The following is a 128,861-nucleotide window of genomic DNA, read 5'->3' as shown; positions in this document are numbered from 1 at the left end:
CCAAGGCACAGTCTAGGCTGAATCACTGCCCCCCCATCACTAACTGCGCGAGCTGTATGTAATGGCAGCCTCCTTGCTCCCCAATCCAGACACACGCACCCATTCATTCATTCATTCAATAAAGTGTTCGGAGCACCTGCTCTGGGCTGGACCCCGGGCTGGATGCTGGCAACAGGGGAGGACACAGCATTCCGGGTACCTGCCATGAGGCGCACATGGCCTCAGAGGGAAGGACACTCACGAGCCATAATTGTACAAGGTAATGCGGAGACCAGGGCTAGGACACAGGAGGGAGGAACCATGTAGTGAAACGGGAGAGACAATCACCCCAGCATGGGTGGCAGTCAGGGAAGGCTGCTTGGAGGAGGTGATCGCTTTCCAAGACCCAAAGACTGAACAGGAGCTAGTCGATGAAGAGGAGAAGGGAAATGGGAACCAGACAGAAGGAACAGTGCGACCAGAGGCCTGGACTCCCTTGGGAACATGCCCCCCTTCAGGAATGGATAGGAGGTGGGCGGGGTTGGATCTTAGGGTACACGCTGGGGAATTGGGGTAAGGCTGAGGGGCTGCTGGAGCGACACCGGGCTGGGTCTTGGGGAAGATCTGAACTTCTCCCTTGGGCAATGAAGGCAGTGAGCAGGGGAGTGATGGGTGAAAGGTGAATTTTGGAATGCTCACCCAGGCTGTGTACACACCTGCACTCACATTCCCGTGCAAGCCTGCCCGTGCGTGTGTCCGTGTTCACAAGGACCTGCACAGCCAGACACACACAGGGCACCCAGGCAGGCCCAGAGACACACATGTTGGCTCAACAAAACAGAGACTCCCACCAGACGGACTGGGGTTGTCTCCTGGGGAAACTAGAGATGGAAAGTCCCAGACAAGGACCCTCGGATGACCAGGGGGTTCATGAAGCTCCCCCTCCTGTCCATTGGCTCTGTAATCCTTTACAGCGCAGGGTCATTCATATTATTTCTTTTCTTCCTGGAACATCAGAGTTGGCTAAGACCTGGGTAAGCTGGAGAAGATCTGCTCCGGCCCCTCTGGATCCATTTCCTGTCGCTGCTGTAACAAAGGACCACCAACGCAGCGGCTTAAACAGCACACATTTATTCTCTTACAGTCTGGAGGTCAGAAGTTCCAAAGTCAAGGTGTAGAAGGGCTGTGTTCCTTTTGTGGGCTCTAGCAGAGAATCTGTTTCCTTGCTTTTTCTAGCTTCTAGAGGAGCCCACAGTCCTCGGCTTGTGACTCCTTCCTCCTTCAAAGCCAGAAGCAAAGCATCTTCCAATGTCTCTGATTCTGACCTTCCTGTCTCTCTTGGGACCTTAGAGAAGTGGGCAGGAAGCTGGGTCTGGAGCCTGTGGAGGTGGCTGGAGCATGGGTGACTTCAAAACTCCAGGAGGTCGGCTCCCTGAGTCCCCTTGGATCAGGCCAGGCTCCGCCCTGGAGGCCACTGCCCAAGTTCTGAGGCAAGGGCAAGGGGGGATCCCATATGGAAGGGCTCCCCGTCCATTTAGGGGGCACATGGAGACAAGAGCAAAATCGACCGGGTCACTCGTTCATCCCACAGCAAATCCGAGCAAGCGAGCACTGCAGACATAGAGAAACACCAGCTCTGGAGCCAGACAGTCTTGGGTTCAAATCCCAGGTCTGCTACTTATCAGCTGGGGGGCCAGGGACCGCTGATTTGACCAATACTGCCCCCCAGTGTCCCCACCTTGAATTAAGGTGAGGATTAAGTGAATGACTTCAAAGAACAATACTAAATATCTGTCTGCTGTGATGATGATGGTGACAATTACTACCTTTATTCTTGTAAGCCAGGAGGTGGGGAGGGGGTCTCAGGCCTTTAGGGCTCTTTTCTTGTCTTCTAGAAGAGGTAGTCAGAAGAAAGGGTGTTCTAGGCGAGTTCTCCTTCCCGTGCACTTTGGGGCCAGCATCTGCCAGCACCTCCTAAAAGCCTAGCTTCCAGTTTTTTCCATTTTCACCTCCTGCCAGGCCAGTCCGTTCCAGGAGGGGTGGGAAGTCCAGGCTGGGATTTTCTTCTGCCCCAACTTAATCCTTCCAGCTCCTGTGGGTCCCGCCCCCTGAGTCCCCTCACAGGAAGAGTGGGGGCATCTTGGGCTGGTTTCTGCGGGTTCCTGGGTCCTACAAGGTCCTGCTCCACCTGACCTGCACCCCCCACCACCCCGGCCTGTGTCGCACCAAACTGCCCCACCCCGCCGCCAACAGTTCCCTCTCCCACTCACACAATCCTTCCCCCTCACCGTGCCCTCTGCCCCTCCCACCACTCACCTTCCCCACCTAGCCTCGGGTTGCTAGGAAGCCTTGCCTCTTCCTCCAGGAAGCCTCCCTGATGCCTGTGGCAGTATTAGAGCCTTTTCTCCGAGCTGCTCATCATAGCGCCCCATCGTAGCCCGTATTTATGGGTCCATTTTGTGTGTTTCTCCCGCTCCATGATGAATGCAGCCTCCCACAGGCTGGCACATAATAGGTGCGCAGTAAACGTTTGTTAAAGGCAGGCATTAAGGAGGAGGTTAGTTCAGACCTTCAGGAAGCAGGAGAAAACAGCCCAGAAACTTGATGGGGGAGGGGGTGGGCGGGTCAGCTCTCAGCCTGCCGCCCCCAAAAAGAGCCCTCTGTCGCCCTCCTCTTTCCCCTCTGCCTGCTGAACCCCTGAACCCCACAGACAGCAGATTGGAGGTATTGGGGCGGCGGGAGTGGTGGTAGGGGAGCTGCAGACCGAGTACCCGAAGGGGGGTGGGGTGCTGGTGGGGGAGAGACACGGTTGGGAAGGCTGAGCTCTGAGGTCTCCAGAAAAAAAACGAGCTGGCGAGCAGGAGGGGAAGGGAGGCTGAAGCTCACATCTGGCTTTGCCCACCCAGGCGGCAGCTCCTGCGGGCAGCACATTCATCCCTGCATCGCTCCCTCCCCCTCCACCCCTGCTGAGCCCCGCTTCCCGGTTCCTCCTCCTGGGGAGGCACTAGACAGCCCTTTTCACGGCTGCCCTTGGGTCCGTGAGCTTGTGACGCCAGTTACACGGGCTCTGCGTGTGAAAACCTCAGTTCCTGAGACAGTGGAACCAAAGCGAGGTCCCCGACCCATTTGCTCCTGCGTCTGACTTACGGAAGCCCCTCCCCCACCCCACCCCCAAAGGATGGTGCCTGGGCCGGCTCCCTCTCCCAGGCGCCCGGGTCCCAGAGTCCTAGGATGGAATCTAGCCTGGGGTGAGGGAAGAGGGAGCTCTTCGAGGCCTCGGAAATCAGCAGACTGGGCAGAGGGTTCGGGAGGGAGCTGCCCAGCGTCAGGGGACTCTGGGGGCGGGGAATCAAGAGGCTGGGGGTTCCTGGCGGCTGTCAGTGGTTGATCCCAAGGGCCCTGTGCGGTGAGGGCAAGGCCCCGCCTGGAGATAGGGAGAAGGGCCACCCAGCTTGGTATTCCAAGGATACGGGGAACCAGGAACCTGTGGTGTACTCTAGGAGCCGGAATTCTCTCTGCGGCCACCCTCACGCTGGCTCGCCCCAAGGGCTTATTATTCACTGGTGTTATCCCTTTTCCCCCAGCACCTGCCCACCCAGATCCAGGCAGGCTGCGAGGGTGCCCTCCTGGAGCTCCCAGCTAGGGGTCTGCAGGTGGAGGGTTATGGAGTCTGTGCAGCTGTGGGGGTCGCTGAGGCGGCGGACCTGGGAAGGAGACGGCGGGGGGCGGGGGGCGGGGGGCGGGGGAGTGGCTGGAAGCGGTTTCTGGGAAAGCCCACACCAAGAGTTGAAGCCCAGAGAGAGGAGCTGACCCCGAGGCCGGGTGGTCAGACAGGAAGGGTGTTTCCGGCAGCAGGAACATTAGGGCCCGAGATGAGGCAATACCTGGGCACCACGGTTATTCTGTAGGAACCCAGCGGCCGAGCGGAAGCGTGGCAACGGGTGGTGGAGGCGGGGCACCCACGGGCAGGGCCTAGAACGCCGAGGACAGCCCGCCCTCTCGCTTCTCGGACCCGGCTTCCCGCACCCCCACCGGCGCCCCTCCCTCCCCTCCCCCCCCCGCCTCCTCCCCGCTCTCCGCCGCCTTCGGGCGGGCCCGGGTAAGGCAGCGGACGGCCGCGGCTGCCCTTTCAAGTCGGCCTCCCCGAGGCTCCCGGGCCGGCCGGGCGCGGGGGCCGCTGCGCCGACATCAAAGCCCAGCGCCCCCAGCCAGATCCGGTTACGGCAGGGGCGGGCGAGCCGGGGAGGGAGGCAGGTTTCGGCGGATTCCCCTTTCATCCCGTGGCTCCGCGGGCGCGGACCTCCGGGAGGCCCCGCACGTCCCTGTTGGGCAAGTCCGCGCAGGGCCGCGAGCTGCGCCGCCGGGTCGGGCGGGGCTGTGTGGCTTCGGGCAGGTCCCTGCCCTTCTCCGCGCCTCCGGCACCTTCCCTGCCCCGGAGGCCTTGGTGCGGGGCCTTCCTGGGAGGGGCGTTCGGGGAGACTCGGGAAGTTTGGCTGCCCGAGATCGGGAGCCGGGGCCGGCCGGGGCGCACCTGCGCCTTGCTCCCACTCGGACCCCCAAAGAGGGGCGATCTCAGAGACCCCCCTGCAGCGTCCCCGCTCCCCGCTCCCCGCTGAGCCGGCCGTGCCCTCTGGCCTCCGCTTTCCAGATGCCGGAGGGAGCAGACCTCGCTCGTCCTTCCTCACGGTCGAGGCTGCACGCATCCCTTCTTGCGAAACGGCTCTACTTCACTTTTTTTTTTTTTAAGATTTTATTTTATTTATTTGAGAGAGCGAGACCAAGCACACGCCCAAGGGGGGAGGGGCAGAGGGGGAGGGAGAAGCAGACTCCCCGCTGAGCGGGGAGACCGACGCGGGCTCCATCCCAGCATCCGAGAGCGTGACCTGAGCCTGTAGCAGCCGCTTAACCGCCTGAGCCACCCAGGCGCCCCATGGCTCTACTTTCTGATGCCACAACAGTAAGAATGACAATGGCCACACGCTCTCCCACCATAAGCTGCCCAGTGCGGTTGATTAAGAACAGCCTTTCTCAGGTGAGCAGCCTGAGGCTCAGAGAGGGAACTCGACTTGCCCCGGGTCCCACAGCCAGGAAACCCAAATCAGACGCAGGCGCGGTGGGCAGAATGTTCTTGGTTTCCGTGGATTCCGCCCTCCGCGGTTCCTGCCCGCTGTCGCAGTATTGATCACAACACAGGCACGGAGCAGGGTGAGGCCAGGCTGGGGACAGCGAGAGCAGACACTGATTTGGCACTGGCAGCAGGAGACGGCGTCTCTATCACCCCCATTCTGCAGATAGGGAAGCAGATACCGGGAGGTCATGCAGCCGTCTAAGGAGCAAGGCTGGGGATGGACCTAGTTTCTTGGTTCCAGGGACTTGAGTCTTAGCCACTGCGGGTGGGGCGTGGTTAGAAAGGCAGAGAGAGCGCTTGACTCCAGAGCACTTACTGTGTCAGCCCCGGGCCAGGAACCCGCTGAGTCAGCACCTGAGCCTCAGCTGGGGGGTGCTGCTCTGTGCCTGCTGTTCCAACAGAGAGGGACGGAGGCACACAGAAGTGAAGGATGGGCCACACCGAATGGGAAAGGACAGAGTCAGACTTGGCTCGCAGTCTGTCTGGCTCCCGAGCCCCAGTGCTCGCCCTGACGGCTTTGGTGACAGAGAGGGGGACAATCACGGCCACCTTCCTCCCATCCCCAGGGGGCCAACCCACAGAGTCACAGAGCCCTTGAAGGGCTTCTCTGGGCAGGGCCTGATCTGCCAAGAGGGGGCCCTTTTAATGGGCCTCCCCAGGATGCCAGGTGCACTCAGGCTGGTGGGATGGGTCGGGTGCCCGGGTATCAGGCAGATGCCACCCCAACCCAGAGATTTAAAATTCCTCCCTGGAAAATCAGATAATCAAGGAAGTCAAATACCGTGAAATGAGTGTGATCCTTGCCAGAAACCCAGAGGGAGCCTCAGAAAATCATCACATGGCAAGTGTGGGCCTGTGACCCACCCCCACCCCACTTCGTTTCACGGGCAGAGAAACTGAGGCACAGACCCCACCAGGAAGAGTCTCAGAAAGAGGATCCCCTCCTCTTGCCCAGCATCTATTGAAGGCCTCCCTTGTGGCTGGCTGTGTGTTGGAGCCTCTTGAGTGCCTACGCTCCCTGAGTTCAGTGCCTGCTGAGAATGGTTCCTTGTGTGCCAGTAGTGTTACCATTATTCAATTCTGATCCTGGAGGGCTCTCCTGAGGAGGAAACATCTAAGCCGAGACCTGAGCTTAAGTAGGAGTCAGTGAAGCTGGTGAGAAGAACATTTCAGGCAGAGGGGGGAACATGTGCAAAGGCCCTGAGGCATGAAGGTGTTTGGCTCAGAAGAGTAAAGAAGCCAGAAGCCTGTTGCAAGAGTGGCGGGGGGGGGGGGGTGTACATGGAGGCAGAAGTCAGGAAGGAGGCAGAGGGGGCAGTATCTGGGGCTTGGAGGAGCCTGGCTAGGCCAACTCAGTGCTGGATGGCGGGAGAGGAGGCAAGCAGTGGGAGTCAAAGCTGGTGACCAGGAGTCGAGCCCACAATGACCACCCCAGGACTTCCAACCTCAGGAGAACCCTGGTTGGGAGCAGGAGAGAGGTGGGAGCTCTCTCCGGTCCTCCTGTTTTTCAACCCTGCTCTGTGGAGCTCCTGAAAGAAAAAAGGAGATCAAAAGGGAAAATTTGCAAGTTAGATTTACCCTCAATTCTATGAAAGCACCCAAAGCTGTTGAAAAATAGTATTAGGGTCTTAACTCCACAAATGTTGGAAATCCCAGCCTGGAAGGCCCAAGGAGGTCACGCCATTCCCTGTCCTTCCTCCATCAGGGCAGCGAGAGGCCGCAGCTTGGGCAACCCTGCCTAGCCTGTGGGCAAAGGGGCGGCCTCCCAGGGAGACCCCGGGGCTCCCCAGACTGGGTCTGGGCTTCTCCCAAGTGTGAGTGTGCTGTAGAGAGGGTTGGGCTATTTCAATGGCTTCCGGAGGTGGGCAGATCTTACCCTTGGCCTTGGATGGGGGAGGAGGAAAAGGGATCGGGAAGGGAAGGAGCCATGCAGGTAGCAATCACTCCGAGCAAGCATCTCCCATGTGCCCCCCACTGTCTGTTCCTCCCCTGATGGGAACATCAACTCTGATGACAGGGGATGCCCCTGGGCTGGTCCCAGGCCAGGGAAATCTCCAGGTGGGTCTCAACTCAGCTGACCCTGACAAAGTTCTGGACCCATCACCTTGCTCTGACAGACCGAAATCCGGGCATTTAACCTGGATGCTGTGCACCCCAGTCTCTCTCTGGGTCTAACCCACAGGTTTACTCAGATGCCAGGCAGTGTGTGTGTGTGTGTGTGTGTGTGTGTGTGTGTGTGTATGGTGTTAGGCTAGCAGTGCAGACTGGACAGAGTGCAGGCTGGGCCTAGATCTTGGCTTAGCCACTTGTGAGCCGTGTGACCTTGGGTGAGGGACCCAACTTCTCTGTGCCTCAGTTATGAGGAGGTAATGAGATAATAATGAGAAAGCCCATAGCGTAGCCCCTGGAAAAAGGCAGACAGTAAGATTCCTTTAGGAAGGGGCTCTAAACTGAAGGGAGAGGGTCTCAGAAGGTCCTAGAAACTGTGGGAATCGACTGGAAAGCTTTGTGTGTAGGTACGTTTTTCGGAACAGAGAAGGTCCTTAGTTTTCATCACCGTCTCATGACCCCTCAAAAGCTAAGCACCCTTGAGCCAGCACTGACAGCCTCCCCTGTGCCCGGAGGGCCCCTCTTCGTACAACTTTGGAGGGGCTGCCTGTTGCCTGGCCGCAGGTGGGTGGTAGGTTGTCTGCAGATCCCCACGGGCGCCCACGCCTGGGGGGGCCATGCGTGCGCAGGGACAATGAGCCCCTGACTCAGGGAGAATTGTTTCTCGGGCTGAGACATCGTGGCACAGTTGTACCCAAACCAGCTCCTTTCTCCAGGACCGGGAGGCTAAAAAACAGGCTTCAAAGGCAAGCTCTGAATAAACAAAACACAATAAAAATAACTCTTGGAACCCAAATGCTGAATCACAGCCCCAGGCGCATTAAACCAGCTGATGCCAGCCCTCCCTGATGACAGGCAAGAGCCTTAGGGCTGGGACCTGAGGGGGGAGGGGGGGGCGGGCATCCTCACTCAGTGCCTTGCCCCCAGCAGGTCACTCCACCCAGCCCCGCCCTCCTGGCCTTCCTGGGACTCCTGGTGGCTTTCTCAGGCAAGAAGGTCCTTTGCCCAATTCTTTCCTGCCCAAGTAAGGGGCTTCCCCATCTGGCATCGGGGGCAGTCAGGGGGATTGTCAGGGGGCAGTGCTGTCCTACGGAAGGTGAGCCTGCTCCTAGAAGGCAGTGTAGCTTTGAGGATTCCTATCTGGGTTGGGCTGTGTGACCCCAGGATGGTGGCTGTACCTCTCTGAGCCTTGTAGAAATGGGAATCACGCAGTACCCCCTACCCCTTGTGGCAGTCCTGGCAATGAGGACAGGAGAGGGGCTGTGGGGGAGGTCTGGGTGTATGGCCAAGGCCAGGCACTGTGCGTGGGTGACCCGAACACCCACGCTTCCTGGGTGAAACTCAGTCCCAAACTTGTTCATCTATAAAATTAAATGACCTTGAAAGAGCTTTCGATGACATCTCAGATTGTGGAGAACCCTAAGTGCAAAATAGTGTGTACAAGATAGGACGTAGGTAAGATTGACGTTGCAAAATCAAAATAGAGGCATGTTGGGGCGCCGGCAGCGTGGCGCAGTCGTTTAGGCGACCGACTCTTGGTTTCCGCTCAGGTTGTGATCCCAGGGTTGTGAGATGGAGCTCGGCGCCGGTCTCTGTCCTCTGCCCTCTGCCCCTCTCCCCCGCTGCTTGTGCTCTCTCTCAAATAAATAAATAAATCTTTAAAAATACAGGCATGTCTGTGCTTCCTTGTATGTGCACAGAATATCTCAAGAAGGTGCCCGGGAAATGGGGTTACCGAGTGGGAGGGACCGGGGCCGGGTGGGGGTGGCTGGGAAGGGTTCGGGGCTTGTGCCTGTCCATGCTGCACCCTACGCCTGCGCTAGCAAGCCAGTCGGAGACATAGGGGTATTTTTTTTTTTAAGATTTTATTTATTTATTTGAGAGAGAGAGAGCATGAGCAGAGGCAGAGGGAGAGGGAGAGGCAGAGGCAGGCCCCCCGCTGGGCAGAGAGCCACTCAGGACTCCATCCCAGGACCTGGGGACCATGACCTGAACAGAAAGACAGATGCTTAACCGACTGAGCCACTCAGGCACCCCCAGGGGTATTTTTTTTTTTAAAGTCCTTTTGGAGCTTTGCTGGTCCCAATCTCCTGCCTGACATTGACCCAGCCCCCAGGGGGCTGCCCTAGGGGATCCAGAGACCCACGACAGGGATTTGGGGTCAGGACAAAGCCCACTCCTTGGCATCATCTCCCAGGATCTGCTTCTCTGCCCAGCCTCACTCTGCCCGGCCAGCTGGAACTTTCCACAAGCCTTCCAACCTGTGTTGGGGGTGGGGGTGGGGGAGTCGTGCCTTCAAGCCAGTGCACCTGCTGGTGGCTCTAACCTCCTCTTGCTGGGCAGTCTAGGTGGCCCCCATGCACCATTTGCACAGTTTAATATCTGTGTCCAGGACCAGCCACACAATTAGCCAGGGCCCAGCTCAAAATGAAAATGCGAGGCCCCTTGTTTAAAATCAATTGACAATTTCCAGATGACACCAGAAGACCATTAAACAGGGTACAGGACGCTTCTCCTGTGGGGGTCACACATCTGGGAAGCCAGCCCCCTCTGTATCTCCCTCACCAAGACAGGGGCTCCCTGAGGTAGGAATACTGTCTCTCTTGTTCGTAGAGCCTGGTATGCTGTAGATGCTCAATTAACGTGTTCTGGGAAGGAAGGAAGGAAGGAAGGAAAAACAGGGGAGCTGAGGAGTGGCAGAGTTTATCAGCCACAGCCACCTGTGCACTGGGGCTACAGCCCTGCTCTCTGGGCTGGAGAAAATCTGAGCCAGCTTCCAGGAGGAGGAAAAAGCTCAGCCTCGGAGGAGGCGGCTGCCCTGTGTGCTCTTGGGACACCTGCCTGTGCTTTCCCCCATCACCGCACTTAATCACTGGTTTCTTCCCTGAAGCTCAGCTGTGTGACCCTGAGAGAGTGGCTTACCCTCTCTGTGCCCTGGTTTCTTTATCTGTAATATTGGGCTGGGGCAATGCCACGCTCGTCATAGAGTAGTGCCTTCCTTCCTGGGTAAGTAGGCTTTAAAACTGGCAGTCCTGGGTGCCTGGGTGGCTCAGTGGGTTAAATCCTCTGCCTTTAGCTCAGGTCATGATCCCAGGGTCCCGGGTCCGAGCCCCACATCGGGCTCCCTGCTCAGCGGGGAGCCTGTTTCCTCCTCTTTCTCTCTGCCTGCCTCTGTCTACTTGTGATCTCTGTCAAATAAATAAATAAAATCTTTAAAAAAAATTAAAAAATAAAACTGGCAGTCTTTAGATCCCATCAGCTTGTGGTACGAGCTCAGTAATGTCCGTCATGATTCCTCTGGGATTCCTGGCCACATGCTCAGCTCATGTGGATTCCTGCTCACCCTAGTTAATATTACAGAATGGCTGTGGCTGTTAGAAGTCACCCACGAGCCTGAGACGACCCTAGAAGGCATCGTTCCCTGGAGAACACAGTCTGGGTGCTCAAGGTGGCTGGAAAGTGCCTGGGCTGACAGGTTCCTGTAGGAAGATACTTTTGGGGGATTTGCCAGGGCGCTGCAGCCAGGAGAGCTGGAAGTCTGCCCAGAGCCCAGTGGGGGGCTCCCTGGGAGCTTGGGGGTGTCACCGCAGTCCCCAGAGCTGCCAGGTGCAGACAATAAGCCAGGGAAATCCTGGTGGGTGAGTCATTAGTGGTCCCCAAGGCCCCATGATGGGAGATGGTAGGCAGGCAGCTCCTGGCTACTACTTCTGGGGTCTCAGTGTCACCATGCACCATTCACCATTCTGGAACCATTCTGGGTTCCAGAGCCCAGCCTGGCAGGTCCAATCCCTGCTTCCAGGGACTGGACTCTGCCCAGCACCCAGCACCGGTCCCAGTGGGTCCCTGAGGCACAATGATCACCACCAGGGTCTCCCCTGTTTCTTGAGGCTGTTTATTGGGGATGTCGAGGCTTACACAGGGCTGCTTGGAGGCGGCAGCATACACAGTCTCTGTGGAGGGCTTTGATGGCCTTCCACAGGAGCCCCTGGAAGGTGCAGACCATCTGTCACTTAGGACATATTTAGAAGAGAATGACAAAGGGACCCAAAGAGGCAGAAATGTTGGGGAGGGGAGGACACAGGCGGTGGATTTGGATAATGGCGGACAAAGGCAGAGGGACGGGGAGGAGGAGTGGGCAGCCCCTCTTGGCCGGGGGACACCAGCCTGTTCCTCTCTCTAGTCAACAGCCCTCCTGAGCCCCTTGCTCCAAATCCCCCAGGCAGCTGGGCTGCAAAAAAACGGTGCCAGTCACCAACCCCCTACCCTCGCTTCCTGTTCCTCTGTCCAGGTCTCACCACGCCCCCACCTCCTGGCCTTGAGAGCCCAGATGTACCCCCGCCCATGCCGTAGGCAGTGGCTCAGGTCCCCTGTTCTGTGCTCCCAAAGCCCCAGGCCTCACACCATAGCACTTGACACTCTGTCCTGGGATTGCCCCGTTGAGTCCCTGTCCCCCACCAGACAGTGGCCCCCTGGGAGCGGAGGTGGTCATTCTGGTGCCTGCTTGTGTGCCTCAGGCCCAGCATGTGCACAGCACAGGGTAGCTGCTGCCGCACAAGGAAAGTGGGCGAGTCGGTGAGGCAGCTTCTGCCCCCAGAGCTCCAACCCCCACCCCTGCGCCAAAGAAATCTCTCTCTCCCTGACTTTGCCCTGGTTCGCCCCATGCCCCTTGTGCTGGAGTATGGACCCAGGAAGGAAGGGTCCTCGAGATCGCCCCATTTTGCCCCCCGGGGGATGGGGGAGGAGGGAGCCCAGCCAGCACAGCTGTATGTTGGGGTCAGTCTCCAGACCCCCACTCTTAATCTGTGTGACCTTGAGAAAGAGCTTAACCTCTACGGGCCTTGGTTTCCCTTGACAACAAATGGTTACACTAAGAGTAGCTTATGAGAAGAGCTGGAAAGGCTGAATGCTGGGGTGGGACACAGGGGGACCTAGTCTCAGCTCCAGCTCCCATGTCTGTGCCAGCCTGGGCAAATCTCCCTAACCTCTCTGGGCTTTGGAGTCCAGATCAGCAAGCAGGGCTCCGGAGAAGCTCTCCGGTTGAAGGAGTGGTGATTTTCTTGCCTCTCCATCACTTCCTTTTGCCCTGGGTAGGGAGTCATTCCTCCCTCCCTGTCCGGCACCAGCTAGACCCAGCCCCCACTACCCACAGGGACCTGACCCAGGTCTCCACAGGGCCCAGGGCAGGGTCAGTGCTTCAGGGAAGGAGTGGGACCCAGGGATACGAATGCTCAGGGTGGAGACAGGAGCAGAAGAGCTGGGGTGAGCAGGGGTAGGGGGAGTACACCTGCCATGCCGCACCCCCTCATAGGGGGACGTTGGGGGTGAGGTGGGGTAGCAGAGGTTATGGGGGAACAGAAGCCACCAAGAAGTCACCACAACCACTTTCCTGGCCTTCCCGACAGGCTGACATGCTGTTGCCTGGAGCCCAGGAGGGGCTGGCCACCTGCCAGCCCTGAGTGGAAATGTACCAGTAAAAAACGGCCCCATTGGGACCCCTGGGAGAGGACCCCGGGTGCTGTCAGGGAGGAGTGACAGCCTGAAAACCTGGGGACCGCTGGAAAGGGGTCCGTCCCCATGCAGCGCTCCCTCCCACCTTCCTTGGTGCTCACCCATGTTCAAGGACCCGCGGTAGGCCCAGGGGCATGGCTGACCGACAGCAGCCGGGAAGACGACGGACAGGGAACGCGGGCGCTGGGGGCGCTGGGAGGGTACATGACTGTGCTTCCAGCTGTGCGCGCTGTGGGTCCCTGTGTGCGTGTGCGGCGTCTCTGGGCGGTGTGTTTCTCTGGGGTCTGTACAGTGTGTCTGATGGTGTGTGTGTCTCCGATGTTCCTCTGCCGTGTGGTGTGTGTGTGTGCACCAGCGCGCCGCGGTGGCCTGTGTGCCCTGCGTCCAGTGGGCCTGCAGGCCGGTGTCCCTGGGTGTCCGCGCTGTGAGCGGCCGGATGGGAGGCTCAGGGTCCACGCGCAAGGTCCTCTCAACACAGAATCCATGTTGTCGAGGAGGGAGAGAGGGAGAGGGGAGACAAGGCAGGGGAGCAGGCGGGGGCAGAAGAGCCTGGCGCGCACGGAACGGGCCAGGGGGGGACGAGGCGAGGCCGCAGGGAGGCCGGGAGGGGCGGCCCGGGGTACAGGTCGCAGCGGGACGCCCCTCGCCCACCCCACATGTCGCGGAGTATGGTCGCCCCCCCACCCCCACCCCCACCCCCCACCACGCGGGCGGCACGCGGGCCTCGATTTCCAGGCTCGTGGATCGCCGCTTAGTAGTTTTTGGCTTAACGGCAACAAAAAGCAGCGAGGAGAAGTTGGGGGGGGGGAGCGTGGCTGTCCCCCCAGGCCCGCCGCGAACCCGGGGCAGGTGGAAGGCGGCGGCGCGGGTCTGCGTCGGGAGGAGGGCGCCGGCGGGAGACGCGAGCGCGGCGCGAGGGGAAAAGTTTTCGACCCCGGAGCTGGAGGCTGAGAAGTTTCCGCCGCGCCGGGCGGCGCCAAAGCCAGGCCAACACTGCCCCCGCGTGGGCGCGTGGCGGCGCTGCAGCGGGCGGCGGGGCGAGGGCTCGCTGCGGCCCTAGGGGAGAAACTGAGTCTGGGAGACGGCGAGGCGGGCGGCGCAAGGTCACCGGGGTGGGTGCGCGGCCGAATACGGCCTCCTCTGAGGCCCGCAGACTCTCCAGGAAATGGAAATACTAGGGCGGGGTGGGGGGTAGTGAAACCGCAGAAAAAGGGGTGGTGGCCGTCCCTGGGATCAAAACCCCAGCCAGTACCCCCGGGAAGGGGCGTTGGAGGGCTGCCCCTATCCCATCCCCCACAGACTTTCTCCAGACTGCCTAGATCTGTGGCCTTTCTTCTGGAGGCAGAGCACAAACAATTCTGCAGAAACAAATCGTCCCCCATTCACTATCCTCCTGGCCCTAAGATTCCCACTGCCTTGCCCCTGCCCAGTACCCCCCCGCCCCCCCATCTCATTCTTTCATTCCGCCTGGTGCCTGGGTGTGGATTCCGTGGCCGTTTCCTCACTGGCCAAGAGGTGGCGATAAAGACCCGGATCCTCGGTGTGCCGAGGGGTTGGGGCCAAAGCGTTGCTTGGACAGAGGGGAGGGGGGCTTCAACTTTGTCCGGGACACTGGAACCCAGGTGTGGGGCTGGCAATGTTGGGTCAGTGCAGCGATCAGATCAACGCCACCTGGTCTTTTGTCGCCTCCCCATGTGATTTTGAACACTGCCCACCCTTCCTTCTGCCACCACTAGGAGAGAAACATCTGGTCCCCACCCACCCTGGATGCTTACCCTCCAGGGACCCGGGGAATGCAGAAGACAAACGTCCGTCCACCCCGTTGGAGTCTGCACACCCTCATCCCACGGCAGAAGTCAGCAAGTAGGCTTTGGTTCCAGGCTCCTGTCCAGGCAGCCTCATCCCAGCCATGACTTTGCCCTCTCCCTCTCCTTGGCCCAGGACCCCTGGAGACCAGTAACCTGGCAGCCAGAGAGGCTTGTGGGGTGAGACATGGTAGCAGGTCCCAGCCATCTGGAATGCATGTTTATTTGGGGGGTGAGAAAGGCTTCTCCTCACCCCCGGCCCGTGTCCATGCACGGGCCTGGGCTCCAGTAGCCATTCACCGGGGAGCCCCCTGCGGCGTTGTGGAAGGCAGGAGGAGCTGGTAGCCCTTAGGGCAGCTTGGCTTCAGGACTGGGTGCAGCTCCAAGCTGGGCGGGAAGAATTCCTAGAGAGACCAGGAGGACCTGCTGATGCCAGATGCTGTGGGGCAGGCTAGGGGAGGGGTTGCGGGGTCTGGGCCGGAAACAAGTCTCCCTGGGCCCTGGGGTGGGGGTGCGGATTCTATACCCCAGTCCAAGGGAGCAGGCACTGGAGTCAGCCCCACTGTACACACGAGGGGATGCAAACCCCCAAAAGACCCCAGCGCTTGCAAGGATGGGGCTGGGAATCCGGACCCAGCTCAGTGTGAGAGCCCAGCCCTTAGCCACGTGCAGGGAGGCCTCATCTGGTAGCCCGCCGCCCCATTGCGCAGGGGTTCTCCGGGCGGCTGGCTGCTAGCAGGTGCTCACCAGCGTCTGGCCACAGGAGCAGGGCGATGGCCCCCCAGCCCCAGGATGTCATCCATGTCCTGCCAGGTTGGGAGGTCACCTCGCAGCCTCCGTGTGGTGGCCCTGGGGATGCTGGGCAGGCTGCGTTTCATGGAGGCATCCTCAGGGAGGTGACCCGGTGGCTCCTGGGTGGACCTGCGGGGGACAGGAGCCTGTGAGCGGCATGGCCCCTGAATCCCCTGTCCACCCAAGGCTGGCAGGGCCCTCAAGCCTACGACCCTTCGCCTGCCCACTGCTGGATGGGGTCATCTGCAGGATGAGGAGGGGTGCCTGGCAGTGCCTCTGAATCCTGTCCCCTTCCCCAAAGCCTCACAGGCCGGGGCGGTCCCCGCTGAACGAGACGTTGGCCATGGCCTCCTCCTTGGAGCTGAGCACGGGGTTTTGGGCAAACTCTCCGGTCATCTCCGGACGCTCCCGAGCACCCTTTCCGATGCTGACCGGGGAGCTAGCCCATTCTCGGTGGTACCCTGCCGGACTGGAGGAGAAAGGGCTCCAGTGAGATCTCTACCTTGTGGGGGGGTGGGGGGGTGGGCGCCAGCACCCCCACTCTCCCCTCCTCCCTCTCCGGCAGGCAAGGCCGGGCAGAACCCTGTCTCCATGGCAACCCAAGGCTCCCCAGTGCCTGATGGCTGCCTCCAGAGAAGGCTCAGGTTTTAAAACTATCTTGCGTGACTGTTTCTGCCTTTATTAGCCAAACTGTGCCCCCCAGCCCCCGCCACATACCCACTCCTGCTGTAGCCCCAGTGGGCCTCCTTTCCCATAGTGGGAAGGCCAGTCAGGCCACTGTGGAAATCCAGAGACAATGGTGAGATCCTGCATGGGTTGGGGGCTAGGAGTCTCTCCTGCCCGATCGGCTGCCTTCCTGGCTGGCCAGGGACCCCAAACTCCCCCATGGCTGCCTCAGGATGGAAAGGGCTGGGGAGCGGTCAACCGAGAGCCCCGCTCTGGGGCCCTGGGACGTGAGCACAGCTCCTGTGGCCACTGGCCCACATGGAGGCTTCTCTCCTGAGCTAGCCAGCTGCCATTCCCGCAGAACGGTCTCCCCCTGGGGGCCCCCAGGTCTCTCTCCTCGGCAGTGGTGTCACCTGCTCTCAGAAGCCTTGGCTTGCCTGTCAAACCACAAGCCGCGGGACAAAACTGCAGCTTCTATCTCCAACTTCCTATGACCCTCAGGGGCCCGGGGAGGGTCCCTTCTGAATCAGCAAAGATCCTGGATCTTAGGGCTTTACCCACAACTAGGCTCTGGAGCAGCCACGCTTCCTGAAACTGCACACAGTAGTTGGTCAATAAACAGATGGAAGCTCTTGGAAGCCCTGGGGCTGCCAGTTCCCGAGAAGTGAAGAGGCCAGGCTGATGGAGAAAGGGGCGGGGCGGGGGGGATTGGTAAAGGTTATACCAGAGCAAGGACACGCATTCTTCCCACCTGCTTCTTGACACCCACTTCAAAAAACACTGGAAACTCTGCCAAGCAGACACCACCACATCCAATCCCCAAGGAGCCGAGGGCAAAGTTGCATCTCAGAACCGGGGCCTGGTGGTTCCTAGCTTCTTTGCTGGACCAGCCAGTGCCAGCCTCCCCCAGAGAGAAGGTCTGATCTTCTGGACCTTTCTGGGCATCTCCTCAGCAGGGCAGGCCTTCGTGTATATGGGAAGACGCTTTAGGTGACTTGCCACCTTCTTCAGCCTCCATAGGCCACGGAGGGGGCCAGACGTGGGCGACGGGAGGCTGTGCGTGCCTGTTCTAAGGCGGGCGGATCTGGCGCTTGGGAACCAGTGGCAGCGAGAAGGCCTTCGGGGGTGGCCAGGCCTGGGCAGCCATTGTGGCCTCCACGGTGACTGCTCCCTGGTGCCACCCACGCTGGGACACTGCTGCAGGACCTCGGACCCCTCTACTTGGTCTTTGAGACCCTCCTGATACTCTGGAGAAGGCAGCTTGAGTGCCGTCTGGGCAAGGTCAGTGAATTCCTGGCCTCTGGAGGCTGGCCCTGACTCCTGGGACCCAGGGCCGAAGCATCTGCTCTCCGGACTCCAGGCTGGAACTTTCTGGAGGCCCGAGGCTCCCCGCGCTGTCCGCTTACCTGCACAGCTGCGCTCCCAGTAGCGGAGCGCTGTGTCCCGCAGGGTCTCGTCAGCGAATCGCACTCGGAAGGGGCAAAACCGCTTACGTTGCCCTGAGCTCTGCCCTGAGGAGCTGTGGGAGAGCACGGCCTTGAGCCTGGGGGCCTGCGCACCGTGGGGCCTGCTGAGAGCGGCAGAGGGGCAGGGGAGGGTCAGGACCTGAGCCCCTAGGCCCACACCCCAGCCCTGCAACACATACCCATGGGACCAGAGCTCGCTGTGTATCCTGACACCCACAGTAGCTTGCCTTTTTTGGGGAGTACTGCCTGCCGGCCGGGCCATGGAACACACATGAACCGTGCCTCAGCCTAGGACACCCCCACAACCCTGGGAAACATGATCATTAGTCCCATTTTACAGAGGAGCAAATCGCGACACAGAGACGTTTTGCAACTTGCCCAAGGTCACACAGCCGGTAAAGGGTAGAGCCAAGACTTTTCCTTTTTTTTCTTTTTCCTTTTTTCTCTTTTCTTATTTATTTATTTATTTGTTTACTTATTTATTTATTTTAGCTAAGATTTGAGTCTCAGCTCCAGAGCTGACCATCCTATATACCAAACAATTCAGCAGAAAGAATATGAACTTGAGAGTCACGGAGGCCTGGGTTTCCATCCTAACTCTTCGAAGCCTCAGTTTCTTTATCTGTAAACTGGGCATCACCCTTGTGCCCGCCACACAGGGTGGCGAGATGAACCGGATGCCATAACACTGCACCCAGGCTGTGGGCTGCCCAGGGTAAGCATCTGTAACTTCAAACTGTTCTTATAACCATCAGTCTCAGCTACGCCTCCCCGCAGGCACGTGAACTTGGGGAGACCACACGAGTCCTTCAGGTTGCAGTTTTCCTCTTTCAGCCATATATGATAGAGTGTAGGCGTGATAATAGCTCCCTGATAAAAGTTTGGTAGGTATGAAATAACTGACGGGAGGCATCTCGTGCAAGGCCTGGCATGGGGCCCGCCCTCTGTAAAGGGCATACTGTTGTCGTTACATTTATTAAGTTCAGCCTCAAGGGCAAGGCTGCAAGAGGGCCTTCTTGACCCAGGCCCTGGCTCTGTTATTCAGAAATGCCACGTTCCACCTTAAGGACACACATATTGATGTATCCCTGCATCCATTTCTCTGACTACATCTTTACGTCTGTGTGGGCACGTAAGGGACGCTTTCCTCAGATCGCAAAAGAGCCAGGCAGCTGGGAGGTGTCCCAGATGGCTACAGGCTATGGGAGCTAGGGATCCAACACTTGTCTGCTTATCAGCGTCTGGTCTGTGCTGGCCTCGGGGCCAGACACAGGTGCACCCCAGCTCTGCCCAGGGGACTGAAATCTCAGTTCTGCTATCAGAGGCTACCGGAGCCTATTCCAATGTAGCCTGGTGCCCCTCCCTCAGGGCCTACCAGGGGATCTTGCCCACCATGGGGTGCTCGAGTATTAGTTCTTAAATGTGAAACACCATGACTCTGTCCACCCCCGCTGTTTGTCATATTTGAGCTAATGAGTTCCATACTTTTATTTATTCTTGTGAGACGTAGTCTGTCGATTTGATTGATTTAAAGTTCCTGGCTTGGCAAATGTGTTTCACTTCTGGCACCCTCTCTGAGCCATCGGTGGTGTCTGCCTGGAGCACTGTGTCAGGGAGGGTTCAAGGCCCGGGGGGGGACAATGCCAGGATCAAATAGTATTATCAGCCATGGGTCCAGAAGGACAAGGGATGGCAAGTATGTCTTGTGTTTACTCTCTTTGGTTTTTAAACTCATGGGCAACGCTCTTCACCGTTCACCTCAGTTTAACCCTGTTAACGCCGGAGGAGTTTTTTCTGCATTCTTTTCCCCCTTCACTAGAGCTATGGCACTGAGGCCCCGGAAGCTCTAATGCCCAGGCTCTTCTACCTCCATCCCTTATCTTATTCCCTCCAATTTCTTTTTTTTTTTAATTTCTTTTCAGCGTAACAGAATTCATTGTATTTTTGCACCACACCCAGTGCTCCATGCGCTGCGTGCCCTCCCTAATACCCACCATCTGGCTCCCCCAACCTCCCACCCCCCGCCCCTTCAAAACCCTCAGGTTGTTTTTCAGAGTCCTTAGTCTGTCATGGTTCATCTCCCCCTTATTTCCTCCAATTTCTGATTTGTAACAAAACCTATTAAAAGCTAGAGGAAGAAACAGACAAATGAATGGTGGGATGGGTAAAAGGAGGGAAGACTGGGTGGGTGGTTGGATGGATGGGTGGATGAGTGCCTCTGTATATGGACTCGGAGATGGCTTCATGACAAAATTATAGACAGGACCCTGGATTTACAAGTGCATGGAAGGATTTGTAGATGACCGATCATTGGCTTCATGGATAGATGGGTAGAATCATCGGAGTTTGTGATGAGAAGGATGACTGGCTCGATGGATGGATGGATGGATGGATGGATGGATGGATGGACGAATGGATGGATGGATGGATGGATGGATGGACGAATGGATGGATGGATGGATGGATGGATGGATGGACGAATGGATGGATGGATGGATGGATGGATGGACGAATGGATGGATGGATGGATGGATGGATGGATGGACGAATGGATGGATGGATGGATGGATGGATGGATGGACGAATGGATGGATGGATGGATGGATGGATGGATGGACGAATGGATGGATGGATGGATGGATGGATGGATGGACGAATGGATGGATGGATGGATGGATGGATGGATGGACGAATGGATGGATGGATGGATGGATGGATGGACGAATGGATGGATGGATGGATGGATGGATGGATGGAGAGACCCATGGATGGGCTGTAGAAGACCTGGTTCCCGGAGAAGATGTATGCGAGCATGGATAGGTGAATGGGAGCAGGAATAGCTGAAGGGATTCACGGCCGGACTCTGAATATGTTGGCAGAAGACCTGACGAATGAGAGGATGGGTTCATAGATGTTGATGGATAATCCTTGGCTAAATTGGGAGGAGACCTACTCTGGGACAGATCTGTGTATCGATAGGTAAGTGGATAGATGGATGATGGATGGATGGACGGATGGACAGATGGATGGGTGGGTTCATGAATGTATTATGAATAGTTTGTCAGAAGACCTGATTCATGGATGGACACATAGACGGATGTACAGGTGGACAGATGGGTAAATTCATGGTTGAACGACAAGAGGAAAGAAAAGAAGAGATGCTCTTTCTCCCCATTCCCCTACCGCCAGTCTCCTGTAACTCACTGGTTGGCCTTCTTGAGGGTGAATTGTGAGGGATCTCTCCTCAGGGTCCCCAGGGCAGGTATTTGATGGAGCAAAATCTTCTTAAGACTATTCTGGACGTACGATGACTGGCCCCTTGAAGACAAACAAGCCACACCTGGCATGAGTGGTCAGGGTCCGCCATCCTCAGAGCACTGTTGGCAACCCTGTCCCCACCAGCGAGTACCTGACACTTACCGCAGGTCTGGAAGGAACTGACAGTGGGGACACTGGGGGGCATGGTGGCTGTGGTCTGACACACTCCTTTTTGGTCGTGATGCCCAGGATGCTGGGAGCCAGGAGGAGGTGGAAATAGCTATAGGCCTTGGCTTGGGGACAGTCCTTACTAGGCTGTTCCTAGTTATAGGGCCTTGGGCCTCAGTTTCCTCAACTGTACAACAGGGGCAATGGCCGACCCATCCTCGAGGGACTGTGCCAGACCTTCTCCTCCCCACTAACAGTAGCTCCACCCATCCCGGAAACGACTCCGCCCCACGCCTGCCCCGCCCCTGCCCCGCCCCCTGGGGAGTCCTGGAGAGGCCTCACTCGACCGCCGGGGTTCCGCGCACTCTGCCCCCAGGTGGTGGAGGAACTCCCGGAACCTGCTGGGGAGAAGCTCTCCTAGGAGGGCGCGCAGGGAGTCCGGGGCCTCCCTGGCCGCGCCCCTGCGGGGATCCTCGCGGTCTCCAGGCCCCCGGCGCCGGGGCGCGAGTTCCCGGGGCGCACCGGCCAGGGGCAGGGGCGGCAGCAGGAGCGACCGCAGCCTTGTCCGGTTCGGCGCCCCCCGCTGGGCCAGGGTGGGCGGGGCGGGTAGACGCGGCGAGGGGTGCCGCACGTCTGGGTGCGAGGACCCGCTCGGCCACCACGCGCCGCCGCCCTCCGAGGCCCTCAAGCCGCCGGGGGACCCCGCGCCGAGGACGGAGCGGAGCTGGGGCAGGGGCAGCCTGGGAAGCAGCGGGTCTCTCCTTCGGCGAGCGCCGTCGCCGGGGAGCCCCTGGGGCTCCACCTGCTGGGCCCCGGGGTTGGGGGGACGCCGGGGCATGTGTGGCCCCGCGCTCAGCTCAGGGCATCCTCACGCCAGTTGGTGGTGACGGGGGTGCCGTGCGACCTGAAGACGAGGGAATAGGCCAGCCCCCAGGCCATAGTGCCCGGAGGGAGGTCCTTGTAGTTTGGGGGGTAACACCACTGTCTCGTCTGGCAGCCAGTGGCTTCAGGCCAGAGCTCGCCCAGCCTCTGTTTCCTCACCTGCAAAATGGTCACGTAAGAGTACACACCTTTCTGAGTTGCTGTGACGTTTAGGTGAGCCAGCACATGTAAATGGCCTAGAATAGTACGCGGCACGCTGTACGTGTTCAGCAGAGGCTAGCTGCTATTACTATTATTATTTTTTTAAAAATTATTATTATTTAGGATTTAGTCCGAGTCCCACTACTTATTAGCTTTGCAACCTTGGACAAGCCAACTGACTAACTTCTGTCAGTGCCCTCACCTGTAGAATGGGGATAACAGAGCACCTGTCCCTTTGTGACTTAGCCATTGGAGTGTTCAAGTCCTATTAGGCTCTTAGCACTCCCCTGGGAATTAGGAAACCTGGAACCAGTTTGGAAGGAGAGAACTGCCCAGCAGTTGCCCAGTCCGGCTAGGGCCCCTTGGGTGGAGAGCTAGAGCTTGTTGAAAATACAGGTGCCCCAGATTCTGACTCCGTAGGTCTAGGGTGGGGCCAAGACACATATATTTTTTTAATATATATATTTTTTAATCTCTACCCCCAATGTGGGGCTCAAACTCACAGCCCTGAGATCAAGAGTGGCAAGCTCTAACCAGAACTACTCAGCCAGGAGCCCCAAGACACATATTTTTAACAAACTTGCCCTTTGGGAGACAGAGCCCCACACCTGCCCCCAGCTTCTGCACGAGAGGGGGCTGTCTTGGAGCCTGCTTTCTCCCTATCACACCCCAATCCCAGACTGTCATCAGCTCTGAGCTGGCTCCTGGTCTCACACTCACCGCAGGGGCCTTCCGGTGGGTCTAGAGAAGGTCCCTTGAGTTTAGAGCCCCCTAACCGGCGGGCTGGTCCTTGGGAGAGCCCATCTTCCCAGGCTGGTCCTGCTGGTGGACCCTCCCTGCTGCCTCCTGGGCCTCTTCAGGGTCATTGTGATCCGCCCCTCACCCAAGGCCATGTGAGGAGCAGTGGGCTCTCAGGCCTAGAGACAGAAGGTGGGGCTTTGTACTAGGGAAGTCAAGGCTGCACTCACAATGGGGTGGTGGGACAGCTGACAAGGGCAGCAGGGGGTCCACTGCCCTCTCTGGATCTGGGAGGCCCGGGTGGGTCAAGTTCGGACTGGGCAACTCTGGAAGTAGAACTTCCTCGGGAAGGCTGGGCAGTAAGAATGCAGCGGGCCTTGAAACTAAGCAAACCAACTTCAAACCCAGGCTCCGCTTCTGTTTGCTATGCAATGCTGGATGAGTTTGTCCATTCTTGGGGCTTCATTCTGTGACTCTTGGCTGGGACGAGGCAGGGGGAGAAGTTTGTACTGGGACACTTGAGTGGGGGAGAAGGGTTGTTTGGACCAGCAGTTTTGCTGGCATGGTATCCTGTTACAATCTGAGGAGTCTGCCTGGAGGAGGCATCATAGCTGATATATCCATTCTCCGCAAGTGCTCCTCAATGAGGGATGGAAGGGCAAACCTCCTTAGGAAGTTAGAATATTGAGTGGGAAAGGTGAACATGTTTTATATTTATTCTTTTTTTTTTTAAGATTTTTTACTTTTTTATTTGACAGAGATCACAAGCAGGCAGAGAGGCAGGCGGGGTGTGGGGGGAAGCAGGCTCCCCACTGAGGAGAGAGCCCGATGCGGGGCTCGATCCCAGGACCCTAGAATCATGACCTGAGCCGAAAGCAGAGGCTTTAATACTCTGAGCCACCCAGGCGCCCCCATGTTTTATATTTATTCTAAGAAGACGTGAGGTGGTTTTGTTTTGTTTTGTTTTGTTTTGTTTTTAATGGATGAGAAACACTGGACTAACTAGATGATTTCTAAGGAGGCTTCCAGCTCTTGCCAGCTGCAAACATTTCTTGACCAACTACTGTGTGCAAGGCTTGGGAATTCAGAGATGTGAGAGGCTCTGAGGTCGGGGATGTCCAGACCTGGAAAGGCCTCAGAGTCCAGGTGGAGGGAAGGGACTTTTCTTCCAGTGACAGGAAAAAAAAGGTAGGGGTGGATTTGGGGGCACCCCTAAAAGAGCTGGGCTCAGAGCTGCCTCCAAAGGAAGATTACAGACACACCCAGCAATTGAGATTGTCCAGGACTTATCCCCTTCCCTTAGAGACATGGACAATGAAGCTTGGGAGAAGGGCCCAGGCCAGGGGAAGCAAGTCTGACCTGGAGTACTCTGGAGAGGATGCCATATACTATATATGTAAACCGATTTGGGGGACTCAACAGCAATCAGCCCTCCCCCACCCCCTATAGCTTTTGCTTCCTTAGAACAAACACACTTTTTTTTTTTTTTAAGGATTTATTTATTTATTTATTTATTTGACAGAGAGAGAGAGACAGAGCGAGCACAAGCAGGGGGAGCTGCAGGCAGAGGGAAAGGGAGAACCAGGTTCTCCACAGAGCAGGGAGCCCAATGTGCGTCTTGATCCCAGACCCTAGGACCACAACCAGAGCCGAAGTTAGAGGCTTAACTGACTCAGTCACGCAGGCCACCCGAGCAAACACACTTTTAAGAACCTCCTGTGTGTGTAAAGCCCAGAGGAAGGCACTGTAAACCTAAGACCAGGGCGTCAGTTTAGGAAAAATGAGCTCATGCTAAGTACATCTATTTACTGAGAGTCCCCAGCAGGCACAGGGCTGAAGCCTCGACCTGCAATATCCGACACATTTAACACTGGCAGAAGAGGAGACTGAGGCTTGGAGAGGTTCACCCACCCGCAAACTCAGAGTCCATGAAGGTTGTTTCCGGAATCCCTCCAAACTTTTGTACATGGGAAGAGCCTATGAGAGGGCAGGATTTTTGGAATGGAAAACTCAAGGACTTGTTCTGTTTATTTGGGGGTAACAGTGCGTTGGCACTATCAAAGGTACTTCTTTCTTCCTTCCTTCCTTCCTTCCTTCTTTCCTTTCTTTCTTTCTTGGATCCGTATATTATTTTAAGATGCAAATTGTTATGGGTAATATTTGTAGAATAAGGCTTTCCCCCCGCCCATGTTTACCGAGTAGAAAAGCCACAGAACGCTCGTTTTTATAAGTCCAGCCTTCAGCCTGTAACCCGACCCGCGCATGCTGGAGACAGGACAGGCTTGGAGCTGAGGCTCTTTTAAATCCGAGAGGTCCTTCCCGGGCCCCAAAAGTCAACCGAGGTCAGCCGCCCATGGGGCGGGGCGAACCGGTCGCGGGGCGGGGCTAGCCTCGGCCCCGCCTCCGGGCGCCCGGAAGTGACGTGTGTGGACAAAGGCAGCGCGCGCCGGGAGGTATCGCGTTTGTCCGTGTTCGGAAGGAGCTGGTGGTGGTCTTGTGGGTTCGTCGTCGCCGCTGCCGCCGACTTCCCTTCCTCTTTCCCGTCCTCTTCTCCCGGGTCCCGGGAGCCCCCGCCCGGGGTGAGTAGCGCGAGGCGGAGCAGGGAGCTGTGGCCGGCGGGGGAAGGGAGGCCCCGGCCCCCAACTGTCTCGGCGCCCTGAGGCCCCAGCTCGTCACGTGACCCGGCGCGAGCTCCCGGGGCCCCACGTGTGTGTGCTCCGGGGTGGTCCGACCTGGGCCTCCGGTGGCGGCGGGTGGCGGAGGACGGCCGAGGCACCCGGACCCTGGACGAGGCGCTCCCCCGCGCTGTCCCGGGGCGGTACGCTAGACCCTTCCCTCTCTGAGCCTCAGTTTCCCCGGTGAGAAACGGGGATTAAGGAGAGCACGCGCTCGGAGGGCAGGCGTCAGGATGCAGTAAAATGGTCAGGTCAGAGCCGGGCACAGAGTAGTGCTGGTGGTGTGGGAGTTGCTATCATATTTCACCTTGGACCCAGCCCCAGTTACGGCTCGACACTGGTGCCGCCTAGAAGACAGCTCGCTGCCTAGAGCCCTTGGAGCCAAGGTCAGCCAGTTTGCGGAGGGACTGCCACGTCGAACGAAAGGCCCCGGCTCTGTTGCCCATCACCGGTAGGGTCTCTCTGGGATAGAAACAGCTGGTGTCAGAGCCCTGACGGTGCGGTGCGGTGGGGCAGTCTTGCAGATGGTCTGGTCATTGCCAAGAGAGAGGGGATGAGCCCCTGGAGGACTAGGGCCTTGACTGTGTTAAGAAGTCCGGATTCCCTCCTTACACTGTTCCTGGTTTCCTGTGTGTGTTTGTGTTAAGGCACATCACTCCTTCAGTAGAATGGTTTTCTGTCCCTCAGCTGGGTTCTGGGGAAGGGCTGGGGGTACATACGGAATGCTTTGGTGGGGACTAGAAGCCATAGAGTCACAAAGATAGCGTCTCCGGAATCTCTGCAGCGTTTCTGTGCCTGCACAGATGGGAAGCTCACTCCCCTCTCCCACAGGTTTGCGGAGCTGTTTGTCTGCTGGATTGACCCCCAGCATCACTGTAATAATCCCTTGGGTGTGTCTGACACACTGAAGTTTATAAGGCATTTCACTGCATTTTTCCCGTTTGACCCGTACAGTTGGCAGATAATTGATGGAAATCTCATTTGACAGAGATTTCTAAACTTGAGATAATACAGTGCTGGCCACTGTACAGATCACCTGGTGCTTTCACACCCACGAGTAATCATCACATTGTCCTTGTAAAGTCAACGTTGCTGTTCCCATTTCACAGATAAACTTACTTAACCGAGGCTCTGTCTTAGATGAGCTTACGTAGCCAGAGAGAAGCAAAGCCAGGATTCAAACGTCTTCATTTGACTCCACCAGAGCCTTTGTTTTAAAACACTCCCATCTCCCCCCCCCCCCCCCCCCCCCCCCGCCTTTTTAAGTCTTCTCTACTTCCTCCTTCCTTTTCTTTCTCATAGAGCACCTTGCCATTCCCATATATCCAGCTGCTGTCCCCGATCCCGGGCAAACAGGCCCTGTCCGGCAGGCTGCAAGGAGGCGGTAACTTCAGGCAGGCTCTTGCCTCCTGTTGCTTCCAGACTTTTGTTTAGAGGCTGGTAAATGAAGAGGGTGTGATGCCTCCCCAAAGCCTGGACGGTGACAGTTGACACACCGTTCTTTCCCCTGGATCCTGGGAGAAGTAGTAGCTGGGGAGGCTGCCCACCTGTCCCCCGAAACACCTTGGAGGGGAAGAAGAGGTGGTGGGATGGCAGTGACTGAAGCATGACACGTTCCACCTGCTGAGGAGCAGAGTCCACGAGCAAAGGGCTTCTCGTGCGGTCTAAGCTAGCGGAGAGCACACACAAAGCCAGATTGTGCCCAGGCCCTCTCCCTCCCCTGCAGCCTGTAGCTCCTCACCACATCCTGAGCAGAGTATAGGAGGACTTAGTGCTATTTGACTGACAACCCCACTGTTCCCTCTGACTCCTAGGGACCTCCTGCCTGTTCCAGTCTGGACACGGGGAGACAAAGTATAGACAGAGCCCCAAGGAATCATGTTTACTAATGAATCAGCTGTTGGAACAAATGTCAAAATTAGACTTGCCATTTCCCGGCCCGGATGTTCCTCCCCTGGCTTGTTCCTAGAATCTGCCTGTAAGTGGAATTCTTGTAAATTAGATTATTCAGAGGACCTTGACATTTAAAGAAATCATCTTGTAAGGCTTTTGGTAAAGCAGAAAAATTACATTGTCGGTAATGGCCTTCAGTGTTACGTTTTGAATCGTTGGAATTTTTTTTTTTTTAAGATTTTATTTATTGGGGCGCCTGGGTGGCTCGGTGGGTTAAAGCCTCTGCCTTCGGCTCAGGTTGTGATCTCGGAGTCCTGGGATCGAGCCCCGCATTGGGCTCTCTGCTCAGCGGGGAGCCTGCTTCCCCCTCTCTCTCTGCTGGCCTCTCTACCTACTTGTGATCTCTGTCAAATAAATAAAATCTTTTTTTTAAAGATTTTATTTATTGGGGCGCGTGGGTGGCTCAGTTGGTTAGGCGACTGCCTTCGGCTCAGGTCATGATCCTGGAATCCCAAGACTGAGTCCCGCATTGGTGGCCCCGTGGTTGGATTTTTGTAGGCTTTTCTCAAAACTGGAAAATGTAACCACCCAAAGCTCATTCTTTGGTTCATTTGGCAACCAATGACCAACCCCCCACCTCGTGTCTGGTGCTGGGCTAGTTGGGAATGAGGTCATGTCCCTGTCCCCAGGAAGTTTACCTCCTTGGGAACGAAGGCTGATGGGTAGCATACGGCTAGGGGAGGGCCCCACATTTACTCTGTTCATTTCATGGAGAGTGCACTTTTTGTTGACTCCTACATGAACTGCGAGAGAGATACAGAGGTACATCTCAGGGTCTTGCCGCTGTTCTCCAAGGGCCAGTGGGGAGCTAGATAAGAGGACAGAGCCAGCAGTTTGCCGAGACTGGTGGGCAGCGATGACGACAGGGTCAGTGTTGCCGAGCTCGAGGCCGAGTGCCGAGTGGAAGAGCTGGCTTTGATGCCGTCCTTCCGGGGTGATGGTGGAGAGGCTGTGGCGTGGTGGCTGTGGGGCCTGTCGGTGGGGGTGGGCAGCCCCCAGACTGAGCTCTGTGGTGACGTTCAGGCCGGTGGCCCTCTTTCCTGTCAGCTCGCAGGGAGCTACAGTGATGTCCACGCTACTGCAGGTGGGATTCCTGGGCACGGGCAGGTTTCTGCATCCTTGGGGCTCTGTCTATACTTTGTCTCCCCGTGTCCAGACTGGAACAGGCAGGAGGTCCCTAGGAGTCAGAGGGAACAGTGGGGTTGTCAGTCAAATAGCACTAAGTCCTCCTATACTCTGCTCAGGATGTGGTGAGGAGCTACAGGCTGCAGGGGAGGGAGAGGGCCTGGGCACAATCTGGCTTTGTGTGTGCTCTCCGCTAGCTTAGACCGCACGAGAAGCCCTTTGCTCGTGGACTCTGCTCCTCAGCAGGTGGAACGTGTCATGCTTCAGTCACTGCCATCCCACCACCTCTTCTTCCCCTCCAAGGTGTTTCGGGGGACAGGTGGGCAGCCTCCCCAGCTACTACTTCTCCCAGGATCCAGGGGAAAGAACGGTGTGTCAACTGTCACCGTCCAGGCTTTGGGGAGGCATCACACCCTCTTCATTTACCAGCCTCTAAACAAAAAAGTCTGGAAGCAACAGGAGGCAAGAGCCTGCCTGAAGTTACCGCCTCCTTGCAGCCTGCCGGACAGGGCCTGTTTGCCCGGGATCGGGGACAGCAGCTGGATATATGGGAATGGCAAGGTGCTCTATGAGAAAGAAAAGGAAGGAGGAAGTAGAGAAGACTTAAAAAGGCGGGGGGGGGGGGGGGGGGGGGGGGGGGGCGGAGATGGGAGTGTTTTAAAACAAAGGCTCTGGTGGAGTCAAATGAAGACGTGCTTTACTGTGTGACTCAGAGTGGGAGTGAACGTTCACTCTCGTTGAGCAGTGTGCCCCTTTCTCTTTTTGGGGTGGGAGGTGCTAGGACACATGTCCTCAGGTGCTAGGACACTGGGGTGGGACATGGTGGTGAGCCAGGGTGAGGGGATGCTGTATTTAGAACCAGCCCCCACGCACCCCGTGTTACCTGCCTGTTACCCCAAAGGGCCCTTCGATTGACATAGTAGTTGGAAGTCGCCTTCACTGTGGTCCCAGACCCTTGTTCCTGGACACGGAAGCTGGAGCATCACCCCGAGAGCTGATTCAAGAATCTGAAGGGGATTGGGGGCTCTCTCCACACGCTAGAAGGGCTCTAGAGGGCGGAAGCAACGACAGTCACAGATCTAAGAACTGGACCTGCTAGGACATGGAGAGGCTGTCGCTTCTCTTCTGGTTCCTCGGAGGGCCAGTGTGGCCTTGCCCGTGAGCAGTGTCCGAATCCAGGAAGGAGCCAGGGAATGGGGAGGAGGGTCCTGCTGCCCGCCGGCTCGCTGGGGTCCCTGGAAAGGACTGACCGTGGCGGATGCAGGATTGCATCAGTGAGAGCATCCTGAGTTGTTGGGCTAAGGTGGGCCTGCTGCTTCTGGAAGGTTCCTTGTCTTCTGGGAGAAGTTCAGAGTACAGTTGTGCATGGGGGCTACTGACAAACATGGCTAATGAGAATTCATTTCTTCTCTCCTTACAGTCAGTCTCTAACTGATGTATCAAGGGCTGTGTGCTTGTCCTCAAGGCACGTTCCTGTTTCCTATCTGATGACTTCTCTTGAAGCCTTTAAGGCATTCCTCCATCTTGGGGGTCTCTCACGTGTTTTTGAGTGTGATCCCAGGGTCCCACATGAAGCTCTATGTGTCACCCTGTGTTCCGGGAGTCAGTGGCTTAACTGGCACCCAGTGGAGTGGTATAAAGGTGGAAGTGAAACCCCAGGAGCACAGTCGGGCACAGTGTTCCTGGGGGGTGAGGGGACTTTCACCCTCAACTGAGGGACTCCTGCGGGCTTGGTGCTGGGGACACAGTGGCGAAAAGGCAAGGTCGCGCCTCTAGAGCTTCCATCCCATGGAGGCTGGACAGTAAATAAATGGTGTAATTTCAGACAGAAATTCACATTCTGAAGGCAGGAAAGCGTGGGGATTAGATCTGGGTGTTGGAGGAAGCCACCTTAGCTGGGCTGGTCAGGGAGGGCCTCTGAGGATATGAGCCCTAAGCTGAGAGCCTGTGATGGGAGTGGGTGCCTGTCACTGTCTCCCCACAGCACCGCTGCTGCTTGTCCCAAATGCCACATGGCTCCTGCCGGTCCCGCTCTGTTCCCACTCTGCCCGGTGGTCCCACCACCACTTACGTCCTGGCTTCTTCGGAAGCTCTCAGCTGATTGGTTTTCCATTACCGACAAGCCAAACCCCCGGCCCCCAGCCTGTCACTGGGGCCTCCCGTGATCCAGGCCCAGGCTGCCTGTCTAAGCTCATCTCCCGTAAATACCCTCTTCCTCTGTCTGCATTCCAGCCAGCCCAGGCCATCATCAGTCGTGCCTTCTGGGTGGCACACCTGCCCTGCTCCTCTGATCCTGTTCGCGCCGGCACCCCCACCCCCCACCACCACAGCACCCTTTATCTTTCAGGGTCTGGCTCAGGTAGCCTTCTCTCGGCGGCTGCCCTGTCTGCCTTTCCGAAAAGAGTGGTTCTTGGAGTTTCCACAGTACTTTGGGCTCAGTGGGCGTCCTCACTCTTTCTGCCTTGTGTTTTAGTTGGGTCCACTCATTCCTAGCTCCCGCTGGCCTGGAAGCTCCCTGGGGGTTGGATGGTATCTCAGCAAAGCCTCGGGGCAACTAGGACAGCTCCTGCCCTGCGATGGTGCTGTGGGGCCGGTGCCTCCGGGCAGAGATGGGCAGAGATGCGGCCGGGCTGGCTGGGTGTGCAGCTGCCAGGCCCTCCCCCTCCCCCAGGCCCTGGCTTCTGCGTTGTCGCTGCCCCTCCGCCTGTCACGGTAACACCCTCTTGTGTCTGCTTTCACTGTCGCTCCAGAGCCCTCACAGCTGCCGACAGTCTTGCAGAAACACGCATCTCTTGTCACTTCCTGCTAACCCTAGAGTAGTTCAAGCTCACTGCTCTTTAGTGGGGAGTCTAATCCCAAATGTGTCCCCTTCCCCCATCCCGTGTGTCCAGTTGCCGGTGCTCTCTGTGTGCCTCTCACACCTGTTGGCGGGAGCGGGCGCCCCCCGCTGGCTTAGTGAACTCTTCCTCGTCCTTGGCTTCAGCTGATGGGCGACGTCCTCGGGAATGCCTGCCTTCCCTCTGCGGGGTCTGGGCTGGGCTGTGCCGGCATCTTGTACTTGCCTGCGGCCCCGAACGGTTGCCAGTGTGTGTGTGCCAGTCTCTCTGCCTGCCTCCTGGCACGGTGCATGGTACCCAGTCCCGGCACATTGTTAACCAAGGACCAGACCCCACAGCGAGCTCCATTCTGTGCTCACGAGTGAGTGGGAGGCGAGTGGGCTCCCCAGGCCCCTCCCAGCATCAGCCGGAGCATCCACGGTAGGAGCCTGGGGTTTCCGGCTCCATTTCCTCAAGTGTCAATTGGGGGTTCTCTATACTTTAGAGTTAAAAGCTTTCAGGTCAGGTGTTGTGTCCAGTAAGGAAAAGACTAGAAGCCCAGGACTCTGGGTCCCCTCCTGATACAAAGGTCACTTTGCAGAATGACTTGAATACGAAAGACAGGAGGCCCCGTCATCCAAGGGATAGAAGCTATTTTGGGGACCCTGGACATTTCTCTGCATCAGGCAGGGTTGTATGACCTTGTGAAGCGTGCGGTGAGTCCGGGACCCTCGACCTGGCTGATTTGCTCATTTTTGTTGTTAAGCTGCTGCTGTTTGGCGCCTGAGCTGCCTCGGCTGGGGACAGCATGACAAGTGAAGTGATAGAAGACGAGAAACAGTTCTATTCGAAGGCCAAGACGTACTGGAAGGAAGTCCCGCCCACCGTGGACGGCATGCTCGGGGGGTACGGCCACATCTCCAGCATCGACATCAGCAGCTCCCGGAAGTTCCTGCAGAGGTTTTTGAGGGTAGGCAGGTCTGGCATGCCGTCCAGGAGCAGAGGATGTGGCCCTGGTGGCCCGGCCTGGTCTGCACAGGGCGCCACCTTTTACACGAGCCATCACGGGGCCTTCGGTGCTTGGTTGGTGTCAGTCCCCCAGGCCTCGAGGGTGGGGCGGGGTGGCGTGCAGTTGGGGGCCTCAGTCTCAGGCTTGCCACGTTGGGGAGCTGGCGGCTGTGCCGGGTCTCCGGGGACCAGAACGGAGGCTTCCTCTAACTGTTCAGATTTGTCAGGGGTGACTCCTTCACTGTCTTGCCATGTCTGCGGGCTGTTGGGCTGTGGGCACCGGCTCTTCTGCTGAGGGCAGGCACCTAGTTCCTCCCCTGCCTCTGCCCCACTCTGCTAGGCTGTGTGTAGCATCAGAGGCTGGTGCTTGTCCCTCACACTACGGGGTGTCTCCCCACTGTCTGCCTTCCCAGATCGGTGAAAATCACTACTGCCTCTATTTTTTCACTGCTTGAATTCTGTTCATCCTGTGGTTTTACTGGGGTGTCGTGAGAGATCAATGCACCTGTTCGTCAGTCCCCTTTAAGTGGCTGTCGGCTTGCGTTTTAGGAATGTGTGGCCCAGGACGGGAATGTCTGTGGTCCTACCCATGGGCGACCCCCCGTGCCAGCCCCCGGCCTATGCCCACTCCTGACTCGAGTAACTGGGAGCGTGGGAGGAACAGCCCCCTTCTCAGGCTCTCTGAGCCTTCCCTACTGAGCCTCTGCCTTCTCTGCTTCTCAGGAAGGCCCGAACAAGACGGGGACCTCCTGCGCCCTGGACTGCGGAGCCGGCATAGGTAGGATCACCAAGAGGCTGCTGCTGCCGCTCTTCAGAGTGGTGGACATGGTGGACGTGACGGAAGACTTTCTGGTTAAAGCCAGGACGTACCTGGGAGAGGAGGGCAAGAGGGTGAGGAACTACTTCTGCTGCGGCCTCCAGGACTTCAGCCCCGAGCCCAGCTCCTACGATGTCATCTGGATCCAGTGGGTGATCGGTGAGCTTCCCGCGGCCTTCTGCGCCTTCCATAGACCTCCCGCACGCCCCCTGCCCCCGCCCTCCGCTGCAGAGGCGGGTTCCGGGGCTGTGGAGGCCACCGGCCAGCGCTCCTGCGGCACACGGGACGCGGGGGTTTCTCCAAATCCTCCTCAGGCTCGCCTTCCGGGCTTGGTCAGTACCGTTATGACCCACTCAGGTGCAGTTTTTTGTTGAAAAAATGTCAACAACCAATAACTGCATTCAGAGAAGGTGGAAATGAGTTTTAAAAGTGTTTTTTAATAAGAGGAGGAAGTGAAGCCTTGGCTGTCCCCACTGTTCACCGCGAGGGAGCCACGCCTTGCCGCCCCATCCTGCACCCACTCAGCCCCGCAGCACACGCAGGGTGCTCGTCCCTGGCCGCTGCCCTGGCGGGCGGGCCACCGTACCCGCAGTTGGCCACCCACTCCCCAGCAGACACCGCAGCCCTGCTGGGTCTGGCCCTGTCCTTTGTGGTCCCTCAGAGCCGGTCTGGAGTTCTAATTAGGGAAGGAACGGGTTGGTAAGAACCCCTAATCCAGGCCTCAGGGCAGGGGGGATGGCTAGAGCGTAGGTGTCGGGCAGGGCCCAGAAGTCTCCCAGTCAGGGTGCGGTTGCAGCTCGTGCTTTGTGACAGCCCTTGGGTGAGTGACTTCTGAGCTGGCTTCCTCGTACACAGCACGGGACTCGGTAAGCATCTCTGGGCTGCCCAGCGCTGGGGAGGCCCCATGTGTTTAGACAGAGCTTGGGAAGTCTGAGCAGAGGTCGAGAGACACGGCCAGCGGAGGGTGTGTGCTTGGCACCACTCCCTCCCTAGTGACCCCAGCCTCTGCTGTCCCCAGGCCACCTGACTGACCAGCACCTGGCCGAGTTCCTGCGGCGCTGCAAGCAGGGCCTGCGCCCCAACGGCATCATTGTCATCAAAGACAACATGGCGCAGGAGGGTGTGATCCTGGATGACGTGGACAGCAGCGTGTGCCGGGACCTTGAGGTGGTCCACAGGATCGTCCGCAGCGCGGGCCTCAGCCTCCTAGCCCAGGAGCGCCAGGAGAACCTCCCTGATGAGATCTACCACGTCTATAGCTTGGCCCTGAGATGAGCAGGGCCCAGCAGGAGAAAAGGACCAGCGTGGGGCGGGGGGCTGGCAGCCGGGCAAGACCCAGAGGCTCCCCAGCGATGGTCTGGGAGTGTGGACCGAGACTGCCAAATACACCTGTCTGCCGTCCGTCACTAGACTCTTTTTCAAAAGGCCTAATGGGGCCCAGTGGGGAGGGGCGCCCCTGACCGGAACACTGAGGCTGCAGCCCAACTCTGCTGCTGTGAGAGGCAGGGACCAGACAGCGCAGACCACGGGACTCCAGGGTCCCTGGTGCTCCCCGTGTGGGAATACAGTGACCCCCTCAGAAGCGGAGATTTTCTGGCTCTCCCGTTCCACCACCCAGCCTTCCGGCCACAGGCCTGGGTGCCTTAAGAGGAAGAGAACTCTCGGTTGTTGGTACTTTTTCCCCTCGCAGGGAGGCGAGGAGCCGGGCCATGGAGCCTGCAGCTGCTGGGGGCGACCCCGTGCTGAGGTCTATCTGGTGATGAGCCCTGGTGCCCCTGACGTGATCATCCCCGTGGTCTCCAGCGAGGGAGTCTGCGGCTTCATTCTTGGCTGTGCCTTGCAGCTCCTCCTCGGTGAACATTTTCATCAAAAAATAAAAGGGTGACTCCTGTGCTGGGAAGGCCCTAGCCGGTCTGGACTGGTGCTCTTCTTTACTGGGGCTGCAGTGCGGTGCTATTTGGAAACTCCCCACTAGGTGCTGCCGGCCTCTCGTACCTCTCCCCTCTTCTCCGTGGGAGCCTCGGTCCTAGGCTGGGGAAGGGCGGGGAGGGGGCCAAAATGTCATACAAGGACCTTGAAGGCCAAGAGCAGGATTTTACTGTGTAACGTATCCTTTAGTTGCCTCAGCTCGCCTCCCCGGCATCCACACAATTCACAAGGACCCACATGACTGGGAACTGGCTTCGTGAGGGTGTGGCGTGGACTGCACAGTCAGCCTGCAGCATTAGTAGCTTTGATCATCAGTTGAACCCCTCATGAGACATTTTGGAAAGGACTGTCCCTGGTCACACAGGATTGCTTTTCAGCAGAAGGCACGTCCCCTGAGATCCCAGGTTTGGCACAGAGCTTCCAGTCCCGTGCCTTGGGCTGGGCCATGGGTAACCTGGCCCCAGAGTGGCCAAAGGCGGCAGGGTCAGCTCAGCCTTCTCCCTAGCCCAGCGAGAGCACTGCTCCAAGTGACCTAATAATCTAACGTGGGGAGAGACGGGAGTGATGGGCCTCACCAGGGTTGTGCCCCCACAGGCCCAGCACACATCCTCCCGGCTTCAGCAGGGCCCCATGCAAGACAGACCAGCTTCCTGCAGCTCTCACAGGACCGAGAGAGCTGCCCTGCCCGATGCTCCCCACAGAAGAACAGGGTGTACCCTTGTCCCAAGTCTAAACCCGGTCCCTTTTCCCAGCGTGGTTGAGACTTGGGGGTTCTGCCTAACAGGGGAGCGGTCGCCCTGGAGAAACAGGGCCCTTTCCCACCGCAATGACTGCGGCTGAGGGGCTCCACCTGGCTTTCCTGGTACACGGTAAGGATCAAGTTTCATCTCCCAACCTCCACCTTCCGATGGAAGGCCAGACGGTTCTCCCCTAAGGCTGCCGCAGGTGCCAAAATCCGCCAGTGGCTGAGCTGCCCAGACCCTGCTCCCCTCGGTCTGGGGGTGGTCAGATTTCCTCGTCAGTGGTACCGCTGTGCTCGCTAAGGAGGTACCACTTGAGCCTGTCGGGCAGAGGCAGGGCTTTGATCTTCACATCCACGGGCCAGGGCTGAAGATAGAGCCGGATGTAGACGCGACACAGGTGCTTGAGGGACGGAGGGTAGCTCTCCAGCTGCCTCAAGGAGAAGTGAAGGGCCCGGATCTTTTCTGCCAGGCTACCCACAGGATGGATATCGAAGTTTTCAGGCAGCTGAAGTTTCTGGGAATTAGTCACCATGAGATCCAGGACGGTCTCGGCTTTGCGCAGGAGGTCCACGTGGCTCTCGTCTTCGGCACAGCCTGGGTGGGAGCAGAGCCTCTCAAAGATGATGTGGAAGCCGGACCAGCAGGACGCCCCGTGCAGCGAACAGTTATAGGCAGCTCCGGACTCCAGCAAGAAGCGCAGGAGCGGGAAGTGCAGTTTGAAGCCCTTGAGGCAGATGTGTGTGAGGGACTCGTGGGCCGGGCACTCGCTGGGGTCGGCCCCGTGCGCCAGCAGCAGCTGCGTGACTTGGAAGCAGAAGCGGCTGATCATCTGGGCCTCCTCTTTGTCCCCTCCTACGGTCTCCCCAAGCAGGAAGATGATGCAGGTGAACACCGTGTCCCCATCTTTGGTGGTGGCCTTGACATCTGCCCCTGCGAGAGCCAGTCAGGAAAAGAGAAGATGGCAGGAGGTCTTAAACCCCTGCAAAGGGAGGCCACCTGTGTAATGGGGGGAGGGGGAGGGGGGAGAGGCCTGGGAGCAGCCCTCAGGCGAGTCTCACCTCCTTCCAGCAGGAGCCGGATGTTCTCAGTGTTGTAGATCTGCACACCGTCGCTGCTGGCCAAGGCGTGGAGCAGAGCGGTCTTTCCTACAGAAGGAAGAGGAGGAGGGGGAGTGGGGACCAGGAAGCTGAGGTCAGGACAACCCCAGAGATGCAGAGGAAACCACTCAGGATGAGAAAGTGAACTTCATTTTTTTTGTCGTTTTCAAGGATTTTATTTTTAGGTCATCTCTACACCCAACGTGGGGCTTGAACTTGTAACTCCGAGATCAAGAGTTGTGTGTCCCACCGACTGAGCCAGCCAGGCGCCCCCAGAAAGTGAACTTTAGAAACGATCGACCTTTCAGCTGAGGCTGAAGGTGACCAGTGGTTGGTCATTCTTTCTAACCACACAAAACCAGGAGCAGAACGGGCAGAAGAGGTGGGATTCTTCAGGACACTCAGACGCTACCTGAGATCCGGGCTGAGTCTTTGCCAAGAAGAAGTGGCTCGCCCTCCCAGAAATCTGGCCGCACACCCTACTTCCCCCTACAGACAGACCTCAGGGGGCTGGCATGAGGCCAACAGCTGCATCACTTCCGGGAAGCTCCTGCATGTCAGCAAAAGGCACCTATGGGCCTGGCTGCGCTGTGTCATCAGGCCTAGTCACCATCCTGGGGGGCTCTGGCTCTCCCTCCCGAGGCAGCCTGCTTTCCCGGGGGAAGGCACCCACCATGCTTGTCAGCCGCATTGACATCTGCTCCGAGGTCCAGGAGGCGCTGCAGGCAGGGCAGGCGCTCGGGCTCCTCACTGGCCAGGTCCAAGGGGCTGCTCTCGTGGATCTGAGCCAAGAAAGCACAGCACAGTAGGCCTGGGGACTTGGGGGCCCGGAAGGCCGCTTACGGCCACCCCACCACATCCCTGCTTTTGAGTGGGCCAGACCCGGCTCTTACCCGGTCCCTCCGGTTAATGTCGGCCCCGTGGCGCACCAGCAGCTCCACCATGTCCGGCTGGTTTCGCAGGACGGCAATATGCAGGGCCGTGTAGTACGTGACAGGGTCTGAAGACACAGACACGGCTCGTATCAGTCCTGCCGGCCTCCACCTGGCCTCCGGCTCAGCCCCAGCCCTCCCCGCACAGGGGACCCAGGCTTCTGCCACCATGAAGGGTCAGGATGGAGCCATTCCCACCAGGAGCCAGAGCACAGGCGCTGGAGTCAGACATGGGGCAGGGTCCTGCGGGGCAGGCAGCCCCTCTGTCTGGACTTGAGTCTCTTCTGTAAAACGGAACCATAAGACTGGGTGCCTCTGCTCAGGCTGCTGGGAGAGGGACCCCAACTGACGGCTCCTGAAGCCGGGCAGTAACAGCCACGTTCTCAAAGCCCGTCTCCAAATGACAGACTTCAGAACAGCCCCGGCCCTCACCTCCTCTGCCCTCCAAGAGCTTAGTGGCCTCTGAGCCAGTCCTCACATGGGAGCTGAGGCGGGCCTGGCCACATCCCGTGTCAGCTCAAGGACCCGCACTGGTCACAAGTGAGCCCCGCCCATGCCCTGGCTGACCCTGCCCTCCCCGGTGAGAAAGCCAGAGAGGAAAGGAGAAGGGCTCCATCGCCGTCCCGCGCACCTCCAGCCTAGGGGCCGGCCGCGCCCTGCCACGGTTTACACCCGCGCCGCTGCTGTGTTGTCCCCTCTCCCTGTGGCATGGGCAGAAACGCGAGATGGCTCAGAATAAGTGGCAGAAAATTGCTCTCCCTGAGCTCTGGGCACAGTGCCAGCAGCTGCATTTTCACATTCACAGAAGCAGGGATTTAGCTGGGAAAGTTTGCTGATCAATCACATGGTGGAGGCAGCGACCAATTTTCTCTCAGACCAGTGGGGTCAGAGCCCCTCGAAAGCCCACAGGGGGATAGGGTTCCTCAGTCACCACCCACGGAGGAAATAAGGGTAGCGGCTCCCAAGAGAACAAGAAAGGCAGAGCCACACTTTAAGCCACGTGCCCCCCCCCATAGCCCCTCTGGGCTCCAACTGACCTTCGAAGTTGAGGCTGGCCCCGCTGCGCAGGAGAACGGCGGCTGCCCGGGTCAGCCCCAGCTCCGCCATCCTCAGCAGGGCACTGCTCACGCCTTCCTGGTAAAATGGAGAGTGGGCCTTTCTCTCCAGCAGCTCAGTGAGAACAAGGATTCGGCTCTCCTCGCTGGCAACATAACTGGGCCTGGGGCAGCAGAGGAGTGGATCGGTTAGCGGGGGGTAGGAGGGGCAGCTGTGGGACCAGCTAGCCTGGGCACCCTGTGGGTGGGTGCTCTCCTGCTGTCATCACCCCCCCCTCCAAGGTAGAGCCCTGGTTCTGTGGGGCAGAAAGTCTCTGGAAAAGGCCTGTGGTTGCAAGAGAGCAAGCTGCATCTTTTAAATCAAGCTGACTCCTTGGGCTTGCTAAGAAAGAACTGGGGCTGTCTCTAGCCTCCTCCCAAGTTGCCCAGACAATCTGGCCCCTAGCTCGGGTACAAAGCCTCACACAGCTGTGCTGCTGGGCCTGAAGGGAACCGTTGCAGCCCAGAGCAGGAAGCGGCACTGACACTGCCCTGACAATGGGCATCCCTGAGCTGCCGAGGGCAGCCAGACCAGACCAGGCAACCCCCAGGCCCTCCTGCCCCCACTCACACTCAGAGACATTTAACCTCCCGGCCTCCGGGTCCCCAGAAGGCTGAGTGTACACATGGCCCTTCACGCCCCAGCCCTCACCCCACCTGCCCGCCAGCAGTGACCTCCAAAACTTCTGTGGCTTTCCACTAAAGCTCAGGCCCACGGACAGCTCCGTGAACCTGGTCACAGCTCCCTCACAGGCTGCCACCTCCTCCTCTGGAGGAGGCTTCCCTTCCTCACCAATGCTTCCCACTGCCCTTAGCCTCACCTGTCTGCAACCCTTCAATTACCGGGATCAAGGTGCCATCCTTACTGCTTGGGCAGGATTCCATCTCTTTCCCCAGCCCGGGAGGATGCCCAGGGCACCATGGATACAAAGCAAAAATCCTGGAACTACAAAAGGGCATGTAGCACCCGCTTTCCTGCCCTGCTCTCACCCCCAGAACAGCCTCCAAGTTAAGGAAACACCTTACGCTGTTTTCAGAACGTCTCAAAGTGAACAGAGCAGTGATGAAGCAAGCCTGTTTCCACCGAAGTCTCTAGAGACACGCATAGGACCCACTGCCTCTGAAATTCCCACGGACCCCAGACACACAGCCCTGCCTCCGCTTTCCTCTGCTCTTGCCTCCATGACACCGACCGTACATACACCTGACTCACGCTCGTCTCTCCCTGAAGCATAAGCATCGCCGACGCTGGGGGTTTTGTTTAGCTCACTGCTGTAACCCTGAACACCCTTCCCACAGGCGCGGGGATACACCTGTTTTTGTCGTCAAATGCAAACTCGGCTACAGAGCTCATCTTCGCACTGTTCTGGGGTAAAAACCGAGGCCCTCGCAGACTCCACCCTGCTTCCTTGCAACCCGCAGCAGGCACGCTGGGCACTGGGTGGGGCACCGAGGCCGGCGGCCCTGCCCGCACTCCACCCTCCCGGCCTCCCTGCGCGGGCCTGGAGCACTCTCCGCCCTGCAAAGGGCAAGATTTGGGCGGGGTGCAGGGGCTCCCGCTCAAAGCAACCCAACTCCAGCCTCCGCCTGCCCCTTCACCTGTCCACTGGGGACACAGCCACCCCCACTCCCCACCACGCTTGTGGTGACAATTCAAGGGAAGCAGCGCCAGCTCGGCCCGCCCGCAGCAAGGAAGCTAGTTACCCGTCCAGGGGCTCCTGCCGCTCGGGGTCCTGGATCCCCAGGGAACCCAGAATCGCATCCACCAGCGGCTGGTACTCGAAGATGATCCTCCGGAAGCCGTGCAGGAACGGCATCGCGGCGGCCTGGGGCGCTGCAAGGCGGCTGCACCTTTGGGCGACGCCGAGCAGCAGACTGAGGACTTTTCGGAGGCCACGGGCTTGACCCGGCTTCTGCTGGTCCAGCCCCCGCGCCCCGCCGCCCACCCCGCTGCTCCTCGCCGGAAGTGACCCTCACACTTCCGGCCCGCGCCGGCCGGGGAAACCACCGATGGTGACAGCGCCCCCTATGAGGTCGGAGGACCGCGGCGCGCCCCCAGAGTGAGCTGTGGGTAACCCGGAGGCCGGCCCGGGGGGAGTGGAGGGCGCAGACCACCTTGGCAAACCCGATTCCGGCCCCAGGCGGGCCCGTCTCTGCCAGCCCGGGCCCGGCCCGGCCCTGCTCCGTCCTGCGATCCCGTCCGCGGCCGCTGGGCGCCGTCCGAGCTCCGCCGGCCTCTGTCCGAGTTCCCCGGGCGGTGGAGGGGACTCGAACCCCCGGAGCTGCCGAGCTCTCTGGACTCGGATCCGACCCGGACTCCTTCCGGCTTCGCCTGGCTCTCGCCTCCCCACACGCCGAATGGACGCCCACCAGCCCCGCCGGGCGGCGGGGGCAGTTCCTTACTCTCTGTCCCCTGGAGCTCCTGGCCCTGCGGGCTGCCAGCGCCTTCCACTTCTCTGCCTTGATGGACTCAATGAGCTGTAATTTACTCGTCCGTAAAACGGGGGTAATCGCACCCACCCAAGATCTTGGCTCAAGAGCTCTGTTAGTGTCAGGGACGTGGAGTCTACAAGGAAGGAACCCAAGCCTGGCGCCCCTCTGGGGCTTAGGCATCTTTCCTTAGCCATCCTCTGGAACCTCAACCACCTGGAGTCCCCACATCGGAGCCCTGATGTCTTCATGATTCTGGAAAGTCCTTTCTGAAGAGGCGTGGGGGTCCCAGCGTTCGCATCGCGCCTTGGCCTCCCCCCCTCCCCCGCGCCCCACTCCATGCGCCCTTGGGAAGTCTCTCCCATCTGGCACCTGCCAGAGATGAGAGCTGTTGAGTGAAGGAGAAGAGGTCTAGAGAGGCATTTGAAGACAATCCGATGTGTCTGTTCGGCTCCCCCACCAAGAGCAGAACAGATCCACCAAGAAAGCCAATCCAAAGCACTCCCCCCAGGTCTGGCTCTGGGGGCCCAGCAGGGACTAGCGGGCAGCAGGGGCTGCATAATTCATTGCTGGCTGTTATTGTTGTTAAGTTTACAAGGTTGTCTGCAGATCAAATGACAAGCTATAAAAATCCCCACCAGGCACTCAGAATACCTTTTTGCCTCTGCCTCTACTGCCTAGAAGGGCCAGAAGGAGGGGTGGGTGGGCAGCTTGGGCTCAGCAGAAGGGACTGCAGACCCCCAGTCCATGGCTCCCAGTACATGCCTGCCTGGGTTCTCACTCCAGGAAAGAAATGTCTTCTTCCTTCTCTTTCCCCTCTCCTCTTTATTTTATTCCTCCTCTCCCCCCTCTCCTTCTTTATTTTTTTTCTTTTTAAGATTTTATTTATTTGAGAGAGAGACAGCATGAGTAGGGTGAGGGGCAGAGGGAGAGGGAGAAGCAGATTCCAGGCTGAGCAGGGAGCCCGATGCAGGGCTCCATCCCAAGACCCTGAGATCATGACCTGAGCCCAAGGCAGATACTTAACTAACTAAGCCACCTGAATCCCCTAAGGGGTGCCTTCTTGAGTGACATTGGAAAATTCTGCCCACCCTGATATGGAGCTTCCATCTTATCTTGTAAAATCAGAAGACTGGGTACCCGGGGCCCAAACTCCCATCTGGCAATAACAAGTATCAGAATGGGGCACTTGCTTCAGTATGCCTCAGTCTCCCCAGGGTTACCCTGGAGGGGGTGCTTGGGCATGTCTACCCCTATTTTAAGGGTCCACACCCTGCTTCTCGATCCCAAGGTCCTGAGTGGTATAGCAGCCGACAGGCAACCCAAGGGGCTTCTCAGCCCTTCCTATTTGATTCAGGGTCATTAGCTCCATGGCACAGGTCAGGGGACTGGGGCGCCTCTGGGCACGTAGTGAGTAACTGGAGGAGGCCTGTTTAGAATGGGGTCCAGGACAGACCTGGGGGTACCACCTGGGCTGAGGCTTGTTTCTGCATGGCTCCACTCGTTTCCTAAGGCTGTCATAACAAAGCATCACAGACCAGGCGGCTGGAAACAACAGAAATGGATTCCCTCCCAGTTCTGGGAGCGGGAAGTCTGAAATCGAAGTGTCGACAGACAGTGACTAAGCTTGGTCCAAAGACCCTAGGGAAAGTTCCTTTCTTGCCTCTGCCAGCTTCCGGGGGCCCCAGGCTTTCCTTGGCTTGTGACAGTCCCACTCCCATTTCTGGGCCCCTCAGTGTTCACCTGCCCTTCCTCCCTGTGTCTGTGTCTCTGTCCAAATCTCCTTGTCCTTTCTTTTTTTTTTTTTTTAAGATTTTATTTATTTATTTGACAGAGAGAGAGAGAGAGAGAGATGACATAGGCAGAGAGGAAGGCAGAGAGAGGAGGGAAAGCAGGCTCCCTGCTAAGCAGAGAACCCGATGCGGGGCTCGATCCCAGGACCCTGAGATCATGACCCAAGCCGAAGGCAGAGGCCTTAACCCACTGAGCCACCCAGGCGCCCCTCCTTGTCCTTCCTAACTGACACTAGTCATGAGATTTAGGACCCATCCTAAACTGGTAGGAATTCATTTTAACTTGATTATATTTGCAAAACGAAATAAAACAACAACAAAAAGCCCTATTTCCAAATGAGATCACAGTCAAAAGTACCAGAGGCTAGGACTTGAACATGTCTCTTTGGAGGACACAGTTAAGACAGCTCGGATGGGTGACCCCGGCAGGTCCCTTCTGGTCTCCAGGTCTCAGTTCCTCCCCTGTAACCTGAAGGCCCTTCAGCTCTGAGAGTCTCGAAGCCAATGAAGAGGTCCTTGATGTAGCTGGTAGGCTCTGCCAACAAGAAAACTCTAATTGTCTTGTAGCCAGTAAAGGAACAGTGGTGAGTTAGCTTTTCTTTACTGAGCCTTTCTGATGTGCCCAGCACTGGGCTAATCTCAATAAACTCCATTAGTAAATGATGGTATTATACTATTTTTCAAACGAGGAAACAGGCTCAGAGAGGTTTGGAGGCTTGCCCAATGTTGCACAGCTAGGTTGAGACTCTGACTGAGGCCTGGAGGTGGGGTGCTCTACCCTACATCTGGCCTTCAGGGGTGGAGTGTCCCACAGCTCCTCTGGGTGTGGGCCTGAGAGGGTCTGCACAAGCAGGAGTAAGGGGATGACCCCTGCTCCCTGCTCTGTCACAGCCCCTGGGCAGCACACTGTGGAGCCAGGCCCTGTCGCCTGCCTGTCGCCCAGGCTCCTGTCTTTAGAAAACTCCTTGACCCCTGACCTCCCTCCTGTCAGCAAGGGCAACCTTGCTTCCTCCATCTGTCTCCCATTAAGCCTCTGTCACTCGGAGCCCCTGATTTAAGTTCTGAACCTTCTCTCTTCTTTCCTTGCCACTGCCTCTCCCTGCCCTGCCAGCCTAGCCACTTTCTGCCACCGAATTCCAGGATTCCCAGGCAGGTTGGGGGTTCTGGAGCCAAACACCCAATGCTCAGACTCTGGCTGGCTCTGCCCCTGCCCCAGGGAGTTTGGAAGTCCCTCTGCCTATCCAGTGTACAGAGAGGAATAACCTTAATATATAAAGAACTATAAAAATCAACAAGAAGAAAGCAAAAACACTGCCAGAAAAATGGGCAAAGGCCATGCACAGGTGGGTCCCAAGGGATGAAAAACTGTTAACAAACACAAGGGGAGAAGTTTAGACTCTAATTGTCCAGCCGACAGTGGTAATAGCCAGCACCCTTCACACAAGACTCTGCCCTATAGCAGTTCAACAAAGCGAGTCAGAGAATAGTAGGTACTATATGGTTCCCACTGAGGGAAAAGTGGTGTTTGTATGTGTACCCATGGATGAATGGGTCCCTAAGCAGGGCTCGCTGCTGAGGGCCACATACTATGTTAGTGGTGGCTGATCCTGGGTGCTGGGATCCGGGGCACTTTGCTCTCCTTTGTGTTTCTGTGTGTTTTCTACCTTTTCAACAATGAGCGTCTTGCCCGAGACTCAAGACGCTCAATTAGCCACAGGCAGGGAATCGGGCCATGCACACACTTCGTGTGCCTAGAGTTGGAGGGCAGGCCATGAGCACCAGGGCTAGGCCCCGCTCTGTCCACAGAATCTAGCTCCTTCTAGCACACAGGTCACCTTCCCAGCATACAGGTCACCTGCCCTGGAGGGCCCCCCAGTCCCCTTCCTCTGGGCCCTCCCAGCCTGGATTAGCGCATCATTTGTTGACTTCCCCGGTCCTCTGGGACACCACAGGGCCCAGCCTGACCGTGACTGATACACAGAGAACAACAGCAGCCTTTGGTCAAGTACTTCCTGTGTCCCATGAGTTAGATTAGAAGCTCAACGTGCATGATCTCGTTGATGAGTCATGACAGCCAGGAGCAGGATTCCCGCGTCATCGTCCGAGGCTCAGAGATAGGACTGGCCCACTGGGGGCCGGTGAGCTCCCGGGGTGGGGGCGGGGAACCCAGTCCGAATTCACACCCAGAGCCTGGCTCTTGACCTTGGAGCCCCTGCTCAGGACGCCTGCCACCCCCCCCAACCCCCGGCTCTCACACGCTCACACACTTGCTCTCACACTCACACGCGCTCACGCCCCAATCCCGGCAACAGACTCTCCCACGTCCGTCCTGAACGCTCACACGTGTGCGTTGGTCACACTCACAAGACATCCTCACACCCTGTCACACTCCCGCCAACATATTCTCACACACGCTGCCTCTCTCACGCCAGTGCATACTTCCTCAGACACGCCATCGTGCACGCTCACGCCCTCTGTGACTCTCTCACGCACACGCTCCCAGGGCTGGTCCTGCCCCATTCCCAGGACCTTCCCCCTCCCCAGACCCCTCTCCGCAGCCAGGTTGGTCCCTTATAAGTCCTGGAGGGGGATGTGGGGGGAGGGCCCCCCTTTTATTGCTCCTCTTTTGATTTGGCTGAGTTTCCATAAAGTGAGATATTTGGACAACATGGCAATCCGCCACAAGGAATATTCTTTTCTCTACTTGGTGGACAGCCTCCAGCTTCAGCCCCTGGCACGTCCCAGGGGCACTGAGGCACGGAGATGGGGGGTTGGGGGTATTTGTGAAGAGAACGGGACCGGGACCGCAGGCACGGACGGAGCACCCCCTCCTTCCGCAGCTTCTCTGGTCTGCACTTGTGCGCTGGCCCCCCTCTCCCTTCCTCTCCTTCCCCCTCCCCTACACCCTGACCCCAGCCTGACCCCCGACCCTCATGACCTGAGCCTGCTCAGCCCTGTTTGGAAAGACAAGGCCCCGATTCTCTGCTCCCAGAGACCCAACCCTCTGTGGGCTCAGGGGGAAACTGAGGCACCGGGAGGCCGGGAGGAGGAGTGGGTGGTAGGAACTCGGCTGGGCTGGGGAGGACTCTCCTGGCCCCTCCTTCCTTCCATCTGCTCCCCTCAGAGGCCTTGAGGAGCATTTTGGGGACCCTGGCTGCCAGGAACCCTGCCCCTGCTGGCCAGAGCCCCTGCTCCAAGGGCAGGCAGCTCCCTGACATGGTCCCCGCTCCACACAGACACTGCCAGGCAGTCCTGGTGCCAGACTCTTCCAGACGAGGTGAGTTCTCAGGGCCTCAGAAGCCCAGGCGGACAGGCTGAGAAGGTGCTTGGAGCCTGTCTTAGCTGCTCCAGCCGCCATAACAAACTACCGTAGCCTGAGGGGCGGAAACAACAGCCATTTATTCCTCAGAGTTCTGGAAGCAGGGGAGTCCAAGGTCAAGATGCCAGCAAGGCAGGTTTCCTCCCAAGGCCTCACCATTGTCTCGCTAGGGGCTCCCCTCTTCCCGGGGGGCCGTTGATGGCGCTTCCTCTTCCTAGAAGGGCGCGGATCCCATCCTGGGGGCTCTCCCTCGTGACCTCATCGAACCTCATCGAACCTCATGACCTTCCAATGACCCCACCTCCTGACATCATCACCTTGGAGGTTAGGGCTTCAACATATGAACTTGGGGGACACAAACGTTCAGTCCCTCAGGCCCCTCACCCCAAGACAGGAGGCCTTATGGAGCCCAGGCTCTGGCCTGGCCCTTTCTCAGCCTCACTGGCCCATCTACACAAGACAGTGGTGGTCTTGGGGCTTGACTCCATGAGTTCTTGCTCCCGAAATCGGGGGCCTACTGAAAGTGACCTTTAGCTTTGATGGGGGAACCACCTCAAGAAATAGTGCCCAGGCCTTTCCCTGGCTTATCCTCACCTTGTAAATGCTGGTCAGCCTGCCTCTGCTTCTCCTGTCCCTGGCAAGCGGGTCTGTGTGGTCTTGGCCCAGGCCTTGCCCTTTCTGAGCCAAATGGGGTGTGGGGAAGGTCCCCAGGAGGTCTGAGCCTGCCCCATCTCTGGCTGGTCCATGAGCCCAGAGTCTTGATCCCAGAGACTGTCCCGTCTGAGGCCAGCTGGTGCCCAGTTGGCCTCGGTTCCTGGCAGGCCAGCCCAGAGACAGAGAGCTCCAAGGAAGGGACCAGTGGGCCCCCTCCAGCCATCGTAGCCAGGCGTGGTCAGGCTCTGCCAAGGGAGGGCTCAGAGCCCTGGGGGAAGGAGGGAGGGCAGAGGCGGGCACAGCATCCTTCGTGCCCCCCCCCCCCAGAAAGCCCTCCACTCCACCCCCACTGGCCGTGCTTGGCAGAGCGGACGCAGGAAGAATCTGGTCGGCCATCCGTCAGGGAGACAGAGTGGGCCCGCTCGAGGAGGGGAGCCGGGAAATTTGATCATTAAGAAACCCTCCTGGCTGTCTGGGGGAATTTAATTAAATTGCTGGAGAAAGCTAGGAGAGAAGACCACATCTGGAACCAATATGTGGGCTTTGATTTTTTCCTCCTCTCTCTCTCTCCCGCTCTCTCTCCTTCCCTCTTCCCATCACCACGTAAGAGGAACACAGTTGAGCCCTGGAGTACTGGTTCCTCTGGGACAGGATTCCTGGCAGGGGCGGAGGGAAAACCACAGGCGGGGACGCAGACCGAGGGGCGAGAACAGAAATGAAGTCTGAGACCAAGGCGGGGAGGGAGAGCGAGCCTGAAGGGGGGTGGGGCCGGCCTATGCCTTCAGATTTGGCTGTGGAGGTGCGAGCAGGGATCAGAGGTAAAGGCCCACTTTGTGGACCAAGAGAGTAGTTCCGGAGGATTCCAGAAATCAGCACACCGGGCCAAGAGTCCCTCAGGCAGCCAGCATTTATGAAGGCCCTGGCCTGCTTGAAACACCCATGGTGGGTGAATTGTCCCCACACCCTGAAGCCTGGGTCCCCCAGTTACAGAGGAGAGGGAGGGACGGGCCTAAGGTCACAGGGCACGTGAATGGCAGTAGCGGGAGGAGGGACTCGAACTCAGGCCTGTCTGGATGCCGTCTAGAAGGGCTGGGCGGGCCCCTCTGATGGCTCTTACTTCATTCAGTGGCTATTTATGTCACGCTCACCGGTGCCAGACATGGGGCTGGGCTCTGGGGAGGCAGCCGCGTGGAAGGCCGGCCGGAAGCTCACTGGGTCCGGGAGGAGCAGAGGCGTTGCGGTGTCTCAGTTGTCCCTATGGAGCAGGACGCTCCAGGCCCCAGGCCCCTGCCCTGAGCTGGGCCAGAGTGGGTACTCATAGGTGTGGGGATGCGTGGGTAGCTTTCCACCCTTGACCCCATGACTGAGCCATCGGCAAGGGCCTCGTCCCCTCTTTCCGCCACTTTGGCTCATTAAACCTGCCCCTGGTCTCAAGCCTACCCCGTCCTGTCGCATCCCAGAGCCCTCAGGCCCAAACAAAGCTCCCAGAGGCTCCTGTCAGCCAGGGCTGTAGCGGGAGAACATGGTCCCCTGCTCTCGGCCGGCAAACTCCGGGGTAATTCCCTGCCTACCCCCAAACCCAGCTTCTTCCCTGTAGCCCACATAGGGTGTGTGTTGGGGGGGACACATCCCTTGATCACACCCCACCTCAAGATGCTGAAGTCCTACTCACATCCAACATCCACTTTCCTCTCCCTCTGCAGGCTGTGAACCCTGAGCGTGGGAACCGGCCTGTCCCCAGAGTAGCCCCAGGCCCAGCCCTGAGAGCCGGCCCAGGAAGGAGCGAGGCACACATTTGTGGAATGGGTGTCTCATGACCTCGGAGCATGCAAGGGGAGTTGATCATGTAATTCAAGCTCAAGAGCTTGGCAGGGAGGGGAAACTGAGTCACAGTGAGACCAAAAAGGATGCTGTTGCAGGGCCCAGGTCCCTTGGAACCCGTCAGGTGGGAGGCTCTGTGGGTCCTCCCCACAGGCGGGGGCCCCTGCTCGGGCATCCTAGATCTCAGCCCCCTTTCTTGTGCTGGATCCTGCTTGTGCCTCAGGAGTCCACTCAGGGCTCCTTCCTCTGGGAAGCCCTCCCTGCCTCCTCCTGGCCGTGATCCTATGAGCCCCAGATCTTGCTGCTTCTCTGTCTTCTCTCTCTGGGCTGTCTGGGTCACTGCTCTATCCCTGTGCCCAAGCCCGGCCCCAGCACCAGAAGGCACTCAGTGAAAACATGTCAGGGCGGGGGGTGGGGGGGTGGGGGGTGGTACTGAGCCCCGCCTTCAGGTGCAGCTGGCTTGTAAGCTGGGGTGGGGGGGACCGGCCGATCCTGCCCGCAGCCTCTGCTCTAGGTCTGGGGAAGCAGTAACAGTGCTGGTGACCGTGGGCTGCGGCTACAAGTGACACATACTGGGAGCTGGAGACCAAGCACATGCGAGGGACGCCCTGCAGAACCTTCCTATAGTCTCGGGGTCACTCCAGGGGGAGGGAGAGTGGGTTGCTCTTGTCAGCCCCATTTGGAAGATGAAGAAGGGAAGGTTTGGGGGAACTGTGCAGGGTTGAAGGCGGAGCTGGGACTGGAATTCCGTATTTCCACCTGATGCGGGCAGGAAGGCCTCCGGGAGCCAAGCGAGCGGCCCTGACCCTGGGGAGAGGCAGGTGGGTGTTGGGGAAGGGAACGGACCCAAGGAGGCCGCAGGGCTGTACCGAGATCTGGGTCACTCGATGGGGATGGGGTGGCAGGTCAGGGGCACAAAATGCAACTTGGTCAAGACGCCAAGGGAGCAGGAGCCCGTGGCCCGCAGGCCAATCCGGGGCTCCGCTAATCTGAAACAAACACAGAGGGAGACGGCGGCGGGGTCCCTCTTGCCGGCCCTGACAGGGTGATGATATACAGAGTTTTAAATAAATGTATCTCATTAGGGACATATTGTCTGGCAGGAGAAAAATGATGCCCTTCCCCACCCCTGCCTCCCCCCACCCCCCCAAAAAGGGGGCAGGGAAGCCAATGCTACAGCTAAAAAGGAAATTGCGTTAATACAGATTGTTTTATTTAAAAAACCTTGACCTCCACTTCAAAAAAAGTCATTAGACATTCTCCTTCTCAAAGGCCGCCGGAGCTGTTATGGGGAGGTCTGTTCATTCTTCAATGACTTACTGTTCCCGCGCTAGGGGGAATGTGTGAGGGACCGGGGGAGTCATTTAAGGCTCCCTGCAGAAAGGTGTGTAAATCTTTGCATGTCTAAAGAAACTTTACCAGACCACTAAGCCAGAGGAAAAGAAAACGGGCAGAGTCGGCCCCCTCCAACCCACCCTTTTTTCCGTTTCTTGCCTTTGGAACTCTGATCTCTTTGATGGTAAAAATGGTCATATTTCACCCCCAAAATATCAGCAATCAGCGGACGAAGGAAGTAGAAGCCCATGGGGAGTTTCACCGCCGATTAGGCCCTTGGTTTAATTATTTAACGCCTGCCTGGATCGCGCAGGCTGCACACTCTCCTGGCGCGGGTTCAAGAACACGTTATAAATAATAATAACCATTATATCCCCAATTAAGCTGGTGAGCGGAAAGCCTCGTCCCCGCCCCCTCTCTGCCTTCTGTCCCTGCCTTGTCCTCACCCGCTGCCCCCACCCTCGTGGCACATGTCCTCCCCCCCTCCCCGCCATGCTGTGCGCTCTGAGGAACCCCACACGCCTCACCCCACCCACCGCAAAGTAATCACAGCAGGCTGGTGCGGGGCCCCGGAGGGAGCCAGGACAGGGCCCGAGGGCTCCGGAAGCCTTTGTGAAGGAGGCTCAGGGCTCCCTGGGCCTCAGCGTGAGCCCCCGGCCCCCCGGCATCCTTCCCCTGACTCCCAGAGAAGGCGAGACGGGCGTGCTAAGGACAGTGTTCCAGAAGACAGCTGCAGCGGGAGACGGGTCCCCAGTTTGGAACTGGTCGTTTCTCTTGGGAGCCTCAGTTTCTCTACCTGTAACAAGAGGGAGTTCTCCATCAGAGGTCCTGACTGGTTGTCCCCGGGGTCCCAGCAGCCCAGAGCCCACGGCTTGGAAGAGGTGTTTGTTGTGACAGAGTGGACGGCCCGTCCGAGTCTATCTAGGCCCGGGGTGCTTGGGCTCCGCGACTGGACAGCACGTCCCCAGGGCGCCAGCCCTCGGGGCCTTTTCTTCACACCCGTGGATGATGTTTGTCAACTCTTTCCCACAAGCCGGGCCCCCTCTGCCGGTGATGCAGGCCCTGTCGATGCCTCCCGCCGACAGACCAGGAAACCCAAGTCCAGAGAGGGGAAGGGACCTGAAGGGACCCATTGGCCCTACTGGAAAGTGTCCAACACCAGGCCACTGCATCCCCCAAATCTAAAACCGAAATGGAAAAGCAGGAGGCCACATGGAAGCTGGTCTGGGGGTAACGGGGCACGTCCGCCTCAGCCAACCACAGTCGAGCCCCTTGTTTCCCCTCTTCTCACGACTGCGTTTGGCTGACCTTGAAAAAAAGAGGGGGGGTCTGGGTGGGTCAGTTATTAAGGGCCTGCCTTTGGCTCCGGTCGTGGTCCCAGGGTCCTGGGATCGAGCCCCACATTGGGCTCCCTGCTCAGTGGGAAGCCTGCTTCTCCCTCTCTTACTCGCTCTGCTTCTGTTCCTGTTCTATCTCTCTCTCTCTCTGTGTCAAATAAATAAATAAAATCTTTTTTTAAAAAAATGCCATGTGCAAGGAGGAGAAAGGAGAAGGTAAAACACTGACTTGCCGTAGGGGCAGATAAAGTTGCTGTGACTCGGTCTTCGCAAAGACCAGGCAAAAAGGGAAATGCAGTGATTGGCCAGGTCTCGTTATTTTGTTTGTGTGTGTGTGTGTGTGTGTGTGTGGTTTTTTAAAGATTTTATTTATTTATTTGACAGAGAGAGACAGCCAGAGAGGAAACACAAGCAGGGGGAGTGGGAGAGGGAGAAGCAGGCTTCTGGCCGAGCGGGGAGCCCGACGCAGGGCTCGATTCCAGGACCCTGGGATCATGACCTGAGCCAAAGGCAGATGCTTAACGACGGAGCCACCCAGGTGCCCCCATATTTGTGGTTATTGTTGTTGTTTTCTTTTTTAAGAAGAGACCATAATTCTTCAAGAGAAACTCTAAACTTCCTAGTCCTAAATTCTCATAGAACAACTTGGCACGGTGGTTAAGAGCCTCACAAACCTAGTGGGACACAGAGTGTATGCTTTCTGAGCCTCAGTTTCCCCTCTTGGCATGGTATCTGTGAGGATGTTGCAAGACAGTGTGGTCGGTACATCGCCTGGCTCACAGAAACACTCGTGAAATGTGAACCCCTCTCTTAGGGAGAGCGTCCCTATCTCTGGATTTACAGGTGAGGCAGAAACATTTTTCAAAGGGGCATAATATTTCAACCCTTGCCAAGAGCTGAGAACCAGTCACTTCAGCAGGATATCCCGGCCGGGGGATCCCCCAGGGAGGAAACTGAGGCTTGGGAAAAGGTCTGGGCAGCAAGCTGAAGGAGAGAGCCAGATGTCCTGCCCCGTTGGGCTTGGCTGTACTTCCCACAGGGCGGACAGGGGTCCGGGATGCGCGGGGAGCCCCGCTGTGATGGCAGCCTGACACAATATTTACAGAACCCTGCCATCTGTCACGGTCATGCCTGGTCACGTCTGAGTCACATCAGCCTGCGGTGTTTACAATTCCCCAGACGCGCAAGAGTGAACACTGCTGAGCCTGTGTCGCTCTGTGGGCCGTCCCTGAGAAACCGTCTCCTTCGGAAGAGGCTCCTGGGTTTGTGGCCACTGGGGCCGATCAGGTGACCCGGAAGAGCCTCAGGATTCCATGTCATCCCCGGTCTCTGCTTATCCATCTGTGAAATGGGCCTGGTCCTTGAGTGATTGACAGCCAACTGTCTCGCCAAGGTTGCTGTAACCAAAGAATGACATTGATATAACTCCAGGAAAAATAGGGAAGCATTGCAGTAGAAACATGGGTAGTGATCACGAACAGAAATCTTACAAATGAGAGATGCAAGAGGTCATTAAACACCAAAAATTTGGGACGCCCAGTTGCTCAGTCAGTTAAGCTGCTGCCTTTGGTTCAGGTCATGACCCCAGGGTCCTGGAATCGAGTCTCGCATCGGGCTCCTTGCTCATCAAGGAACCTGCCTTTCTCTCTGCCTCTGCCTGCTGCGCTGCCTGCTTGTGCTCTCTCTCTCTCTGACAAATAAATAAAATCTTAAAAAAAAAAATTACCGGGCGCCTGGGTGGCTCAGTGGGTTGAGCCGCTGCCTTCGGCTCAGGTCATGATCTCAGGGTCCTGGGATCGAGTCCCGCATCGGGCTCTCTGCTCGGCAGGGAGCCTGCTTCCTCCTCTCTCTCTCTCTCTCTCTGCCTGCCTCTCTGCCTACTTGTGATCTCTCTGTCAAATAAATAAAATAAAATCTTTATAAAAAAAAAAAATTACCTTCAACAATAATTCAACGTATGCATGTTGAAACAGGAAATGCCTTTCAAAATTGAAAATAAATTATTATTACCCCTCTGGCTCAGCCCTGCTTACAGAGGGGGCAGCCGTCGACACACAGGCGTCATGCTGCCCTCGGACCCATGGTGAAGTCCAAGATCATCACAAAGAGAACCAAGAAGTTCATCTGGTCCCAGGGAGACTGATAAGTCAAAATGAAATGTAACTGGCACTGGCCAGAGGATTCAGAGACGGTCTGGGGGCCAGTTCTTGAGGCCCAGATGTGCTTATAAGAGCGACAAAAAAATAAAGTGCATACCATCCAGCAGCTTCCAGAAGTTTCTGATCCACACCATCAAGGCGCTGGAAGTAGCGATGGCACTGGTGTGAGTCAGGCACCCATCCCAGCCCCAGGCTGCACGAGGAAGAACATGAACATATTGCTCACGTGCACTTTTTATTTGTGTCCAATAAATCCAGAAAGACATTGCTGTAAACAAACAAACAAACCAACCAGCTCACGCTAACCTGGGCCGCAGAGACCCAGGAGTAGACATTGATACAAGCTTTCTCGAGGCTATCCGGCAATAATGATCGAAAGTCTTAAACCTTTGGCAGAATCTTTGACTCAGGATGTGAGTTCTGTATTTGCTGCTGTAACAAATGATCCCAAGCCTTGTATTTTAAACTGATAAAAATGCACTACCTTTCCAGCCTAGAGATCAGAGAGTCCTGGGCTGAAATTAAGGTAGGGCTGGGCAGGCCTGCCTTTCCTTCTACAGACTCTGGGGAAGAAGACTCTGCTTCCCTGCTTTTCCAGCTTCTCGAGGCTGCCCACCTTAGTTGTGGCTGCTTTCCTTCTTCTTCAAAGCCAGTGAGTTTTTCTCACATTGTGTGGCTCTGGCCCTGGCCCCCTGACCTCCCTCGTCCACTTTAAAGGACCACGTGATTACACCCTGTAATCTAAAAGGATCTCCTTAACTTAAGGTCACCTGAGAGGCAAGTTTAAGTCCATCTACTACCAAATCCACGAATTCCGGGGATTATGAGGTGGACATGTTTGGGAGGCTATTATCAGCCTACCATATCCAGACATCCTAGGTATTTATTATCAAGAAAAGAAGTATGGATGTCTGACAGTAGGGACTGATGCATCCCTAGGCTTTCATTAAAAATAGTGGTGGACGAGACACAGTCAGCAACTTACAAAAGATTGTTACATTGTAGCTCGACTTACAATATCTTGACTTGCAAGATGATCTTTGTCTATCTAGAATATAGATATAAGCTAGAAAGATATACTCAAAAATTATCATTTTTTAAAAAGATTTTTATTTATTTATCTGATAGAGAGAGAGAGAGATCGCAAGTAGGCAGAGAGGCAGGCAGAAAGAAAAAGGGTGAAGCAGATTCCCTGTCGAGCAGAGAGCCCAATGTGGGGCTTGATCCCAGGACCCTGAGATCATGACCTGAGCTGAAGGCAGAGAGGCTCAACCCACTGAGCCACCCAGGCGCCCCTAAATTATTTTTAGCTCATTCCTTGTCCTTGTCGTATTGAATAAATATAGCAATTATCCTCAATCTCTTTCCTTAAACCAACTTGGGTTTTTAAATTTTTTTATCAACATATAATGTATTATTAGCCCCAGGGGTACAGGTCTGTGAATCACCAGGTTTCCACTTCACAGCACTCACCATAGCACATACATTCCCCAATGTCCATAACCCAACCACCCTCTCCCTACCCCCTCCCCCTGGCAACCCTCAGTTTGTTTTGTGAGATTAAGAGTCTCTTATGACCTTAAACCAACTTTTAAAAAGTATATTGAGTACTTACTGTGAGTCAGAGAGCTTTACAATGGAATATATGTGATTTTAATTTTCTTAATTTTATTTATATCTTCTAAAATCTCTAAGCATCTTATTTCTGTGATAAGAAAATTAACTTTTTTTTTAAGCACATGAGCTTTTGAGACTCAGGTAAATATGCACTTAAAAAAAAAAAAGATTTTATTTATTTATTTGACAGAGAGAGAGAGCGGCAGGGGCAGAGGGACAGGGAGAAGCAGGCTCTCCGCTGAGCAGGGATCTGGACGTAGGGCTCGATCCCAAGACCCCAAGATCATGACCTGAGCCAACGGCAGATGCCTAACCAACTGAACCACGCAGGTGCCCCAAATATGCACTTCCATTCATGGTCAGACCTAGGATCCCACCTCCAACAGACCCACCGATTAAACGTCAGCTCCTTCTCCATGAAATCTTCTCTGGCGAGCAGGGCTCCTCTCTGCTCCCCTTTATTTGTCCCCATCCCAGCTGCCGGGAGCAGGCCTGGTTCTCTAAGCCCTCGTCGAACAGAGGTTCCCAACCGGGATCCTATTTACCCCTCATTCCCCGTTCTGAGTTAGCATCACAGCATTGATCTCTATGACCATGGAAATTATTTCTTTTCTAGCCGTATCCCTTTGGGGTAATGAGTTCTGTCCTCTTGGGGTTAACTGGAGTTTCCTTGGGTGCGTTTCTATGGCGCCACGGGCCAGGAGCTCTCTCTTGCTTGAGGGCTGAGCTTTGGAAAGAGGCTATGCCTCTCCTTCCCCACACTGCCATGTCCATGCCACCCCGGCCCCCAGCCCCAGGACTGGCAAAGATAGCAACAACTGAAAGGCAACAGTAATAATAATAATAATAATAATAATAATAGGGGTTCCTGGGTGGCTCAGTTGGTTGAGCGACTGCCTTCGGCGCAGGTCATGATCCAGGACTTCCAGGATCGAGTCCCACATCCAGCTCCCAGCTCCTTGGGAAGTCTGCTTCTCCCTCTGACCTTCTCCTTTCTCATGCTCTCTCTTACTCATTCTCTCTCAAATAAATAAATAAAATCTTTAAAAATAATAATAATAATAACAATAATGCCAAATTTGCGGGAATTCTTTGGGTTGGTCCTTTATGATCCCCATGTAGAGATGATGGACCAGCCTCAGAGGGAACCAATAAGTGACCTCCCCAAGGCCACACAGTAGGGGGGAAGACACGCCTCCCGCCGTCCCCTCCCCCTGCTGCTCCAGAGTCTGACTTGGCTATCACTGCCCTCCACTGTTCCTTGGAAGAAAAGTGTGGGGGTTTTTTGGTTTTGTTTTGTTTTGTTTTACGATTTTATTTATTTATTTGTCAGAGGGAGAGTGAGAGAGAGTGAGCACAAGCAGGGGGAGACGCAGGCTCCCCACTGAGCAGGGGACCCGATACAGGACTTGATCCCAGGATCCTGGGATCATGACCTGAGCCAAAGGCAGATGCTTAACTGACTGAGCCATCCAGGCACCCCTTGGAATAAATGTTTTAAAAGTGACAATTGTTGACACTGAGTGCTCACTCCATGCGATCCCACAATACATAGATCGATCTGCTGACCTGTTGATCCATTCATCGATCTATATCTATATCAACTTACTTAATTCTCCTAACTGCCCATTTTACAGATGAGGTAACTGAGAGGAAGAGTGTAAAGAGACTTCTAAGGTCCACAGCGAGGAAGATCAAGGTCTGCATTTTAATCCAGAAAGCTGGGGCCAGACCATCGTCATCGTACAGAGATCCAGGACATAACCTCTCTGTACGTGTAGGATGAGTGAATGACCAAGCTGATGGAGGAAGCCGCTGTGACTGAGACCCACTCACTATACCTCTCGGCCCTGGGCCTCACTTTACCCACCTGTTCAATGGAAGAGCTTGGACAAAACAATCTGGTTCTCCGAGCTCTGGAAGAAGCCTCTGCCTTTGCTGCCTCAGTTTCCTTATCTGTCATCCAAGGGAATGGGACATAGACCATTTCCTGGGCCCTTCCCAGGTCCACAGGCCCATACTGACAGTATCCTCCCTGTATTCTAGGCCCTGGGTCCAAGATTTCACCTGCAGAATCCCCCTAGTGCCCAGGAGACTGGTACTTCATTTGGCCCAACCTACGGGGAAGAAGTTGGGGGTCAGGAAAAGGAAGGCGACCCTCTGGAGGCCAGCACCAGACAGAGCTGGGCCCGGAACCTGGTCTCTGACACCAAAGCTGTTTGGGACACTCAGCAGCCCTTTTCCTGGGATGAGCCCCCACTCTTGGCTTGGTGGGCGATCCAGGAGGGCGGGGCGCTCCCAGCGAGTTCCCAGAGCCAGTAGCTGCCCCACTCTGCCCGGTCCCACAGAAGATGGTTCAGCCACACCCACCGTGTGCACTGCCCCTTCTTTCGCTGGCTTTTCTCACTGGGCGCTCCTCGGGGGCAGCTTTCCAAGGGAGAAACACCATATTAGCTCCGACCCCTCAATCCGCCTATGTGTGCACCTCTGAGGACTACCCCGGTCAACACCACTTGGGGGACACTCAGCCTCATTTTAGGGGTTTCTCCATTGTCTCTGGGGGAAAAATGTGACTCATGCAGAACCCAGTCTGCTGGGCTACAGGCTCCCAGGGGCCGGGTCTCTGTGCAAAAGCACAGAAAGAACACCCTGAAGGCCCGCTCCTGGTGGGCTTCTTGCCGTGACTCCCACACAATGGCTGTGCAGGGACAGAGCCAGGGCACCCAGCAGCTGCCTGTGGAAAGGCCCGTGGCACCCGGATGGCTTTCAGTCTCAGTGCTGCCACCAGAGGCATCTTTTCCACGCTTTCCTTGAAAAACAAAAACAAGAGCAGAGACCCAAGCCTGCCTCTCTCTTACCTTGTCCATCTGTCAGTCTGGCTGTCGTCTGGCTGTCTATCCTCTCTGTGTGTAAACTAGGAATTCTGGAGGGGAGAACTCTCTCCTACCGGCCTGATTTTCCTTGGGAAGGGCCTGGAGCTTCCTGGAGGTGGGCAACGGGGGTGTGTGTGTTGGGGTGCCGCGCCGTGTCTACACCCCATAAGCTTGAGAATGAGCCGCTTCCTGGATGGCGGGGGGCAGGTAGAGTGACCAAGGTGGACCTTGGCTTCTTTTCGGCAGATGAGGAAGGCATTGGGGTGCGTGGGGGAATGAGGGTGGAGCTGGGAGTTGGGCTCTCCGCTGTCAGCTGTCTCAGAGTCGCCCCCCTTCACCCTTGCGGAGGAATTTGTGAATGGAAGGGGCAGTGAAGGGGGGAGTGTGTGCGCTGCTAATCCCGCCACGGTTGCTTCCCACACCCCCCCCCCAACACACACACTTGTTGGGGGATTTAACCAACCCCAAACACTGAACTTTCCTACTCCTTATGGGTGGGGGGGGAGGGGTGAAGGGAGGACACCCCTCCTTCCCCCTCTCCCCGCCCCCAGCCTCCCGCCGGACTCCGCGCGGGACCCCCTCCCCGCCCCCCGCAGCCGCAGGGTGGGGGCGGGCGAGGCGCGGCGGCGGGAGGAGGAGAGGCAGGGGCGAGGTCCGCTTCAAGAAGGGGCGTGTGGCCCGAGGAGCTCGCGTTTTAGCAACTTGGAGCGGGCGAGGCGGCCGAGGGGAGGGCGAAAGTTTGCTTCCCCGACGTCAGCGCCGGGCGGGCCGCGGCGGCCGGGGGGCGAGGAGGCGGCGGGCAGCGGGGCCCGAGCGCGGGGCGGCCGGGGCGCGCTCGCTCCGACCCGCGCCTGCCACCCGCGCCGGCGACGCCGGGGCCCTCGCGGGCATGGACAGCGCGGCCGCCGCCGCCTTCGCCCTGGACAAGCCGCCGCTGGGCCCGGGGCCGCCGCCGCCGCCGCCGCCGCCGCCGCCCTCCGCGCTGGGGCCCGGCGACTGCGCCCAGGCGCGCAAGAACTTCACGGTGAGCCACCTCCTGGACCTGGAGGAGGTGGCTGCGGCCGGGCGGCTGGCGGTGCGCCCCGCGGCCAGGGCCGAGGCGCGGGAGGGCGCGGCGCGGGAGCCGTCCGGGGGCAGCAGCGGCAGCGAGGCGACGCCGCAGGACGGTGAGTGCGGGCGCCGGGCGGGGCCGCGCCGGGGTCGCCGGGGCTCCGGGGGCGTGGGAACGGAAGCGCGGGGTCCGGGGCCGGCCGGTGGGGGGAGCTCGGGGTGGGGGGAGAGAGTCCCGGGGCGCGGGCGCGGCCCAGGACCCGCTGCGGGGGCGTGGGGGGGTGGGGAGGCTGCCGGGCTGGCCCCCGCCGCGCCGCCGGACGGTAGAGGTTGTCTGTCCGTGACCCGTGATCGCGTGGGCGGTGGGCACCAGGGCTCTCGACCCCCGGGGAGGGGCCCGGCCGCCTTTTGGCCAGAGCCACCGCCGCGAGTCGTGGGAACGGCGGGGAAGTGGGCCGCCTTTGTGCCCGGGGCGGGGGTGTGGGGGGACAGCCCTCGGGGCCGCGCTGCCGGATCGAGTCCCCTGGGAAGTGGGTGTGATTATTGACGCGGCACAGCTAGGGAAACCGAGTCTTGCGAGGGCCAGAGCATCCAAGTCACACAACTGGGTTCCGTCCGAACTCTGCCCGCCTGCCCCCCATCCCACCCCAGCTACTGCTGGGTCCTCGGATGGGTTCCTTGGCTGGGACAGGGATGCCGGGCCCCCATCTCCCAAGCCGAAGGAGCCAGCTAGGCCTCTCTCCTCTGCCGAGGTTAAAGGTCATCAGGAAAGGGCTTTAAAAACAAACAACCCACCCAAGTGGCTTTTTTTTTTTCCCCCCTGAAAGTCACACTGGATCACAGGGGCCTGAGTCTTTGGTGAGAAGGGGGAGGGGAGGGGGAGCCAGAGCAGGAGAAGATGAAGATAAAGCCAAGGTCCCAGGCCCTGGCTGGTTTTCTGGCGGGGGTCAGAGGAGTCCCCACAGCTCACCCACACCCTGTGGAGGAGATAGGATGGCTGACACCACAGTCCCCGCCCCTAGCTCTGGGGAGCAGCCTGGCCTGCGGGGAGGACCACTTCCCACTCCTGGGGACCCCCACTTCCTGCACCAGCCCCCAGGTCTCAGACAAGAGAGCCCCGGGCTGGCCACATGCCCTGCTTTTCACATGAGAGAAGGTGCAGGGAAAGCGGAGGTGATTTCAGCCTCATCTGAAACCTGGTCCAGGAGCACGTGCGGACGTGAGGCACGCCTGACACACAGCTGTGCCTCGGTACCCAGCTGGTGCCAGCTGCGTCCGGTGGTTACTGGCTCCCTCCCAGGGGCGCCCGCTGCCCACCAGCCATAATGGACCGGCGTCTCCAGGGTGAGCATGAAGCCGGCCGACACCCCCCCCCGCCCCGGGAACTGGGGTTTCCCTGAGGGAAAACCAGAAGGAAGGTGTCTGGTTTGGACCAGGGGTTATAGGTGGGGGGCCTGGGGGTTCAGGAGGAGAGGGGCTCTGTTCCCCCGAGTTTCTTGCAGGACCTCGGGTCTCCTGGGAGGAGCGGGCTGGCTCAGAGCTGGCTTCCCCTAAGGGGAGAGGAGAGGGCTCTGGTGAATGCGGGACCCCCTTGGCAGCCTTGGCAGGGCAGAGGAGGAGGAGCAAACTGAAGGCGAAGCCAAGAACGAAGGGAGAAAAGGAGAGGGGGCGGCAGTCACACGGGCGGAGGGAAGGAGGCACAGGCGTTCTCTCTACTCGAGTCCTAGCCAGGGGCCGGTGCCTGTCTCCACCCTGGCCCCCAGCCGTGGGGAGAGACAGTGGAAGGCATTGCTTCTCTTGGACACAGCGGAGAAGGTTTCCAAACCCAGGGTTTTTCTGCAGAGTTCCAGAACAGCTCATGCCAGCTGGGGACATTAAGTGCCTGGGGGCGCGGGGAGGGGAGGTGGTCTCTGGCAGCCCCCCAGGCAGCTTGGTGGATACTGGGCCTCCCCAGCGGCCCCCTGGGGCCTCGCCACTCTCAACTGAGCCCTGGAGGCCTGCAGGGCCTTTCCGGAGGTGGGGCTTCCACACCCCAGGGGTAGGACTGTACTGGGGACAGAGAAGGTACTGGGTGTGGGGGCAGGTGGGACGGGGCTAGAGCAACAACCTCCACAGACCGGCATCTCCTTCCCCTCACCAGTGAGCGACAAAGGGCTGAAGGCTCAAGGCCGGGCTCATGGCTGCCTCCTACCTCGGAAACCCCGCCCAGCGCTGCCTGGGGAAGGGCCGTCTAGCTCAGTGCTTCCCCTGGCCCCCTGGGGGAGATTTTCCCCAGGCCTCTGGAAGCTGAAGCCAACGGGACAACAGGGAGAGTTCGTCAGGAAGCTTCCCCTTCCAGTGTAAAGGATTCTCTGTGTTTGGGATGGTTATATTGGGATCTTTCCTCCTCACTTTTGGTGTTTGACCATCCTTTCTTTTATGAACTAGGGATAGTAACTGGAGATTGTTTGATTTTAATGTCCTTACTTGGCGAAATTAAAAGGCAGTAACCCTATACTCATTCCTTAGATTGAAAGCAAATCACTAGTCCGTGAAATCCAAATGTTTTATATAGAGTCAAACATCTCCCCCAAGGCCAGCCCCAAGCCGCAAGCCAGGGGTGCCCGCTGCCAGGCAGAGTCCCAACGCCCCGAGAGGCAGGCAGGGCAGCGGAGGCTGGGGCGCTGCGTGGCTGCTGCTGGTCTGGGAGACCCTCTCAGCTGGCCGTCGGGGTCTGGGCCTGCAGAGAGAGGACAGAAGCCAACTGCCCTGCTCTTCTTCCATAGGCTTCCCTCTCGGGCAGGTGACCCCCGCCCCTAACACTCACCACGGATGCCGGAGTCTTGAGGTCTCCAAGTGGGGGAGAAGGAACCTTTCCTCCCCGCATCTCGGTGAGCCAGGCCTGCATCACTGGACCCCTTTCCTAAGTGGCCAACTAAACCTCGGGGTGCCAGGACTCTGGACCCCAGGCCAGCAGGCATGGGCTCTGGGCTGCGACTTCTACCCCCTAGTCCTGGGCCTGCGGGGAACGCTGGCGCCTGCTGGAGATCGGGACGTGCTCAGAAGTGGGTTTTTGTGTGGCTTCTGGAGCTGTTTCTGGGTGCAAAGAAAGAAACTGACATCACAAAGAGATGGAGGACCCCGTATTAAAAATGAAGGGCCAGTGGGGAGACTCATGAGTTAAGAAAATTGATCCATTTTCAAATCTGCCAGGGTAGCAAGGTTCACATTTTTTATTTTTTTTTTTTTATTATTTTTTGCTCTTTTGTTTTCCCAAAGCCACCAGTAGATGTACCCTATGCTCGCCAGTGATTTTCCCAGAGCAGGCACCCCCGGAACTGGCCGGGAAGGCTGTGGCTTCACTGGTGACTCAGAGCAAACCGGGGTCTCGCGTTCCTCCCAAATCAAACGCTGAAGTCTGTGGCCGGCGCTGAGCTATGCCAAGCACGTTAGGAAAATAAACCCTCGTTTGGTGCCTTTGCAATGACTTACAACAAAAGAAACCACATTAATAACTGAGATTTTCTTTAAAGCATTCCCTCCTGTGGGCAGGGCGGAAACAGGGATGCGGACACACTGGGAAAATAAACAAAGCTCCTGGGGAGCCCCCCCCCCGCCCCCCGCCCCCAGCCTCTGGAGGGCTGGTACCTGTTTCGGAGACCTCAGGACCAAGAGAGTCAGGACAGCCCCGTGCTCCGAAGCTGGGGGCACAGGCTGAGCCAGGGTGACTAGAGCCCTGGGGTGGGCAGGATGGAGACCTGGGGCTCCCTCCACAGAGCCGCTCCCTCGGCCACAGCTGCTAATGGGGGCCCAGGAAGCTGAGAGTGAGCCTGGTTTGGGGTGGGGACGTGCCCCTTCCCCTTGCCAGTGATGGGCGGGAATGGCCGAGTGTCTGAGCAGAGGACCGTAAGGGACCATCTAGGGCTCAGCAGAACTTACCTCTAAGTTCTGAAAGCATTTATTGTGGTGGAATATACCCAACGGAAGGTTTACCTCTTGTACCATTTTTTAAGCACACGTTCAGGGGCATAAAGCACATTCACATCGTTGGGCAACCATCAGTAGCTTCCGTCTCCAGACCTTTCTCATCTTCCCCGGATAAAACTCTGCACCCATGAAACACCAACTCGCCATCCCCCTCCCTGCGCTTGGCACCCACCCCGCTCCTGTCCGTCTCTGCGAATCCCACGACTCCAGGGACCTCATGGAAGGGAAGCTTGTGACATTCGTCCTCTGCTGTCTGGCTTATGTCACCTAGCATGACGTTTTCCAAGTTCCTCCACGTGGCCGCCGGTGTAAGGATCTCCGTCCTCTGGGGGGCTGAGGGATATTCCAGTGCACGTGCGCGGCTGCGCGGGTGCGTGTGTGCTCACGCCGCGTCATGACTCTCCATTCGTCTGCTGCTGGGCACCTGGGTGTTTCCGCCTCTAGGACGCCGTGACTAATGCCCGTGAACATGGGTGGGCAAATACCTCTTCCCATCCCCGCTTTCTGTTCTTCGGGGTTTGTGCCCAGAAGTGGAGCGGCTCCTGGGTCATGTGGCAATTCTAGGTTTCATGTTTGGAGGAAGCGTCACACTGTTCCCCGCAGCTGGCCACGGGGTTCAGCCACCTGCCTCCCCCAGCTCGCTGTGACAGGTGGCCACGCAGCCCCTGGGCTGGTGATGGCAGGAGCCCGGAAGGGGGCGGCTGGGACAGTACAGGCTGGTGGGGGAAAAAGACAAGAAGGGTTTCTTCCGCGAAGGGCTTTTTTCCGATCGAACCTGCTTTTCTTCCCTCTTCTCTTGCTTCCCTGCCTCCATTTCCAGGGGGCGGGGAGGGGGGTAAAGCCTCCCCTTCCATGCACGAGGAGCCCTGGCTTTTGCTGCCCCCTCCCTTGACATGACCTTGATCATGTCACATCCCTCCTCTGGGCTCAGTTCCCACCTGAATAGTGGGAGGCAGGACCCAGATGTTTGAGAGGCCTCTCCTGTCCTTCATCACAGTCTGATCAGGCTGAGAAAATGCCCCAGGAACATGGAGTCTCCGGGGTCTGGGTCCTGGCGAGGGCAGCCCTTGGCACCTGCCCTGAGTGGGAAGAGGAGGCTGAGAGAGAGGCTGAGGAACCAGGTCTGGAAGCTGCGAGCCCAGGGGAATTCAGCTGGAGAGAACTGCCCGGTCCACCAGGGTGGCTGGTGGGAGGGGTGCCTCTCCGGCTTTTTCTCAGCAGGCCGGGCCCTTGCATTAGTTCATTATTCTTGGCTCCAGGGTGGTCATGCAGATGATCGGCGTGGAGCTTGGGGGTGTGGCACAGGAGCCTTGGACCAGCTAGCACGCCACAAGGGCCCTTCCCCATGGGCAGAAGCTTAACAGGGCTGGAGCTCTCTTCCCTCCCAGAAGACTCTGGAAAAGTAGCTTGGGAGTAGCAGTGATAACACCTGTCTGCACACCACACTCGAGGCCCAGAAAGCAACCCGAGACTCAGTGTTGCCATCTGTGATATCGGCACCATGGACAGGGATGTCCCTCTAGGTGTGGTGAGCCCCGAGTGGGTGATGTCCACAGCTGCCCTGTGAGTCAGGCAGGACTAAGGACATGCCGTCCCTATTTTTTGGAGGCCCAGAGAGGCAAAGCAACCGGCCCAAGGTCTCCCAGCTGGGAAGGGAGGGGTGGGATTTGTTTGGGGAACCAAAGGGGGCAGAGAGGCAGGAAGGGATAGGCCTGGAGGGCTGCACGGAGTCGGGCTATTACATGGCCCTGTGCCGCGTTGAGAGTTTCTAAATGGGTAAAGACAAGAAGGAGGGGGTTTGGTGGCCTGTCCCAGGCAGGAAGGTGAGGTCAGATGGGATAAGGTGAAACTTGACAGGCTCGCGTGGTGTCCAAGACCCAAAGGATGGTGGCTGACCCCAGGTGCGAGCGAATCTTGGGGGTGATTTAAGGGAGAGCCCGTGGGTCCCCTGAATGCATCCTCCAAATGGCACAACAGGGTTGGAACCTGGCCAGGGGCTGCCCTGGGCTTGGAGGCAGTGGGAGGGGACAAGGGTCAGGGGTCGTGCCAGGGACTCAGGGAGAGTGGCCAGCGGCCATCACAGGCTCGTTGACTGGGCGCTCGCCGTGTGCCCCCCAGGACTCCACAGACCTGCCGGAGCCCCACTGTCCCACCAGCAAGGAGTGGGTCCTTTCATCGTCCCGGTTCTGCGCGAGGGAAATGAGCCACTGGCCGAGGTCCCATCTTCCTGAGGATTTAGGGCTCCAGCCCAGATCTGTCCTGTTCTGAAGCCCCTGATTTCTGCTACTCCCCAAGGCCATCCCTGGAGCCCCTGGGATGCGTGCTGGTCCCCCAGGCAGGTGTGGGCTGCACTCAGGGGGCCATGGGGCAGCCCGCCGAAGGGGTCCCCTCAGCGGGGTGGTCTGGATCACAGGCCCATGGGAGGCACTGTCGGGGTCCGCTCAGCTTGGGTTTGGGAAGATGTGAAGTGAGTGGTGGTGGGGGGAGGTCCTCTACCCCTCCTGTCTAGAAATATCCAGAATGGTCTCCTTCTGCCTATGCAGGCCCGTCTGCAGCCTCCCAGACCCAGGAGAGCAGCGGAGGGTCCCTGACTCAGGAACATCAACAGGGCGGCCCCCTTGCCCAGTCTGGCTCCGCCCCCAGGCTAACCCACTTGCTCACTCCATGGCCCTTTGCCGAGGGCCGACTACGTGTCAGGCCTCGAGCTGCTGCCACCTGCGCAGACCCTCAGATCCCAGGCTCCGGTGAGGTTTTCAGGGGCTGAGAGCGACAAGCACGGGCCGGGCGGGGGGCGGGGGGGACGATGGTGAGAGTTGCCCAGAGAAGCCACGGCCTCACAACCACCACCATCCCGCGGCTGCGTCCGGGCGTCCGAGGGAGACCCCTGCGGCATCTCCGAGTCAAGGCTGGTCCTCAAACCTGTCTTCATCTGGCTTAACACAGTCACAGGTTGTCTCTGTTTTTCTCATTCTGTGGTAGGTCACTGAAGACCTGGTCACGGGCTGGCATTTTGGGGACCACGTGGTGGACTGGTTTTCCCAGACACACAGACAGAGATGCACTCCCGCACACAACCCCACACACACACCTACTCACACACATAAACCCCTCTCCCTCACACATGCACACACACGAACCCACTCATACTCACACACAACATTCCCAAATGCACACAAGAACCCCACACACACAAACCCTTTCACGTCCCCCCCCACAGCCCAATTCACGCACTCACACACACAAACCCAGTCGCTTGCACACACACACCTTCATCAACACACGCTGACATGCACCTGCACACTCTCAACACCCACACACTCACGCCCCTTCGTCAGGGCTCCAACCAGGGCCCAAGAGATCAAGTCCAGGCTCTGAGTGGGCAGGGGCCGCGGGCAGCCGGTGAGCGGGATGGGCCAAAGGGTTAAGTGGCTTTTGTGAGGCGGCAGCGAGTAGGAGAGCACCAGGGAGGGGGGCTTCCTGCCTAGACAGAGGGGGACGGTATCCGGCCTGCTCCCATGCTGAGCAGTCAGGGTGCTCCAGGGGCCAGGAGAGGGCCTGGGGGCGGGGGGCACACGGCGGGGGCTCCTCACCCAGGGGCCCGCGGGTGGCAGTGGGGGCAGAGCTCACCCCGGCCAGAGGGCAGGAGTCGTGGAATCTCAGGTTCGCTAAACAACCCAGATGCTCTCACTGCCCCCACAAGGCTGTGTCCCTCCCACATCTGGGAAGCTGCCTGTCCCCAGCCTGGCTCCGAGAGCCACCGTGATGACAGGCGCCGTCCACACGGGGCACTTTACAGCCGGTGATACCTTTTATTAGACCCTAAAAGACCAAGCAAGCTCTGGAAGACATTATTTTTGGTCCCTCTTGTGATCCATTCTGCTTTTCCGTGCATGGGAGGGGCAGCTGGGACCTTCCGGTTGGCGGGGCGGGAGGGGGCATGGGGGCCAGGAGGTGGACAGGAGCTGCCGGGCAGTCTTTGGGGGACGGTCCTTGGTGTGGAGCAGTGAAAGGGTGAGGGGCCGGGACAGGGAAACTGGAAGCTTCCACAGGGGCCTTTCCACCCCAGAGCCGAGCAAGCACCTTGTAACCTGAGAGCCGACCAGGTCAGGGGTGTTACCTTTGTGGCCCTGCTCCCCAGGAGGCCTTAGGTGGGGCCCCGGACGCGGCCTGTCGCGGGTCTGAGGGAGTTTGCACCGTCTGTTCGTCAACACGTTGTCCCAGAAATCACTGCATGAGAATCACCGGGGCAGCCGGTTGAAATGCATGTCCTAGGGCCGCACCCCAGCCCACAGCACAATGCTCCACAGGGTCTGGGCATCTGCATTTAATAGGTTCCCCATCATCTTTCTGTGCACGAAAGGGTGAGCACACCTGGACTGCCACAGACCCTCCAGCTGCCAGCGGTGGGGCATGGCAGGGGCGGGGGACCCTCTACCTCTCCTGTCACTGCCAAAGCCCCCTCCCAGCATCCTGCCTGCCCGCCGCTGTCCCGTGGGGTCCCCAGGGCCAGGCTGTCCGCCGGCCCCAGGTACTGTCCCCTGGGTCCCCCATCCCACCTCCTGGCCCGTCCTCCCCCCTTGCCGTGGGCGCAGACGTTTCCACGCCAGAGATGGCCTTATTAAAAGTGACATTTAACCAGAGCTGGAATTACCACGCGGATGACTGCAACCCGCAGAATCAAAGCGGGAGCCGCCGGGCGCGCCTGGCAGGGGCCCGGGGCCTCTCCTGTACCAGAGCTCGGCGCGGGCCTCCCATATAAAACCCCCGCAGAACGCCGAGGTCTTGAAAGCCAGTGCACCTCCTTTCATTAGACTAACAAATAACACGTAACAGAAAACATCTGTTAACAGCAGCCCCTAATGCTCTCAAGATGGTCCTGCGGGCGGCCGGTCCAGCCAGCGGGCAGCCAGGCCACGCGGGGCCCGGGTCTGGCCGCCCCCCTCCTCAGGGTGGGTGCGGGGCCCTCCGGGGAGCCCGGGCCCCGTCCCGGTCTGTCCTGGGCCTTCTGCCTCTGCGTCCCCCACCCCTGCTGAGACTCTCTTCTTGCTGATGACAACGGGTCAGCCGAGGGTCTGTTTGCATGGGGACCGTCCACACCGGCTGTGTGACCTGGGTGGGTTTCTTCCTCTCTCTGAGCGCCTGGGTCAGCAAGGGGGAGAGGAACCGTGCATCCTAGCAGGACGGACATACAGACACAGGGCAGTGCTGGAGCCGAGTACAGGTGGACACGGGTATCTGCTGTTAGGATTCCAGAGCAGGACGCGGAGGCTCGGAGAGCGTAAGTGACTCACCCCGTTCCACGAGCCTTCGAGCCTCCCCAGTCCACTTTTCCATGATGCTGAGATGCACAGAGCTAAAGGTGGCCGCCTCCCTGCAGCTAAGGGCAGAGGACGAGCTTCTCTTGAGAGCACGGGCTGACCCGGTCCTTGCTGAGGCCCCACGTCCCCTCACAGCCCCCCACCCCTCACCCTGTGGGCTTGGAAGCCAGAGGGGCCTCCCAATGCCACATTTTCCCAGCTGGGAGCCTGGAGACCTGGCTTCCTCTCTGGGACCTGGAGGTGGAAGGGCTGCCTCCCACACAAGGGGCCGGCTGGCCGGAAGGACATCCCAGGAACCGGACAGAAGACAGCCTGGCACTTTGTCCCCTGTTTCTCCTCAGGGCGAATCTACAGGAAACAGGCCTTTTGCCTTCCCCTGAGAGACTGCTCAACCCCTTCCCCACCCCCTCCAAGAGACACCTTGCCTTGGGTTCCAAGAACACTGGATGGGACCCCTTAATTTGCACATTCATTCGGTGCACAGGTGTGTTGTTTTGAGACATTGTGCTGGGAAAACCCCAGGGGACAGGCGCGCTCTGGGCCCTGACCAAAGAGTGGAGCATGACGGCAGTGTCGTTCGCTTGCTGCCTGCTGTCCTGCCCTATCTGCCTGCCTCCCCTCTTACAGATAAGGAAACTGAGCTTCAGAAAGGCCGAGTGACTTGCCCAAAGCTAGAGTCTCGGGGCAAGGCCGGCCACCCCATGCCGGGCCCCCAGATGGCCGAGGAGCCACAGTGACCTCTTGCTGGAAGCGCCCTGGGCCCTGCCAGGGAGAGGCTATGCCTCCCGCCTTCCCAGTTCTCATCCAGAAACTTCTGCAGTGCGCTGAGGAAGGCACGGGCTTTTCCAGGACCCCCTCGTGCAGGGCCTGCCCCCCTAGCAGTCAGGCAGGAGGACCCCAGGGCAGTGTGGGGCCGGAGGGGGCCGGGGGCTGGGGCCTGAGGAGGGACCCCAGCCTTTGGGACTCTCATGTTTCCTAGGGACATTGTGTTTTAACTTCCACAGAGCCGGCTGCCCAGCCAGGGCAACCCCGGGCAGGGAGAGGGTCAGGGCTCCAAGCGGGAAATGGCTGGAGACAAGAAGGAAAAATGCTGTGCTCTGGTTTCACTGGGAAGGAATGAAGGAAAGGCAAAGATCTAAGTGGCCGAAAGCGAGGTCACTGTTCCAGGCAACTGTTGCTGGTGCAGTGAACTCAGGGCCGGGCTGGCCAGGGCTCCCAGGATGGCAGCCTTTTCAAGGGGCTGATGTCGGTCTCACAAGAGGAAGGTTGGGGGAGGCATCCCAGGGATGGGGCCCTCCTGCCTTCCTTCCTTCCAAAGATATTTGTTGAGCACCTGCCCCGTGTGTCAGGCGTACGCTGGATATCGGGGTCCCAGCTGGGATCAGGGAGGTGCGGTCCCTGCCAGGAAGGAGATGTCCTGGCTGCTAGGAGATCAGATAATGGGGCCCCCTACTTGGTCTGGAGGGTCAGGGAAGGTTTCCTGGAGGAGTGAGCCAAAAGAAGAGGTGGCGAAAGGTGCTTCAGGTGGCGGGAAGAAGAGACGCAAAGGCTCAGAGGTGAGAAAGAGACCGGCTGTCCCAGGAGCAGAGGGACAGGAGGGAGCGAGCCCATGAGCGAGGCCTGGTCCGAGACTTGTCATCGTATTATTAAGAACCGCGGGAGTTCCTTCTGCTCGTCTGTGCGTGTCCGGAGTCTCCAGAGCCCTCTCCGGGAGCTCTCTCGGTGAGCCAGTTTTCCCCTGCCGTGTGGGAAGTGAGTGGCTACCTTGGGAACCGTGTCCTCAGTAAGGCGCTTGTCCTCGACGTATTCCTCAGCCTGGCTGGCCCAGAGCCTCTGGGGCTGTGCCCACTCCTGACCCCACCCAGGCTCTCCAGGCTTGCCCAGGAGGAGATGGACAAGGGGCACCGTGATGCTGAATCAGAAGCTGGAGCTCGACCCATGCAGATGCCCGAGATCCTGGAACAGGGGCAACCTCCCTGGTCCTCTGTGCAGCTCAGTGGTGACACTGGTTTAGAAACAAAGCTGGCCCCAGAGAGGTGCAGTGGGTCCCCCACCTTCTCGGGGGCAAGGCATGCTGCTGATAGGGCCTGGGTTGGCTGTGTGATTCTGGCCCCAAACGCACCCCCGATTTCTGACGATCTTGGGAAAGCACCTTATTTCCCTGAGCCTCAAGCTCTGAATCAGCAAAATGGGCATAGCGGTAGCTCTGGGAGCTTGGGCTGCTTGAAGTTGCTGATGAAATCAGGCAGGCAGGGGCTCAGGGCGACACCCATTTGGCCAATTTATTTTCTCTTTCACTCTCTCTGACACTTGGGAAGAGGGGACAGACACCCGGCTCAGGACCGCTAAGCCCTCTCCCAGTTGGAAAAACTAAGGAGAGTGAAGTTTCCCAAGGCCCCACTGGAAAAGGAGCTGAGGTTAGGAACAAGAGTTTTGGGCCCCAGGAGCTAGCTAGCTCTAGTGGCCTTTGCCGGTACCTAACTCTGCTTTCCAAAGAGTTAGCGTTTATCCAGCCCTGGGCGTCCCCCCTCCCACAACCCTGCCCAGCGACTGGGGTCCCCTGTCTGGAAGGATGGCCTGGATCTGCCGCAGCCCCAGCCTGGCTGGGACGGACTGCCACTCCCAGGCAGAATAAGCATCTTGCTTTATTTTCCACGGCCCAGGCTGTAACCATGTATAATTTCATGACAAATACCGCCTATAAAACACAACACAACTATTTTTATAATGTGGCATTTGAGGTTAAAAATTCAAATTAGAGATTAATTGCAACTTCTAGAAGTTCTGTGGATAAGACGGCTCAGGGAGAAAGGCTGAGATATTCAGATATGCTCCCTCAGGGATTGCAGATGGGTTCTTACCACATAGTGAGAACATGTGCGCGCTCACACTCACACGCACGTGCAAACACACACACACACACACACACACACACACACTCAGTGATCCCTGCGCTCCAGCAGATCCCACGTTTAGACATGGTGTTTGCACTCATGGGAAAGCTGATCTTGATGCTGGCTCCTTTCTCTGCCTGGGACCCCAATGTCTAAGTGGCCATCAGAAGCAGGTTCCGTGTGGATCTGGGTTTGTAGGCAGGTGGCGGCGGGGGGGGTGGGGAATGCACAGAGCTTGGGGCACCAAGAAAAGAAGTGAAGGTACCAGATTTACCTCCACTGGGAGCCAGCTCTCAGCTTCTCCCTAAACCCTCTTTTCCCTCTGCCTCTCAAAAACCAGAACCAGATGGGAATCTAAGTGAATAGTGGATCTGTGGACAGGGCAGACAGCGTGGGAGGGAGCCCCAGGCAGGGAGGAGAGAGAAAAGCTGAGAAAGCCCCATTCCAGAGAGATCAGAGGTGGGCTGTATCTCCTTTGGCCCCTAGGGGCCCCGCAGGAGAAGCTCAGGGTTCTGGAGAGCTCTGTAGCAGCTTCTTGGGCTCTGCGGCTTGTGACAAATGTCGGCTGCTTTCTGCAAACCGGTGTCCTCTGCACAGCAGATTTTCATCTCTACCTCCCCCTGCTACAGGCAGGCCTCTGAGAGGGGCCATGGTCCCCGTTAGGAAGGCAGCAGTTCGAGGAGTTCATAATCAAGGGCTGGGGCCTCGTGGCCTTGTGTGTCCAAAGGGCACCCAGAGAGAAGAGGTCCAGAGTGGGGCCAGTGAGTCTGACCCAGCCCAAGTGGTTCCCTGAGGCTAAGGGTTTCCCCTTTTAGGCCTCAGTTTCTTCATCTGCAAAGGAAGGATACGGACACGTGGGTTGTGAGGATGCAGGATTGGAAGCACTTGGCCAGGGACTGGCCCTCGGCCACCTGCCATGTCATCACTGCCGTTGCTAGAGCCAGCAGCTCCCTCGGGGGTAACAAGTCATCTCCCCGAGGAAGCTCCCACTTGGGTCTAAGCTCAGGGCATGCATCTCCCCCCCTCCGATCTTTACAGAAGGCCATCCACATTCCCATTTCACAGCTGAGAAGTAGAGGTTCTTCTACTCAACATATTTCTTGAGCCCCGTGCCAAATGCAGACCCAGGGCAGACACCCCCATCTGCCTTCAGGAGCTTCCAGGCAACCTGCGACAGGTGATTAGCTGATAATGACACAGACAAGTAATGCATTGCAGTGCCAGTAAATTCCATCAAGTTGAGGAGCACGGGGACCCCTGGGGCTCAGAGACAGGCGTTGTCATCCCAACGCTGCACAGCCAGCACCGGGTAGAGGTGGAGTCAGACCCCGGAGCCCTCCCATCCTAGCTCTCCCCACGGTGCAACGCTCTGGCTGTCCAGAGCCCCCACCCCAACAGGCTGCAAAGACCCACATCCCAAACCACCTGGGAGACACGACCGGGACAGCACATGCAGCAGGGGCAGGGCTGGAACAGAGGAGGCATGATAATGAAGTCCGGCCCACAAGTCCCTGGAGTGCTGTACTTGGGGGAGGGGGTTCTCCTAGTGGGGGCACACCGCTCTAGTTCTGCCAGGGCAAGGGTGAGGGTCCAGGTGTAGGTGAGTCTCCAGCTTTGTGCTAGTCAGTGCTGCCACCTACAACGGAGAGAAAACCGGCCCCAAGTGGCTTAAGCGGAAGAAAAATCATAATGCACATCACTAAAAAATCCAGGGCGGGACTTCAGGCACTGCTGGATCCAGGACTAAACCATGGAGCAGCCGGCATCTCTCTCCCAGGGTCTCGCTCTGCTGGGATTGGGTCCCTGCCCACCTTCGAGCCAATCACAGAGAAGCTGAGTGCTGATTGGCTGAGAGCGGTTGTGTGGGTTGGGTTTCAGCCAACCCCTCTGACCTGGATAGAGGGAGGCTGCTCTCCAGGGAGTCGCTGCCTGACTTCACAGAGCTTACGTTTATGAGGAAGAGTTCCCCCAAATACCACTGGGGTTTGCTTTATGTGCTTCATATGTATGGTCTCCCCTAACACAGAGGGACCTTTATATACCCTCTTTATAGATGAGGCAGTGGAGGCTCCGAGAGTTCAAGTAACTTTCCCAAGGTCACCTGCCTTGTAGGTGGAGAAACACGTCAACCATGGCCCTTAAAGCAACCAACGCCCATCCCGGTGTCCTGGGCAGCTGGCTCTGGGACCACTTTAATGCCATCTTGTCCCCTGCCACGGGGACAGACTGCTATGTCACTGAGACCCTGCACGCCTCTCCTCCGGGGCTGAGTGTGTCCGTTTGGCCCCGTGGGTCTGTCCAGCTCCCACAGAATCTGAGCGGTCTGTGTCCTGGGCTGAAGGCTGGTGGCAGGAAGCCATGGAAGTAGCTTCAGAAGAGGGTGGTCCCTGCCCTTGCGGGGGAGCTGAGCATGGGACCCCCTTCCAGTTCCCCCCTCCCATGACATCAAACCCTCCATGGCAAATGCACTTTCTGCACAGTAAAGAGTGACAGTGGATCTGGGTTGTTCAGCTGACATGCCGTCACGTGTGGCCAACATGTCCTTACCCGTCTGTTAATTACCCTTCCACGGTGTATTCTGGAACCCATAAAAACTGTATTCCTATAGGAAGTGGTGCCTAAGGTGGGAGGTGAAGAACTGGGCTGGCTTTAAGGCTAGGCGGAAAAGTGTTCTAGCCAGAGGGAACAGCATTTTCGAAGACGGGAAGTGACAGAATGTAGCTGGTCGGAGGCTTGTGGGGGGCGCAAAACATCAGGAGACAGTCATTGGCGGGGCTGTGCCAGGGCAGGGCGGACATCTGAGAGGGGGTGCCCCACCCTGACTCAGCATCTGCTCACTCTCGAAGAGGTCCCGGCTCACCAGGAGCCTCAGACTCCGTCTTCACAATCAGCAGCCCCTCCTCCCCTGCCCTCCGCTCTGCAAACACTCCAGCGTCCCGATTTTGTGAGTGGGGGGCCTTCGTGGGTCTGATGGTGGGGGAGGGTCTCAGCAGAATGTTAATGAAATCAGAGCTGCCTAGGTGGGGGCCAGGCCCTGGCTAGGGGAGAATTAAGCAAATGTGCCCAGCCTGTTGCAGACTCTTTTCCATACTGGATTGGTGCTGGCTGAGGGAGACCCACCCGCAGTGCAGCCCCCTGCAGAGGGGGTGGGGACATATGACTGTGGGGGAGCAGGTTGCTCCCTCAGTCGTGGGAGCCTGCCAGGCATTGGACATTCAGGGACGCTTCATAGAAGGGAGGGGCAAAGATGGGCCTCGTGGCTTGGCAGGGAGCTTGGCCAGTACAGCCCTCCCCCTCTGGAGAGGTGAGGTGTACAGAGGGCCCATGTCATGCTTGTCAGCCCTAGCGACACTGTGGGACCCGTATCTTGACTGCTTTCCAGATGTCATCCCTCGGAGCCCTCACAGCCATCCATGGATCACGTGTTATACAGACAGGGAAACTGAGGCACAGGGCAGGGACATGATTTGCCAGGGCTGCAGAACCAGCAGGCTGATTTGTGGCCTCTTTTGGTCATTGGACCCGAGTCCCTGGAATCATCATAACAACCCGGTGGGGAGGGTCCTCTTATTATACCCCCTCGAGATTTGGAAGGAGACAGGTGGCATGGCCCAGGAGCTAAGGGCAGGGAGACTCTAGCTAAGATCCCAGCTAGGCAAGCTTGGGCAGGCCACATGGAGACTCTCTGGACCTGTTTCCCCTCTTGAGAAGCAAGTTAACAACCCTGTCCCCCTTGCACCGTCTCTAAGGGGGGGTGAGAGAGGGTTTTGAGGGTGGGAAGGGCCCCCCGATGGGAAGGGGGGCTCGTTTGAGGAGCCCTCCTCTACCCAGGCTCCATGGTGAGCTGCCCACCTCCCGCTCTGCCTCTCCTTCTCCCTCTCCCTCTGTGCCCGCTCCCTGAACACCCGCAACAGCACACATCAACCTCATTGTTTTCTCCGTGATGCACCAACGATGTCAGGACGAGGTCTAACCGACTCTGAAGGAGAAAGGCCGGGAGGGCTCCCTGGGTCCGCGCTTCAGCTGCTCCGTCTACCTCCGTTCAGTCACACGGGGCCCAGAGAGGCAGCTGGGAGCTCACAGCCTTGGAGGACTTGGGACAGGGGCGCAAGCATGAAAGTGAGTCCCGAGGAGGCAGAAGCAGACATATGCGCAAGGCGTTCGGGGCTTTTCACGTGGAGTCTTGCGGGATGAGTAGGAGCTTGTGTTGAGAGTTCGCGCCTCACCACCCTCGGCCGCCTGGCTTCGGATGGAGCAAACCCCTCCTTCTCATTCATAGAACGGAACAGAAAGTGCCTGGTCTGCTGAGACTCCCCAGAAGTTAAGGACAATGAGGGTCTCCCAGGAAGGAGGTGAGGCATGCATAGGGCAGGGGTGTTCCGCCTTGTTCTTTTCCGAGAGGCCCGTGGCTTAGGGCTGCTGAGCCCATGGCCCAGGGAGACACTCGTGTTCTCCTTAGCACACCCTCGCCTGCTTTCCAAATCTCTCCTTTCAGCTTCCCCGTCTTCTGTGAGCGGAAGCCTGCCCGCTTGGGTCTGAATCCTGACTCTGCCAACCAGCTAGCTGGATGACCTCGGGCCGGTCCTCATGGTCCCTGAGCCTTGGTTTCCCTGCCCGGAAAAGGGGGATCAGTGAGATTGTCCGTCGCCCAGCACGGTGCACTGGGCTCAGCGCCCTGCACACGTGCGCGGACCGAGTCCGGCGTGTCTCGTTCTGCCTTACGCCGGCACCGATGCTCGGTTACCTGAGTTACCGCCTGGGACAAGCCACTCTGCAGGTGGAGGAATGGGCTTATTTTTGGCTAAGTGGCCTGTGGCCACAGTACAGGGGGCTCGACTAGGCCCGTCGGATGGCCCAAGATCATGCACTTGGCATTGTCAGGGAGGGGTTCTCGATCCTCGACTGCACAGTGTGAGTGCTCGGTGAGTGCTCGTGGCCAGGCTCAGAGCCTGAGTCAGACTCTGGAGGGTGAGGGGCTGGTTGGGGGCGGGGGGACTTGGCCTCTTATTTTAAAATCTCCACCCAGGGATTGTGCTGAGCAGCTACCGTGAGGACCCCAGTTCCGCCCTGCGGCCTCTGTCCCTCCCACCATACCCAACCCATCCTCCCCTTCCCTCGCAGCCTCTGTTTTGGGGGGATGCACCCCCTTCCCCTGATAATTGGTAGGAAATCTGAGTTTTTCTCTGTAAGGACTTTTCAGCCTTCTGGGCACACCCTTGAGGGTGATGAGTCACTTTAGAAAGACCCCAGGGCTCAGCGGGGTTTTTGTTAGACACACAGGTTGCATCAAATCACTGGGAAGGGTCTGAACCCTGGTGAACACGGAGCAGGAGGTGGGGGCTTCACAGCCCCCCCACCAAGGGTGACAGTTCTCGGTGGACAGACAGGGGCTATCACCATTCATACAATATCTGGTTTCCAAATCCAGAATGGCCCGTACACCGTGACGCTGCTGCTGACGAAACCCTCCTCCTGCGCGTGGACAGGGATTCGCGGAAATGGGCAAAACAGAGACCCCCTCCCTTGGGCGCTCGGAAACCGCAGGGGCAGGCGGGCCAGCATCCGCTTGTGCTGCCTCACGAGTGCCCGCCAGGAGACTGCCCCGGATTTTGGAAGCTAGTTGCCAAAGACAGATGTTCTCAAAAGTTAAATTAAATAAAGTTACAATGACACAAGCTGTCTGGAAAACAAAGGCGATATATACTGAGAACTCACCTCTTACCAGTTTACTGCACTGACTACGGTTTATAGGCTTGGGATTTTTTGCATTTATGGTATCTGGATGGTGCAAATACTGTATCCTGGGGTGCTTCTGTGCCTGACCTCCCAATCTGGACTTCGTTGGCGTCATGTTATACCTGGAAGTTGGCCGTGGTGGAAGTATTTATACCCCAGAAATCGACAAACATAAATCCAGGGTCCCTTCTCACAGAGGACCGATTGTTAAATATCTAGCAGCACACCACAGGCTGTAGTTAATTTTTTTTTCCTTTTTGTCTTCCCTTTTATTTATTTATTTAAAGGTTTTACATATTTATTTGACAGAGATCACGAGTAGGCAGAGAGGCAGGCAGAGAGAGAGGAAAGAGAGCTCTCAATCCCAGGACCCTGGGATCATGACCTGAGCCAAAGGCAGAGGCTTTAACCCACTGAACCACCCAGGCGCCCCTTGTTTTCCCTTTTAAATAGACTTTATTATTATTTTTTGGAGAAGTTTCAGGTTTGCAGCCTGATCGAGCAGGAAGTACAGAGAGTGCCCATAACCCCTCCCTTCACACACAATACCCTGCACCAGATTGGTACGTTTCTTACAATTCACGAACCTAAATTGTTGCATCATTGTCACCCAGGCCATAGGGTTTGGACCAGTAGATAATGACAGACATCCCCCACGATAGTATCATACAGAATAGTTTCTCTGCCCTAAAAATCCTGTGTTCCACTTGCTCCTCCCTCTCCTGGCTGCCAACCCCTTTTTACTGTTTACAGACTTGCCTTTTCCAGAATGTCATATAGCTAGCCTTTTCAGATTGGCTTCTTTTACTTAGTAGTGTGCACTTAAAGTTCCTTCATGGCTTTTCATAGCTTGATAGCTCATTTTGTTTCTTTGTTTCTCCTTCTGCTTCTGCTGCTTCTTCTGCTGCTGCTGCTGCTGCTTCTTCTTCTTCTTCTTCTTCTCAGGGTGAGAGCACAAGCAGGGGGAGGGGGAGAGGGAGAAAGAGAAGGTCAAGCACACTGGCTGCTGAGTGTGGAGCCCGACTTGGGCCTCTGATCTCAGGACCCTGAGACCATGACCTGAACCAAAATCAAGAGTCAGACACTTAGCTGGCTGAACCCCCGGGGCGCCCCAAGGGCTCATTTCTTTTAACACTGAGTGCTTTTCTGTTGTCTGGCTGGACCGTGGTTTATCTGCTCGCATCCTGGAGGACATCTTGGTTGCTTCCCAGTTTGGGCAATTATGAGTAAAGCTTCTATAAACATCCACATGTAGCTTTTGGTGTGAACATACGTTTTCAGTTCCTCTGGGTAAATACCAAGAAGCCTGACTCCGGGCTCCTATGCTCAGAATCGGGTTCGTTTCATAGGGAAACTGACAAACTCTTCCAAAGCGCTTGTCTGGTTCTGCAGGCTCCCCAGCCCTGAACAAGTTTCCCGTTGCTCTGCATCCTTGCCAGCATCTGGGGTCATCAGTGTCCTGGCTTTTGTCCATTCTAGTAAGTGTGTGCTGGTGTCTCCTTGTTCTTTTAACTTGCAATTTCTTTTTTTTTTTTTTTAAGATTTTATTTATTTATTTGACAGACAGAGATCACAAGTAAGCAGAGAGGCAGGCAGAGAGAGAGGAAGGGAAGCTAGGCTCCCCGCTGAGCAGAGAGCCCGATGCGATGCGGGGCTTGATCCCAGGACCCTGGGATCATGACCCGAGCCAAAGGCAGAGGCTTTAACCCACTGAGCCACCCAGGCGCCCTTAACTTGCAATTTCTAACAGCACATAACGTTGAGCATCTTCTCCCATGTTTATTTGCTGTCTGTATCTTTTCTGTGATGAGGTGTCTGTTAAGGTCTTTGGCCCATTAAAAAAAAAAAAAATCAGGTTGTTTCTAACTTAGTTTTTAAAAGAACGTTGTCATAGTAGTATCTTAAAAATAGTGATTCTCTCAGAGCAAAACTTGCCTTGCTGTCATGACCCAGCAGTGTGAAATTCCTGTGTGAGAGGTGGAACATTGTCCCTAATATAAATGCATCAAAGGAGGTAGGATGGTTTCTCTTGCTTCCACTGAGGCCCTGGACAAGGGTTTGCTTCCTGGTCATGCCAGATTGCTGCTCGTTCATTTCCTTAAAGAGGCAGAACTGAACATCTCTCTCTCCCAACGGACTTCTGTGACCTATGTGAAACTTCCCAAAAGAACGTGTCAGGGGCCAAAGGGCAGCGGGATGGTGGCCCTTTGCAGCCCTGCTCTTGAAATGGAAAGTGCCCCGAGAGGAGTGCAAGGTCCCCCGCCCTTGAAGAGGGGACCATGTCCCCTCTCCGCCTTTGTTCAGAACTCTCCCAGGCCCTTGAGCAAGTCATACCTCCTTTCTGGGCTCCCGTCTCCTGCATTTATAAAATCAGGACACTGGAGCCAGGCTCAGAATTGACAAACACTTTCTTGTCGAAATACCCCCTTCCTGAGCCCGTGGCCAACAAGGCTAATCACCCAGGATTCCTCAGACTCTCTCTTAACACAGTGTTCCAGGCAGCTAGTAGCCGATGATCGATCAGAAGAGTCAGCCCTGGTCTGCGTGCTCCCCAAAGCCCCTTGTGACGTCTCTGCGGGCTGCTGCCTGGGCGAGGAGGGATGCACACACTCACCCATGCTCAGCAGGAACACGGATGCTGTCCCACCAGGAGGCAGTATGGTTCAGTGGTTAGAAGCTCTGGTGCTGAAGTCTTGTGCATGGGGTGGGGCTGGGGGTGAGTCCCTGATTCATCCTCCATGAAGAGGCTGTGTGACTTTAAACAAGTTAATAGTCCTCTCCGATCCTGTTTCTTCATCTGCATGATGGGTCAGTGATGGGGATCTGTTTCCTGGGGTGGCAGGCGTGAGGACTCTGCAATGTCCTGTGTGTAAAGTAGCCGGCACATAGGGGTCTCCATGGAGGGCCGCTGGGGGAGCTCCTTCCAGAATCATGATAACTAGTATGGTGTCCAGGCATGGCTCTTGTAGTCAAGCAAAAGCCTTGTGGCTGGACCAAGCCTCTGGCTGGCGTCGTGGGTGTGGGGGGGTCATTGGTCCTCCCCTCACCAGCCTCCCCCCAGCCCTCTGCATGTCTGCAGCTTCCAGATGAAAGGGACTCACCATACAGAAGGAATGGGCCATGCAACCAGGCCACACAGAGAGGGCTAGGTGCAGGGCACTCAATCTTTGGGGTTACCCGGCACCCCGGGGAGAATCTCAACACCGCACAGACTGGTGACTGATCTTGCTTGGGGCTAGAGCCTCACAGAGTCCCAGGGCCTGAAAGTTCTGGAACTCCCACCTCCACCTCCCACCCTGGACTATGGACGGGGCACCTGTAAACGGCCTCCCATCCACAGGTTTCTGGCTAAGGAGGAGGGAGGGGAGGCCACCGATGGAAGGAAAGGCAAGAGGACAGAGTTCAGTGACCAGAACCTGCCACCTGCTCTCGTAGCAGGAGAAACCACCTTGGTGGAGAGACAAGACGCTGAAATGGCAGATGCTTGGTAGAACCGGCTTCCCTCCAAGTCCACGGTCACTTGCTCAGGCTCTACTTGGCCAGTTTGCTTTGATGGTTTGGTTTTTACACCTGGAAGCAGTGTTGGTTTGTCCTGGCCAGTGGCCTGACCTTCACTGGCTCCCAGGCCCACTCAGCATGACTTACCAGGGGATGGGGGGGTAGGGTGGGGGGTGTCTCCCCACAGGAGGGCGAAGTAGGGGCTGGGAGCTGGGTTAGGAGCCTCCAGTTTGCTGGCACCTCCCCCTTCCTGCACCACTCTGCTCTTCTCCTGGCCCCGCATTCTGGGTGGGGAGGCATGGGGTGGGGGATGGGGAGCCCCCCCAGCCCAGAACTTTTAACATGAGACTTGGCTGGAAAATTAAAACAGACAGGCTTCCAACGCCGGGACATTCACCAAAGCCATTACAGAGCCCATTACCTTCAGCCTGGGAACTTTTTTTAAAGTGGTTTTGTTCTAAAACCCAGAATTTCTGATGCCCCAGGTTAACAAGCCCCCCAAGTGAATTCAGAGGGTATTAACAGGAAAGTTCTGAACAGAACTCCTCCGTGGTGTGAGCAGCTCAGAAAAAACAAACAAACAAACAAAAACTAGTCTCCTCGTTTAAGGGCAAGTGTGGTACTTTGATGTGGGTCCGTTTTCTTATAAAGTCTCCTCCGAGGGGCAGGGGGATGCTAAAATCTAACCTGGAGCCAGCAAATTACTTGCAATTTGCAAGCACACATGCTTACCCCTAGAGGCTAAAGGCATTGTGTGTGTGTGTGTATGTATGTCTGCATGTATAAAGTCCGAGAGAAACCCATGACCTGCTTTAGCCCACTCAGATGGAGAGCCTTTAATCCAGAATCCGGACAGTTTCTAAAGATCATAACTTCCTTTCAAAAGCAAAAGTAGGGGCGCCTGGGTGGTTCAGTGGGTTAAAACCTCTGCCTTTGGCTCAGGTCATGATCCCTGGGTCTTGGGATCCAACCCTGCATTGGGCTCTCTGCTCAGCAAGGAGCCTGCTTCCCCCTCTCCCTCTGCCTGCCTCTCTGCCTACTTGTGATCTCTGTCAAATAAATAAATAAAATCTTTAAAAAAAAAAAAAAAAAGCAAAAGTATGTCGTGTCATACACCCTTGAATAATTTAAAAAAAAAAAAAAAAAGGAGGTTCCAAAGCAGAGCGGTTCCCATGGTTCCCAGAGCAATTGTGGGCCTGGAGTGCACCCTTCCGTTCCCGGGGCAAATTCTGAATGAGGGGCTGTCTTGGAACATTGCCAGGAGAAAGAATCCACCCACATTGCTGGGGAGTCCCCGGAAGCCTCACCGCCTCCAGGTGCGTGGGTCGGAGGACCTCAACGAAAGGATCTGGGGCGCAGCTGAGGAAAGGTTCTCTAGGGAGGAGGCGGGGTCTGGGGGGAGGGCGCGCCCCGGGTAAGGGCCTGTGTTGCCACCGATTTTAGGTGACTTTGGGCTCCGAGTGTGTGCGTTAGGAGTTGAGGAGGGGGCAAAACCCGGTGCGGATCTGCCTGGGGGTGGGGGGGAATGATGGAGTCCAACCGCCCAGTTGAAGGCCAGCCCTGTTGCCTTCTCGCTGGGTGACGTGGGGCGAGTGACCGCTCCAGCCTCAGTCTCCCCAACTGTGATACGGGCGGGCGATGGCATCAGCGCCTCGTCTCCTAGGGCCATCGGGCGCGGAGATGCGCTGCGCCCTCGCCGCGCCCAGCCCAGCGCTTGGCTCGCGGTGCGCGCCGGGCCAGCGGGCAGTGCTTGTCGCCAACTGAGAAGGGGGTGGGGGGGGGATTTCCGTGAACTTGGCTTCCCGGGACGGGCAAAGGCAGCGGTGGTTCCAAGCCGGGACCTAGCGGAGGCTGCGGGGACGGAGGTGGGAGGGAGGTGTGGGAGCCGGAGCGCGGAGGGGCGGCTACAAGGGGAGGGGGAGGGCGGGCGCCGCGCCCCGGCCCCCGCGCGCCCCGCGCCCACCCCTCCCGCGCGGGCGGCCGCCTCGCACTCCCACTGAGCAGCTTGGCGGCGGCGGGCGCGGGCCGCGCGGGGCTGGGCGCGCCGATCTATTAACGTCTGTGTGTCTGGGCCGCGGGTCTGCGGCGAGGCAGGCGCCAGGGGCTCGCCTGGAACCAGATGTGCCGCGGCGCCGCTCTGGCCGCCACCGGCGCGGCGCGCTCGCACGCACGGGCTGGCGCGCACATGGCCGGGCGGGGCGGGCGGCGGCTGGCGCGCCGGGCCGGGCACCCCCCTTTGCTTTCGGGTCGACCCGCGACCCGCGGGTGCGCACCGGCGACCCCGGGCCCCACCCGGCAGCCGAGAGCCGACGCGCCCCGCCGGGGTGGGGGGGGAAGCGACCCCCGGGGACGCAGGGCTTCCCCGGGTGGGGTCCGCCCAGCCCGCTGGCCCGATCCCCAGGAGGGAATGATGGCTTCTCGGAAAGCCCAGTCCCCACCCCCCACTCCGCAAGGACCGGGGACTCTTCCCGCCCCCACCCCCAAGTTTGTTTTCTTAAGTTGATGTGTAAGATTTTTTAAAGTTCTGAGTCAGAGCTTCCCCTAAGATGAGGAGTTTGGGCCATACTGAGAAATGCCAGAGTAGGGGGGAGGGGAGCAGGAAATGGGGCGAAGGAAATGTAAGGGTTGGCGACTTGTAAACGCGTGGATTCGCCAGGGGGCTTTTTCACCCACCGGGGTAAACACAAAGATTTCTTTGAGGCCCGGAGCAGCTTGGCACCCAGTCTGCGTCAACCACAGGGTGGTCTTCAGCCCAGGCTGTGAGTCAGGCCCTTGCCCCTCCCCCACCTCCGGGGCAGCTTGGGGTGCCCTGATCTTCCGGACCACCTCCTTACCCCCCTCCCATCCCCTACCCCTGCTCCGCCGGCCTCCGCTGGGGTCCTTTGGTGAGCAAGGGAGCTGAGCTGTGGGTCACACCCACACCGCTCAGGCTTCCAGGCTCCCAGGAGCGCCCTGGCACCGAACGCTCCCAGCAGGGGAGGACCCCTCCCAGCAGCAGGGTTGAGGAAGATGGGGGGTGGGGGTGGGAAGACGGAGGCCACACTGAGAGCAGAGAGGAAGCTCCGAACACGGTGGCCGTGTCCCTCTGAGTCAGCCCAGTCCCGCTGCAGAAGAGGCGGCCTCACCCAGGGCCTTGGGGTTTGGGGTGGTCTGCTTGGTTTGCAATCCTTCCCCGACTTGAGGGAAGAGTGCTTCATAGAAAACCTTTGAAGATCTGTGGAAAGAGTGGATGTTCCTGGCTTTGCAGGCTTCCTTGTTCTGGAAGTGGGGATGCTGAGTAGGGGAAGCTCCATACACATGAACCCTGAAAGGCGATCCCCTTTAGGTGTCTGTGGGGTGGGGACTCCTGCACCATCTCCAGGGGCTCTGGATGACGTGTGTGTGTGTGGGGGGGGGTGACACCTAGAGGGCCAAAGCTCTGGCCATTGGCCAGTGCTGCAGGGGCTGCTCCCTCATCCTGTTGGAACACATCCCATGGCTCATGAAGAAACCGGGGCCCAGATGAGCTCAAGGTCACAGAGCTGGGAGGTGGGATGCCAACCCAGGCTGTTGGACTCCGGACATCAAACTTTGGGCTCTGGATCAAATCTCCTTTGCATTTGGAGGCTCAAGGAACAAAGTGGTCCCCATATTTTAGGAAGGGAGGATGCTGCACCCCATTGGAGAGGACATCGGGATAACCAGCTGCCTGCCCCTCCAGTCCAGGGCAGACAAACGTGGCTGCAGCCCCCCCACTACCCACCTCCCCTAAGAGAAGAATGATGCCCCTGTTCCTTTGACCTTGAGTGCGGGCAAAGCTAGGTGGAAGCCTTTCCCTTTGGAAAAGGGATTTCTCTGAATCATGCTCCGCCCCTAAATTTAGGGAAACATAAATAAATTAAGTTTCTACAGATAGTAGGGTCAGGAAAGTGGGGAATCTTGTAATACATATCCCAATCTGTAGTGCATAAAAGTCTTCCACGTATTTGGGTGGGCACAGAATTGGGATTACCTCCCCTCGGACCCAAATTCCATTCATACATACATGCACTCATGCCTTCAGCTGGTCATATATTTTTTTCTTTCAGTATTTATTGAGCACCTACTGTGTGCCAGGTGCTGAGACTAAAGAGACAAGTTCAGTCAGTGACTGGCAGGGCTTCCTGCTGGATCCAGCCCAGCTTCTCTGGAAGCATCCATGAAGGACAGACTCCTGGGACAGCTTCAGGGCAGCCCCTGTTCTGGGGGGGTGCGGTGAGCGCGTGTGTGCACTGGTTCTGGGGAAAAGGTTTCTTACAACTATTGAGAGTGTGCCTCTCAGTAACCAAAGTCTCCATGCCACAGATACAAACATGAGGTTCAGAGAGGTTCAGAGAGGTTAAGCAACTTGCCAAAAGGTTGCACAGATACTACATGCAAGTCTGGGACTCAAACCTAGACCCACCTGACTCCAAATAAACACACTAATGGCTAACATGATTTAGCACTGAACGAGGCCGCAGGCACTGTTTTAAGAATTTTATACATGGGGCGCCTGGGTGGGTCAGTGGGTTAAAGCCTCTGCCTTCGGCTCAGGTCATGATCCCAGGGTTCTGGGATCGAGTCCCGCATGGGGCTCTCTGCTCAGCGGGGAGCCTGCTTCCTCCTCTCTCTCTCTCTGCCTGCCTCTCCACCTACTTGTGACTTCTGTCTGTCAAATAAATAAATAAAATCTTTAAAAAAAAAAAAGAATTTTATATACATTAACTCACTTAGTCCTCACCCCAGCTCTGTGAGGAATATATTATTTTCTCTATTTGCTAGATGGGAAACTGAAGCACAGAAAGGTTGTAACTTACTCGGGGTCACACAGCAGTGAATCTGGGAATTGAACCCAGGCAGGCTGATTCCAAAGTCTGGCTCTTAGCCAGTGTGCTGGGAGAACTGGCCTTCACAGTTGTGTGGGGAGCCTGTTCTGGCTGACTAGGTGGCCAGAAAGAGCTAGAAGGTCCTGACAGAGAAGAGGCTCCGGCTGTGAGAACTTCCCCTGAAGTAGGCGGGGTTTGGAAATCCAGGGGAAGGACAAAGAGATGAGCCATTTCCACATCATTTACAACAGAGAAAAACTGTAAAGAACCTAAATGTCCCACAAGAGGGGAATGAAGAGCTAAGCGGTTTTGGTGTCCCCACTAGGTGACGTGAGGCACAGATGGATGGATCCTGTCGAAGAGGGAGGAGATCAAGCGAGTATCAGGCAACAAGCTCAGCCCTGGGCTGTGCCACTGCCAGCAAAGGGCACTTTACCTGTTTTATCTCACTGAATCTGCCCCCATGAAACTGTGAGGTAGAGGGACGCCTGGGTGGCTCAGTCGGTGAACTGTCTGCCTTCGGCTCAGGTGGTGATCCTGGGGTCCTGGGATGGAGCCCCACATCAGTCTCCCTGCTCAACGGGGAGCCTACTTCTCCCTCTGCCCCACCCCCCGCCCCGCTTGTATTCTCACTCCTTCTCAGTATCAAATAAAATAAATATAATCTTTTTAAAAATCGTAAGGTCGTAATAGTCACCAGCATAATAGCAAAGTGACTCAAGTGCTTCCTAGATGCCAGGCATTGCCTAAGCACTTTAGGTACTGCTGTCCCCATTTATAGTTGAGGAAACCAGACTCAGAGAGGTGAAGCTGCTTGTCCACGGGGCTCATGTAGCTGGTGCAACGTGAAGCCAGAAATTAAATGCAGCTATTTCCGGAAAGCAGGTATAGTCTAAAGGGTTGCTCACTGCATAACTAGAGGGGGCACCAGCTACAGTACAATCTGTGGGGATGGTGCCCTTGGAGTTGTGCAGTGCACAACCTGTGCAACCATACATACTGTCCCCAGGTATGTCTGATCTTAAAATCCTGCCCTTTTCATTAATGTCCCATCCAAAAAAAGAAAATTATTTTCATGCACACTCTAAGTGGACTCACGAGCAAGCTGGATAGGTGTGGACATGGGCTAAAAAGTCCACAAAATAAAAATTAAACAGATATGTCGACATGGCGGGATTGAGGGATGATTTTTCTCTTCTCAGATGTCCTTTAATGCTGGTCCTTATTGTGGTTGTTCCCTCTTCATTAAAAAAAGGAGACGAATGGATGCCTGGGCGGCTCAGCCAGTTAAATGGCTGCCTTCAGCTCAGGTCCTGGGGATTGAGTCCCGCTCAATGGGGAGCCTGCTTCTCCCTCTCCCTCTGCTTATGGCTCCCTCTGCTTGTCTTCTAACTCTGTGTCAAATAAATAAATAAAACCTTTCTTTAAAAAAGGGAGAGAGAAGAAAACCCGGAAATCTAGAGCAGCTCCATCTGATATGACTTTCTGTAATGGTGACTAGTCCCTGTCTGTGCTGTCCTGTGTAGGAGCCACTAGCCACCTGTGGCTACTAAACCCTTGAAATGTGGCTAGGCGGACCGAGGAACGGGATTTATAGGTCACCCTTCGAATCAGTGCAAATTTAGAGTAGCCGCTACCACGTGGAACAGGGCAGAGCTAAAGCAGGAATCGGTATTTTTCCTGTCCAGCGGTGTCATTCCTGCTTTGCTGTCCTGAAGCCCACTCCTGGATTGGAATCCCACGGGATGGGATGAAAACGTCTGTCCGTCCTTCCTTCCTTCCTTCCTTTCTTTTTAAAGATTTTATTTATTTATTTGAGCAGGGGGTAGGGGCAGAGGGAGAGGGACAAGCAGATTCCCCACTGAGCAGGGAAACTGACTCAGGGCTCGATCCCAGGACCCTGAGCTGAAGGCAGATGTTTAACCGACAGAGCCGCCCAGAAACCCCGACGCCCCTGGGAATGTCCTTTTTTTTTTTTTTTTTAAGATTTTTATTTATTTATTTGACAGAGAGATCACAAGTAGGCAGAGCAGCAGGCAGAGAGGGAAGCAGGCTCCCTGCTGAGCAAAGAGCCCAATGTGGGGCTCGATCCCCGGAGCCTGAGATCATGACCTGAGCCGAAGGCAGAGGCTTAACGCACTGAGCCACCCAGGCGCCCCATGGGAATGTCCATTTTTAATAAGCTTCCCAGAAGTTCTGAGGCAAACTGCCAGTGGACACTCCTGTGAGAAATTAGGAAGATCTGGTGCTGGTCCCACCACTGGGCACCCCAGGGAAGATGAGAGGGACCGGCGGGTTCCCAGAGTCATGCGTAAAAGAGGCATCGGAAGAACTGCCTTCCAGTGTCAGCAGCCCTTCTGGAGAAGAGCCCCCAGACAACGGGGTGGGGGGACCCACAGGGAGATGGGTTACGGCTCACCATAGCAGAGAACTTTCTAGGGTCAGGGTTGGCGTGAGCAGGAACATGCTAGTGGTGTTGCAGATGGCTCTGGGCCCGGGTTCTGAGTGTGCCCACTGCTGGTGGGACCGGTGGGTGCTGGGGTACAGACAGGCTGACACACGGCAGGGGATCGTCAGCCTGGAGGGCACCAGGGCCCGTGAGGGGGAGCGAGTGTGGGCAGAGGGATCAGCTTTGTTCCAGTCAGAATCCAGGAGGCCCTCGGGGCTCTACAGCAGGAGAGAAAAGCCACCTGGGCCCTTAGCAACTTCAACCCCGTCTAGAAATGGTTAACCAGAGCCGCTTTCCTCCAGAGACCAACGGTGGCTTTGGGGACAGACAGCCTGGCTGTGTGACCTGGGTCAGTTACTTCACCTCTCTGAACCTCACTGTCCCCCACTGTCCCCCACTGAGAACAAGGCTTAATGACGACGGTGCCTTCCCCATTTAAGAAGGCAGGACTTTCTAACCCAGTGCCAGGCATGTAATAAAGCTGAGTAAATGGAAGCCAAATAGGGGGAAAAAAAAGAGAGAGAGAGAGAGAAGAAAAGAAAAGAAAAGAAAAGAAAGGAAAAGGCCAGGGAGGAGTCCTCTGTCCTCACCCACAGGCCCAGCTGTGGTGAGGAGACAGCTTGACCACTCCAGAAGGCCCTGGGAGCTCCTCGGAGCCGAGCTTCAAACACATTTTTCAGCGTGGCTGGAACTCCCAAGCAGGTCATAAAAACCCTCCAGCGACACTTTAAAGGTCAGCCTCTCCGGGAGCACAGTGTGGTCCCAAAGCCAGGGTTCCATGAGCCCCTGAGGAGGGGCCCATAGCCTTGGCCTCAGCCTTGGCTGCTGGCTGTGGGGATGGGGCCCCTGGGCACCCCCAGAGGGACAGGTTCTTCTGGAGCCGAAGAAACCTGACTTTCCATGAAGCTGACTGTGCAGGGCGGGGTCCGTGGACAGGATTCAGCGAGTCTATGAATCACCCCGAGTTCCACGTGAAATTGTGCGTGCACCTGTGTTTTTCTGGGGGAAGAGCCCACAGAATTCCTCAGATTCCACAAGGGGTTCACCGGCGAAAGAGGGGAAGGACCAGTGAGCCAGGACCGGGGTTTGGGCTGGGAAGAACACTAGTGCGGAGAACGGTTGTCTGGGTAGAGCCCCACCGTGCTTAGCTCGTTCTCAGGAAAGCCCCGGACGGTTCTGTCCTCTCTGGGTCACTCTGACGGGGAGGAATAGTCACTGTTGTCGCCCCTTGTACAGATGGTGGAACTGAGGACCCGAGGGGGAGGGGGAGGCAGTCATTTGCTCTCTGTGTGGGCTGCTGGTTGCCTGTCCCCCACTGCCCCCAGGCATGCCCAATTGCTGGGTCAGGCCTCAGCTCCTAAGTCCCCCACCCCAACCCCAACCCCAACCCCAGCCCAGAGGGAGCAGAGAGGAGGCAGGCGTGTATCGTCAGGGTGCGACTTCCTGGGTAGAACTCGGGGTCCCACCGCCTTGCTGGGAGCCCTTGGCCGGGTCAGTGCCCACCCCCAACCCCGTGCCTCTTTCCCAATCTGCAACAATCAGGGGCTGTAAGGTCCCCTCGGGTCTGAGTCCTTGAGAAGACAAAAGTCACGGGCTTGAACCCCAGAGCCTCGGCGGGTTGGCTGCAGAACCAAGCTACGGGGCATGAGAACATCTCGCTTCCTAGCCACGAGCGCCCACCCTGACTCCCAGCAGGTGCTGACTCCAGGCCTCGAGGGGTCCTCGGGCTCTTCACTGGGAGGCAAAACCCCACGCTGGGCCCCCGAGCGGCGACCTCGCCCTGGCCTGGAAATGGTTAACGAGGGCAGCTTTCCTCCAAATACCAACTCCTTATTAAAATGTAGGTCTTACAATAAATTTGGCATTTGGCCACCAACCTTAGATTCAAACCAGACGGACAGAGGCTAACCTCCTTCTCAGACCCAGTTCTGAGCCGAGGGCTGCTCTTGAATGACTCCCCGGCCCCGGTCCCCCCTGGAGCCCCACGGGGTCTGGGGAGTGGAGAAGCCTGGCCGATGCAGATGTGGCCAGAGGAGCCTGGCAATTTGAACACTTGGGCTCTTGGGCTGCTGAAGCCAGAGGTGGTCAGGCCCTGGAACCAGAAGCCTTGGGGGAGGCATGAGGGGAGGTTCCGGAAACCCAGAGCCTTTGAGCTGGCCTTGGCCTCATGGCCCTTTTCTCTGCCTGAGAATAGGACACAGATATTCTCTGCCCAGTAGCTTTGTCTCTGCTCCCCGCATTGGGCCCAATGACCCCATTTTTCAAAGGCTTCTCCCGGAGTCCCCTCACCCCAGCTCAGGGGGGCTCCTTTCCTTGCCATTCTCTGCCGATCCCAGAGGCTCTCTCTGCTCCCCCCGCTTTTTCCTGTACTTCTTTTTGCAGAACAATTGAGATATAATTCACCTACCATTTGAAGTGTGCACTTCAGTGATTTTTAATATATTCGATTATGCAACCATCACCGTGATTTTAGAGCCTTTCCATCAGCCCCCCCAAAACCCCTGTGCCCCTTAGTCATCCTCTTTCCCTCCCCACCCCGACCCTCCCTACCCCCAGGCCTTAGCAACCACTGATCTCTCTCTGTAGGTTTACTTTTTTTTTTTTTTTGATGTTTTATTTATTTATTTGACACAGAGAGAGAGAAAGTGATCACAAGTAGGCAGAGCGGCAGGCAGAGGGAGAGGTAAGGGAGAAGCAGGCTCCCCGCCGAGCAGTGAGCCCAAACTGGGGCTCGATTCCAGCCCCCCCCCCCCCGGGGTTCATGACCTGAGCCAAAGGCAGATGTTTAACCGACTGAGCCACCCAGGCACCCCGGACATTTCTTAAAATTAGAATCATCCATTATGCAGCCTTTCATGGATGGCACAGGCTTCGTCCACTACTCAGCATAATATTTTTAAACATAAGTAATGTTTTTAAGGGTTGGTCCGTGTCGTAGCATGAATCAGCACTTAATTCCTTTTTACAGTCAAAAGGCATTCCCTTGTGTGGACAGACCACGGTTGGTTAACCCATTCATCAACTGATGGACATTTGGGTTTTTTCCAAGTTTGGGCTGTTATGAGTAACGGTCATTCGTATGCAAGCTTTTGTGTGTCTCACTCCTCTTGGGATATACCTATGAGTGGAATTGCTAGGTCAGATTGTCACTCTGTTTACCATTTCGAAGATCTGTCAGATTCTTTTTCCGAGTGGCTACACCATCTTTCATTCCCACCAGTGGTGCAGGAAGGTTCCCATTTCTCCAAACACTTGCCCACACTTGTTATCTGTCTTTCAATGCGAGCCATCTCTTGGGTGTGAAGTGGTGTCTCATTGTGGTTTCTATTTGCATTTTCCTGATGACTAACGGTGAACATCTTTTTGCATGCCCGTGGGCCATTTATTTATTTGGAAAAATGTCTATTCAGGTCCTTTGCTCATTTTTTTTTTTTAATTTATTTTACTTGTTCGAGAGAGAGAAAGTGCACAAGCTAGGGAAGGGGCAGAGGGAGAGGGAAAGAATCTGGAGCAGACTCCGGGGCTGAGCGCGGAGCCCAACGAGGAGCTCGATCCCACGACCTTGAGATCGTGATCTGAGCCGAAATCAAGAGTCAGACGCTTAACTGACTGAGCCACCCGGGATGCCCCGATTCTTTGCTCAGTTTTAATTGGATGATTTGTCTTTTTATTGTTGAGCTTAAGCGTTCTTAAGATCTTCTAAATACAAACCCCTCATGGAACATGTGATTCTTTTCACTTCCTTGATGGTGTTGACCAAAGTTTGAATTTTGATGAAGTCCGCGTCATCTTGCTTTCTATAATTGTGCGTCCTTTGAGTGTCACATCTAAGTAACCAATGTCTGGCCTTTCGGAGGGGAAGGCAAACTGGCTTTGGGTATTGGGACTTCCCATTGTTTTCTGGAATGAGGCATTCCTTCATTTATCTAGTCACCCATTCAGAAATATTTCTGAAACCAAACTTCCTGCCCAGTCCTGGGGATACAGAGGTGACAAGGCAAACCCAGTCCCTGCCTTCCTAGAGCTGAGTTAAATGCGAGAGACAAGCACAAAGTAGATAACCCAAAAGAGAAAACGACCTCCTTACAGACGTGTGGGTGAGGGAGAGGGCCCAGGGGCCTATTAGGAGGAGATCTGACCTGGCCTGGGGGCTGGGAACACTTCTCAGGGCAGGGAATTTAAGCTCCGACTAAAAACTACATAAGCCTGTGTCAGGCAAAAGTGGTGCAGTGCCCCAAGTAGGGGGAACAGCTTGGGCAAAGGCCCTGAGGTGGGTAGGAGCTCACATTGTCTGGATAGGCAGATCCCGTTGGTGTCCAGGCCTTTCCACTGGGTTTTCTGAGGGGGTCCGGTCATCCTCAGGAAGGGTACGCAGCACACCGTGGCCTTTTTGCCTAGAAGGGACAGGCTCCAGACCCCAGAGAGACCTAGATGCATGGCAGCTGTACCTCTAGGACTCTGCTGAGGTTTCTAGGGGATCTTTGGGAGCCTCCCCCAGTCTCCTCCAGACTCCATGGTAAGCCCAAGCCTGCTTTGGCCCCCTTGTCACTGGTCACTGGCCTGGGGGCAGGGAGAGGAGTCTGGGCACGAGAGTCCCAGACTGTTCACTCATTCATTTACTCAACACCCAAAAAATATTTGTGAAGTGTTTACCTTAAGCCAGGCCCTGTGATGAGTTCCAGAGGGACAAAAAAAAAAGGAAAGTTCCAGGCCCTGTTGCACCCATGACCCCACATTTACTGTACAGTGTGACACAGCTACAACAGGGGGTCTGGGACGGCTTCCTGAAGGAGGTGACATTCTGCTGAGACATGAGTCAGGGGAAGGAGAGGAGGGCCGCGAGCCCAGGAGCGGTTTGCACAGGGGTCCACAAGTGAGAGGTGTGTATGTCCAGTGTGAGTACCGACCTTAAAGAGGCCGCACACCCAGGACGGCAGCCCCGAGCCCCCCCGAGGACTGGGCCCATCCAGTGGGTAGAGCCAGAAAGGCCCTCTAGAGAAAGGCTCCAACCTTCTGTTGTGTTCACCATGTCCAGGGCTGGGCTGGGGGCTGGGGCTACCTCCTCTTTCCCTTTTCTCTGGCAACTGGCTACCAGGGATGTATCCAAAAAAGAACGGGCCAGGAGCGTGGGCTTTCTTTGCTGTGTGCCCCTGGGTAGGTCCTGGCCCCTCTCTGGGCTTCTCCCTGTCTTCTCTCTAGATCAGAGACAGCCCTGGCTTCCCCTCTTGAGACTGTGCGGGGCCTCCAGGGAGGTGATGCTCGGAAGTCTGCCTGTGTGATCTCCCCAGAGGACCTGAGCCCCTTCTTGGTGCCTTAGGCCTGGGCGCTCAGTGCCCGGGACCAAGGCCAGCTTGGCTGGACATGAAACCACCTCTTGCGTCCCTCGCTTGGGAGCCTGGCTGGAGTGAGGCTGGCCGCCCCGGGAAGGGCTCCAGGGACATGCCTCTCCTCCTTCCTCCTGTCACTCCTTCCTTTCTTCCTTCTAACGTTGCTGGCCTGACTCGGGGCCGTGCCTGACCCTGGCCCTGCCCTGGAAGAGCTCACAGGCTGCACGCCTTTCCCTCCTGCATGCTACTCCAGGCCCTAGCTTGTGTGCCGGGGGGCTCCAGCACGCGCACCCCACCCAGCTCCGGAAACACCCCTGCGGACTTCAGGCCCCCTCCTCCTGGGTGTATCATCGACCCTAAGCCCCTGGAGAGACCCTCAGAAATGCCCCTGCAGGAGGAACGGCTGCCCCACACGAAGCGGGGCTAGGAGCCTGGACTCTGTGCCCACCTGCAGGTTCAAATCCCAGCACCGGCCTTTTTTTTTTTTTAAGTTTTATTTATTATTAGACAGAGATCATAAGTGGGCAGAGAGGCAGGCAGAGAGAGAGAGGAGGAAGCAGGCTCCCTGCGGGGCAGAGAGCCCGATGCAGGGCTCGATCCCACGACCCTGAGATCATGACCTGAGCCGAAGGCAGAGGCTTTCACTCACTGAGCCACCCAGGCGCCCCAGCACAGGCCTTTCTTAGTCAGATACGGCTTTGGCATGTTCCTTAACCCTGGGAGCCTCAGTTTCCTTATCTGTAAAATCAGGCTAAGAGCCCCTGTGTAGGGTTAATGAGGAGTTCCTTGTTGTTCCCATTTTTCAGTTAGATGCCTGGGGCCGGGGGCGCGGGCGGGGGTGGGGGCAGCGGGGGAGCGGGGGTGGGGGTGGGGGTCCTTCCTCCTTAACCACTGGGCAGTCTGGCCTTTCCCTTCTCCCTCAAGGAGGCACGCGATTACCCTCAGCGCCTCCTAGTGGCGCTCCGTGGCAGCTCAGGGCAGTTTGCAACATTTCTGCTGGAGCCCCACAAAGGAGAACCAGGGGTCCTTCCAAGGAACCCTCATCTCTTCCAGGAGACCTGGGAGTGGGGGCCAAAGCCTTTGCAGGCCCCTCCGGGCCCTCCACCTCCACTTCCTTCCTCAGGCTTCCCTGGCTGTAAATATTTCTGCCGCTCCCAGCTCCTCTGACGAAGGCCCCGGTGTTAATTTGTTAAATCCACATCAAGGTCCTGGGGACCCGCTGTTTATTTTTGTGAACGTGTTGGCAGAGATCACATTGGAAGGGGGGAGAGGGACTGCTTATTTGGTCAGAATAAATGCTAATTAATAAAAGTTATTTATTTGGGTTGGAGCTCGCCACGGCCCCGGGGTCAGGCGCAAACTGACTTTTTGAAGCAAAAACAAACAGAGAGCGTCTCTCAACAGCTTGAGAAAGGCAGAAACGAAGAGGCAGGGTTTATTTGTCTTAGGAAGAATTTGCAGTTAATTCCCTCCAGACTGTTTAGACCCTTAAATTACACGGAATAAGAAAAACCCTGGGTGCAGGGAGAGGAGCCAGGAACACTCGATCAGTTGGCCGAGAGCAGAGTTTTTAAATGTCTTTGGCCCGCATTCAGCCAAATAAATGGTACGTGTGAAATAATTTAATGGCAGAAAACTGTGCACAAGTCATTTTTTTTTTTTTTTATCGTAATGTAATCGGGGACGAAGTAATTTGGTTTTAAGGGAGAGAGAGCATAGCAGGCCTCCCCCCCCCCACCCCCTTCCGAAGACGTGTCTCTCTCTCTCCCCCAATCCAGCCCTGTAATGGCAATGGCCATGGCACCAGGGCAGCCTGTGTAAACGCAGGAGGGTTTGGGCTTAATTTTGAACCCCGGAGAAAAGTGGGACTTTTACTGAACAAAAGGAGATTTGGGGCACAGCCTGACTTGGAAAGAGCCGGGGCCCCAGCAATCGCTGGCTGGAGGCTTAGTGAGTATTTCTTTCTTTTCCAAGTGCTTGGACATCCCCGCGCGGAGCCCCCTCCCTGGGGGACACACATGCCTGCCTCGATCGGCGTCTCAGAAGGGGACGCGGGAGCTTCAGGTCACAAATATCCAGCACATCCGCTGGGAAGCAGAGGCCAGCCTGTGGGTTCAAGTCCTGGGTCACCCGCAGGATACTGCTTGAGGTGTCCTCAACCTCAGCGGCTTCTCAGCCTCTGCCTGCAGCTGGGACCAAAGGGCCTGGGGAGAAACACCCTTGACCTCGGGCACGGAGCCGCTCGCACAGAAACAACAATGCTAAGGACAGTGACCGTTTGTGGAGCAAATCCTCTGCTCTGGGCACTGCACCGAGTTAAACTCTGCTCCTCGTAGGACCTTCATGGGACCTCGGGCAAGCCATTGTCCCTCACAGCTCCCAGAGGGGAGCTCTTCCTTTGGAACAAAGCGGTGCCGATGGACCGATGGACAGACATACTTATGTCTTCCCCCGCCCCTCCCCGCCCGCCAGGCCGGGCTGGAGATCCAGGGGCATCCCCACACCAGTGAGGTGCCGTGACCCTGCCTCCTAGAGCCAGGACTGAGATGGCGACAGACCCCTGTGTCACCTTCCCTAGGAGCAAGGTGGGCGAGGGAGGAGACCCCCCACTGCTGGGGCTGGCGGAGCCTTCTGACCAGCAGGAATTCCAACCCAGAGGGACAACCTTGGCCTCAGTTTCTCTGTGTGTGCAGTGGGGTAACACCTCCTAGGGCGGGGGCAGAGATTCGGTGGGTGGCAGCAGGGGCGACGCTTGGCACCACTCATGGGCCGAACCAGCTTTTGCCGAGCCTTGTCCCATCAGTGCTGCCTTGATGTGACCCCGGAGACAGCGGACCCCAGACCCGCGAGGAGACCAGCTGGGGTTGTCGGGAGGCCCGGCGCTAAATGCCTTCGCGTGAGCGTTTCGGCTCCAAGTAACCACACAGTTTAACTGGTGAAAGAGCCGAGTTTCTTCCGGCGCCCACTTGGCGGGGCCAAGGCTGCAAAATGGTTTTCATTTAAACACCCTCCGTTTTGAATTGCTCAGAAACTTCTCGAAAAAGTCTCCTTTTTTGGCTGACATGCCTCCTGCGTTGGGTGTGTGCCCAAACAGCGTTGCCTGGAGGGGGGCGGAAATCGTCTCTGGGATGGCTGGTGTTCCAGAAACTTCCGTCCTGCTTTCGGGCTGTTGATCGCCACCCGGTTTTCAGCTCGTGGGCCCTTGTTGTTTTTGGTTTAGCTTTCTTGCCGCTCCAGGGGACAGGGATGTGGGGCAGAGAGACATTCGCAGGCACCAGACATTCTCATCCGTCTTCGCCTTTTCTTGGAGGAGAGGGGTGGAGAGAAGGCTGGAACCCGGCCAGGGGACGAGGCGGCTCCCTTGGGGCCACTCGTGTTCCCGGCCACCCCCCGCCCCCACATGTGACTCCTGCGTTTGCAACCGTCCTGAACGTCCTGCTAGACCAGCGCCATGAGCACGGTGAACGAGATGATTCTTTGGTGGGCAGGCCTGTCCTTGTCCTGTGTATCAGCGGCCCAAGCCTCTACCCGTTCAACCCCCGTAGCACCTCCCAAGAAAGAAAAAAGAAATGTCTCCAGACACTGTCAGGTGTCCCCTAGAGGCAAGATTGTCCTCCACTGAGAACTAGCCATCCGAACCCAGCTGTCCGGTCACCTTTTCCCAGGCACTGCCCTGTGCAGGACCACCTTCACCTCCCACAATCAGTATCCCCCAGTCTCATGGAAAGCTTCATCCTCAAATCCAATCCGTTGGTTGCTCGAGAGTCAATAAATCCTGCTAATGTGGGAGCATCTTTGAAAACAGGGATCGAGTGATAGTCATCGTGGGCCTGGAATGTTCTAGAAGCTCGGGAGAGCGAATACCCAGCATTGTGCATGTTAAGGGAATGTGTAACTGGGAAAGCAAAAATACAAGATGTGGACTTAACTCCAAAAGGTTGACAGTATGTTCCGTGGTCCAAACTGAGCAAAACAGGCCTTCCCATACACCGCTGGTGGGAAGCCTTATGGGGGACTCCGACCACCTCTAGCATTTTTCTCACTGGCCCAGCAATCCCACTTCTAGGAATCTGTCCCAAATATGCGCTGGCAAAAAATAGAAAATCATGTCTGCATGTAGTTCTTCATCGTGGCATTCTTTTAGTGGCAAAAGACTGGAAATGCGCCAGGTGCCTGTCAATAGGGCTCCAGGGGGATAAACCATAGCAGTCCTCCAGCCCAGTGCTTGGGGAGTGTGGATGATTTCTGTGCACTACATGGAAGGATCCCTGCTGGAAGGAAAAAAAACTGCTTTAAAAAAATAAGTTCCTGGCGCCTGGGTGGCTCAGTCGGTTAAGCGTCTGCCTTCGGCTCAGCTCATGATCCCAGGGTCCCCGGATCGAGTCCCGTGTCGGGGCCCCTGCTCAGCCAGGAGCCTGCTTCTCCCTCTGACTCTCCCCCGTGCTAGTGATCTCTCTCTCTCTCTCTCTCTCTCTTTCTCTTTCTCTCCCTCTCCCACTCTTGGATAAATAAATAAAATCTTAAAAAATAAAAATAAAAAATAAGTTCCGCCGGGAGGAGGGAGGGAACATGAGAGAAAATAGAGTGCGGGGGGAGCAATCCACGGAAGGAGGGTTATGTTTGTTGTGCCAAGGCAGAATGGTGTCTGGAATATTATCGAGGAACGGGCAAGTTGAAGCACCGGGGTGTTCAGCATGATCTCATGCTTGTAAATTTTTTAAAATGTACATTTGTCATCTCATAAAGCGTGGGGGGTGGAGCTGGGGAGAGGGGAGTGTTTTGTTTTACTGCTGACCCTTCTCTGGTATCTGAATCTGTTACTGGGACAAGCAGTGACATTACTTGGTTATTAAAATATACATTTTTAATAAAATCAGAGGCACAAGGAAGTGCTGAGTTTGGTGGTGGTGTGTGTGTGTTGGGGGGGGGTGAGTGTAGCAGGGGATCTCAGGTGGTCGGGAGGGCTCCCTGGAGGAGTGGACAATGAACTGGGCCCTTGTGGAAAAACAGTCAAGTCCAGTTCTGCCCCCAATAAAATGGAAATGTGGCCATAATGGCTGTTCACCCCCTGGTCATTCCCACCTCTTGTGCGTTGCCTCTACTGCCTTTTCTCCTTCCCTCTGATCTGATTGGAAAATTCCTGTACATCCATCAAAACCCATTTCAAGCACCACCTCCTCTGAGGAGCCTTCCCTGATTGTCTCCCCATAGCTGGCCAGAGCTGAGTATCCTCCTGCACCCTGGTGTTCCCTTGGTCCCACATCACTGGGCCTCTTATTCTGGGGCCACCTCCCTGTCTGCTCCAGCTCTTTCCAATACCCAGCACAGCCCCTACCACACAGTAGCTGCTCAGTTAATATGTCTGGATAAAGGAAGGTGTGAACTCCAGGGATCTGCTCCTGCTCTCGGGGCCGGACCGTCCATCCGGCAGTGGGGGAGACCGGAGGAGAGCACACAGTGCAAAGTGCCAAGCTAATACCCGAGTCGTGACCCCCTGGGTGGGCCGCCACCCACCTGCTGACCCTTGGCCCCTCCGCAGGTGAATGTCCCAGCCCGGGGCGCGGGAGCGCCGCCAAGCGGAAGAAGAAGCAGCGGCGGAACCGCACCACGTTCAACAGCAGCCAGCTGCAGGCGCTGGAGCGCGTGTTCGAGCGCACGCACTACCCCGACGCCTTCGTGCGCGAGGAGTTGGCCCGGCGCGTCAACCTCAGCGAGGCGCGTGTGCAGGTGAGCAGTGCGCACCTGGCGGGGGGACAGGGAGCCCGCCATGGGAGCACGCAGCCACCTCTCCCTCGGGGCTCCGGAGCCTCTGCGGAGGGGAGTCCATCCGAGGCTGGGAGGACTCAAGTTCAAATCCAAGCCCTGCCCCTTACCAGCGGTGTGGCCTTGAGCAGGTTACTTAACCTCTCTGCGTTCAGGGTGCCTTCCTGGAAAGTGAGGACCACGTGGGTCTCTTTTATAGGGTTCTTAGGAGAATTAAAGGAGTTAACAGATTTGCCAAGCGCTTACTTAGAGCAGTGCCTGGTGTGAAAGGTTTTGATAAAAAAAAAAAGTCGCGTTAAAGTGTTAAGGGCCGCTCTGGGCCAGCTCTGGGCCCAGTGCTCAGCACGCCCCTCTCCAGTTAAAACCTTGTAGCAGCGAAGTGCTCGTGCCCTTGTTCCTCCGTGCGTTCCCTCGCCCTTTGTCCCACGCTCACGTACTCCGCGGTAGAGTCATTCCCGTTTTACCGAGGCCCAGACAGGGGAAGCTGCCAGCCCACAGCTGGTGACAGAGCGGGCACGCACTGCATCCAAAAGGACGTGGGTCCCCTTTGCCGCCTGCTGCACGCGGTTCAACCCCCCTCCCCTGCCCCCCAGGTCTGGTTTCAGAACCGCCGGGCCAAGTTCCGCCGAAACGAGAGGGCCATGCTGGCCAACCGCTCCGCCTCCCTGCTCAAGTCCTACAGCCAGGAGGCCGCCATCGAGCAGCCCGTGGCTCCCCGGCCCACCGCCCTGAGTCCCGATTATCTTTCCTGGACAGCCTCGTCCCCCTACAGGTGAGAACAGGAACCCGCGTCCGGCCAGGAGGGGGCGGAGCCCTAGGAGTCCCCGCCCCCTCCCAGGATTGGCACAAGCTATGATCGGTGCCCAGGCGCTGCTGAAGCCCGTGTCTGCGGAGTAGTGCGTGGGCCAGTGTGTGTGTGCTCATGAGTGTAGGTGTGTGCGAGAGTTGCATGATTGTGAGGACGTGTGCACACGAGTGCTTGTGTGAGGCGCTCTGCTGGGGCCCTGGTCTTGTGCGAGGCGAGATCCAGCAGGTGGGCCCGTGGGGTCAGAATCCCTATGATGCCCATGGTGGCCAGCTCTCCCGCCCTGTCCTTACCTAGGGAGACCCACCCAGAGGCATCCTTCTGAACAGGTGTGTGTTCCCTCCTCCCCCATCCCGCTGTGCGCCTGGCCCTGCCGGGAGGGGGGGGGGCACTGAGGGTGAGCAGGACCCAGGGAGCTGCTCCGTGTCCGGTGGGGTCTGTGCTTGTTTCTGACTCCTCCCCAGAGCCTACAACCCCAGCCATGCCCGGCCCCGGGGGGGAAGGCTTCCCAGGAGAGGCAAGGGAGGAGGCGAGGCAGAAGGACCACAGGCTGGGGTCCAGGCCTGGCAGCCGGAAGTGGTCAGAGCCACATGTACTTGTGCCTTCTGTCGCCCCCCAGCACGGTGCCACCCTACAGCCCTGGAGGCCCAGGCCCTGCGACCCAAGGAGTCAACATGGCCAACAGTATCGCCAGCCTCCGTCTCAAGGCCAAGGAGTTCAGCCTGCACCACAGCCAGGTGCCCACGGTGAACTGATGACCGACCCCCCAGGACCCCGCTGCCTCCCTGGTCTAACAACAGCCAAGACGGCAGACATGAAAGTGGCCTTCTCCTGTCCGCTGTCTCCAGGGCAGGCTGATTGGGCTCTCCCGGCCCCTCTCTCCAGTCCAGACTGCTGGGCCCAAGAGGCTGCTGAGATGCTGGGAGCCCTTTGTCTACAGCCGTGGGAGACCTTGGCCCATGACCTTTGGAGGGGTTGGGCCAGAGACGGAGAAGGAGCCCACCAAGGACTACATTTATTTTGTGTATTAAAACCGAAAAGCTTTTTTCTTTAAGAAATAAAAAACAAAACAAAAAAACAAAACAAAACAAAAACCTTTAAGCCCCAAAAAGTTTGAGGGAAGGCAGATAAGATCAGCAAAGCAGTTGAGCGGATGGCCTTCTGGGACCCTGCTCTGGCCTGCAGCCCTCATGAGGCCTGCCCTGGGCCCAGCTCAGACCAGCCACCATGCCAAAGCCAGATGCCCTCCTGTCTGAGCCTTCTCACGAATGAATCCAACATCCAGCAGAGCCCCACGGGTGGGGAGTCGGATAGGAGGACAGAGGCCTGCCCTGGACCCCAGTGAGCACCTAGGCGTTTGGGAGAAACCCTGCTGTGTGACTCTGGGCAGATACCTTCCCTGTCTGGGCAGAGAGTGTCCCCTCAGCCCTATGGTTGGGGGCAGGGTGGGTGACCATGGATTCCTGGGCTGGCCGAACTGTGGGTGGTGGGTGGGCAGATGCTGGAATTAAGTCTCTTATCTCTGGGCATGCAGAAGGTGTGGGACACTCTTGGGGCCTAGGCAAATGACCCGGGAAGCAGGGGTGCATAGTGGAGGTCCCATGCAGCTTCGAAGGACAGAGGGGTGTCCTAACAGCCAAGGACACTGGAAGACCTTATCCAAGTGCACCCACCTTTTCGCAGATGGTACCTGCGGGTGACAGAGGACACACATACCACCAGCTAGTGACATGACTTGGCAGGAAACCAGGGTAAAGGGAGTGGTTGTAGCCAGAAGGCAGCCCCTTCTGCCTGGCCCCCTCCAGCCTCTTCTGTGGGGCATATCCTCCGGGGAAGTTCAGAGTCATTTCTGCCAATAGTGACCTCAACCAGTCCCCAGCAAGTTACACAGCACTCCTTGACCCCCAGAGGGCATAAAGATGACCAGCCCCTCCTGGTGATGGCCCTCGTTGTGACACCGTGGTCACACCCCAATGCAGCCAATCAGAGGGACCTCTTCTCCCATAGTCTGCCCTGCCCACACTGTAGCAAATGCCCCAGGTGTCAGCGGTCCCCCGCCCCATGGGCTACAACTTCTAGGTGACCTCAAACAGGTCAAAGCCTCATAACAATCCTTGCGTGGAGGACAATCCCCATTTCTGTGTTAGAAGGTACGCTAAGGATATGTCTGAGTGAGGGGAGGACCCCTCCCCATTCTCCCGCATTCACCCCGAGACCTTCTCCCCGGTACTTCGTCTGGGATTTCACCGTGAATACTGGGTTCTTGCGCATTGAGCTCTACCCGTTTCCAAGGTGCACACAAGCCCCAGGACACTCACCGTGTGACTTTCTCATGGCTGGACAGTCGGAACTCTTGTGGTCCAGAGAGTGTGGGGCACCCATGAGGGTGAGGGAGGCGTGAGCTCTGGCTGAAGGCATGGGGAGGGGGCATTCTGCTGTCTCGGGGAGCTCAGGTTCACCAGACTATGAGAGCCAGAGCAGGGGGAGACAGCTGTGCCCTGGACAGTGTGTGTCAAGGGGAGGGGGCTTGTCTTGCTCAGCTTGGCCTCTGCCTTGGCTCGGTGATTTCTGGGCCTCCATTTAATGTTCATTCACTGAACAAATAGGACATACTTGCTGTGTGCCAGGGCCCTGAGAGAGCAGAGAAATGACACGGGGTCCCTTGCTGCAGAGGCCACACCCAACACAGGGAGCCCCAAACTTGGTCTGAGACATCTGCGCAGTCTTCCTGGAAGAGGCATCCTGGAAGGATGAAGGGTTGGCCAGACAAGGAGAGTGGGGGAGAACAGTGCTTCTGGCTAAGGGAACAGCATGTGTCAAGGCCCCGAGGCAAGATAAAAGCTATCGTTTGGGGCCAGTGGGGACAGTTCCAGGGCTGGATCTCCCAGTGTGGGATGAAGGTGGAGAGAAGCTGGCTCAGGTGGGGTGATGTGGCCAGATCTAGAAGTCCGGATGTCATCCAGGCAGTGGGGAGCCACGGAGGGGATTGGCTTGGTGGAGGGACACCCCCGCCCCCCGCTTCTGTATGGAGAAGTGGCCATAGGACTAAGAGTGGAGGCAGGGAGGACTCTGCAGAGGCCAGGGCAGCTGTCCAGAGAGGAGCGGCAGCAGCACGGACCAGATGTGGCCAGATCTGGGAGGTGTTCCAAGCACATCGGGGGCAGGGGTTAAGGACAGGATGATGGGCTGAGGGAGATGAGGGAAGCCAGATGGTGGCCAGGATTTGGCTCAGGCACACGGAAGTGCCCGGGAGGAAGAAGATCCTGGAAGCAGGACCTGCCTTGTAGAGGTGTCAGGAAGATGCTGGCCTGCCCTTCCACCCAGACCAGAGCTGGGGGCCATCATGGCCCAAGCAGCCTCCTCCCTCATGAGGGGATGACCATTCCTGCCCTCACCCAAAGAACCTGCACCACAGAAGGCCGTTGGCCCACGGGGGGCCAGAGCAGTGCCCTCTTGGCAGCCAGGCAGGCCTCTGTCCTCCACAAGAGCACTTAAGCGAAAGCAAGTGACAGGCGGCCCAGCTACTGGCCCGAGCTCAGCGCTCAGATGGAACCACGGCGGTCTCTTTATTTCCTATCCAAAGAGAGGGTGCCATGAAGCAGCGCCAGGTCGGGGCTGCCCGCAGCAGAGATGGGGTCACACTGGGTGGAAGTTGGGGCCTAGAAGGTGGGTCCCAAGAACACCAGCTTCACAAAAGCTGGGGGCCTGTTTCCCACAGAGACGCTGGCCCTACCATGGGACCACAAGGATGTCAATGTCACTTCCTCCCAAGCACGGTAGAGAAAACAAACCAGCTTAACCGTTTACATGTGCGGCTCCAGGGACCTGAGGGAGGGGGCACGGCGGCAGCCCTCCCTGGATGAGGCTGTCGCTAGTGTCCCCCTAATTGCAGGGCTGTGTGGGCAGCCCCCTGGGCCCCCGTCCCGGGATAGAATTTTCCATGAGGATAAGATTCCCAAGGCCCTGTCCCCTGCTGGGAGAACTTGGAATCTTTCTCTCTCCGAATCCCTCAGCCCATTTGGCCAGGCAGGCTTGGGAGAGGACATTGCATAACTTCACTTCTGTTTTTTTGTTGTTGTTGTTTGAAATACAATAACTTGATGGAAAGAAAGAAAAAAGGCAGTCTGGGCTCTCGCAAAACCCAGAACCTGAAGATAGAGACCGGTTTTACTTTGGGCTAGGCATCTCTGTAAGCCTCAGTTTCCTCCTCTGTAAAACAGGACTAACAACAGGGATGCCTGGGTGGCTCAGTGCATTAAGCAGCTGCCTTCCACTCAGGTCGTGATTCCGGGATCCTGGGATCGAGTCCCACATCCGGCTCCTGGCTCAGCAGAGAGTCTGCTTCTCCCTGCTGCTCTCCCTGCTTGTACTCTCCCTCTCTGTTAAATGAATTAAAGATTTTAAAAACCTTTAAAAAAAAAATGGGGCTAACAACCGGTAATGAGAACCGAAGCCACCTCATGGGATTGTAGGCACAGAGTTCCCTTCTATAAATGGGCACTTTGGTGTTTACGGGGGAGGGGCGCAGAGTAGTGTTGGAGGAAGTCAGACTGTTTCCCGTCCTGGAGTGCAAGAACACGTCTTCTGCCCCAGGTACCCAGCACACATGGTTCCGGGGCTCTTCCCTCTGTCCCTTCCTTGCCAGAGCAATAGGGCATGCGCAGCCCTGCACCTCTGTCACCCGCCCCTGGAGGGCGCTGTGCGGTCGCTGCTGGGCGCAGAGCTTGGTGACCATCAAGTGCCTGCCCCAGTCTTCTCTCCAAAGACAAACAAGCAAATCCCAAATCACCAGCTGGGGTCCCAGCATAAACAGGGGCACTAGCCTTCCTGAAAATGTCCCCACAGTCGTGAAAACGTTCAAATGCTGTCACCACCAGTAATTCCATCTCGAAGCCCCACTTCAAGAAGGAATCCAACATGGGGGAGGGGAACCAGGATGTACTGAGCCGTTTGGCACACATTTCGTCCATGCGATGCAAAAACTCTGGGACGAACACAAACCCAAATATAAATATTGTCGTCTAAATTTTCATCGTGGTTTGTAATCCGCTTGTCTGCGTATTCTCTGTCCTGTGACTAATAACCTTACAGAGAAACAGAACGAGCAGACCAATGCATTAGTCTCAACTGCACAAAAAGCTCTGTAAAGATGGAAAATGTGCTTGCTCTGCACTGTGTCCCCTGTGAGGGGGTGACCCCCTTCCAGAGCTGTCCTTCCCCGCCTGTGACTCTACCCTTGGTCCCCCGGGGCCAGAAGCTTTGTGGTCATCAGTAACTCTTGTCTATATTGCAAAGAGTGTTAGAGAGCTTCTTAACCCTTTGTTCACACCGTAGAAGGACTGAGCTTGAGATACGGGGGGTCGTGGGGGGCATATGGAGATCAGAAGGAGTCCTCAGAGGAGAGGTGAAGGGCTAGACAGCATCCTAAAATGGCTCCGTGATTCTCACCCCAGGATAGTCCCTTGTGGGAGTGTGGGTGCAAACTCCGACTTGCTTTTCACCAAAAATGAAAGAAGTTAGCCGATTTAATTAAAGTCCCTAATCAGATGACTTGACTTGATTGAAAGGGAGATTGATTATCCCGGGTGGGCCTGACCTAAGCAGGTGAGCCCTTTAAAGGAGAGTTGGGTCTTCCCCGAAAGAAGGGATTCAGAGCACAGGGATGCTCTCCTGTCTACTGGCCTTATCGCCCAACAGCCCTGTGGCGGACTGCCTGTGGAGGGGCGGCCCCCAGCAGCAGAGGGCGTCAGTCTTACAATAGGCTCTGCCCAATCTGAATGAGCTCGACAGGACACTGAGCTCCAGGTGCGGCCTCAGCCCAAAGGCCTCTTTGACTGCAGCTTGGTGAGACCCTGAACAGAGGACCCAGTCAGGCTGGGCCCTGACTCCTGGCCTATAGAAACTGTAAGATCACAAGTGGGTGTTGTTTTAAGCTGTTACATTTGTGGCAGCTTATTACACGTCATAGGAAAGACTACAGGTGGAGAAGGAGCTTGGCTGTCCACCTTGAGCTTGGCCTTCCTCTGCCCATGATGTACCCGACAACCCCAGACCCACTACAGAGGAGACACAAAGCCTTTGCTCAAATTATTTTCCAAGCCACAGGGAGATCCCCTCTTCTTACCTCCTTCCAGGCATTCTGCACAAGCCGGCAGATTTCTTGCCCTAAAACCCAGCCTTGATCTTGCCCCCCGCCGCCACCATCTAAAGCCTCCTGTGGCTCCCGAGGGCTCTCTCTCGGCAACATTCCATCACCCAGGCCAGGTGTTTGAGGCTCCACCATCTGGCCGGGCTCTCCCTGTCTAGCCTCAATCTCCTCTTAACCCCTGCCCCAGACTCTCCAGATAATCCCGCCAGACAGTCCTTTTTCCCTGCCACGCTCCTTCCTCAGGCTCTTCCCCTGTGGCCTTGAACATGCATTCCAAAAAGGGTTACAATATTGTGTCAACTTTTTAAAAAAACGAAGCCAAATTCTAGATAGTCAGCAGATAGCTCTGCATGTCTGGGGGAGTTGTGTGTAGCTTGAAAGAGAATAATTCAATGTTATAATTTTATATTTGGAAATAGGAAGAAAACTCTTCTTGTTTTCATAATTCACACTTTAAAAAGTGAAGTTACTCAGAATCTTCTTGGCAGGCACAGATACCAAGAAGGGCGACCTTTTGTCCCTGGGATGGCCACGCGGCAGGCATTCCAAGGAGCAGAGATGAGACACAATCTCTTTTGGAGATAAATACATGCACACACACTGATACATAGTGTATATTTTATCTATGCATATTAAATACATGTAAGTGTTATGTGCATTTAAATGCATATTATGTATCTAATATGCACAGATTCCTGAATACATTATGCCAATTACCTATCATATGCAAATACATAATATGCATTGTTTAAAAATCTGGAAAGTAATCAACCATAACATGAACAGTGATTTTCTCAGGACGTGGGATTGTGGGTGGTCTCTGGTCTTTGTATATATACTTGTAAATTTCCCAACATGGGTCCTAAAACTTGACAAAACTCTTTTTAAAGTCCCCTCCAAACTGGAACCATCTTTTTGGAGGACAACATATACCACAAACCTTAAACATATGCCCTTCACTCAGTAATTCTCCTCCCAGAAATGGACCTTTGAGAAATGGACGTGCACAGAGATTTCTGCTCAAAGATGCCCGTGAAGGCATTGCTCATGCTGACGCAGCCTGGAAAATTAATTTCTCCAACAGTAAGGGCAGATTAAATAAATGATGAGGTTATCCAGGATGATGGAATACCAGCGAGCTGTTAAAATTCGCATTATTGACCATCGAGAGCCCCGGGAGGAAGGGCAGAGGTGCCATTAAGGAAAATCTTGAGCAATGACAAAGGAGCCAGTCTGACCTGTTGGTTGCAAGCCCGTGAGCCACAGATGCCACTGTGAGCCCCTGTTGCCACCCACACCCATGACACACCGTGTTCCCAGTGCCGAGAAACCCTTCCCAAACACTTTTTGTCGTGGAATCCACACTGGATAAGAGCCGTCCTGAGTCCCCATCTCTGTTACATGTACACACACACACAGAGACACACATTCATTTTACACACCATTCGTTCACTTCGTAGAGACCTCCTAGGAGCCAGGTGCTTTTCCAAGACCTGGGGACACAGGCACAGCAGGAAACAGCAGGGACCCAAACCCCCGACTCCCAGAGGGGCACAGTCTGGAGGAGGAGACCAACAGTGAAGGTCGAGAAGATGCCAGCCTTTTGAGAACACAGCCTCCTGGGGACACGCACATGTACACACACGCGGAGGCTTCTATGTGTCCCGTGGGAATTGGGCTCTGCTTCTGCAGGGCGTCCCCAGATCCTGTCCCTGCACCTCCAGGACCGTGAAATCAGGCTTTTTCGCCCCGTGCCTTGCTTGTGCAACATTTGCCTGTGCTTCTGGGACCCTCTCACACCAGGGAAGCTCTTGGAAGCCTTGGACCAAGAAATCCACTGGATGAGGGAGCCCCAGGAGTTCCCAGCAGGGGCCCTCATGGGACAGGGACCACCAGCCATCACCCATCCCGGGCTTCCTCCAAAGCCCACTGCCCACACTTCACACCCATCCCCAACCCTGGGGCAGGAGGGAGGAGGCCGTTCCAGAGAGGGGCCCAAGTCTGGTTGGGCTGGTGGCAGGCATGTGGACTGCGGACAGAGACCAGGGCAGGATAACTCGCACTCGGTGCCTCTGGCCAGCTTGGCCGATGTGCTCTGGTCTTGAGGAAACTGCCCAGCTTGTCTCGCCTGCTATAGGAAACAGGTGCTGGCTTCCCTGGGCCTGGGTGTATAGCCTCGGGGTCAGCTGCTGCCCGGAGACAGCTCCCAGCCCTCTCCCCATCCTGGACTGTGTCCACCCAGTCCAGTCCCTGTGTCCCTGGAGCAGGAGCAGAAGCAGAACAGGCTTCTGGGTGTCCTTTTCCCCTGCAAACCCCTGCAGCTCCTGCCAGCTGCCCCTTGACAGCACCCGGGCCGGCCCCTCGGGCCCCTCCCTGCTCTATACTCACACCTGCCTCTCCCCTGGGCCCTCCCGCTCCTGGGCGCAGGCAGGGTGCTATCCACGGCACTTGGGGAGCAAGGGCCACTGCCTGGCTGTCAACTCCACTCTGCTGGCTTTCTCAGAGATCCTCTTAGGACACAGACCCAACTACACTGACCCTCTCTCACATCCCCAACATGGCCCCAAAGCCTCAGATGAGCCCCACCCACGAGACCCCAAGAGACTGAGCTCTGCTCAGCTTTGCCACTCAGTTTCCTCGGCTTGGATATCCCCCCAAAACAAGTCCATCTTATCTCCATTCTCAGGAGAGTGGCTGCCTCCCCCTGGAAGCCCCCCGCCCGTGCTCTCACTGCCCCATCTCCCCCATTAGGGTGCTGGCACTTGGGTTGTCACTGTTGTCCCTGTGTCCCCCCACACTCTCGCGGCCCCCACGGCCACACCACATCCAAGGGGATCCCACAGAGGTGGGTGAATGGTGTGACAAGGCACAGGGGCTCCGCGGGACCACCCGCTTCACACAGGTCCCCCGGTTTACAAGGTTCCCGTGGGTGTCGGATGCCCTCCTCACCCAGCCCCGCGCTGAGTACTGTGTCCCCTCATCCTCTCCTTCCCAGGGAGGGAACACACTACAGTATAAAAACACATACTGGGTCTCTGTCCTTAACCGCATCCGGGCTCAGGAACGCTGGGCAAGCGACTCCTCCTCTCTGAGCTGTACGTCCCTCTTCAAAAACCAGTCAAGCCTCCCTGCTTGGATCTGTTTAAGGATCAAGTGAAAAAAGACGCTCAGTACCGCCCTCAACCAAAGCTTAGCCAACGAGCGGAGCCTCTCCAGCCCGTTCCAGGCGCGCAAGGCCGCCTGAGACTAGAAGCACATCTCGCCACCAGGGGACAGTGTTATCCACCCCAGCCCTGCCCTCGGAGGACGGTGCGGTGCGGGGGGAGGATGGGGAGGGGGGCGGGCAGGGAAAGCTGGGGATATAGCTAGTGAGGCCAGGGGTCCCCTGGGCCCCGTGAGGCCCCCACCCAATAGGCCCATCAGCCCCCAAGGGCAGAAGTTCAGGGGCTGCTGGCGGTTGAGAGGGAGACGTGCCCAGGAGCTTCCCCAGATCCTGGTGAGAAGGGGCAGCAGTTGGGAAAAGGAGGCAGCAGGCGACAATGGTCAGAGTCAGGGTTTCAGAAACGGACAGGCGGATGCAGAGCTGACCCTGCGCCTCGGGTGACCCCTCCTGGAGCCTCAGTGTCCTCATCTGTAAAAATGGAATTGATAGAGCATCTTACTCACCCGAGTGAGGGGGTGGCCGGGCATCTATCTGATCAGCGTGCTCGCAGCACGGCTATGTACCCCGATGGGGTGTGTTTGTGTGTTTGCAGTGACCGTATCCTGTCAGCTTGGCACCCCCTCCCACTCTAATAAAACTATCCAGCGAAAATGGCCAACCTGGGGTGGGGTCGGGGTGGATTCCAGGAACGGGCAGCCAAGATGTCACAAGGTGGTGGCCGAGCAGGACAGACACTGCATTTAATGACTGAAAACCACACCGACCTCAGAACGAGTCTAGGAGACACACACACGTGGGCGCCCATTTGTGGTTTTCAAACCTTGCAGATACTGAGGGAGCCAGAAGGTTCCTTTTAGTGGTTGGTCCTTTAAGCCCCATTGTCCTTGCTTGACAGCCCTTAGGAGAAGCAAATTGTCCTGGGGCGCCTCCTATCGGCCCCTGCACTTAGGAGAACCCAATTCACTAAAGGAATGGGGACGCAGCGCAGGCCGTGCGGACCGGACCCAAAGGAACATAAGCCCTCCCCCACCTCACTAAACTCCCACCCTAAAACCATTGCAAAACCACACCCTACCCTGGGCCCCGCTTCTAGAGGGAACAGGCAGGGACTCCCAGGCCTGGGCATCACTGGGACATGGGGGAGCTTTTTAAAAACCCAGATGTCCAGTACCCCCTTCCCCCCCGGAACAAGCAGAACCAGCCTCCTTGGGGCAAATCTAAGAAATCTGCCTTTATTATAGGCCTGGATCTGGCGGGTTCTTTAGTTTAGGAACCTGGACTGAGTCTCTGGTCACTCTTAGCAACAAAGAAGAAATGTGGTTTTTAATGCTCTGGTATTAGGGTACGATGGAGTTTTCTATCCGTCTTGACATCTCCACATGGTCCAATCACCTACCCCTCCCGAAATCCAAGAGGCACACGTGCACACGTACATGCACACACTTATGCAAACACACCCAGGCCCATGGTACCCAGCACCCCAAGTTCAGCGGGTTGCCAAGAAGCCAGGTCCCCGGGGCCTAGCACAATCTCGAAGAGATGCCCAGTCCCCCAGGTACAGTCACTGCGGCTCGGGGCCAGCTTTCTGGTGGCCGAGGAGGCATCGGCTGCAGGTCACAGGTGGCGGGCTGCTTCCCAGATGATCTGCAGGGCCATGGAGGCACAGGGCAGCTGGGCCACGGTGTAGGCCAGGGAGCGGGTGGGCGCCCGCAGCTTCCCCAGGTAGGCCACGGTGTGCACCACGCGGCCCAGAAAGAAGACGAGGAAGTGCATGTGGGCAACGAAGGGGTCAGGCCCCAGGACGGAGTAGACGAAACCCAGGAACAGGAAGGGGTAGATGGTCTCCATGTCGTTCCGGTGGGCTCTGGGGAGGCAAGGGGAGGCAGTCAGCCAGGGGTCTGCCGGGGCTCCTTGCCCTGGAAGCACCCCTCCTCCACCAGTGGGGGATCGTCTCAGCGTGCAAGACTCAAGTCTGTTCACAGCCAGGATGAAGAGACACCACAGAGGCAGGAGAGACAGCGGCTGAGGAGCGGGGACCCCCACTCGGGGCCAGTAGCCACCACAGGCTACAGGCTGGGGTTTTCGTGACAAGCCCGAGGGTTCCCCAGGACAGGGCCCTGGCCACGTGCCCCACCTTCTCCCCCTCTGGCCTTGGACACCAGGTGGGAAAAGTGGGGCTCCCAGGGGTTGAGAGCTGGGCTGGTCAGAGTTTAGGTCAGACTCGAACCCGTGCCCTTTACCCCTTTACCCCCAGGGCAGGCTTCTCTGAGGGAACCCTCCTCCTGAGTGCAGGGCCTCAGGCCCTCCTGAGTGGTATAGGTGAGTCTAAGAGCATGTGTCTGGAACCCCTGCCTGCCTTCGTCTCCCCTAAACCCCAGCAAACCCTCCTTCCCCTCTCAAGGATCATGATAACACAGCCGTAGGCGCTCTCTGGAGCCAACCCATCGCTGGGCACCGGTGAAGCTCTTCCTTTCCTCCATGGTCTCCTGCTTCCTTCTCGCTGTGTTTTGCTTAAAATGATGAAGTGTGTGAGTCTGTGCGGCAGTGCGGGGTCGGGGGGAGTGGAAGGGCTGTGTATAACCCCGGCCATAAATAAATGACCGAGAAAGAAAACTCAGCCACTTCTGTTAAGAGCTGGTTCACATTTTCCATGACTCCTGCTAATGGGCAGCTTCCTTGGGGCGAGGTGGGAAGGTCAAGTCCGGTAAATTAGAGGCTGAGCCAGCGATGGATGGCCGGTTCGAAAGATAAACAAGATCCCAGCACCAGGGCTGTGACCTCCCCCAAGGCCAGGCCACACATGTGGAGGCATGAGGACTCTGCTGGGACCAAAGTCCCTTCTTTGGGCTCTTCCAGCTGCAAGGCGGCTCACCGAGGCTGTGCCAGGAGGCCAGGCCCGGGCCCAGCAGCTCCTGTGTGCGGGCCCAGCCACACCGTCCACCGCTTCCCTCCCATTTGCAAGGGCTGACCTGGGGCGTAGGGAGTCGGGTGGGCTGCACAGGGCAGCTAAGGAGGCCTTCATTGGCAGCCCCGTGCCGGAGGGGTCTCAGCCCTGTGACGGGGGCAGAGACCAGGGGGGAGACCAAAGCCTGAACGATAAGGGGTCAACCACAGGCTGTCCCTGCAGTGGAAGAACTTTCCAGGGAGCGAAACTGGCAAGTGCAAAGGTGGGGATGAGCCTAGGGTGTTTGAGACACAGTTAAGTGACCTAAGTGTCCTGAGCGCGGTGGCGCGAGAGGAAGCGGGGCAGGATGGGAGCAGGAGAGGGGTCTGGTGGGCCGGGCTCTGGGGCCGGGGGTTCCGTCAGAGGGGATACAAGCTCCCGTGAACCCGGGGGGGGGGGGGGCCTGGATCTTTCTTAGGCCAAACTCAGGACACGGTAGTTAGCGTCTGTCCCCACATCCTGGAGCCAACGCGAGCCCTTCTTTTCTGAATCTCCACCATGGGGGCCTCGAAAGCAAGTCTGCCCCGGGCAGGTCTCCCAGGGCTGGGGGGAAGGCCGCTGCTCCCCTGTGCCCAAGAGCTGGAGGCCTGGGAAGGGACGAGAGGGAGAGACTGGGCTGGGTGGGGGTCCCACTCCCCGAACAAGCAAGTCACTCAGCTTACTTGCGGGGTACGGATGAGGGAGGACACTGCGGGGTTCCCTCTAAAGCCGCTCTCCCCTGTGGGAATGGGCTTGGTGTCCCAGCAGTCCCCCAAACATGGTTGGAGGGACACCCTTGGAAAACCCACTTTAAATGGAGTTTGGCTCAGTGGGTTAAGCTTCTGCCTTTGGCTCAGGTCATGATCTCAGGGTCCTAGGATTGAGCCCTGCATCAGGCTCTCTGCTCCACAGGGAGCCCGCTTCCCCCTCTCTCTGTCTGCCTGCCTCTCCGCCTACTTGTGATCTCTGCCTGTCAAATAAATAAATGAATAAAACCTTTAAAAAAAAATGGAGTTTGTGTGTCCCAGAATGTGGTCCCACTGGGGACCCACCTGGATGAACATTTTTGTCACACTTTTATCACAAAGTTTCAGGGAAAGTCTCACTACCAGACGAATCCCATTCATTCAGATGCTTTTCTTTCTTTCTTTCTTTCTTTTTTAAAAGATTTTATTTATTTATTTATTTATTTGACAGACAGAGATCACAAGCAGGCGGAGAGGCAGGCAGAGAGAGAGGGGGAAGCAGGCTCCCTGCTGAGCAGAGAGTCCGATGCAGGGCTCGATCCCAGGACCCCGAGATCATGACCTGAGCCGAAGGCAGAGGCTTTAACCCACTGAGCCACCCAGGCGCCCCCAGATGCTTTTCTTTAAAATAAAAAAACTGATGAGTGAGTCAGTTTTTGGAAGGTTGTTCACAGAGTCATCACCAAACCCCACGGAGCAAATGGAGAGGAGAGGGTAGGACGCTCAAGGTTCACAGCAGGTGGGGGCCCTGCTCTGTGCGAGGAGGTGCAGTCCCCCCCAGAAAACCAAACAGTGGGGCTGAGCCCACCTCCTAGCTCCCGCTTGGGGGGTTCGGGACAGAGGGTCCCAGGGTCACCAGCGAGCGGGGAGAGGTGGCTGGGACTAAGGAAGCCGTGAGGCTCTGACTCCCAGTGCCCGGCGCTGACCCAGCTGTCCTCACTCCTCCCTTGGGTAGGTCCCAAACCACAGTGGGGGGCCCCCACCCCCCGGCGAAGCCGCCAGTGGGGCCGCCAGTGGGGCAGGGAGCTGTGGGGAAATCGAAGGTGAGGCAAGAGAAGTCCTTCCCCTCCCTCGGGCCCGGATATGTCCTGACAGACATGGAAGGAGTCACGTACCAGAGAGACGCTTGGGCAAAATGTGTCATTCCAGTAATAACTGCTTTTTCAAATAAAAGTCACCCAAAGCCAATCCCCACTGCTAGACTGGGCTTGCCGGGACTCCGGGCGGCTCCAGGCTGCCCCACCCCCTCCCCGGACGTTGCAGCCACCAGCGGCACGGGTGCAGGTGGCCGGCGGGGGAGAGGGAGACCCCGGCTGGCAGGGACAGCTGCGGTCTGTCCTCTTCCCTGGCCCTCCCTGCCACCCACAAGGGCCGTGTCCGTGAACACAGGTCCGCGGTTGCTGCATCTCAAAGGCAGGTAATAAAGTAAAGTAAACTCGCATCCCTTCAGAGCCCGGGCTCAGAGGGACTCAACCAGACTCAACAGCCCCTTCGTGGGGAGGCGGCTGGAGGCCCCGGGGGTTGGCGTCTACAGAGCGCTTGGAATGCTGCTGTCCCCAAGGGACTGTGTCTCTGATGCACGCACCATCTTCCTCGATGCCTCGCTGCTGTCACCAGCCTCGTCCCGGACACGACTGGTCACGCTCATCTCACCAGCTCGGTTTTGCCAGCCATCCCGCCACCCCCGGGGCTGGAGCCTATGGTTCTGTCTGCCATTGACCCACTCCTGGGCCTCGGGGCACTGTCCACAAAGTGCGAAATGAGGGACACCTGGGTGGCTCAATGGGTTAAGTCGCTGCCTTCAGCTCAGGTCGTGATCCCAGGGTCCTGGGATCGAGTCCCACATCAGGCTCCTTGCTTGGCAGGGAGCCTGCTTCTCTCTCTGCCTCTGCCTGCCTCTCTGCCTGCTTGTGCGTGCTCTCTCTTTCTCTGACAAAGAAATAAATAAAATCTTTTTTTAAAAAAAAAAGATGCAAAATGAATGCGTTGGATGACATCTACGGGACTTCCAGACTGCGACCTGGGGACCCGTCTCCCGACAAACTGCTTCAGTGGGATCAGGGCTGCACCCCGCAAGTAGTCAGAAACACGGCAAAGCGTGGGTCAAGTGTGTGTCTTCCTTCTTTGGGGCCACTCGGATACTTCCTCACTGCAGTTTTGAACGCAGACTCGGGATTTGGCCTGAATACGCATCACTAAGAGACTCGGATAGGTATCGCGGTAGAAGGTTTGGTTTGCCTTGAAACCTGGTTCCTGACTTCTCCCAGAGCTGAGCTCATGAATCCACTCAGGCCAGCTGCTAACCTGAGAGGAAGATTTATCCTCCAAGAACCAAGACCTGAGGGCTTTCCTGTTTGTGCGGAAAGGTGATCCCGACCACCAACTCTGGTCTAATATTTAACTAAGTCCCACTTCCAGGGCTTGTGGCCTCAGTGTCCAGCCAGTTCTCCGGTAGTGAGTAATGAGATGCGTGACCGTTCTGACCTCTGCACCCCAGAGGCGCTGCGATGTTATGTGACGTCAGGAGGAAGGGGAGGAGGAGCCCCAGGGGACCAGGAACCCCTAGGTCTGGCATGCTAAGTCCCCAGTAAATACCATCACGTGGCAGGTTCCCCTCCCGATAAACTCTTGCTGAGTGAATATAAAACATTATTTGGTAAGACGTTCTCAAAAAGTGCTGAACTGAATTCCAGCCCTTTGAGCATCAAGACACTAGATAGTGGGTCACTTTGATCAGAAGAAAAAATTGTATCACGTAGATGGAAACATCTCGGCCCCATCCCCCCCCCCGCCGGGTCTGTGGTCTCCCCCTGGCTTGGTTACAGCCACTGAAAAGAAACCAAGTGTCTGGAAGCTCAGGTAACCACTCCAATGTCACAAGTAAGCTCTGCTACATAGAATCCCGGAACCCTGTGAGAAGCTGGGCACACCCCCTCGGTGGCTGCCGAGAACCGGCTGGGGCTACCCACTGTCGCAGCAGCCTGCTGCCTCAAGGACACTCAGGTCCTTCTCCTTTGCCCTGGAGAGTCAGGCCCACCAGGGGGAGGCTGGGGTACGGGTCACCAGGATAGATTTGTGCATGGGTAAGGCTTTGGTCCACTAATGTACAACCAGCGCCTTGCACACAGTAGGTGCTCACTACCAGTCAGATGGACGGACGGATGGACTTCATAGGAAGTACTAGACACTGTAGTTACATTGGAAAGGGTGGAACAGGGGCGCCTGGGTGGCTCCGTCGATTGCACATCTGCCTTTGGCTCAGGACATGATCCCAGGATCCTGGGATCAAAGCCCGCATGGGGCTCCCTGCTCAGTAGGCAGTCAGCTTCTCCCTCTCCCTCTGCCCTACCCCCTGCCTGTCCTCTGTCCCTCTCTCAAAAAAAATTTTTTTTTAATTTTTAAAAAGGGTGGAACAATAAAGAATTTTACTTCCTCCATTTACTTTACACATTTCTGTAATTTTTTAAAACCGCAAGTATGTAATTATTTTCAATGGCCAAGACAACTAAAAGAGAGAGAGAGAAAAAAAAACACTCTCCTTCAGTAAAAGAATCTCTATTATTCATACCACAGCGTCCCACCCAGCTCTGCCCATGATGCAGGGGGACGCGCCGAGAACTGTGTGATGTTTGTCTCCCGTCTCGCTCTTGTGCAGCCATGCACCCTCCCACGACTCCCCCCAACTCCACGAGACAGTCCCTCTCCCCTGGAAATGCTGCCTCCTCACTCTTCAGCCCGCCGGTGTGAACTAGAGCCAACTGCCAAAGAAGGACCATTCGGGCGGGTGACATGAAATGAACGTCGGGCCTCCTTCGACGGGATTTTGTCTATCTGTTTCTAAAGAACCATTTCTTGAGTAACATTGACTGACCTAGAAAATGCTCACCAAATAATAGTAACTGAAAACAAAAATCACAACCCCCAAATTGGGTAAACGATGCATACCTAATTTTATGAAAAACACTGACAAAGAGAATCTGGGTGAAAATAGTGTTAGATGTCAGCAGGGATTAGCATTGGGACCGGCCTCCCTTTTCCCTCTGGGGGTTTGCAACAGGACCCAAATTGTCTGCAATGGTCAGCAGTTCTGACTTTTATAAGGAGGAACATTGTGTTTGATTGACTGGGATATGCTAGGCATACCAAGTGGTATGTTCAACTTCATTCCGAATAAAAGAAATGCAAAGGAAAAACAAAACGTGACGTGGGGACATTTTCGCCCACCGCCCTGGCCGTGTACCCCTCCCAAGGGGAAGCTCGGAGGCAGCAGGGGCAGGGGAGACCTTTCCCACACCAGCAGTGGAAGAGGATTTGTGCACTACTCGGCAATATTTCTTACCGCTCGAATGCATCCTACAGTTTGATTCACACACACGCACGAAGGCAAAGGGAGAGGTTTGGATGCCCTCTGTTCATAACCGAGAAAGACAGGAGACCAGCCTAAATGCCCATCGGAGGGGAACGGGTCAGACAGCTAAGGGCGATCTGCCTGAATCCTACAGCGCTGAGCCCGTGGGCAAGACCCCACTGGGAGCAGATGGGGAACAACCCCGTGAACGGACCAGTGGGTGAAAGCTGACTCTTTGGGGGCAAAAAGGAAAAAGCATGCTGGGAAGGTGCAGAGACACGGCGTTGGCTATCAGAGAGTAGAGCTGGGTAGGGCTGGGTAGGGCCCCGAGGTCAGAGGCAAGGGTGGGGAGACGGAGTCCTCGCCGAGCAGCCCTCTCCAGCTCTGGAATCCTGAGTCATGGGCGTGTGTCACTTTCCCACAACTGATTAGAAATTTGATCCAGAACTGTCTGAGAGGCTCAGGAAGGCAGAAGACCCGGGTCCTCTGGGTATCCCCCAGGTCCTGTGGTTCAGAGCTGGGCCTGCAGGGGGCAGACCATGGCCAGGCTGAGGTCTAGCAGTACTTGCCTGAGGCAACGGTCCACGTCCTGGTCACTCCGGCAGTACTGGAGGCCTCCGTGTCTCAGAGCATCCTCAGGGTTGGCAAAAGCCTGGAATATATCAGCAGAGAATGACTGCTCCCGCTGTGTGCCTAAAGCTGGCACTCGCCGCGAATAGGGTTTCTGTGGCCTGAATGTTTGTGTGCTCCACAAACTCGTATGTTGAAAGATACACTCCAAGGAGACAGCGTTAGGAGGTGGGGGGGTCTCTGTGGGGTGATTAGGTCATTGGGATGGAGCCCTCAGGAATGGGATTAGTGCCCATTAAAAGAGAACCCCCCCCATAAAGCTCCCTTGCGCCTTCTGCCATGCGAGGACAGAGTGAGAAGATGGCTATCTGTGAACCCAGAAGCGGGCCCTCGCCAGACTCAGAATCTGCTGGCACCTTGGTCTTGGGACTTCCCAGACTCCAGGACTGTGAGAAATAAATCTGTTATTTACAAGGCCCCCATTCCAAATTATATTGTTACAGCAGCCAGAATAAACTAAGGCAAAGGCCCTCCTGCCCCTGCCCTTGGGAAATCACAGTCTGGTTGGGGAATTGCCTATGAACAAGGGAAGAAAAAAGAGAAGACAAAGTTGGCCTTGAGAATGTTCACAGGAGACCTGACCAAGTCTGGGGGTCAGAGAAGGCTTCTCTGAGGCAGGGACATTAAAAATGAGCTTTGAAGGATGCAACAGTATTAACCAGATGAAGGCAGGGTTGGAGAAATAGCACTGAAGGTAAGCAGAACAGCATGTGCAAAGGCCCTGGGGTCAGAAAAAGACAGGCATGTTTGAAAAAAAGAGAACCAGTGTGGCTGGAGTATAGAGAACAAGGCACAGAGGCCCAGGATGAACTTGCTGGGGTCCTAGAGGCACGCTAAGAATTTGGACTTTGAACTAAGGGAAATGAAAGGGTTTGATAGTCGAGGGCAGAGAACCCCAGTTCTGTACTGACTAGCTGCACATTTCCTTTAAAGAATTATTTGAGAGAGAGCAAGCACGTGTGCATATATGTGTGTGTGTGCTTGTGTGTGTGTGTGTGTGTGTGTGTGTGTGTGTGTGTGGCGGGTGTGAGAGGATGGGCAGAAGGGGAGAGAGAGAATCCCAAGCAGACTCCACCAAGCATGGAACCCAAGGTGGGGCTCAATGTCACGACCCCAAGATCCTGTCCTGAGCCAAAATCAAGAGTCAGATGCTCAACCAACTGAGCCACGCAGGCGCCCCTAGCTGCACATTTCTGAACTTCCCTGAGCCTCAGCTACTCCTCTGGGAACTCTGAATCAAAGGGAGCTCATTTCCTATGGGGAGAGTGAAGGAGAGAACTGGAAAGGCCTTTGCACGATGCCGGCACCAGGAGGGCGCACACGAGGAGGGCGCCCCCCGAATGGTCTGTGGACGGCAGAGACTTAAGTTCACACTTCAGTCAATAGAGGCAGGCCCAAGCCCCACCCCCCCACCCCACCCCCCCCCCACCCCACCCCACCCCCCCCCCCCCCCCGCCCGTGCGTCTCTGACCTCTGACCCCAAGCCTGGATCTCAGCCCCAGGCTTTCTGCCCTGCTAGTCTGATGGCCACTCCTGCCGTCTCTGACTCATGAGCCCTGCAGCCCTCTGCCCCTGAGCGCTGCTTTGTCCCTCCCCACCCCCCGCTGGGGCTGCCCCTGACCCAGCCCAGAAGTGAATGAGGATCAGAGCCCCGTGCCCAGAATTCCTCTCCACAGGCCCTTCAGTCCTGGAATCACTGATCTGGATGGCTCAGCACTGGGTCCCTTCGATGGGGGTCCTACCATTCCGCAGGGAGCTTTCTTGGAGTTCAGGGTCCATGGTGGGGTGGGGGCAGGGCTCTGGACGCTTTCCCACGAAGGAGCATGTGGCTTCTGCCCCCAACCATTAATAAGTAATGAAAACTAACACTGCTGCTCCGTCCTGCAGCCAGGCCCTGCCTTCTCCCGGCACTACCCTGACGTCCCTGGTGACAGATGAGGAAACTGAGCTCCAGACTTCCCAAGGCCCAAAGCAGGTGGGCGGAGGAGCCAGGCGCCCCCATCCAAGCCCTTCCAAGGTGTGACTCCCTGGCTCTCTCCTGGTTGAGAATACAAAAGCAGAAACCAGAGGGAAACTGGCTTCCTCGGCTCCTCCCCAGCGACCAGGGAGAAAGGCTTCCTGTGGTCTCTCTCTCTCTATCTCTTTAGTTACATTAAAAAGGAAGCTCTGGGCCCCTATCCCCAGCTGTGGAGAACTCTATCCACCTCCCCACCCCGGGGCAGGTTGTGGAGCAGGGTCCCCCCACCCCCACCCCCACCCCCCTTCAAGCCCTGCTTTGTGGCCTTCACAGGGAAGGTCTCCTCCCAACCCAGGGTCCTGGCCTGGAAAACAACGTGAAAGTCGCTCCTGCCTCCTCCCCCGGAGTCGCGGTGGGGATTGAGCTCTCAGCTCTAAGGAGGCACTTGGGGACTCAATGGGTGAATGCAGCTGTCCCCGTGGGGTGCCTGAACCCCACATCCAGGACGGACCTAGGCAGGGGGAAGGCAGGGGCCGTCTGTGGGCCTGGGCCTCTGGATGCTGCAAGCCGGCCTGCACCTGTGCCAGGGGCTGGGTCTGAGTCCCCAGCAGGATCTCGGCGCCCGGGTGTCCACCCCGCCCCCCACGCAATGCCAGAGCCAGCCAACTGGACAAAGGGGGACAAAGGGGCACAGTTTCTGGAAAGGAGTCTTCTACTGAATAACAGGACAGAGGCCAGCTTGGCCTGAAACTTCTCGGGCTCTGGCTGTCCAATGAGAGAGCGGAGTTGATCTCTGAATGGGCCCTCCCGCCCATCGGCCCCCCACCCAGGGCTCAAACCTCAGCCTCTGCATTGTTGTTTTGGCTCTGGGACTCGGATCAGTCCGGGGGGGGGGGGGACCTCCTCCTCGAAAATTACAATGGAGGAGCCTCTAGGTGGCTCAGTTGGTTGAGCATCTGACTGGCTCGGGTTGTGCTCTTAGGGTCCTGGGACACGAGAACCCTGGGCTGGCTCAGCGGGGGATGGGCCTCGCCTACTCCCTCGGCCCCTTCCCCACTCATTCTCTCTCCCTCCCTCCCTCTCTCTCGGATAAATAGATAAAACCTTTTAAAAAACAAAATTCCAGTGGCGTCTGGCCGAGACCCGGCCCCTGGAGGCTGTAGAGGCTTTGGAAGCGCCCTTGCCAGTGAATTGGGAATTTCCACTTAAGGGTTTCTCGGACTCCTATGTCGCTAGTTCCCACTCCACCCAAATACCCAAATATCAGATCTCCTGTGCTGGGAAGCTGCCAGCTCGGAGAGAAGCTTTACGCTGTCAGGCTCCGCCCTCCGGGACCGGCTTCTCTCTAAGCCCCGGTAGACATGGCGCACTCACAGCCAGAACCCACCTGGAGGCCCAGAAAGTGAGTAAATGCTCTTAAAACAGACGACAGGAAGGTGCAGGACCTGCCATCCCAAAGGACTGGGAGAGGCCCCTAGGTGGCTCCCCCCAGGTCCCCCACACTCCGGCCGGGGAAACACCTCGGCCAAGTGCCCCAGCCGCACACCTTTCCGGCGGGGCAGTGAGAAGCGCACGTGGGGATGTGGCGATCGGGGTCCCCAGGCGGCATACCTTCTTCCGAAGTCGCACTTGGCCCGTGATGATAGCTACCACGTACATCTTGATGACCAGCAGCGTGCCGCAGAGCAGGAAAGCTGGGAGCGCCTGGCCACTCACCAGCGCCAGGACAGGCGGAGGCATCCCGGAGGGCCGGCGGGACCGCGGGGGAAGACGGCAGCGCGGGCGCGCGGCTGTGGGTCCGGCCGCGGAGGAGGGGGAGAGAGCGGCGGCGGCCGGGCGGCCCGTCTGCGCTCACAGCACCCGCCCACGCCCAGCGAGCCCGCGGCTTCCCCCACCCCGACGCGGCGAGAAGCGAAGCGAAAAGGGCGCTGCGAGGTGTCCCTGGTCCAGCCTGGGGCTCCAGATGCTCGTCTCCGGCAAACTTTTAAATGCGTTCTAATCTGTTTCCTCATCTCTGAAGTGGGGGTTTATGGCTGTGCCCGCCTTCTGGGGGTGTGACAAAGCTCGGCGCCTGGCCACAGGCGGTCGATGTTGCTGATTTATGCCCATTTCCCAAGTCAGGGCGGGTGGTCGGCATGAGCACTGCGCCATCTGTCCCCACTCTCAGCCTGGACATAGGAACCACAGCCATACCTCCCTTGACGTGACTTTGCTTTTCTGTAGTACGTTGAATACTGGCCCTTCAAAAATGTCCCTTCCCCGATCCTCAGGACCTGGGATGATGTTACCATACCCGACAAAAGGGACTTTGCAGACGGAATTAAGATCTTCAGGGACACGTGGGTGGCTCAGTGGGTAAAGCGTCTGCCTTTGGCTCCAGTTGTGATCCGGGAGTCCCAGGATCGAGTCCCGCATTGGCTCCCTGCTCAGCAGGGGGTCTGCTTCTCCCTCAGTCCCTCATTCCGCCTTCGTGCTCTCTTGCTCTCTCTCAAATAAATAAAATCTTTAAAAAATAAGTTAGAATCTTGAGAAGGGGAGATCATCCTGGATTATCTGGGTGAATCCAGTTCAATCACAAGGGTCCTCCTAAGACAGAGGCAGTAGGAAGAAAAGAAAGACAGGAACAGAGGTCAGAGAGGAGAGGAGATGTTATACTGCTGGCTTCGAAGGGGAGGAGGGCCAGGACCCAAAGGATGCAGGGGACCTCTAGAAGCTGGAAAAGAAATTCTCCCCTAAAACTTCCAGAAGGAAGACCTTGACTTTTCATCCACTGACATTGATTTCAGACTGCTGGCCCGCAGAACTCCCAGATAATAAATTGGTCTTGTTTTAAGCCTGGGAAGGTGAGGTGAATGGTTACAGCCAGCACGGGAAGCTAGAGAGCACCCTTCTGTTCTGTTCTGCAGCCTCTCTGGGCAGGCATGCCTTGGAGATGTTGCGGGTTCGGTTCCCAACCACGGCAAGAAAGTGAGCGTCGCAACGAAGTGGCTCCAGTGGATTTTTTTTTCACTTCCCAGGCCAGGTGGAAGGTACGTTTACACTGTACCGCAGTCTGGTACGTGCCCAAGAGCGCTGTGTCTAAAAAAGAGGATATGTACCTTAATTTTAAAAATATTTTTAAATATTTAATTTAATTTATTTATTTGATAGAGAGTGAGAGAGAGAGCATGAGAGCAGGGCGAGGGACAGAGGGAGAACCAGACTCCCCACTGAGCAGAGAGCCAGATTTGGGGTTCCATCCCAGGACTCCAGGACAATGACCTGAGCTGAAGGAGGACACTTAACCGACTGAGCCAGACAGGCGCCCTTAAAAAATGCTTTATTTTTTTTTTTAAGATTTATTTATTTATTTATTCATTCATCTGAGAGAGATACAGAGAGAGCACAAGCAGGGGGAGAGGCAGAGGGAGAGGGAGAAGCAGACTCCCCTCTGAGCAGGAAGTCTGACATGGGGCTTGATCCCAGGACCCGGGGATCACGATCCAAGCCGAAGGCAGAAGCTCTACCGTCTGAGCCACCCAGGCACCCCTAAAAACATTTTATTGCTACGAAATGCAAACCATCATCCTAGCTCCCCCTGAGTCATCCTCACTGATCTGAGATCACCGTAACAGACATGAGAATAATGAAAAGTTTTGAAATATCATGAGAATGACCACAATGTGACACAGAGACCCAAAGCAAGCAAACGCTGTTGGTAAAGTGGGGCCGACAGACTTGCTGAACAAAAGGTTGCCACAAACCTTCAATTTGTTAAAAAATAAATAAAGAAAGAAAACAAAACAAAAAACGTAAAACCCCACAGTATCTGCAAAGTGCAGTAAGGCAGAGCGTAATGAAATGGAGAATGCCTGTCCTTTTCTGGGAGACTCCCAGGCACATGGTTTTATTATGTACAGAACTTCCCAAAAGGTCCATCAACTTTTCAACAAAAAACATCACCAGTTTGTGCTCTCAGATTCTTTGACTCTCTTGCTTCAGATCCTCACCTGGCTGTGCCTCCTCCCCACCCCCTTTCCTGGGTTTAGGGCAGAACTTCTACAAAGGCATGAAATCTTGTCCCATTTTTTTGCCAGCACTTCTTGCTTTGCAAGGAGGTGCCCTGGGGTGGCGGACGGGTGGGAGGGAGAAATCAGTCTTCTGTGTCTTCTCCACCCTTGGGCCTGCCCGGAGGGACAGGAGTATCAGTCTGGGTGGGTCCTAAAGCAGCAGAGACCGAGGACTGGCCAGGGGGGCAGAGACACTGGGCAGGGGCTCTGGAACCAGACTCAGCGGACGCTGAATCCCAGAGCCAGCTCTTGGTGATGCCCACTGTGGGGTCTCAGGCAAGCAGGTTCCTTCTCTGAACACTTTTGGTCACACCGCTGATAAGTCACTCGGAACAGCAGTTGAGAGAACTGGAGGGAGTCGGGTCTAATTATTAAGCACCAGGCACAGAGTAAGCCCTCTTCTGTACGAGCCTCGGAGCCTCAGTTTCCTCCTCCTCAAAATGGGGATAATGTTTGGGTTGCCAAGAGGGAGGCTCTTAGAAACTCCTGTCCTTGCGGCTGGGGCAGGGGGTTGGGGGTGTGGAGTGGGGTGGGGAAGAATTGCTTATCCATTGGCTATGTGCCAAGCCTTCCATTATCTGGACAAAAAAATGTGCTTGTAAACCTACCCCCATGTTTCTGAAACTTGGGGCCGCCGGCCCGGGTTGTTCCAGCCCCACAAGATAAATGATAGGTCAGGAGCAGGTCATAGAAAGTATGGGATGTCCTGAATTATGTTTTATCTCTGCCTGTATGTTTGAATATGGGCTACACCACTCCCAAAATCGTGGACCATGGACACCCCAAGAGGGAACCCTAGGGACACACCCTTCCTTGGACGGGCAGCGTGCTCTGTCCTGCCTGTTCTTCTGAAACCGGACAGACACCTCACAGGCAGAGGCTGGGAAAACCAGTGTGGGCAAAGAGTGGATTACTATCCTCCCTTAGCTGGAGCCAAAAATAAGAGGGACTTTGTGGGGAAACCCTTCCGAGTGATGTGCATGACTTCATGGTAGGAATCTTCCTCATCGTCCACTGAAATGAACCAGCTAAGCCAGGACCTGGCAGGGAGGATAGGCCCTTCTCTGATCTCTGGCCAAGAATTTCCGCATCGGGCTCTCTGCTCGGCAGGGAGCCTGCTTCCCTCTCTCTCTCTCTGCCTGCCTCTCTGTCTACTTGTGAACTCTCTCTGTCAAATAAATAAATAAAATCTTCAAAAAAAAAAAAAAAGAATTTTCCTAAAGCCTCCCGCAGCCAGTGGAAGCTGCCGCTGTTGTTTTGGTGCTGCTGCTGCTGCTGCTGCTGGGGGTGATCCTTCTCTCAGAGCTTTGCCTGTAAGAGAAGTGCCCCTACCCTTGCAAGGGGTGGGCCCTACTGGAGACAGTGTGTGCAACGCACTGTGTGGGGATGGGGCGCTTGTCTGGGCCTGGCCAGGAAGCTCACGTGAAATAGACAGGGAAGGTGAGAGAAGCCCAGAGGCCGCCCTGGAGGAGGCCTCCTGGGGGGGTCAGAAATGTGTTTATATCACCCCTGGGTGACGGTCATGCAGGTGAATATAGACGTAAAAATTCGCCATGATGGACCTTCAGAATTTGTGACTTTACTGCGTTACAAAAAGAACAATAATCCAAAAACCCCCCAAAAACCCCACAGGAGTTCTCTGGTCACAGTGTACAATTCCAGAGCCAAGAGGAGCGGCTTCGTGAGAGCCGCCAAGAGGCTCCTTCCAGCTCACCCTCCTTGGCATTTCCTGAGGATCAGAGACCAGCTCTGGGGGCTGTTTAATTGTCTGTGACTTCAGAGGAGCTTAAGAGAGAGGAGGAAGCGGCCCCACCTCGGCCACCGGCTCCTGACCTGGGTGGCTGCTGCTGGGGCTTTCTCCAGCCGGGCCTCCCGGGGGAAGGGCTGTGATAAAGTTACTGTGCTCCAAGTGACCTCTGAAGTCAGATCCCTATGGCAGACGTCAGGGCGGCCTCGACCACGTATCCTCACCCCGGACAAGCGGTGCTTGTGCAACGCGGTCTGCGGTCTGCGGTCTGCGGTCTGCGGCAGGGGTGCGGTCTGCGGTCTGCGGTCTGCGGCAGGGGTGCGGTGCAAACAGAGACTAGTGCTGGTTTCCCGTGGGGCATACATCCCCCTGCCCCCGACCCCCCCCAGGCCGGACCCCCTGAGGAGTCCAGGAAGAGCAACTCAACGATGGGCCCTTGTTCTCCTCGGCCAGCTCACCTCTCCTTCCCACCTTCTTCCAGGAAACCCGCAACTTTCCTTTTGGGAACTGGACCCCAGCTGGTGTGGCCAGTCCCGGAGCTCCTCTTCTCGAGATGGGGTGGCCACGTGGTCCAGGGAAGCCAATCACAATGTCCCTGGCATTGGGCCACTGGGATTGGTCCAAGCAGAGCCAATCAGAGACCTTCCCTGGGAGTTTCTATTAGGCCCCCCGCTGGAAAGACCCCTGTTGGCTGTAGGGCTGAGTCCCAGGACTGCAGTGGCCTGAAGCCACGCGCCACCGTGTCCGTTCCCTGCACGGAGGGGGGAGCCTGTATTGTGGAGGCAGCAAGGCCCCAAGGCCCGAACCTCTGAGTCACCCCGGGGCCTGGGAGTTTAGGAGTTTCCTACTTTGCTTAAACAAAACATCAGTCAAATCATGCTTGTCCTTGGCTCCAAACTGCAGCGGCTCAGTGTCGCTCAGAGTAAAAGCCAGAGTTTGGACAGTGGCCCGTGGCCCCATCCCATCTGGTCTCCAGCTGGTTCTCTCCGGATTCCTTCTCCACTCACTCAGTCAGCCTAGCCACACTGTCCTTGCTAGCCATCATGCACACCACGCACTGTCCTTTCTCTGGGCCTTTGCGCTGGCTGGTGCCTCTGCCTGGAATTCCCGCCCCCTTCCCCATCGACACTCACCTTCAAGTCTTGGCTCCGATATGGGCTCCTCCAAGCCTCTCGACTACCTTCATCCGTTCCACAGCCTGTCCCCACCCGTGGCGCTTCTGATGCCACTTCCCTGCCTCTGCTTTGTCTTTTCTTTCCATCGCTCATTTCACTCGATGACACACCATACAATTTATTTATTATCCTTACTGTCTAACATCTGGATTCCTAGCGCCGGGGTCTCGGTTTTGCTTGCTGATAAGCCACAAGCTGTTGGTCCCATGCCTGACATGTAGATCCAACTGTAATGTATTGACTTGAATTAAGCTCCTTTGGTAAGAATTCCTCTCTCTATCACCAAAAGAATCTAGACCAAGAGAAGTAAAAAGCTCCCCAGTTTGGTTCTGCGTCCTGACTCCTACATGCCTACTCCCTGAAATGCCCCAGGGGAGCCTGGCCACCTTTCCTGATGGACACAGAGCGAGGTAAGAGGCCTGTGTGTGTCTGAGTGCCACAGGCTGCCGGGTAGGCTGGGACCAGAACACTATAAGCCGCCTCTGGTGCCCAGTTGGTTAGGTCTAGAAAGACCATGTGATTTTAAATTTAGTTACATTACACATTGGCAATGCAAAAACGTTCATCCGGCAGGGCAGAAACACAGCCACTAACATTTATTGATAAGGATAAATGGTGAACACGAGAAGCTGCCCATCAGCGAGCCGGGCTGATTTGGGGTTTCGTGCCAGGCTGCTTCCCGGGGCTCTCAAGCCCAGTCTGGCCCCTAAGCCCATTCCTGTGTTGGCCAAGATGGCCTTCAGGGATGGTGACATCAGTCGGACAGGGTGATTTGGCTGCAGGATTGCTGGTCAGTGTTCTCATACCCAACACTTGCCTCATCACGTCCTAGTGGATTTAAACCTCCCGAAGGAGATAAGACTCTTAGACCCATTTTAGAGGTATGAAGCCTGAGGCCCAGGTCGGTGATTGCACTGGCCCCGGGTCCCGCAACTGTGCGTGGACCCAGAGGCTGTGCTGTTCTAGCTGGGGGGCTGCATGGGGTAAGGACTCGGCAGCAAACTTTAATGGGTAATGTAGGGTTACTCTGCTCTCAGTACGCCTCCCGGAGGCAGGAAACTCCCAGGGAGCTCTTCCCCTCCCAGGAGTGAGGAATTGCAAGGTTGCTCAGCTGGAAAGCCCAGAGGTGAAGAAAGACGGGGAATCACCCAGGAGAACACTGTTCTGCCCTCAGGAGGACGGGTGTACGAAACATGCTAGGACACGGATGATGCTAAGAAGCTAAGCCACAAAAGGCCACACAGCATTTGATTCTATTATAAGAAATGTCCAGAATGGGCCAATCCATGCGAATCGGTGCTTGCCAGGCTGTAGGCGGAGGGGGGAGGGCAAGTGACCGTTTAAGGCCCATGGGGCTGGGGCTTTCTTTCGGGAAGACGAGAAAGTTCTGGACACGATGCTGATGGTCACACGGCAGTGTAAATGGACGCAGTGCCGCGGAACTCAGACACTTTAAAATGCTTACTTTTATGTGGAAAAGAAAAAGAAAAGAGAAACTGGGCCGCTAGCTTCCTCTCCCCTGTGTGCCCAGGGAGCGCCCAGTGGGGTGTCTGCACAGAGACGTGCTTCCTAAATATTTGTTGAAAGATGGGCCGCCTGAACGTGGGCCCGAAATGCTGTGAATTCCGGGGCCACCCTCTTCTCTGGGCTCAGCGGAGAGAAGCACCTTGAGGGCTCTTCCACACTCTGGCCCCGCGCTGGCCCTTGACGGAGCCCAGCTGCTGCTCCCGGACCCCCAGGCGCGCAGAGCTGCGGTCAGGCAGGAGCATTTCCTGGATGCTTTTTGGCAACAGCGCGCAGCTGACGGAAGAGGTGCGTGGGGACGGGGGAAAGGACAAATGTGTGTCTCAGCGCAAAGCCCTGCCAAGACATTTCCAGAGAGGCTGCGGGCCTCTCAGGGGGGGCTCTCCACAGAGGCTCAGGGTCGGGGAGCGCCAAGAGCCGCCCAGGCCCAGGCTGTGGGAGCATCCAGCCCCACCCCTGCACACGAGCCCTTGCCCACCCCCCACCCCACGCTGCGTTTCCCCTGGGCATTTCCGGTGTCCGGCTCTCCGACACAGCAGGATCTCATTTCCTAGGAGGCCTGGAGGGAAGCTCTGCATTCCCAGGACCAGGG

At 56.9% G+C, this 128,861-nt stretch overlaps 5 protein-coding genes across 12 annotated transcripts; 2 read left to right on the top strand and 3 right to left on the bottom strand.

Annotated features, from left to right (window-relative positions):
* Positions 1–14,716: 14,716 nt before the first annotated feature.
* C12H9orf50 (chromosome 12 C9orf50 homolog) lies at positions 14,717–22,878 on the bottom strand. 5 transcript variants are annotated; one of them, XM_032307986.1, is made up of 9 exons: positions 22,683–22,878; positions 21,222–21,997; positions 20,874–20,964; positions 20,658–20,771; positions 17,394–17,557; positions 16,545–16,665; positions 15,629–15,790; positions 15,277–15,450; positions 14,717–14,933 (listed from the first exon to the last, which is right to left on the bottom strand). In XM_032307986.1, exons 2-9 carry the CDS (start codon positions 21,715–21,717, stop codon positions 14,894–14,896), a joined length of 1,362 nt encoding a protein of 453 aa, XP_032163877.1. In that variant the 5' UTR covers positions 21,718–21,997; positions 22,683–22,878; the 3' UTR covers positions 14,717–14,893. The 5 variants fall into 5 exon arrangements, with proteins under 5 accessions (XP_032163877.1, XP_032163880.1, XP_032163878.1 ...); XM_032307989.1 differs by having other exon boundaries at positions 15,356–15,450; XM_032307987.1 differs by having other exon boundaries at positions 17,394–17,554.
* Positions 22,879–25,109: 2,231 nt separating this feature from the next.
* On the top strand, positions 25,110–35,007 carry NTMT1 (N-terminal Xaa-Pro-Lys N-methyltransferase 1). Of its 3 annotated transcripts, XM_032307338.1 has the most exons (5): positions 25,110–25,279; positions 25,694–25,826; positions 32,036–32,239; positions 33,001–33,253; positions 34,113–35,007. In XM_032307338.1, the coding sequence occupies exons 3-5, from the start codon at positions 32,078–32,080 to the stop codon at positions 34,367–34,369; spliced, it is 672 nt and encodes a 223-aa protein (XP_032163229.1). In that variant the 5' UTR covers positions 25,110–25,279; positions 25,694–25,826; positions 32,036–32,077; the 3' UTR covers positions 34,370–35,007. The 3 variants fall into 3 exon arrangements, with proteins under 3 accessions (XP_032163229.1, XP_032163228.1, XP_032163230.1); XM_032307337.1 differs by lacking the exon at positions 25,694–25,826; XM_032307339.1 differs by lacking the exons at positions 25,110–25,279; positions 25,694–25,826 and having other exon boundaries at positions 32,093–32,175.
* Positions 34,689–40,873, bottom strand: ASB6 (ankyrin repeat and SOCS box containing 6). The gene is made up of 6 exons (XM_032307336.1): positions 40,594–40,873; positions 38,833–39,014; positions 37,757–37,863; positions 37,537–37,645; positions 36,825–36,911; positions 34,689–36,696 (listed from the first exon to the last, which is right to left on the bottom strand). The coding sequence occupies exons 1-6, from the start codon at positions 40,704–40,706 to the stop codon at positions 36,029–36,031; spliced, it is 1,266 nt and encodes a 421-aa protein (XP_032163227.1). The 5' UTR covers positions 40,707–40,873; the 3' UTR covers positions 34,689–36,028.
* A 17,982-nt stretch (positions 40,874–58,855) lies between these two features.
* PRRX2 (paired related homeobox 2) lies at positions 58,856–100,947 on the top strand. 2 transcript variants are annotated; one of them, XM_032307704.1, is made up of 4 exons: positions 58,856–59,393; positions 98,831–99,018; positions 99,648–99,826; positions 100,479–100,947. In XM_032307704.1, exons 1-4 carry the CDS (start codon positions 59,117–59,119, stop codon positions 100,612–100,614), a joined length of 780 nt encoding a protein of 259 aa, XP_032163595.1. In that variant the 5' UTR covers positions 58,856–59,116; the 3' UTR covers positions 100,615–100,947. The 2 variants fall into 2 exon arrangements, with proteins under 2 accessions (XP_032163595.1, XP_032163596.1); XM_032307705.1 differs by lacking the exon at positions 58,856–59,393 and adding an exon at positions 81,863–82,058 and having other exon boundaries at positions 100,479–100,944.
* Positions 100,948–110,461: 9,514 nt separating this feature from the next.
* Positions 110,462–121,792, bottom strand: PTGES (prostaglandin E synthase). Its single transcript, XM_032307706.1, has 3 exons — positions 121,386–121,792; positions 117,757–117,839; positions 110,462–111,034 (listed from the first exon to the last, which is right to left on the bottom strand). Exons 1-3 carry the CDS (start codon positions 121,512–121,514, stop codon positions 110,785–110,787), a joined length of 462 nt encoding a protein of 153 aa, XP_032163597.1. The 5' UTR covers positions 121,515–121,792; the 3' UTR covers positions 110,462–110,784.
* Between the last annotated feature and the right edge of the window lie 7,069 nt (positions 121,793–128,861).

The sequence above is a fragment of the Mustela erminea genome, chromosome 12 (genome assembly GCF_009829155.1).
Source record: "Mustela erminea isolate mMusErm1 chromosome 12, mMusErm1.Pri, whole genome shotgun sequence".
Lineage (NCBI taxonomy): Eukaryota > Metazoa > Chordata > Mammalia > Carnivora > Mustelidae > Mustela > Mustela erminea.
The sequence above is the reverse complement of the archived record's forward strand: the minus strand, read 5'-3'. Positions and strand labels throughout refer to the sequence as shown.

Excerpts from the sequence above, each read along its gene's own strand:
- C12H9orf50 (XM_032307986.1), bottom strand. The coding sequence starts at position 21,717 with ATGCCCCGGCGTCCCCCCAACCCCGGGGCCCAGCAGGTGGAGCCCCAG. Across the intron at positions 20,772-20,873 it reads CAGTTCCTTCCAGACCTGCG|GGGCCAGTCATCGTACGTCC; the intron begins GTAAGTGTCAGG and ends TTTGTCTTCAAG. Across the intron at positions 15,451-15,628 it reads AGCGGGGACCGCCCCGGCCT|GTCCACCCAGGAGCCACCGG; the intron begins GTGAGGCTTTGG and ends TGTCCCCCGCAG.
- NTMT1 (XM_032307337.1), top strand. The coding sequence starts at position 32,078 with ATGACAAGTGAAGTGATAGAAGACGAGAAACAGTTCTATTCGAAGGCC. Across the intron at positions 32,240-33,000 it reads TCCTGCAGAGGTTTTTGAGG|GAAGGCCCGAACAAGACGGG; the intron begins GTAGGCAGGTCT and ends TCTGCTTCTCAG. Across the intron at positions 33,254-34,112 it reads CTGGATCCAGTGGGTGATCG|GCCACCTGACTGACCAGCAC; the intron begins GTGAGCTTCCCG and ends TGCTGTCCCCAG.
- ASB6 (XM_032307336.1), bottom strand. The coding sequence starts at position 40,706 with ATGCCGTTCCTGCACGGCTTCCGGAGGATCATCTTCGAGTACCAGCCG. Across the intron at positions 39,015-40,593 it reads CGGCAGGAGCCCCTGGACGG|GCCCAGTTATGTTGCCAGCG; the intron begins GTAACTAGCTTC and ends CTGCTGCCCCAG. Across the intron at positions 37,646-37,756 it reads ACATTAACCGGAGGGACCGG|ATCCACGAGAGCAGCCCCTT; the intron begins GTAAGAGCCGGG and ends TTCTTGGCTCAG.
- PRRX2 (XM_032307704.1), top strand. The coding sequence starts at position 59,117 with ATGGACAGCGCGGCCGCCGCCGCCTTCGCCCTGGACAAGCCGCCGCTG. Across the intron at positions 59,394-98,830 it reads CGAGGCGACGCCGCAGGACG|GTGAATGTCCCAGCCCGGGG; the intron begins GTGAGTGCGGGC and ends GCCCCTCCGCAG. Across the intron at positions 99,827-100,478 it reads ACAGCCTCGTCCCCCTACAG|CACGGTGCCACCCTACAGCC; the intron begins GTGAGAACAGGA and ends GTCGCCCCCCAG.
- PTGES (XM_032307706.1), bottom strand. The coding sequence starts at position 121,514 with ATGCCTCCGCCTGTCCTGGCGCTGGTGAGTGGCCAGGCGCTCCCAGCT. Across the intron at positions 117,840-121,385 it reads AAGTGCGACTTCGGAAGAAG|GCTTTTGCCAACCCTGAGGA; the intron begins GTATGCCGCCTG and ends GATATATTCCAG. Across the intron at positions 111,035-117,756 it reads GACGTGGACCGTTGCCTCAG|AGCCCACCGGAACGACATGG; the intron begins GCAAGTACTGCT and ends TTGCCTCCCCAG.